This window comes from Oryctolagus cuniculus, chromosome 7 (assembly GCF_964237555.1).
Source record: "Oryctolagus cuniculus chromosome 7, mOryCun1.1, whole genome shotgun sequence".
NCBI lineage: Eukaryota > Metazoa > Chordata > Mammalia > Lagomorpha > Leporidae > Oryctolagus > Oryctolagus cuniculus.
Window position 1 is genome coordinate 86169698 of NC_091438.1, and position 142557 is coordinate 86312254.

General features: G+C 45.6%; 2 protein-coding genes and 1 pseudogene across 5 annotated transcripts; 2 read left to right on the plus strand and 1 right to left on the minus strand.

Annotated features, from left to right (window-relative positions):
* Positions 1-3352: 3352 nt before the first annotated feature.
* Positions 3353-31158, plus strand: MCOLN3 (mucolipin TRP cation channel 3). 3 transcript variants are annotated; one of them, XM_008264960.4, is made up of 13 exons: positions 3353-3485; positions 7140-7369; positions 8736-8903; positions 15051-15204; positions 16913-16997; positions 17076-17172; positions 19659-19758; positions 22762-22874; positions 22963-23112; positions 26168-26269; positions 26375-26497; positions 27358-27564; positions 29676-30168. In XM_008264960.4, the coding sequence occupies exons 2-13, from the start codon at positions 7142-7144 to the stop codon at positions 29808-29810; spliced, it is 1662 nt and encodes a 553-aa protein (XP_008263182.1). In that variant the 5' UTR covers positions 3353-3485; positions 7140-7141; the 3' UTR covers positions 29811-30168. The 3 variants fall into 3 exon arrangements, with proteins under 3 accessions (XP_008263182.1, XP_008263181.1, XP_002715933.2); XM_008264959.4 differs by lacking the exon at positions 3353-3485 and adding an exon at positions 3666-3811 and having other exon boundaries at positions 29676-31158; XM_002715887.5 differs by lacking the exon at positions 3353-3485 and adding an exon at positions 3897-4028 and having other exon boundaries at positions 29676-30469.
* A 6827-nt stretch (positions 31159-37985) lies between these two features.
* Positions 37986-118177, plus strand: MCOLN2 (mucolipin TRP cation channel 2). 2 transcript variants are annotated; one of them, XM_008264961.4, is made up of 14 exons: positions 37986-38226; positions 57332-57491; positions 62956-63129; positions 66822-66975; positions 91485-91569; positions 91673-91769; positions 94338-94437; positions 100427-100539; positions 101982-102131; positions 103476-103577; positions 103682-103804; positions 112976-113182; positions 114504-114625; positions 117401-118177. In XM_008264961.4, exons 1-14 carry the CDS (start codon positions 38150-38152, stop codon positions 117435-117437), a joined length of 1701 nt encoding a protein of 566 aa, XP_008263183.2. In that variant the 5' UTR covers positions 37986-38149; the 3' UTR covers positions 117438-118177. The 2 variants fall into 2 exon arrangements, with proteins under 2 accessions (XP_008263183.2, XP_008263184.2); XM_008264962.4 differs by lacking the exon at positions 37986-38226 and adding an exon at positions 38439-38627.
* A 19169-nt stretch (positions 118178-137346) lies between these two features.
* LOC100356890 (ATP synthase subunit d, mitochondrial pseudogene) lies at positions 137347-137822 on the minus strand (annotated as a pseudogene).
* Positions 137823-142557: the final 4735 nt, after the last annotated feature.

Sequence of the window (142557 nt, forward strand, 5' to 3'; positions counted from 1 at the left end):
GTAGTCCTCTGAAAACTCTTTGAGGGGCCGGTGCTGTGGTGCAGTAGGTTAATTCTCCGCCTTGGCGCAGACATCCCATATGGGTGCTGGTTCTAGTCCCAGCTGCTCTTCTTCTGATCCAGCTCTCTGCATGGCCTGGGAAAGCAGTGGAAAATGGCCCAAGTCCTTGGGCCCCTGCATCCACGTGGGAGACCTGGAAGAAGCACCTGGCTCCTGGCTTCAGATTGGCAGAACTCCGGCCGTTGCGGCCATCTGGGGAGTAAACCAACAGAAAGAAGACCTTTCTCTCTTTGTCTCTCCCTCTCACTGTCTGTATATGTTACTTTCTCAAAATAAATTTTAAAAAATCTTTAAAAAACCCTTTTTGTCTCTTTTAATACTCAGCTGCAAACACAAACACATTTGCTACAGTGCAAACATATTGTTTTTCTTTACATCCCTATTCTATAATCTTTTTTCTATTTTTTAAATTTATATTTTGTTAACTAAGACACAAGCAGATATTAGGCCTACACAGGGTGCGGATCATCAGTGTCACTACCTTCCACCTCCTTATCTTGTCCCACTGGACGGTTTTTGGTTATCCTCTATATCATCCTCTATGATAACAATGACCCCTCTAGAACACCTCCTGTAGGACCTGCTTTGGGCTATTGTACAGCTAACTTTTTAATAGACAAGTGGAAGAAGTACACTTTAAGATAACAATAAAAAGTAGAGCATAGTGAATGTTTCATCCAGTAACAGTTGTTTGTTATTGTCAAGCACCACACACTGTACATAATTGTGTGTGTTGCACTTTTATACTCTGCTAGTATAGTAGGTTTGTTTACACAGCATCACCTCAAATGTATGAGTAATGGGTTCTGCTGCAGTGTTAAGATGGATATGGAATCACTAGGCAATAGGCATTTTCAGCTCTAGTGTAGTGTCATGGGACCATGGTTGGATCTGCAGTCCACTGATGATCGAAATGTCTTTATGTGGTTCATAACTGTATTCCAAGACTGGAAACTGCAGCAAACATGACTCAGTAATGTCAAATAATATAACATTCGGATCTCCTAGCAACAGCAAGAGCAACAGCATCACACAGAATTGTATGTTGAAATTCTAATTTGGGGACTTGTTTTGCTCTCAACACTCCTTTCCTGAAATACCATTCATAGGATTAGCACAATGTATGTCATACTGATAAATGTTCATTCTATTTGCAAAAATGAACCATTAGCATGTCCAAAAAGACACAGTTAATAGCATAGCAAAAGCTGAAAGTAAGACTGACAGATTAGATCTTTTTTAAAATTTTTAAATTTTTTTAATTTTTTGACAGGCAGAGTGGACAGTGAGAGAGAGACAGAGAGAAAGGTCTTCCTTTGCCGTTGGTTCACCCTCCAATGGCCGTCGTGGCCGGCACACTGCGCTGATTGGAAAGCAGGAGCCAGGTGCTTCTCCTGGTCTCCCATGGGGTACAGGGCCCAAGTACTTGGGCCATCCTCCACTGCCTTCCCGAGCGAGAGCTGGCCTGGAAGAGGGGCAACCGGGACAGAATCCAGTGCCCCGACCAGGACTAGAACCCAGTGTGCCGGCGCCGCAGGTGGAGGATTAGCCTATTGAGCCGAGGCGCTGGCCCAGATTAGATCTTAACTACATCTCTTTTATGTGTGGTTGTCTTGCTTTCCATAAATGTTTACCTAAACTTTTGGCTCTGAATATGAGCTTCCTGTCTTTGTTTTGACTTGATATCCATGTATTCTTTTGATCTAGTACCACCACTATATTGATTGTCAAGGTTTACTTTCTTCCTTGACATCTTTGTCACAATCAATTGACTATATACACATTAGCCTCTTTGTGAACTCCGTTCTGCTCCATTGTCCACATTCATATATACTCTATACATTGTTTTTCGGCAATACCAAACTGTTTTGCTTATATAGCTATTTGATAAGTCTTGAAATCACATCAGGTAAATCCTACAATTTTGTCCTTCTTTTAAAAAAATTTGCTTTGGTCACTCTAGGTTCATTGCATTTCTCTGAATTTTAGAAAAAGTTTGGTCTAAAAATATCTTGCTGCAATTTTCATTGACATTGGGTTGAGTATATAAATGAATTCCATGAGGAGTAACATCTAAAAATACTGTCCTGTAATTTAAGAACATAGGTGATCTTTTCATCAATTTAGGTCTTCCTCAAGAGATAAAGACAGGGGCCAGCGTTGTGGCACAGCAGGTTGAGCTGCCGCCTGCAGCACTAGTATTCCATATAGGCTCTGGTTCAGGTCCACTGTTCTACTTCCAAGCCAGCTCCCTGCTTGTGTGCCTGGGAAAGCAGCAGCACATTGCCCAAGTGCCCCTGCAACCATGTTGGAGACCTGGAAGAAGCTCCTGGCTTCTGCCACTTGGGGAGTGAACCAGTGGATGTAAGATATTCTCTCTCTCTCTCTCTCTCTCTCTCTCTCTCTCTCTCTCTCTAATTCCACTTTCAAATAAATAAAAATAAATCCTTAAAAAAAAGAAAGAGAAAGAAAGGGCAGGAAGGAGGAGGAAGGAAGGAAGGGTCTACACAATTCAGCTAAACTAGGATTAAGTGAAGGTTGTCATTTATGCCTGAATCTCTCTAAGCTTGGGATTTTAGCTGAAAAACCAAGCCCATCACAGTAACTCCATTGCTACAGGAAGGAGATGGTGTTAAATTCTGTGGAGGCACATGGGCATTAGAGATTAAACTAATTCCCACATTACACTTGAGAACTGGCTGTGCCAATTATATCCTTTGGGTATCTACCTTGTTCATAGCACTTGGGATTCAGCCCAAGATAAGAGATTTCTCATTATAAATTGTCCATGCAAACTGGTTTAAGATTTGAAAAAAAGATTTTGTAGAAGGTTTGACAATTCTTGATACCCTGTTAGGGGGATTCAGCGATCTTTATAAACTTATCCACGCCAAAAATAATAAATATTTAAAAATTAAAATAAATCCAAAATGACTGTAATTGAAATTAACCAAAGTTCCCGATCCATTCTCGTTAAGGAGTACACTAAGGTCAGATCTTTAAAAAGAAATAATGAAAAAAAAGGTTCTAGGTCAAAGGCTACTCAGGCATTTACTTCTCACATTTTTCCCCCCTAGGAGCCTGGCAGGGCTCCCTCTGCCCTGGCACCCAGTCTACGGAAGAGTCCAGTCTACAGTCCACTCCATTCTCAGAACTCATGTGAAGCCAGAAAGCCCAGGGAGGGTCCAAGGTCCAGGCCTGAAGTGTCTTAGGTTTCGTGTTTCCACCTGGTACGCGAAAATCCAGGTGGACCGCTGCATGCCGGCTTGAGTGCCCACCGGGGGCCGGGTTTGGCTGTCCCAGAAGGAGCTGCAGCCCCAAGACCGCCAGGCAGGGTTGGCCCCCGGGGCGGCTCTGAAGCCTGGAGCCCACGCCCTGGCACAGAGCAGCGGCGGCTCCTGTGCAAAGCGAAGAGCTCGGAGGGGGTCAGTGCGGGCTGCTTAGGGTGAACCGGCGGGTCGCGAAGGGTGCCAGAGCCCCGGGGCCAGCGCCAAGTCCCTTCCGACGGCCTCCCCGGGCCCCGCCGCCCCTCCTGAGGGGCGGTCCAGAAAGGGCGTGGTGCGGAACGCGGGCTACTGGAAGAAGGGTCACGAGGGAAAGCGGCCGCGGAGGGAGGATGCCAGGCTCGGGGCGGACTCTGGGCTCAGCAGGGCCTCCGGGGCCGCGGGAGCTGCGCGCTGGCCGGCTCGTCCCGGCGACTGAGGGGACCCGACGCCTCCCCGCCGGGCGCGCCCTCCGCCCCGGGCCGCAGGTGAGCCGCGCGGGCGCACTGCGGAGGCCCCAGGTGTCGTGGGAGCGGCGGCCACGGCACGCAGGGAGGGGCCGCGATGGCGCGGGCGGGCGGTCACTCCAGGAGCTGGGCGCGAAGCTCGGGCGCCCGGACGCCGGCGCCATGGCGGGCACTGAGGTGCCAGCGGGGTGCGAGATGCAGGCGTTCCGCACTGCGCCGGCTCCGCCGCGGGACAGAGGTCAGCAAGGGGTGCACACGGACCGGCGTCGGGTCAGGGCCGGGTGGTCGGCTCGCGTGCCGCCCGGTTTAGCCTGTGCAGAGGCTGCGGCTTGCGAGCCGAGGGCTTGGGGAGCATGGAGGCCACCCCGGGCCAGAGCCTCTGCCCCGGAGTGTGGGGCGCGAGCGGTTGTCTGCATGCAGCGAGGGGCTCAGAGGCGGTCTTGTTGATGCCTCACTCGGGTCCTCCCTGGAGCAGAGGCGTAGGGACGGATGGAAATGGGGGCTGGAGCAGCCGCCGGCACGAGGCCCGCCGTCTAAGGAGCTCCGAGGCGGGGCCGGGGATAGGAGGCTCACCCGGCCAGCCCGTCCTCACCGAGGCTGGGGAGGGTGGAAGCAAGGAGAAAAAAGAAAAGGGCAGGGGGAGGCAGACGGTGACCACCTGTGAGGCTTTTGCTACAGACACAAGCTGGCCGGCTTTCTCTGTCTGCAACTCAATCCAGTTAAGCGGCTACCTACCATGAATAAGTCAGAGGCGCCTGCCGGCTGAAGCTTGTGGGAGCCAGCCTGAGGCCAGGGGCAGAGGACGGAAGGACAGGGACCAGGGGACAGAAGCCGATGGCCCGCACCTTTGCAGTTCTGAAAGGACTTTTGAGTCGGGGTGAGCCAGCGAGTTTCGCAGCCAGCCCCTGTGGACAACACGTCTTGCTTCTGGAACAGCTTGGTGAGACGTGCTGAGTAAATGAACGGTATCCCTTTGTTCCTGTGGGCTACTGTTACACGATGTAGTTGGTTTGTTTAAAGTTTAATTTTTCCCCGTATCAAAATGGAAAGGCCGCGATGTGACCAACGTGTGTTGTTATTTACGACTTCATTAGGATGTTGGCGTTCAAGGTTTTATCAACGTAAAATCATTTTTGTTTTAAGCCCCATGGATAAAATCTGTTTAGGTTCTGGCTAATGTATACTGCCTTTTGGAAGAAGCAAATAAAATGTTCTGGAGTGAAAATCCTAAGGAATTCATACTTTTTTTTTCTTCCTTTATGCCTTTATGTTTTTATTTATTTTTTAAAAACATCTTTAAATTTGAGAGCGAGAGGGAGGGTGGGAGTCAGTATGCACTCCCATCTCCCTATCTCCCTGTTCATTTCTCAAATGCCTGCAACAGCTGGGGCTGTAGCAGGGTGCCAGGAACTCAGTCCAGATTTCCCACATGGGTGGCAGGAACCAAAGGGTCTGAGCCACCATCTGCTGCCTGCCAGAGTTTGCATTGCCAGGAAGCTGGGATCAGGAGCAGAACCAGGACAGGAGCCCTGACACTGCAATACGAAGTTCCAGTACTCTAATGTCTCAACCACTTGGCAAAACTCCTGCCCCTAGAACTTACACTTTGATAGGCATTTTACCGCATACACATGTGAGCTGCAATTTAACTTCGAGAAGGTACTGCATGTGCTTGCTGGTAAAGATGCTTTTCTCACTCAGCAGTATCTAATTAATCTTTTCATAATCAAGTTTTAAAACGGGTGGGTGTTGTGGTGCAGCTGGTTAAGCTGTCATTTGGGACGCCTGTGTCCCATTTGGAGCGCCAGTTCGAGCCCTGGCTCCTCTGCTTCCAAATCCAGCTTCCTACTAATGCATGCCGTGGGTCCCTGCTAAGGAAGTGGGAAACGTGAATGTCATTTCTGGCCCCTGGTTTCAGCCTGGCGCAGTCCTGGCTGTTGTGGAGACTGGGGAGTGAACCAGCAGATGGAAGAACTGTCAATCTCTCTCTCCCTCTCTCTGTCTGCCTCCCCCACCCATCATTTTGCCTTTCAAATAATAAAAATGAATAAATCTTTTCTTTAAAAAAGTACCTTAGCACCTTTCCCTGTGGCTAGTTTTTAGAGGCAGTATCTCTTATTTTGAAATGTTGAATTTGCTAAGAATGTCTGAATTAGAATCAAAAGTTAACTTTTTTTGAGACTTGGAAAGGGTGGTGCCTAAAAAGTGGCTAGTCAGATACTGTATGACTGCAGGTTAAATTCTCTCGATTGCAAGTATGAGTTATGATAAAAATGTCAAACAATGCTAGCCTTTCTATCCTGTATGGAAAGACTCTATCTACTGTCCTGGTGGTTTGGGGTATTTGGTTTTTGAGCAGGTTTCCAAATTATCAAGATTAGTCTGAGGGGAAATCCAAGATGGGTATCTTGCGGTTTTAGAAAAGGTGGTTATGAAGACAATAAAACCAGCTTCAATCTTTTCAAAGGGACAAAAGAAATAATAAGAATAAAGTACTTTAAAAAGTAAACTGTGCTTCTAATACAAGACCTTCAATAAAAAGCAAATAAGGGTGAATTCGTGGTAAGGAACTAGATTGAATTGAGTGTCTGTGATCCTATTTGTGGAACATTTAAGTTCCCCAAGGCTCGCACTGCCCCTTCAGAAGCTTGTTGGCTGTTTAGAAAGCTGCTCTGGCTACCAGGGGTGTGGGTCAGTAGGTTATATGAGGGTAAGTGCTATTGTTCCCGTTTTTCCAGGAGAGAAGGCAGAGTCTCAGAGGAGCTGTGACCTGCCTCAGATCACACAAGTGTCAAGTTGCTAAAGTCTGACTGAAAACAAAACCATATCTTGGTTCTCTACTTTATGCCCTACTTACCTTTTAAACTCAGTGGCTTTAAACCGTGTGTGTGTGTGTGTGTGTATGTGTGTGTGTTTAAATAATCTGATGAAAGTTTTAGTTTCTCCCAGGGGGAAACTGGCCATATCCTATATAACAAAATTTTGTATAACATTTCAGGGCCCACCTACTCTCTGAAGTCTTGCCCAGTCTATGAGTCTCCAGTGCTGGCCCTAACTATATCTGTTGATGAATGAGGCAGGCAGCATATATATCCTGTGTAGACATACATACATTCTTTGGCTCATTAGGAGCAGCCTTTGAATATGGTTGCTTTCAGCGAGGTGAATATTCACTTTGTAATGAAAACAAATATGAAAACATCTTATATTCTGATTCTGTAAATGTGTAAAGTACAGCCAGAACAGTGGTGCCTGTGTGAAACCAGATGTGTTGCTGGGATGTCTTCCTGTAGCAGTGAGGACGTGTGCCTTTCCTCACTGATGAGAATGTCGCTTTCTCCCTCCCTAGAGATGGCACATCCGGAGGTAGTCACACGTAGCTGCAGCTTCCACGAAGGGGAAAACGGCTGCACTTGTCAGCAGCGTGCGTCTCCGTCTGCGGAGCTTCTATTAGAAGACCAGATGAGGCGAAAACTCAAATTTTTTTTCATGAATCCCTGTGAGAAGTTCTGGGCGCGAGGCAGAAAACCGTGGAAACTTGCCATACAAATCCTAAAAATCGCAATGGTGACTATACAGGTAAGCATCTCAAGTCGTGAGTTTGATGAAAGCCTCTGTTAATAACAGAGAACTATGGGCAGTGGTTTTTTCAAATAACTTTTTTGAGTGCATAATAGAGAACAATAAATAAGGATGTAGATGATCTTAAACTCATCTCTTCAAATATGAAGAGACTATCTCCTTACTTTGTTCCTTTTCATCTTTCATTAAGTTGTGATTTTAGTCACATATTCGAATTAGTTGTCGGGAAAAGACAATTTTAATATTTGACTTCCAGTGAAGTTCAACTGAGAGTTCCTAAATCTGCCTTGAAAATCAGTGGTTTCCCAACCCGAGGGCTTTCTTCTCCCTCCTAACCAGTTCCCTGGGAGTTTCCCTTCAGAAACTCCAAGGCTTTCTGTTACAGGCAAGTTCTTGGATTCTCAGAACCAGGCAGTGGAAGAAGGTGGCATTAACAAAAGAGGAGTGGCATCAGCTAGTGAACTGTGGGACTTCATTCTGTAGTTAATGGAAATTAATCTCATCTCCTTGATTTCTTGAAACCTGTTTTGGGCAACTATTTTGTGATTCTTGAATATACTGATTCTGATGTGTTCTTAGGAAAATATATTTTCTTGCTGGTGAGAATAATTGTCTCTTTTAAAGAAAAGGAGCAAAAATAAAAGCAGAATTTCATGGGGAAAATAGATGTGATAGGTTGATTTTTGTTGTTATTTAGGGCAGTGCTTGGATTTAGTCTGCCAGAAATGGCTACCAGTTTTGAGTACACATTTCCTGGTGATCGAAAGAATAACTAGGTTTTCTGACCCCTTACAGTATTGTTATATTAGGAACTTTTCTGTGGGATTAGTATGAGGAAATTTCCTGGGACAGTGTGTGGCATACACATTGCCTCCTCCCTCTGGGCTCAGAGTCAAGGTGTATTTTCTAAGCCTACAGCCTGTGTCTTGTGGTGGTGGTGGGGGGAGGGAGAGAGAGATTGAAATTGAGAGGGAAGAAAAGATGAAAGAGAGACTTGGAGCCAAGTAAGCTTCTGGGTGTAACCACAGAAGTGCAGTGAAAACTGTGTGTGTGTGAACAGCTGAATTCATGGAAAGCTCTGGGGTCGATCTTGCAGGAATAGTAAGGACTCCTTACTATGACTGTACTTTAGAGAGAAGTTGAAAGCGTATCTTCCATTTTTGGTTTAATTGTCACAATTAAACCTAGTTTGGTCATAGGTCTTGGGCTCTCTTACAATGTATATGTACCTGCTACAGAACTTCTTGAGGTTCTACAGAATTTATTTTAAGCTCTTCCACCTGTCATTCAAGCCCCTGCCTCGTCAACCTCCACTTTTTCTGCTCACATTTTTCACCTCTTACTTTTGCTTTTTTCTTTTAAGCTGGTCTTTTTTGGGCTAAGTAACCAGATGGTGGTAGCTTTCAAGGAGGAGAACACTGTAGCATTCAAACACCTCTTCCTGAAAGGATATACAGACCGAATGGAGGACACATATGCAGTGTACACACAGCGCGATGTATACGATCAGATCGTCTTCGCCGTGAACCAGGTAACTCAATTGAGTGTGTTCTTTAGTTGGGACAAAGAGCAGACTGGAAAAATGGTGGCTATGTATGCAATAGAAATTAATATTCAAATGTAGAAGGGTGAACATTTCTGCTTGGAAATGACTTTGTGTAAGACCAGTTTAAAAAAAATATTTTTCACCAACTTTTATAAACTAGAAATTGCCAAAAGCTTTTGCTTAGCAATAGCAATAGGAACCTTTAAGCACTTAATTAAAAGAGTCAGAGCTAGGGCTTGACAGAGGATCCTCAAAGAATTAAATTACTAACCATGACCCTGGTTAAAAGTGGTCATTAACTCTGCAGAGCCTGTCTTTTCAGAGACCCCTAGTGAATTCTGAGATTATTAACTTTGCGAGGTTTGGGTGGCAACCAAGACCCAAAATTCATCTAAAAATAAGCAAGGCCTTTATATCATACATGAAAGTGATTTTGTTGTGACATTGACTAACTGGTGAATAAAAAGTAAACTCATTTTTCATATGGATGAGTCAAATTTTTATTTTGTTTCTAATCAGCTGCTTTTGCTACAATTAGTATGTTTTTACAATCCTACATTTCTGATTTTGTAATTGCTTTTGAAGTTAGTATTTCCAACACAGGTTAGTTTGCAGATTACATTTCAACATTATTATAACTCTTCTTCAAAAATGATTATAGTTCAGGTGTGGCTCTTCATTTTCTAGAGGCAGCCCATGCACAGTGAGATGGTAATTTGCTACAGTGAAGTACACGCTTACGGCACAAACGCTTTCTGTTAATACCGAGATTGGGAAAACTGGCCAGAAATCGATGGGAATACAAATCAGCTACATACATGGTCAAATGGAATTATGTCCTGCATTTTAAAGGGGAAAATAGCATAATGTTGGGGCCAACATTGTGGCACAGCAGGTTAATCCACCGCCTGTGATGCCAGAATCCTATGTGGGCACCAGTTTGAGCTCCAGCAGGCTTCATTTTCCATCCGGCTCTCTGCTTGTGTCCTTGGGAAGCAATGGAAGATGGCCCAAGTGCTTGGGCACCTGCACTCACATGGCTGGTTCATGGGGTCAGTTATTTACTTATTGAGAACTAAATAGGGAAAGTGTGGATGGACTTTAAAGCAAGAAGAATCTTTGCTTTCTCTAAGGAAATATCTTCATGGTTGAGGTGGCTGTCACTGAGAGCAGCCATCGGAAAGGACAGTGGTATTACACACCTTACAGTATTTCTGTAGCTGACCTTCCTAAAGGGTTTAGTCTCAAGGTGTTATCTAAGGGCCCATTCTGATCCAATAGTATGATTATAAAAGTGTTGCTTTTTGTTTATCATATATACTTCCTTATTTGAATCTCAAAAACCAAATTATTTTGTTTTTATACATGTTATGACTAATGTGCCCTATAAAAGTTGATGTGCTGGGAGCTCATATGGTGATGGTATTTGGAAGGGCTGGGGAAGGTAATTAGGATGAGAGGAGGTCATGAGGTAGGCCCCAATGGTGGCACTAGTGGTTTTTCAGGAAGAGAAAGACCCGAGAGCACACTTGCTCCGTCTTGCCGTGGGATGCCCTCTGACATGCGTGATGCAGGAGGAAGGCCCTCACCAGCTGCCAATCAGATGCTGGTGCCATGCTCTCGACTTCCCAGCTTCCAGAACCACGAGCCACTTGAACTTCCATTCTTCATCTCTCCTGCTCTCAGGTAGTGCGTTGTAGCCACAGTGATGGACTAACTCCATACCGCATCAGGACTTTCCTCTTGTTTCCTCAGTCTTCACTGGCCCCTTTCAGCTGCCTTCTAAAACTGTACAATCCTCAGAAATTTCCTTCGCTGCACAGGCTTGGTGACACCGTAATGACGTGACTCCACAACAGCTGCTCACATTGCGGGGTGCCCGACACCTCACCAGCACCTCACATCCGTCCCTCCCAAAGCAGCTTCAGGGTCCCCTCCCACGTACTCCCCAGACTGGGGTCTCTTTCTGGTTGGTTGCTTAGGTTTATTTTATTTATTTTAGTTGCTTAGGCTTAAAAATCTCAAAGTCTTCTTGTAATCATTTGCTCTGACAGCTCAAACATAGTTTATAAATACCTATTTCTGGTTAGTTGCCCTTCTTCTCCCCCTTCCCCCTGCACCCTGCACCCTACTACCCTACTACCCTACTACCTCCCCTACTACCTCCTTTTTTTTTTTTTTTTTTTTTTGACAGGCAGAGTGGACAGTGAGAGAGAGAGAGAGAGACAGAGAGAAAGGTCTTCCTTTTACTGTTGGTTCACCCTCTAATGGCCGCCGCGGCTGGTGCACTGCGGCCGGCGCATCGTGCTGATCTGTAGGCAGGAGCCAGGTGTTTCTCCTGGTCTCCCATGGGGTGCAGGGCCCAAGCACTTGGGCCATCCTCCACTGCCCTCCTGGGCCACAGCAGAGAGCTGGCCTGGAACAGGGGCAACTGGGACAGAATCCGGTGCCCGACCGGGACTAGAACTTGGTGTGCTGGCGCCGCAAGGCGGAGGATTAACCTATTGAGCCACGGCGCCGGCCACCCTCCTTTGCTTTCTAAACAATTTGCCTACAATCACAGATCTTGTTGCCTAATATTCTTCATGATATATATATGCATATATGTATATTTACATATACCTATATATATAGATGTACTGTATCTCTCTACATCTATCTGTATCTATGTCTACATTCACATTTATATCTGTCTAGTTAAGAATGTGCAGAAAGCAGCCTCTGATGTATTTATTCCATGAAGGCAGAGTACAAAGCAGACACTCGGAGGTGAATGAGGGAATGAACTCTACAGGTCCAGTATCTGTGTTAGGTCAGGTGGTTATAGAGAGCCCACACATAAGCACTCTGCCATGAAGGAGCCAGCAGTTTTAGTCTGCGAGGGACCTTCAAAGTGTTTTTATATTATTACCCAGAGGGGGACCTGGGACCCCGGATCTGAGTGAAAAACTCCTTCTCCAAGGCAGAACTATAAAAGGGACGTGTGCCCAGCACAATGAAAGCCCCACCGAGGCCACAGCCACTTCAGTGCCCTGTGCAGTCTTCCCAGCAGCCCCACAGGTTGCCTACCTTCAAACCACACTCGTACCTCACATTCTTGTCTCGCAATCTCAGACCCAGGCTCCAGAGCTGCCCTTTCGCTGGACACAGCCCTGCCTCTTGCCCTTGACCACGCTGTTCTTGCCAGATGCTCGGATCTCCACAAAGAGCCTTCTTGAGACAACAAGAAAGTCTGGCTATCATATAGTGTGTAGTGTGAATAGCTGCTTGCATCCCTGGGCCTCAGATCTTTTGTGTTTCAAGTTCTCAAAATGCCCAAGACACAGATTGTGTGGTGAGAAGGGTGAGAGCTGTGGGTGCTCCTGGGGGCTGCCCTGCACATACGTCATAGTCACATAGAAGGCTGCAGGCCCCTCACGAGGTATGACTGTGTGCCTCACAACCCCTGCTTCCCTTTGCGTGCTTACTCCTGTCACATAATGGTCCAGGTATACCCATCTGTTTGGTACCTTCGATGGCATAGAGAAATCTTAAAGTGGAATATCCCAGCATTATGGTATTTTCTCCTACCTGTGGAACACAGTCTGTGTAACAGCCGCTGCAGCTTGCTTCTTATACCATAGATTTCTGGCTCATCTTCTCAGTCCACATGCTCACGGAAACTCAGTGCCATTATCCTGCACCCTTTCCTAATAGTTCACCTACTCGTTGTGCAGAGATTAGTAAGGAGGAGCTGTCATTGTACTGTAATGATTTCATGATGATCTTCAAAAAATATCTGCACACCTACTCTGTGCCTAAAGCGTTGGCTTAAGAGTAGTGGACTTGATTAATTCCATGTCCCGAGCCCTCATTCTATTGGGGGAGATGAATTTTAAGGAACTTTGACCAAAATAATTTGATCTGGTGTAGTAATGAGTGCTACAAAGAAAAATAAAGCAGTACAAGGCAGTAATGGTGACATTAGGTGAAGAATATTCCAGGCTGAAGGAGTAGCAAGGGCAAAGGCCCCAAGGCAGGGGAGCATCTCGCCATGTTTGGGGAAATGCAAGAGAGGCAGATAGGATGGAGGTGAGTGAGGGGAGGGAGGCAAGTAAAGTGCCACAGAAGTCAGGACACAGGTCTCTTGGGGCTTTATAGGGTGTGGGTGGGAGCTTTGAATTTTATGCTGAGAGAGACGGGAAATCATGGGACAGTTGCTGTAGGGGAGAGTCTCTAGCACACGTAAGCAGAAGCAGACACGTACTCACTCCAGTATTTACTTAGTGTCTGTTGTGTATCAGGTGGTGCTTGGGTACAGGAATACTATAGAGGACAAATCATTAAAGTCAAGGAGGTCTTATTCTAATAGAAAAAGATGGGCAGTGAAGAAGTACTATAAGGACATCACCTGTTAGCTGGTTATAAATACTGTGAAGAATAAAATGAAGCAGGCGGGGTGGAAAACCAGAGGTGGGCAGAGAAGGCCTCTCTGAGAAGGTGAGCAGTGGACAGAGAGTGGGCACAGCTGGGGGCAGGTAGCCTGTGGCTATCCCAGGGAAGAACTTTCCAGGGAGGAAGAACAGCAAACGAGAGTCTGGCGCAGGGTCACATTTTGGGTAACGTGCTAAGGACCTTCCTTGCACTAAATTGCTCAGTCCTGTGAGTTCCAGTGGGAGACTAGACTGGGGTGAGAAGCAGGATTGGGAACAAGAAGCCAGTTAGGAGGCTTCGGTGAAAGTGAGGAGAGGCAGTCAGACTTGTGGTGAGGGGCTCCAGACCTCCAGGTGACTTGGTGGGGACAGAATTTGAAAGTAGTACGTGACTTTCCAATGCATTGGAGGTGGAATATGAGAGAAGAAGACTGAAGGATGTTTCCTTGGTTTTGGCCTGAATAATTGCTTGACTTTTGGAGCTGTTGACTGAGAAGGGAATCACTGTGGAAAGATCAGGGCTTTCTACTTGCACATTCATGTTGGAGGTTCCCTGTGGGTCCCTCTGGCATCACGTGGGCAGATTGATACCCATGCGTGGCATTCAGTAGCGAGGTCAGGACTGGAGATGTCCGTATGGATGGCATATGAAAGAAAGGATTGCTCAGCGTCACCTGTGGAGAGAAGGTGCATCAGGAAGTCAAGGGTTGAATACAGGGCACCTTGCGACAGGGAGGTTGGCGAGAGGAGGAGTCAGCAAAGGTGACCAAGAAGAAGCAGCGTGTGGCCCAGAAGTCAAGAGAACAGAGTATCTTTTTTTTTTTTCCCATAGAGAAACACTCAACTGCCTCAGGTACATGGAGAAGTCAAATTAGGTGGAGACTGAGGATTAAGCATCAGGGGTGGTAACATCCTACTCATTGACCTTGACAAGTCCAGCTCAGAATTCATCCTGGAGATCCAGATTATAACATTTCTTTGACATACATCTTTAGCAGAATTATTTTTCACTTGTCTATAACCAAAAACTATGAATTCTAAGAGAGAAAGTTCCATCTCCAACTTTGCATGGCCAGTTCTTACATATTGAGCAGGGTAAACTCTGAAAGACTTTGTTTCTGGAAATATCTACATAAATCCATCAAGAATTTAACAGTTATTCCAAAGTGCAAATTACTCATTTGTAAAGGCAATTTTTTAGTTTTATTTACAGCTCTTAGCACAGAGGAGTCTTCTTGTGGAAGTGATTAAATTGTTTAGTTGCAAAGATAAGGATCAAATCAGTACTGTTTAAGGAAGGTCTGGCTGGTAGTCTGGAACAGTTATATCCCATGTCTTATGTTACAGTGGTAAAGTACCACTCTGCTCTTACAGGAAACAATTCCAAGATAAATGCTATTTGCATTTCACTCAATGTGCAAATAAGTCTCTGAGCATAATTCTTTAAAGGAGGAAAGAGTCTCCAAGATTACATGACTGCAGATTTTCACTTCGCACAGAAGGAACCAGAAGTTCAGAAAGTTTGTGAGAGAAATGAGCTCTCCAATCTGAGTGCTCCTTGCCCATGACCTTCCTGATGCTCTGCAGCAAGGCATTTATCTGCATGTCAAGGTCTCGACCTTGAGGGCAGGTGGAAGCCTGCCGGGGTCAAAGGCTGGCCGGGTGTGCATCCCAGCTTCACTTGCGCGTTCCCAGTTACTGTTTCTCTCTTTGGTTGAAGTACTTGCGGCTGCGCAACATCTCAGTTGGGAATCACGCATACGAGAGCCACGGTTTGGAGCCGTCTGCCATGGCGGTCTGTCAGAACTTCTACAGGCGAGCAACCATATGTCCTGGGAATGACACCTTCGACATTGATCCAGAAATCGAGACAGGTGATGTTCATCTCTAGGCTAAAACTTCAGCCTTTAATTCCTTGATGTAGACTTAAAACCAGTAATTTTATCCTTGAAGACATTGATTTGGCCTGTGCTGTTAGGGTAAGAACTGTAGAGGAGCTACTGTGCATCAGCTACTGTTCTAGGGTCTTCACAATAACTCATAAATCCTCAGGAAAAAACAAACCTAGACTAGGTAGGTTTGTTTTAATCCCATTTTACTGAAGACTAAGGAATGGCTCTGAGAGGTGAGTGATTTGTTCAAGGTGGTGCTTATAAGAGGCACTGTTGGAATATTCTGTTTTCTTAGCTGCTGTGTTCCACTGCCTCTCATGCTGGATAAATCAGTTAGTAGAAGATACTAGGCATACAAAACATAGTGCTTACAAATTTTTAATGCATATAAAATACCCTTACCTTCCCCCCAGCACTTCACTATTTAGCTTCTTTTGGTGTAGGTTGGGATGGAAGGAGGAATGAGAACCAGAACATGGAATAGCATACCTTATCCTTATTAGCAAAGTTGTATTTGTGATTGGTACTTGAAATATTAGCTAAAGTCATTGAGTTAAAAATAACCATCCAGCGATGGGTGTTTGGTGCCATGGTTAAGATGCCGTTTAGGGCACTAGCATTCCATATTGGCATGCCTAAATTTAGAATTTTTTTCCTTACTACTGACTAGTGAAAATCTTCCAAAACACTGTCTTTCTTTGAAATCCTTAGTGAGGAAAAATTGTCAATGCCTAATATTAAAAAAAAAAAAAAAAGGACCTTGAATTGCCTAGAAACTCTTGTCTTAGGTACTGCAATTGTTTCAAATTCTACACTCAGGATACAGGAAAAGGGAGGGAGAGATCAATTCAAAGTTCATGTAGGTTTAAACAGACAGCAAGAGAGGGAGGCATTTGGGTGGGCATTTGGCCTAGTAGTCAAGACACCATTTGGGATTTTTTTTTCCAGGCAGAGTTAGACAGTGAGAGAGAGAGACAGAGAGAAAGGTCGTCCTTCCATTAGTTCACTCCCCTAATGGCCACTAGGGCCGGCGCTGTGCGGATCTGAAGCCAGGAGCCGGGTACTTCCTCCCGGTCTCCCATGCGGGTGCAGGGACCCAAGCACTTGGGCCATCCTCCACTGCCCTCCTGGGCCACAGCAGAGAGCTGGACTAGAAGAGGAGCAACCGGGACTAGTACCCAGTGCTCCAACTGGGACTAGAACCTGGGGTGCCGGCGCTGCAGGTGGAGGATTAGCCAAGTGAGCCATTATCTGAGTGCCTGGGTTTGAGTCCCAATTCCAGCTTCCTTCTAATGTGAACTCTGGGAAGTAGCAGGTGATGGATCAAGCAGTTGGGTCCATGTCACACAAGTGGGAAACCTGTGTTGAATTACTGGCTCTGGGTTTCCCTCAGCTGTAATGGGAATTTGGGGAATGAACCAGCAGATGGGAACTTTCTGCCAGTCTCTCTCTCTCTCTCTTTCTAATGCAATGGAGTTCAGCTCTTTCCCTAGCACCCAGGCACTCCAGACATGTTGAAGCTACTTCCTAGCAAATGAGTCACTGTAATCAGGTGGTATTGATATCTAGGTTCTAAATTCCCAATTCAGAAAATATAGGATCTGAATAACTGGCCTTAATGATTTATCCTTTCAAAGCACGGCTTTATATTTGAGGTTCAATATCATGTTTTTGTTCCTTTCTCTGGCAGAGTGTTTCTTTATAGAGCCTGGAGAGCCTTTTCATATTGGAACACCAGAGGACAATAAACTCAACCTAACACTGGACTTCCACAGGTGAGGAAGCAGACGGGAGCGTCAGTTATGTTTACGTGTGTGTCTCTTTCCACTGAACTGATCTCCGTTCTTTTCTAGGCTCCTAACAGTGGAGCTGCAGTTTAAGCTGAAGGCTATTAATCTGCAGACAGTTCGTCATCAGGAGCTCCCTGACTGTTACGACTTCACTCTGACTGTAAGTGTGGGCCAGACTGAATTTGCTGGAGAAAAATTGTCTCGTGTAGTTTCGTATGTAAGGAGCTTTCACTTGAATGTGCTTTGGGGTGGAGAGAACACTGACACATCTGCATCTGTGTTGCTGTAATTCCTGGTTTACTTGTTAGTTACCTGCCTTCTACACCTCACTGTATGATCTATGGGCAGGGAGCTTTGTCTCAGTCACTGCTGTCTCCAGGACAAGAATGGCGCCTGGCACAGAGTAGACGCTCAACAGTAAAGGAATGAATGAAAAATACATACATACATACATAAAGGAATAAAGGCCTGTGGCTGTCTGCTTACAGCCTTCGACAGGGCTTCTTGTGCCATGTCTGTTAGTAAACCGGTGCTATCTTATCTGAGGCGCCATCTTTAGCCTCCAGCACATTTCAGAAGCCCAGCAGACTTACCAGAGATCAGGTGATTGGATAGCCCAATCATACACATTGCCCTCACCCTATCCAGTGGAATTTACTGTTCTCACTCCTTCATTTCTGATAGGCTATATAAGATCCATTCTTCTGCTGTAGGGTGCTGTTTCTCTTGTACATGGAGAGGCAGCCTTGTTGGCTGACAATAAACCTTTCCCTGACTCCGGAGTTTGCCTTTCCTTTCAGTGTCTCTTCCCCATGGTGTTCGCTCCTCTGTGAGCAATACCTCATTGCGCCTAATGCTGTGGCTCATCTCACTCCTTCAGCCTGCTCCATCACTTGTACGCCCTCTGTATTCCAGTGCTGATGGGGTAATTAGACTCCCTTGAGAGCTACAGGATGCCTCTCATGTGTTTGTCACCTCACAAAATCTGAGTTGAGGCTGCTTGGTCATGCAGGACAACGTGGAAGCAACTTGCTGTCAGAGGATCCAGGTGTCTATGACTCCACCTGTGGTTTGTATAAAACGCTGTGCCCCTGCTACTAAACTGATTGGCTGTGGAACATCAAGGTCTCAGAGACTGAAGTTAAAACAATTCCAGAATATAGTAAATGTAATATTCATTACATTTAACAAGAGAAAGTACTAACACTAAAACTGTAACACTATTTGAATTAGGCTATACATTTTGATTTCAGTATTAACTAAGTTATGAATGGTCAATTTTGCTTTTTTAAAATTGAGCTATCACCCAGAGTTTTCTGTCTTCTCCCTTTCCTCCCGTCTTCTCCCATTCCCTCTCCCTCTTTCCCTTTAGAATTTGAGAAATGGCACTTTTCAGAATTTTCATAATCCTGATACCTTTTCATATACCCTTGGTATGTCCTCCATTACAATACATTCTATCTCTGAACTCCTGGTGTTTTGAGAAGTTTCTGTTGTTTATCTTTTGTTCTTGTTTTCTTTTCTGTCCCCACCCCCTTAGCATTATATGTGTGCTTCCCACTCTCTCCTTCGTTTTGGGATTTTCTAGATGTCTTTATCAATTCTGCTAGAGTGAATGCTCCTTGGAGGCAGGGACCCACTATTTGAGGCTCTTTGTGTAGGCAGAGCATTGTTTCTGCTTGACAGGGATTTCTGATTCAGGGGATAACACAGCATCTCCCTGTGTAAGGCTGCAGGCTGGGTCCTCCGGCTGCCACAGAGCCCGACAATACCCACAGTACCTCGTCAAGGAAGGAAGCCTACAGCCATCATGAGGAGATTCCTTAAAGTCCTTTAAAGTCTTACACCTGAAATCTGATGACCTCACATGGAGAAACTGCAGTGAAATTCATTTAAGTGACACATATTTGAAAAGCTGTTTTCTTTAGGACTCAGAGGAGGCAAACAAAAATGGGCTGACTTTCCTGCATGACTTTCCCTTTCCCAGCACAAACAGAGGGGAGGAGGCTGGAAGGGAAAGACATTAGGAGGGCGGGACAGGTGTTCTGGCAGAGCTCTGGCCTGCTTGGTGGCTGGCAACTTCCTGTCACCAAACACTTTGCAACACACACACTACTGAAGTGACTAAGAAATCCAGGTAGACCCAGAAGGAAAACTGGAAAACCTCCACCCGAAATGCCTCAGTAGTGAGCCTCCATGTTTTTACAAATGGCAGGAGCACTAAAAATCTATCCCTAGCTGAGGCCTTGCTGGAAGATGGAGGAGACACATTTGGACAAACTCTTGTTATCAGGAGGGCAACTGGAGGTGCTCAGAATGGGAGGGAGGGGGAAGTACTCCTGCACCTGAGCTAGAATGTGCTAGAATGTATAAGTACTTTCTTGCTTAGGCTAGCATTCTTGTCCAGGACTGGGATGCTGTCCTACAAACACAAGGCTGTAGACACAAAAAGGTCTCTACAGAAGGTCAGCCTTCTCACTTAGAGAAATAAAAGGAACTTCCCCAGGTTGAACAGTTAGCCACAGGTTAGAAATAAGAATCTGGCTCTCCTGTCCCCTTGAAGAAAATGTTTCTTAGGTAAAGCATAAAGGTGTTTGGGCTTCAAAAACAATAGTTATGCATTAGACCCTTTTCTTCTCTTCACAGATAACATTTGACAATAAGGCCCATAGTGGAAGAATTAAAATAAGCTTAGATAATGACATTTCCATCAGGGAATGTAAAGACTGGCATGTATCTGGATCAAGTAAGTAATGAGCTTTACTCATTTGCAGAATGGTTACTTAAGTAATATAAAATGTTTTTTTAAATGATTGCTCCTGGGCCGGCGCCGCGGCTCACTAGGCTAATCCTCCGCCTAGCGGCGCCGGCACACCGGGTTCTAGTCCCGGTCGGGGCGCCGGATTCTGTCCCGGTTGCCCCTCTTCCAGGCCAGCTCTCTGCTATGGCCAGGGAGTGCAGTGGAGGATGGCCCAGGTGCTTGGGCCCTGCACCCCATGGGAGACCAGGAAAAGCACCTGGCTCCTGGCTCCTGCCATCGGATCAGCGCGGTGCGCCGGCCGCAGCGCGCCGGCCGTGGCGGCCATTGGAGGGTGAACCAACGGCAAAGGAAGACCTTTCTCTCTGTCTCTCTCTCTCACTGTCCACTCTGCCTGTCAAAAAATAAATAAATAAATAAATAAATAAAATAAAATAAATGATTGCTCCTAGAACATGTGGAACGCCAAACAGGAGACCGGACCATTCCCAAATTCCTAATTCTCCTCAGGTAAATGGACTTATGGTAGACATCTGATGTTCCAGGTAGTTCCGAAGGTTTAGTAACAGAAAGGGCCTTCCTTCCATTCTCCAAGGGCCCCCGCCTGCCTGCCCCTCACAAAGAACATATAGCTCCACCAAAAATCTGCATGCACTCAAACCATTCATTCTGCATAAATTCTTCTACCTTGGTTTTCCTCGTATATTTTAAAATATCCTCAAGGTAGGCATGTGCACTATTATCTTTTTATAAGATTTTTTTAGTTATTTGAAAGCTGAAGTCATAGAGTGAGAGGGAGAGACAGAAATCTTCCATCTGCTGGTTCACCCCCCAAATGGCCACAATGGCCAGGGCTGGGCCAGGCTGAAGCCAGGAACCTGGAACTCCATTCTGGTCTCCCATGTGGGTCCAGGGTCCCAAACACTTGGGCATCTTCTGCTGCTTTCCCAGGCACATTAGCAGGGAGCTGGATCAGAAGTAGAGTAGCTGGGACATGAACTGGTGCTCATTTGGGATGTTGGCATCACAGGTTGCAGCTTTAGCTGTGCCACAGTGCTAGGCCCCCAGGTGCATTATTTTTACGGATGAAGAAAACTTAAGGATCAGAAGTAATGCTTCATGCCAGTAATCACACAGCCAGGAATTGTCAGACCCTGAAACATCCCATTTCTTAGGGTAAATGAGGAAAGGGTCTATTCTTAGAAATATGGGCAAGACTCTGTGCTATCAAGAAATTTGGACCTGAACTTGAGAAAATTGCCTGGGAAAGATTTATCTATCTCATTTCCTAGACCTACTTAAGTAACACAATGGCATGTTGCACTCTACTTAGTGGCCATTTGGGGAGTGAACCAATGGAAGGAAGACCTTTCTCTCTGTCTCTCTCTCTCTCACTGTCTATAACTCTACCTGTCAAAAAAAATATAATTAGGATTCTTAGATTCTTGGAGCACAAGAATCATCCCAGTTCCCTTAAAAAGCAATTTCCCTAGCTCCACACATAAGACCAGTCTGGAGTGGGCCTTGATAATGAGCAGATAACCCGTACGCCACACTCAGATACCCACCATTCTGATTTCCTGCTGGCTGATTTGAAGAAGTTCTGAAGTAATAATGAGATAGTAAGAGTAAATAAAATTAAATTTCCTCACTGTAGTATTATTTTCAGTAAAGGTAACTTAAGATGTATGAGACTTTTGGATCACAGCCTTTTGTTACAATCACAAACTTGTTTATTTCAAACACAAGCCTGTTTTGTATACATGTAAACATAATGCCCCTTCACAAACATTAGAAGAGGAAAAATGAGAGCATGGGAAAACGCCTGGCACATGGGTTTTCTCTGAAATGTTTGTTTCTTGCTTTTTAAGTTTTTCTAAAATAGATTTAGACATATGTGCAACAATTAGATGGCTCTTGGCATTGACAGGATGCCTCATCACAGAACCATTCTCAAGTCCTTTACCTTTTCATCAGTGGAAAGCAGTCTGGCTGTGAAACTGAGACAAGGCCTACAGGCAGAGCCAATGATGCCTAAGGCCTCCACTCATGCTGCCAGGACTTGCCACCGTCCACTCTCCAGAATCTCCGTATGGGTGGCTGTTTCCCATCACTCAGGTTTCGGCTAAAATCTGCTACCCTCTCAGTGGTATGCATTCTCCCCATTTCTCCATATCAGCCTCCATGGTCTACAGCAGTGGATCCCAAAGTGTAGCATCAGCCAGAGGACTTGCAAACCTATAGAGTTTCTGATTGCATGGATCTGGGGGTAGGACCCGAGAATGTGTACTTCTAGCAAGTTCTCAAAAGATGCCAGGTAGTACCAATATAGGAGAACAGATGCTGGAAGCAGACTGAAAGGTGTCAATCCTGGCTCTCACTGGCCAGATCTTTAGTCTTGGGTAAATCTCATCTGTGCTTCAGTTTTCTCACACCCACCTCACTGGGGTTGCTTGGAGGATGAAATAAATTAATACATACACCTGACTAGAAGTGTGCTCAATACATGTTAGTGATTCAGATTTATTTTCTTTGCATCACTTAATACCTGTCTGAAAGTATTTCTTTCATGTGCTTGTTTACATCTTTGCTTTTCTCACTGCAATAGAATAGAAATTTCACAAGATCAGGGGCTTTGTGTGTCTTGCTTGCTCATGTATCCCAGCATCTAAGATTATTCGTGGCACATAATGGGTAGGCTTAATAAATATCTTTGGCATGGATAAGCATTACGTGTTAATAGCATGTACATGGAGACTAATTATATTAAGAACAAAAGACCACAATTCAATAATTAAAGATCTTGGATTGATGTTTGTGATGATTTTTAAAAGGACTTTAAACCTTCTTTGCTAATTTGAAGAGTATTTATCTGGGTTCCTCTTCTTTGTTGTCTTTCTGAAAATAATGCCTATCTAAATTAATCTAAAAACAAGCAGCTGTCTCCTATTAGTGTCCCACCACTAAGCACTGCCTGATCTTGGCCTCCAGTTCAGAAGAACACTCATTACATGATGATCTTTGATGCCTTTGTCATCCTGACCTGCTTGGCTTCGTTGATCCTCTGCGCCAGATCTGTGATTACAGGACTTCAGCTTCAGCAGGTGGGGGCTGCTGCTCTACAGGACTGCTACATACCTTTTGATTGACAGAGAATTTCATTGTGCCTCTGTTCTGTTCTTTTTTTTAAAGGAATTTGTCAATTTTTTCCTCCTCCATTATAAGAAAGTAGTTTCTGTTTCTGACCAAATGGAATTTGTCAATGGATGGTACATTATGATTATTGTGAGTGACATACTGACAATCACTGGATCAATTCTGAAAATGGAGATCCAAGCTAAGGTAATTTTTTTTTTCCTAATCATACCATTGTTAGCATCAGGTTTGGGTTAATGGCAGTATATTTTTCCAGAAAGTGAGAATTTTCTTAGGAAGTCTCCTAGGCAGGGTTTTTCAAAGCATAATCCATAATAGATTGTTTCAGCTCCCTGGAAGTATCAAAATCTCCCTGGCAGCATCAAAATCATTTGGGTGTCTGGTAATAAGCTCTGTGTTAAATCTACTGGATCTGAACTCTGGGAGGGAGGGAAGGCTGTGAATTCTTATACATACCAAAGTAACGAAGGTAAGAATTTTTAAAAGATTGCACCAACAAGTGACAAAATCTTCAAAAAAGAAAGAGTGGGGCTGCTGACAAGTCGTTCAGCTGCACACAGCCATTCTGGGACTCAAGCTGCTTCCATTGCTGCTTCGCCAGCTCGTGGTGGCTTGTCCTGACTGCACGGCTGATGCTGATTTCTCTTATCGCACCTTGCAGCTTGCAGCCTGAGGGACGCACAAACCCTGCAAGGTGGATGCTCTCCTTGTCTGATGGCCCTGACTAATGATTTCTGTTCCTTTCACACTGGAGAGAACTTAGTTGAATATAACCACAGAGGGTTCTGGGGAATACAGCCCAGGCATGTGCCTAGGAAGGAGGGAATGGGTTTAGGTCGACACTGGGCAGCTGCCACGATATGTGGTTCTAGCGTATATCATTGGAACATGACTTAAGAAGCAAAAATAAGAGGAGTGATGAGAGAGATGCAGCCAATCTTAATTTTAACCAATCTCAACTATGGTTAACCTCAATGCTATCCAGCAATCTTTCTGTGTTTCTCTAGAACATTTGACCCCTCCTGATCATAGTTGACATTTCAGGTTCTCCTCCCAAGTCTCTAATACTTGTGTCCCCTGTCATCACTTTCAGTCAATGATTTCTATTTCATAAAGATGAGGGACAAAAACAGAACTTCCACGGGTTCTCAGCTCACTCACATACCTACCAGCGTCAGTGCCCACACACTCTGCTTGTTCCTGTGAATAGATTGTTTCAGCTGCAGTCCAGGGCCAGTCCCGTCCACTTGCCTACCAGATGCTGTCTCCTGCCCAAGGACACAGCCCCAGTTATTCCATCTCCCTGGCAGTATCAATTTCCCTTTCTCTCTCAGGACAATTCCCCGTTTGCATGCTTTTTTCTTCTTTCAAAAAGATAAAATCTGAACCCAATTTCTCCATCCAGTGACTGCCTCACTTATCTGCCCTCATTCACACAGCAAAAAAAAAAAAAAAAAAAAACAAAAAACTCAAAAAAGTACTTAATCTCACTGTTTTTGATTCTTCTTTCCTATTCTTTCTGATATTTATTCCAATGAGGTTGTCCTGGCACTCCATGGAAAGTGTCCTTTCAAGTGACTTCCCGTGTTTCTAACCTAATAACCAATATGTATCTTCATCTGACCCTTCAGCAGCTTTACCACTGCCAAACACTACCTCTTGGTTCACACATTTCCTGCCTGGACTATTCCTTGTCTGATTTTCATCCTAAACCACTGATTGGTTTTTCTGACTTTCCCTTGCTGGTTGTCTCTCATATCAGCAACCTGTTAGGGTGATAGCGCTTTAAAGCTTAATGGCTGGACATCTCTTTTCTCTTGTTTTGGTAGTCTCAATATGTGCCAGGTAGATACTTTAAATAGTATGTATTTGTCAATGATTCTATAATCTTTCTCTCTAGCATGGAGGCCTTCCCTAAACTCCAGATTCTAATATCCAGAACTGTATTCCACACTCTCTACTTGGATGTCTAATTGTACTCTCAAATAATTTAACACATCTAAAACAGAAACCCTAAAATGCCCACCTCCACTGTCAAAACCTGCATTTCCCGTAAGCTTTCTAATTTTCAGTTAATGCCAGCTCTTCAGTTGCTGAAGACCCAAACCATAAATTCATGAAATTCTCCTCTTTTTAACCAATACACACTGTCTTGGGGCTGACGCCGTGGCTCACTTGGTTAATCCTCCGCATGTGGTGCCAGCATCCCATATAGCACCAGGTTCTAGTCCCGGTTGTTCCTCTTCCAGTCCAGCTCTCTGCTGTGGCCTGGGAAGGCAGTGGAGGATGGCCCAAGTGCTTGGGCCCCTGTACCTGCATGGGAGACCAGGAGGAAGCACCTGACTCCTGGCTTCGGATCAGCGCAGTGCGCCAGCCGTGGCAGCCATTTGGGGGGTGAGCCAATGGAAGAAAGACCTTTTTCTCTGTCTCTCTCTCTCACTGTCTAACTCTGTCTGCCTAATAAAAAAAGAACAAAACAAAACCAATACACACTGTCCCACATCTAATCCAAGAGGAAATCCTCCAAGTCTTCCTTCAAAAACCAATCATTTCATCCCTTCCACTTTACTGAGCTTAGTCTAAACCACCATTAGCTCACATCTATATTCTTCTAGTAGGCTCCTTACTCTTTCCAATCTGCTCCCAGTCATAACAGCCCACATTTGATCATCCCACCCATGTTCAGGGCTCTCAACACTCCCCAACCTGCGCAGAGTAGAAGACAACATTGTTAAGTACCCATGAGTTCCTACACTACCTGCCCCTTTACTTCACTGGCTCCATCTCTTCCTGTTGCTCACTGGAGCCACACATACTAGCTTGCCAGGCACTCTCCTGCCTTGGGGATTTGCACTTGCTGCTCCCTGTGCCTGGAAAGTTCCTCCCCTGGATTTTTGTTGGATTTGCTTCCTCACTCCTCTCAGATCTTTGCTCAAATGACACATTTTCCCTGGCACTGTTTAAAATTACAAACTCATATCTATCCCTATCCTCTCCTTGGCTTTTCTCCTCAGCACTTATCATCAATTAATATATGAAAGGTTCTATTAACGTATTTCTGTTGCCTGTCTCTGCGCCTCCAAACTAGAATGTAAGCTTCAGGAGGGCAGGTAAGTTTGCTTGTTCACTGCTTTATCCTTAGCACCTAGAAGAGAACCCAACTGATCGTTACCTAATAAATATTAGTTGCCCCAAAGAATCTCTGCTATGTAATCGGATTATTTTTTCCACTGTGTCCTAGAGTCTAACAAGTTATGATGTCTGCAGCATATTTCTTGGGACTTCTACCATGCTGGTGTGGCTTGGAGTCATCCGATACCTCGGTTTCTTTGAGAAGTATAATGTAAGGAATTATGTGGATCTCCATGCTGTTGCTACGCCTCTCAAAGTATTGCACTGTTTCGGCAAAAGGACAGAGGGATTCTAATGACTGCTCTTACTTTCTCAGCTCCTTATTCTGACGCTTCAGGCAGCACTGCCCAATGTTATGAGGTTCTGCTGCTGCGCAGCTATGATTTATTTGGGCTATTGCTTCTGTGGATGGATTGTGCTGGGGCCTTACCATGATAAGGTACTGATAAACAACTTTTTTTCCTGCTCCTATTAAGCTCCTAGAGCAGTGCTAATGGCTTGTTATCCTTTTAAAATGAACTCTTTATTTGTAATTCAGCCTTAACCTTTTAAAAGCAGTATAACTATGATTATATTTAAACAATAGTAAGGTGTGACCAATTTGAGAGGAGGAGTAATTCACTCAAATATCTCAAATACATTTTTGGAATATGCCAAATAATTAAGTCTCTTCCATAACCAGCAAAGTCAGGCTTGATAAATTTGATTCATCAGCATATGAGGGGTCTTTATAAAGTTCATAGAAAATATACAGGCTAAAAAAACTATACATGGATTTTGAAAAAAAAAAAAAGTTGAAGCAAAATACGCTTTTCATTTCCTTATTCCACAAGCTTTTTGGAGTACCCTCCTATACTAGAGTAGGCAATTGAGGTAAGCCTTCTCAAACTAGAAAAATTGGAAAATGTTGTTATCAGAGCCATTATATGAAATAGAATGAATGAGAAAATGAGACGCATGCAAATCCATAAAGTTGGAGTCTGGGCATGTCTGCAGAAGCATTTCAAGGATGCCTTCTGTGAGGATAAAGTAGGGAAAGAAGGCCTGACCCAGAAAGGCTCTCAGGGTGCACTCAAGCCCCTTGGATTCCACTCAAGAGGAGCCCAGGAGAGTTCTGCTCAGTCTGGCTGATGCACAGGGTATGCATCACAAAGCAAATGCTTGTGGTCACCTCAGGTTATTTGTTTGAAAGGGCTAACTTGGGTTAGCTGATCCTATTTTTAATGTGATATCATGAACAAAGATCTCCAGTGGGAAAGAATGTGGAATAAAGCTTACTTTTCTCTTTTTTCTTTCTAGTTCCGTTCTCTGAACAGGGTCTCTGAGTGCCTTTTCTCTCTGATCAATGGAGATGATATGTTTGCCACATTTGCAAAGATGCAGCAAAAAAGTTACTTGGTCTGGCTGTTTAGCAGGATTTACCTCTACTCATTCATCAGCCTCTTTATATATATGATTTTAAGTCTTTTCATTGCACTGATCACTGATACATATGAAACAATTAAGGTAGGTTTATCAATAGCTATGAGTGGCAACATTCTTCTAGAACTTGTGTTGTTGCAGTAAAATGTGTTACCTAAAACAGGTGAAAAGTTGATGGAATGTTGAGGGACCTCAATTTTAGAGATCAAGAAAGTGAAAGAAATAGAATTTCTAGAATGCTGAAAGGCCTTAAATAATTGTGCTTTTCTAAGCAAGTTTTCTTTCCTTTTTTTTTTTTTTTTTTTATTTGACAGATAGAGTTATAGACAAAGAGAGATAGAGAGAAAGGTCTTCCTTCTGTTGGTTTACTCCCCAAATGACCGCTATGGCTGGTGCTGTGCTGATCTGAAGCCAGGAGTCAGGTGCTTCTTCCTGGTCTCCCACGCGGGTGCAGGGGCCCAAGCACTTGGGCCATCCTCCACTGCCTTCCTGGGCCACAGCAGAGAGCTGGACTGGAAGAGGAGCAACCGGGACTAGAACCTGACACCCATATGGGATTCTGGTGCCTCAGGCAGAGGATTAACCAAGTGAACCATGGCACCGGCCCCTCTAAGCAAGTTTTCTAACCTTTTATTACAAGTATTAGGGCTAACAGGAATTGGATGAATAAAATAGATGGAATTTCAGAATGCCAGAAATAAAGAAAAACTGACCTCTTCATAAAGAAAAACTGACCTCTTCATTTGGAGTATTTTGTACCCATGATTCACTGCATGACACACCCTGGGGACCCAGCAACAGGATTGATGTGTGTCAAGTACTAGCCGTGTATCCTTTACACAGTCAGAAACCTGACTAAAGAGCTATTGTCAACCATATGGAAATTTTAAGAAATCTATTTGAGCCCTTGGAATGTGGAAAGGAAGAATAAATATTCATATATATATATTTGCATTTCTGGTAACCTTATTAGTTGTACTACTGGCATAGACACTTCCACTTGGGGACTTTTCTTTCTGGGTATCACTGGGATAATGAAACACGGTGTCATGTGATTGGCCTCAGGATACAGAGATAGCCATGGTTTGGAGTTCTTGTTATGAATACCTTGCTCATGAAGCCAGTAGCGGGGACTTGAACCAGCCATTCCACAATGGGATGCATACATTCCAACCAGCTGCTTAACCCACTGCGCCACAGTGCCCACCAGCAACATTTCATTCTTACCGAGGGAGATTTCAGGGATTGTCCTCTTGCTGTCATCAATGCTAATTTGTCTGATATGTGCTTAGGGTCACTAAAGCAACTGGGGAAGAATGTGGGTGTAACCATCCACATCCTTCCCCATCACACTCTAGAACTCACTCTCTTCAACTCTCAGATACATATTCTTCAAGGGAGCACGAGAGATCTCTAAGAATAACATGGGTTTTCAGTCTTCATAGCCCAAGCCCGAGACTCAGTTGTAAAGATACTAACCATTTCTCTGGGTTCAGAGACTTGTCAAATGAGTAAACTAAGTTCTTTCTGATCCTTTCTGGTCAGGCATGTTCTAAGGCACTTAGATCTCCAAATTGTATAAATATGAGGCTCTTAGACAAAATTGTCTTTTGGAAGAGTGACTCCAAAGAGAGATCCAAGTTGGGAAGGTCCCTGACAGCATTCAGATCTTTGTCCAGGCACCGAGACCAACTGGTCAACAGTGTCTAAGATGTGCTGAGTCACCTGAGCCAGACTAGGGACAGCCACTGCTTGGCCCTCGACACCACCTGGGTAGTCTATATCAGTTTGGCTTCCCGGAGCCCGAGCCAGGTTCCATGAGACACGTGCTTCCTTCTGGCCTGGAAGTCACCAGGCTGTAGGACAAAGCAGTGATGGAGGGTCTCTGCTTTGGGATGTGGCTGTCTCAATTCTGTCGGGAGGAGGGCTCAGACCCAGAGTCAATCTGCTCATTAGACCCAGACAAGAAAGCCCAGGAGGGCACCGCAGAACCCCAGGCCCGTTTTACCTCAGCCCAACCTGAAGGCCCCCCTAGAGGCTGCCCCTCCCTGAAAACACTTGCAGGTGATTAAATGTCCCTCTGGAAAAATCCTCTCCCTGCCACATGATCCATTCTGAGTTTGGAATAAAGCTTATTTCAAGGGCTTATTAATGAGACTTTTTTTTTTTTTTTTTTTTTTTACTCTTCTGTGTAGCATTACCAACAAGATGGCTTCCCAGAGACTGAACTTCGGACATTCATATCAGAGTGCAAGGATCTGCCCAATTCTGGAAAATACAGACTAGAAGATGAACCTCCAGTGTCTCTATTCTGCTGCTGTAAAAAGTAGCTCTCAGGTTTCCTGCTCTAGAGGAAAACATAACGTGTAGCTGAGTTGGGAGATTATATGGATATTATTAGATGAAGTATAATATATTTGAAGGCTATTATTTTGAGCTAATTAGTAGCTATAATTCACCAAGAGCTATGTTTATATTTTTAAAAAGCAATATTTCATGTCTTTGCTTCTTTTTACTGTTTGTCTTAAAAAAAGTAACTAATGTGAATGAGGGAAAATATTAGATTATTGTTCCTCCCTGTTTATGACACCTTAGCCTTAGAATGTGTTCCCACTGCCCTCCTTAGTTCATGTTCTCTTGCTTCCAGCTGCTCTGGGTGGATTGTGGCATCAGTGCATCAGTGGAAAAGAATCCCTGCTCTGACAATGACTTTGGACCACTTGGTGACATTGGCCTGAATCACTCCCACGTGCCCATCCAGGAGATGGTGGAGTGGGAGTGGTTAATATGTGTATCCAGTAATCACTGCATTTTAAAATCTTTTCTTAAAGAGCAGGATAGAAAAAATGATCATCACCAGCTAACAGTGCAATCTTTGGTTCTGTAGGACGACTGTTACTTGATTCTGCTTTTACTTCTGGAGAGGATTGGATTTTTAAGTATTCGTTTATGTTTCCTCCCCATCAATGATAAATGAAATACAAAATTGAAAGAGCAGACTCTGCCTGTTTGAAAATGAAAGCACATATCAACACATATCCAATTCAACAATGATTATTGAATTAGCACTTTTGCAGCTTTGTGAAAGCCTAAGTGGGGGAGACTGGGCCTTTCATTGGCACACTTGGCCTCATAGTGAAGCATCTTGGGTCAGGAGCTGTGGTTTCCTGGGGTGAGGATCTGTAACTCACAATAAAGATATTTTGAGGAATCATTATACTCAAAATTATTAAATGAAAAATGTATGTTTTAAAGAGGGAGGAAAGTAGGGAGCAAGCATTCAGCCTAGCAGTTAAGATGCCTGTATCCCACCTCAAAAGTGCCTAGGTTTGATTCCTGGACCTCCTCCTGACTCCAGCTTCCTGCCACAGACCCTGGGAGGCAGTGGTGATGGCTCAAGTAATTGGATTCCTGCCTCCCACAAGGAAGATCTGGGTTGTGTCCCTGCCTCCTGATGCCTGGCCCAGCTCTGGCCATTGTGGACACTAGGGGAGTGAGTCAGCACACAGGAACACTCTCTCAAATAATAATAATTTTTAAAAAGACAAAAATAGTGTGTACTCTTTATAGACTGCTGATTGGTAATCACAGGGATTTTTACAACATGAATATTAGTTTTGTACAATATTTATTTAAATGGAAATAACTCATTGATTGCAATAAAAGTTTTCTCAAAGCAAATTTATTTTTTAGAAGAAACTAGTTTTAAATTTGTTTTGTGTCAAGAGCTTAATGAATGTAGCATTTGGACACTGAAATCTTAGTATTTAATCAATGTTAACCATAATACTCTAGATTTGGAAAAGTGAGCGCTTGCATTAGGTCTATATTATTTTTGTAGTACCTGTGACTTTTAAAGAATGAAAAATCTAAACCTCCAAGTGAGTTTTTGGTGGCAGGGTGGGTATAGGGGAGCACTTGGCTCTAATATTGTTAACACAATTATTTTTGGAATTATTAGGATGCAGTGTGAAATTCTAAATCATATTCATTGTCTGATAAATCCTTTCCTTTAACTCCTTGTGAGATTTTTAGAGAAATAATAAGACTTTCAGGGAAACATGAAACCACTGACCCAGGATTGGGGCTGGAGTGTGGCTTTGCTCTCAAGTTATTCTGGTTCTTCTCTGAAATTACAGCAGGTGACTTGGTGCCCTCATGTCATTCTCTGATTCTCCAAGCTTTCTTAGGGGAGCAGTAGTCCCTGATATTCCAAGGCCCAACTTTTAGTTATTCCAACCACAAGAGAATAGCTCTACTGTTTCCTGACTAACTTTTTATAACTTCCCAAACAAGAACTCTGGCTTGATCTGAGTAGACAGATATATGATATGCCAATCATTTTAGAGTTCTGTTGATATGTATCTACTTGACATAGAGAATGGCAAGGTAGTACTAAGAAGGAACAGAGAACAGAAGTCATTTCTTCTTGTAGGCTTCTGTTCTCCCTGGCCCAGGGGATCAGAACTGGATTTTTGTTGGTGATACCTGTTTTTGGAGGTCAGGATCTCTGTCCCTTTCCCCCCATGGCCCATAATGATTCTCAAGCATGTGGGCATAAGATTCACCAGCGACCTTACTGAAGTCACGGATGCCAACGTAACCCCAGCAGAGATTCTCATTTGTCAAGTCACAAGGAGAGGTCAGCAAGCTGCAGTTTTAGCTTGCACACAATGATTGTTATCCGAGTGGTTGGTGGTAGCCTCATGGCCAGAGATGGACCAGGAATAGATAAACTTTTCTGTGGGAATAAATAATAAACTGTCTGAAAGGCTTGGGAATCAGACTGGTCTTTTTTTTCTTTTCTTTTCTTTTCTTTTCTTTTCTTTTCTTTTCTTTTCTTTTCTTTTCTTTTTTTTTTTTTGACATGCAGAGTGGGCAGAGAGAGAGAGAGACAGAGAAAGGTCTTCCTTTTGCCGTTGGTTCACCCTCCAATGGCCACCACGGCCGGCGAGCTGCGGTCGGCGCACCACACTGATCCGATGGCAGAAGCCAGGTACTTATCCTGGTCTCCCATGGGGTGCAGGGCCTAAGGACTTGGGCCATCCTCCACTGCACTCCCTGGCCACAGCAGAGAGCTGGCCTGGAAGAGGGGCAACCGGGACAGAATCCAGCGCCCCGACCGGGACTAGAACTGGTGTGCCGGCGCCGCTAGGCGGAGGATTAGCCTAGTGAGCCGCGGTGCTGGCCCAGACTGGTCTTACTGGTCATAAGAGAAACCTCAAGTAAATGGCTTTATAGCTACCTTCTTGGATATTTATAGTTATCTTCTTGGACATTCTTAGATTTGTGTTGTTTGTTAAAATCCATTTTTAGACTTTGAGTTTACTGATGTTATGCTTTAAATAATTCAGATACCATTTTCTTTTTTGATAAAACTTTAAAATATCTAATACATACTGAATTTTAACCTTTTTGTCTGTTTATCATTTTCAAATTAAACTAATACATAAAAATAGAGATATGTGAGTTAGAAGAAAATTGGTAGAATCCAGGGGCTGGTGCTGTGGCATAGTGTGTAAAGCTGCTGCCTGCAGTGCTGGCATCCCATATAGGCAGTGGTTTAAGACCCAGCTGCTCCACTTCCAATCACATAGGAGACCCGGAAAAAACTACTGGTTCCTGGCTCCTGGCTCCTGACCTTGGATGGGCCCAGCTCTGGCTGTTGTGGCCATTTGGGGAGTAAACCAGCAGATGGAAAATCTCTCTCTCTCTCTTTCCCTCTCTCTCTCCCTCCTCCCCTCTCTCCCTCTCTCTCTCTCTCCCTCTCCCTCTTTATGTCTGCCTCTGCCTCTCTGTTCCTCTTTCAAATAAATAGTAAATAAATCTTTAAAAAAAGAAAAGCTGTGGAATGATTTTTTAAAAAAGATAAAATAATTCATCATTTGCAGATATAATGAACTACATAAAGTCTGATAAGTCAACAAATTCTCCAAACTTATTAGAGGATTTGGCAAGGATGTTAGCTGTGAATGTCAAAAACTCTCTGTGCTTCTTCTTTACTATTAATAATCATATAGAAAATTTAATAGAAATAAAAATCACAGTAGAAACAAAAATTACAGATTATCTGATAAGCATCTTAACATAGAAAGCACAAGATCTTCCCAGAAAAAATATTTAAAACTCCATTGTAAAATGACAAAGATCTGAATAATTGCAGATATAAAGAGTGTATGAATGGGGACAACTCAACACAGTAAAGATTCAACTCTCTTGAAATTAATCTGTGAATATAATCTAACAGCAATAAAGATTATAGTTTATTTTAAATTAAAAAATAAACTCTAAAATTCATATGAGGCAAAGGTCCATCCATGAGTTGTCAAGTCAAGTTTGAAAAGGACAGGGATGGATATTTGCCTAAGTTGCCCATATCTCATATTGCATGGCTCAAGTAGTGGGTTCCTGTTATGCATATGGGAGATGTGGATTGTGTTCTCAGCTCTTAGCTCCTGCCTGGCCCTAAAAATATGGAAGTGAAAAGATGAGAGATTCAGCCTATTCAATATTAAGCCATATTACAAAGTCATCATTTTTTATAAAAGAGTATCTAAATGCAATTAATATGGTATTAACAGAAGAACAAAGAGACCAATGAAGAGCAAATAGAACTTAGAAGCATGAGCATACTCATATATATTTGGGAACTTGTTATAAGATAAAGCTGTCACCATGAAAAAAGGGAGAAAGGAAAAACTTTTAAAACCAGAGCTGGCAAATAATAGTCTGAGGCCCAAATTTAGTCTGCCACCTGTTTTGATATGACCTGTGAGTTAAATTTTTTTTATATTTTTTAAATGACTGAAAAAACCTAAATAAGAAATATCAAGAGAAATTAAAAATTATTTTGAACTAACAAAATATTGTGGGATGGGGCCAGCCTCGTGGCACAGTGGCTTAAGATGCCCCTTGCAGCACCGACATTTGCAGCTCAGCCCCTCTGCTTCCTATCCAGTTTGCTGCTAATGCACCTAAGAGAGCAGCAGAAGACAGCCCAAGTACGTGGGTCCCTGCCACCCATATGGGAAGTCAGGGTGAGTTTCTGGCTCCTGGCTCCTGCCTGCCCCAGCTGTGGCTGTTGCAGGCATTTGAGGAGTGAACCAGCAGATGGAAGATCTCTCTTTCTCTCTCTCTCTCTCTCTCTCTCTCTTTCTCTCTCTCTCACACACACTCTGTCTTTCAAATAAATCTTAAAAAAAAAAAAAATATATATATATATATATATATAGTAGGATTTAGTAAAAGCAATGCCCAGAGCAAATTTATAACATTGAAGTCATTTTAGAAAGAACTAAAATTAAGCATCCAAGCTTCCACATTAGGAACTGGAAAACGAAAAGTAAATCTTATGTAAACAGAAAAAAATAAAATTACAGTAAAAAGCAAATTGGAAACAGGAGATTAATAGAGAAAATTAATCAATAAAATCAATAAGCTGCTAGGCAGGCTAACAAGGAAAAAAGACAGAAATCACTAATATCAGAAATTAGACAGGAAGCATCAGTTCAGATCCTATGCGTGTTAAAAGGATATCCCAATTGTTAATTTTGGCTTTGACTGCCTGTGCCTCCAGGGTCTTTTCCAAGAAGTCTTTGCCTGTGCCTATATCTTGCAGGGTTTCTCCAATGTTCCCTAATAATCTGATGGTGTCAGGTTGTAGATTTAGATCTTTAATCCATGTTGAGTGGATTTTTGTGTAAGGTGTAAGGTAGGGGTCTTACTTCATGCTTCTGCATGTGGAAATCCAGTTTTCCCAGCACCATTTATTGAATAGATTGTCCTTGCTCCAGGTATTGGTTTCAGATCCTTGATCAAATTTAAGTTGGCTGTAGATGTTTGGATTGATTTCTGGTTTTTCTGTTCTGTTCCATTGGTCTATCCATCTGTTTCTGTACCAGTACCATGCTGTTTTGATTATAATTGCCCTGTAGTATGTCCTGAAATCGGATATTGTGATGACTCTGGCTTTGTTTCTGTTGTACAAGATTGCTTTAGCTATTCAAGGTCTCCTGTGCCTCCATATGAATTTCAGCATCATTTTTTCTAGATCTGAGAAGAATGTCTTTGGTATTTTTGATTGGTATCGCATTGAATCTATAAATTGCTTTTGGGAGAATGGACATTTTGATGATATTGATTCTTCCAGTCTATGAGCATGGGAAATTTTCCCATTTTTTTGGTATCCTCTTCTATTTCTTTAAGATTTTATAATTCTCACCGTAGAGATCTTTGATGTCCTTGGTTAAGTTTATTCCAAGGTATTTGATTGTTTTTGTAGCTATTGTGAATGGGATTGATCATAGAAGTTCTTTCTCAGACGTGGCATTGCCTGTGTGTACAAAGGCTGTTGATTTTTGTGCGTTGATTTTATATCCTGCTACTTTGCCAATCTCTTCTATGAGTTCCAATAGTCTCTTGGTAGAGTTCCTTGTATCCCCTAAATAATGAATTATATCATCTGAAAAGAGGGATAGTTTGACTTTTTCCTTCCCAATTTGTATCTCTCTAATTTCTTTTTCTTGCCTAATGGCTCTGGCTAAAACTTCCAGAACTATATTGAATAGCAATGGTGAGAGTGGGCATCCCTGTCTGGTACCAGATCTCAGTGGAAATGCTTCCAACTTTTCCCCATTCAATAGGATGCCTGCCATGGGTTTTTCATACATTGCTTTGATTGTTGAGGACTGTTCCTTCTATACCCAGTTTGCTTAGAGTTTTCATCATGAGACATTTACACACACACACACACACACAAACCAAAACCAAAACCAAAAAACCCCCTCTGTGTCCTAGTTTGCATTTGCCTTCTAAAGGGGCTGTTGTACTGACTGAAGTCTTGGTATTTTGTAACTAGTAGGTTTTCCCCTTCCTGGTAGGGTTTTGTTGTTGTGTACTTTTTTTTTTTTTTTTTTTTTTTTTTTGACAGGCAGAGTGGATAGTGAGAGAGAGAGAGACAGAGAGAAAGGTCTTCCTTTGCCGTTGGTTCACCCTCCAATGGCCTCCATGGCCGGTGCGCTGTGGCCGGCGCACCGCGCTGATCCGAAGGTAGGAGCCAGGTGCTTCTCCTGGTCTCCCATGGGGTGCAGGGCCCAAGCACTTGGGCCATCCTCCACTGCACTCCCGGGCCACAGCAGAGAGCTGGCCTGGAAGAGGGGCAACCGGGACAGAATCCGGCGCCCCAACCGGGACTAGAACCCGGTGTGCCGGCGCTGCTAGGTGGAGGATTAGCCTGTTGAGCTGTGGCGCTGGCCTGTTGTTGTTTACTTTCTAAAGGCTTTACAGTTCTTTAGCATTAAAGTTAATATCTTATGTATACTTTCTTGGAAAATACTTCTAGCACTCTCCTGTCAAGCTGGTCTGCCTCCTTTGCTGGGGCCCACATCCTTACCAGAAGACCAGCGCCTTAACTCTTCCTCCCCCTTCTGCCATAAAGAGGTCAGACCACGTGGCTATTCCACCCACCTTCAGGGAGCTGTGACTGCACAGAGGCTCTTCCAGCTCTCTGTACCCAGTGGGCACCTCCGATGAAAGGAGCATTAGAATGGAGCCCCCTCTCCCCCCACCAGAGGTCCTTGGCAGTGATTTTCAAAAGCAGGGCAGTTTTGTACGAGTTCATATACACCACTGTGTCCAGCTGCTCCTACCTGGAGTCATGGACCAGTGTTGATTGATTACCTGGAGGAGTATCCTTCGCCTCAACTAAAGCCACAGACTCTACACACTTGCTGGCCCAGGTAGCCTGGACTTGGGACTTTGCTGACCTGCGCCCAAGTGAGCAGTGGGGGAAGGATTCCTCTGAACTAGCTTTCCCTGCGTCACCGCTGTCACCAGCACCTTCAGATGAACTTGGCGCTTGGACCGTGAGCCCGCAATGTCCCAATCTAGGATTCACGAGCAGTGGCCGATGGTCTTGTCCGGTTTCCCACAGGCGTCTGCCTCATGTGCACAGGAGTGGCATATCCCTGTCCATACTGAGGCCGCCCCGCGTGGGGTGGGTTTGTGCCCTGGCTCCGCGCGCGCCCCCGGGCCACGCGGGCCGGCACTCCCTGCGCAAGGTGCCCGCTCCAGCTTGCCAACGTGAGCCAAGCACAATCCAGTTTTCCATTCCTTGGGCGCCGGGCGCGCTTTCTACATCCCGGAATCACGCTAGGTGTCTGAGTGCGTCCATGTACTTCAGCACGCAGACACGCGGGGGATGGACAAACGTGCCAGTTCAGTGTGAAGTCCTCAGGGGAGAGGGCCGCATGCTTGGCATGTGGGAGAACACGGTACCCACCCTCGGCTGGGAAGGCAGCGAGTGTTTCCCGAACGCATTCGTACGGATTTGAAGCAACAAATGGGCAGACAGGCGGCTGCAGAAGGAACGCACCGAATGTGCGGACAAGTACGGAGAAAGCGGCGTAGGCGCGCAGGAGGGCCCCGCCGAGGGCTGGGTGTGCCGGGCGCGGCCGCCGCGGGGCGGGCTTCAGGGTGCACGGGCAGCGCCGTTCCCTTAATAAAACGCTTTTCGCCTGCGCTACCTCCTGGCAGACGCCCCGGATCTGGAGTGGGCGGGCCAAAGGGCAGGGCGCCCGTATGCGAGCGCGGCAGCACCCGATCCTGGGGCGGAGGCAGGTGCTGCCGTCCCGAGCTCGGTGTCCTTCTCCTGCGACTCGTGGGCTAAGCTATGCCTGGAGGTGTGGAGACGATGGACCTACCCGCGTGGAACCGAGCCTTGGGCCTGTCCCAGGGCCCTCGCCACAGGTCAGCCACCCCAGGGGCGCGCCGGGGTTACGCAACCTCTCCATCCCACCAGCCCTTCCACGCCCGCTTTCCTTCCACGCGTGTTCGCGCGCCGGCACCTTGACTCCATCCCCTACCGTCCACTCCTGGCTCAGTCTCGCTGCCCCCCCCCCCCCCCCCCCCGCCTCTGGGAGCGCGGAGAGGCCGGCTCGCTGACACGTGGAAAAGGTCCCTCGGTGCAGCAAGTCGAGAAGCCCCTGGCTCAGCCAGCGGCGGGCGGCGGGCGGCGGGGCGGAGGTGGTGACTTGGGGCGGGACGGGGACGCCTGGCCACGCTCCGCGTCCCTCCGGGTGCGCACCGAGTGCTCTGCCTCTTGCCTTTCTGCGCCGGGATCAGCGCGCACCGGGCGGCTGTCAGGAAAGGTAAGAGAAGGGAGGCCCGGCTTGGAAGGGGACATTGCCCAGAGAGGCTGGAATGGGTGTGAAGAGAATGGGTTTTCCTGTTCCCAATCCCCTGAGCGGTGAAAAGTTTTAGAAGGCGATAGACAGTCTGATCCTTTTTTCCTGGGCAAGGAACCTGGAGACAGGATCAGATGTTTCCAGGTTCACGGTCAGGGGAGCCATCGGAGCTGGCCGCTCTCAGGGTATTGGACTCGGAGAAGTCCTCTTAAAGTCGCTTTGCTGTCCTAGACCAGCGCTTTCTTGCTGCTTCGGGCTCGCTTCTATGAACTGCTTACACGTAGTTACATAAGGCAGGGCTTGGCTTTCCGAAACACACAGGCCTTTTTCTCAGGTGGGAGTGTGGTTAGCTCCAGTTCCTGTGCCTTCATGAAAAGGCGCACAGTTCAGCCCGGAGCGCTGCCAAGGGGCCTGGCCTCCTTGGTCCAAGCTCCATCCACCCAAGCTCAGCGAACCAGGTGGTGTGAACCAACCCGCCTTGGCTTCCCCTTTCCCAGTTCTCAATGCAACTACAGTGGAGGGTGGTTAGACTTTCTTAAAATAGTGTTGAGACTTTCCTGCGTGCTGCTCCCCGTGTTATAAACAGACTTAATTTTAGCAAGGGAAACCAGAATTCAAGAGGAGAATTTGCTTATTTCCCAGCAAGAATGATGTAAATATAGATATAGATATATCAGAGTATTTCAAAAAGCTCATGGGAACTGGAATGAAAAGATAAGCTGACTGCTGCAAAAATTGAAATCCATGCATAATTTTTCCATAATGCTCATTTCCATGATCTTTTTGAAGACTTCTTGTAATTTTTTTGGTAGACTTTTTTGAAAGGCCAGTTTTGAAAACATAACTTTGGTACAACTTTTTGGACATCTGGATAACTGTGGCTGTCACACAGAAATGATTGATGTCCTGTAACTTAACAACTCTGGTCACACTGAGGTGCTGACCTGTAATGGGCCGGGTGGTAAGCAGTTAAATGTTCCTTCCCTCCGCCTTAGCCCTAGATGCAAATATACTCTGAGTTTATTTACCCGGTGCTGGCTGGGCTGGTAAGTGGACTTGCGCTTATGGAGGGTGTGGTGTATAACCTCCATTTTTATTTGACTCTAGTATTTTTCTTAACACATTTCCTTTAGGGCTCAATTTTTTTTTTCTTTAATCCTATCAAGTGTCTTCAGAAGCAGCTCCCATGATTACAATAAGGGACACACACTTCTGTGTGCAAATAAACAGCCTTTGAAGGCTTTCCGTCAGAAATAGATAAATGTGTGGTTGTTCAGCACTGGTGGAGACAGAAGAGTGTGCCCGTGTACATTGAAAATGAAAGAAAGGGTTAGTAAGAGAAGTGGGAGAGCTTGTCTATGGCTATGAAGATGCAGATTCTGATTCTGTGTGCAGAAGGGGCCAACCGCAAGGAGCTGTCCCCAGAAGTGGAATGTGGACTTCACACTTTCAGGAAACTGCTTAGCTCCTCTGCGAAGTGCTCAGCAAACAGCACAAGTTTTGAGAAATTTAGCAGCTTCTTCTTGATGAGTCAGAGGTCTCTTGAGATTTGAGCTCATCTTCCTCTTCCCATCTCAAAGTTGAACTCCTGTTGCTGGGAATCTTCCGGCCTTTAATAAGCCGTCCATCAACAGGTGCTGTGTTTCGAGCTCTTGGAGAACAGGCACATTTCCCAGGCTTCCCCTGATCATTCCCATTCAGAGGCCTTGGTGAGCATGACAGCTCTCTTCAGCCTTCTGGATCAGAAGATTGATAAACCCTGATGAAGTGTTGGCAGTGGCCACAGTCTCTTCTTCCAAAGAGGAAGTGTTGTTTCTAAAAAAGAAAATAGTAGATACAAAATATCTCCCTGAAGCAATTGAAAAGGGTTGGGAAACACATTTTGAACAGAGAATACAGAACCGAAAGTTAGGAATGATCATAGTCACAAGCCGTTCTCTTTGGCTATCTCTTCTCTGTCAGTGAAGTGGAACCCAGAATAGGACAACTGTTAAAATGCAGTGGAAAAACCAGGTGGCTTCTTGTGGTTACCGTTTTCAAATTAAAATTGTGGTCAAAGAAAACTCTTCAGGCTGTGCAAGTTCAAGGCACCCTGCCCTGAAGCCAGGCTGCACTCTTTAGCGGAGGTCTGGAGCTCAAGTTCCACGTGTCGGTTCTGAAGAGTGACATCACTCTGCAGTGAGCTCTTGTGTCACATGTCAAGGGCTTCTTAGAGGAAAGGAAGTCCATTTCCGGATTTCTTTTTTTTCTTAAATTTTAAAGTTTATAAGTTTCATATATACAGATTCAGAAACGTAGTGATACTTCCTCCTCTCCCCTTCCTCCTGTCCATGCCCTACCCTTCTTCCTCCTCCCTCTTCTATTCCCACTCAATTTTTACAAAGATCTCTTTTCAGTTTACTTTAATTTTTTTAAAAGAATTTATTTATTTATTTATTTATTTGAGAGGTAGAGTTACAGACAATGAGAAGGAGAGACAGAGAGAAAGGCCTTCCATCGTCTGGTTCACTCCCCAAATGGCTGCAATGGCCGGAGTTGAGCAGATCCGAAGGCAGAAGCCAGGATCTTCCTCTAGGTCTCCCATGCAGGTGCAGGGGCCCAAGGACTTGGGCCATCTTCTGCTGTTTTCCCAGGCCACAGCAGAGAGCTGGATTGGAAGAGGAGCAGCCAGGACTCGAACTGGTGCCCATATGGGATGCCAGCGCACAAGCAGAGGATTAACCTACTGTGCCACAGCACCAGTCCCCAGTTTACTTTTATACTCATAAGGTTAACCCTACACTAAGTAAAGAGTTTGACAAGTATGAAGAAAAAAACACTGCAGTAGAGACAAGGACTGTAAACAATCATCAAATTTCAAAATATCAATTTCATTCCAATACAATAGAGATTTCTTTAAAAAAAAAAACAGCCTACAATATTTTGTTCAGTACCAAATGTTGAAAGGCGTGTTTTGGGTGGGTTTGTTTGTTTTGGTAGGCATTTGGGTTTTTTCCTCCCTACTTTTCTCAGCTTTCTTCCAGCTGAGCTTTCTACTTTGTGCTGAGCTGTGCCTTAGCCCCCTTTCCCATGGTGGGAAGGGACCACTTCAGGGCCACGCTGTGCACATTCCTCTCCCTCAGCCAGGTGAGCTGCTCCCTCTTTTCCTTTGATGTGTGTGTTTTATTATCTTCCCTTGAATACATCTAAAGACTTTCATCCAAAAACAGCTGACTTGCAATAATGATAACTCATGAGGCCAAAGATTCTGGAAAGTTGCCATATGGGCAGTTCAAGAAGAGCCAGAATTTAGATGGTAGACTTTATTCAGTCATACCACTTATACCAACTACAGGGATTGAGTAATGTGACCCTAAGCTGTGCTTATTTGAAATGAAGGTGAGCCTTGAGGAAAAAAATGATGATTTCTCTATAATGTTGTTAGGGAGTCATCATCTCCTGACTTGCTGAGAGCAGTTCCCCTTTCATGTGTCTCTGCCCCCAGAGAGCTGATTTTTCTTGATGTTTTTGGAAGGAGTATGGCGTGCTCAGGACAAGTGCTTTGAAAAAGGCCAGTCCCAGTTCTGCTTTCTTGGGGGTCTGAGGCAGCAAAGTGGTGATGGGAGATGATTTTATAGGAACTTGGTAGCACGGCTGTCTTTAGGGAAACTCCTGAACATTTAGCTTGCTCATCTTTTGTGGGTGGCTCTAATGGAAAGTGAAAAGCCCCTTTGGCCTTCCTTCAGGGTACTTAGGATTGGACCAGGCCAATTGTAGTCCAAGAACAGTGCTGAGAAGTAACCCAAGTTTCCTCTTTTGCCTTTTAAATTGGGGCTCAACCAACTGCACATTTCTAGCAAATCATGAGGAATTGGAGTGAGCAATGACAGTGGGGTTATTGGGATAGATCCGGAGTCTTCTGCGTGCTGGGCTGCCCGGGACACTCCTGCTGTGGCCAACCTGGCCACTGTTGGAGAGACATGGAGTTTTAGTTCTCTGTACATCTCCTCTCACTTTCTACCTCCCTACCCCACAAACCAAGGGCAGGCAAATATCTAATTGCCATATTCTTTTTTGAAATACTTTATTTTAGCTCATAATGATAAATCAAGATGTATGCATATGATCATCAAAAATGAAGAAAAAATGAAAAAACTTGAAGACAATTCATATCAGAGATTGCCAATATATATATATATATTTTTTCTGGTTTATGTAGTTCTAGACTTTTAAAAGTGTCTATGTTTAGATATAAATGCTGCAAGTTTTTGAAAAATAGGATTTCACTCTGTTTTGTAACTTAAAAAAAAATTTTTTTTTTTACATGGAATGGGCATTTAGCTCAGTGGTTAAGATGCTGGTTAAGACACCTGTATTCCATACAGGAGTGCCTGGAGTTGAGTCCCAGCTGTGCTCCCTCTTCTAGCTTCCTGCTAATGCGGACCCTGGGAGGCATCAGGTGGTGGCCCAAGTAGTTGGGTCCCTGCCACTTATGTATAAAACCTAGATTGAGTTCCTGGCTTCAGGCTTTGGCCTGACTCAGGCCTGGCTTAGAACACATTTGGGGAGTGAAACAGAAGATGGGAGGCCTGTTTCTCTGTCACTTTCTCTCTGCCACTCAAAAAAAGTTAACTATGTCACAGACATTTTCAAGTAACACAGAGTTACAAATAGGGTTGCAATGCACATCTTCATTGCCATCTTTCTGACCGGTTAATACGAAATTATAGTATAAGTCAGCAGAAGTTTGATGTCTTGATCATAGGTACACTTACAGGTCCTGCCACTTGCCCTTTAAAGTTGTCATTTGTTTCACTAGAGTCCCTCTCTCCATTCTTGATAATAAAAAGTAAGATAGATTTCCACTGATCTGATTATTGGTGAATTTTTGTTGTTATTAATTTTTTTGTCTTGTTCAGGTCCTTTGCCTGTTATTTTGTATTTTGTATATTTGTATTTTGCCTTTTTTGGTTAATAGTTTAGAGTTCTCTATGGGTAAGATAGTAAACTTTTGCCTGTTGAAATATATTGCAGATTTTTTTCTCCCAGTTTGTCTTTTAACTTTTTGAAGTCTTAAATTTTTGTATTAAGATCTGTCAATCATTTTCATAACTTCTGAATTTTGTCATACTTAGAAAGGCATGCTAAATTATTTAAAAAATTCTGTATCTTCTTTATCAATTTTATTTTTTAAATGTGTTTAAGCTTTATTTTTATGTTGCATTTGAAGGAGAATTCTTTCTCTCAAATAGAAAGCAAATTATCATAAAAATGATCCATTGAGGGGCCAGCACTGTGGCACAGCGGGTTAAAGCCCTGGCCTGGGGCGCTGGCCTCCGATGTGGGTGCTGGTTCTGGTCCCGGCTGCTCCTCTTCTGATCTGGCTCTCTGCTGTGGCCTGGGATGGTAATGGAGGACGGCCCAGGTCTTTGGGCCCCTGTGCCCGCTTGGGAGACCTGGAGGAAGCTCCTGGATCCTGGCTTTGGATTGGCACAACTCTGGTCATTGCGGCCATCTGGGGAATGAAACAGCGGATGGAAGACCTCTCTCTCTGTCTCTGCCTCTCTGTAACTCTGTCTTTCAAATAAATAAAGTAAATATTTTTTTAAAAAAATCCACTGAATGATTAATTATTGGAAAAGACATCAGAATAGTGAATAAAATAACGTAGGACTTCCGTCAGCAAACCAGGCAGCTCTATTACCTAAATCCCTCTAAGGTACCTTAGCCAAGCAAAGCTTTTAACCAAGCTTTTAATTCAGCTGCTCACATCAGTATTTTAGACTTTCCATTATTGTTGTTATTGTACGATTACTATTATTGTTATTATTTTATCTTAAAGGGTACTGACAGAGGAAAGGTGTCAGGGCTGTTGTCTTATTCACTGACTTGTTTCTTTTCTCCAAGAAGCTGGGGTACACACTGATAAGCAGGCCCGGGCCTTCATGAAGCCCTCCAGTAGGGGAGACCAATAGAGATTGTGTCTCATGATGAAAGAGAGAGTGCTAAGAGAGGCAGGGGGAGGCAGGAGGCACATTTGATGGGGTGGCTAAGGAGTCCTCCAACAAGGCGACATTTGGCTGTAAGCAGTGGCAGGGCAGTTGAAGCTGCAAGGTGAATGGCTGCAGGAGGGGTTGCAGGGCCAGGGCTGCTGGCGTGGTGTAGCGAGGAGGGGGAAGTGGGCTTGTGGGAGGAGTGGGCAGGAGTCCCTGGACAGTGGTCAGACATGGTAGGAGGACTGGATTTCACCCTGAGAGCAGGGGCAGCCCCTACTGTGTTTTGAGCAGGGAAGTGATAGCTGGTTAATGCATTTAAAATGGCCTCTCTGGCTGCTCTGTGGAGACTGGGGAGGCCGTTGCAGGTGGTAGGTGAGAGAGGACAGTGCCTGGGCCAGGGAAGCTGCAGTGGACACAGCCCAGGGCCACCCATAATGTATTTTGAAGGAAGACTTGGTAAGTTGGGTGTGAGAGCTGAAGAAAGGGAGAAACAAATGCATGATTTTATGGCCAGTGGTTCCCACACGTGGCTGCACGTTAGAATCACCCAGGAAGCTTATCAAATGCAGCTGCCCTGTTCACACCTCCCACCAATTTAATCCACGTCTAGAGCTGCAGGCCATGTGACCTATTGTGCAGCTCAGGTGGAGAACGCTGAGTGGGCTAGGGATTGCAGCCCAAGCTTTGGCATTTTTTGTTTACATTTTTGCTTATTGAAGAGACAGAGAGCTCCCATCTGCAGATTCACTACCCAAATACCCTCAATGGCTGTGCCTGGGAAAGCCAGGAGCCTGGAATTCAACATGGATCTCCCATGTGAGTAGCAGGGATCCAAGTTCTTGAGCCATCACCTGCTGCTTCTGAGGGTGCCCGTTAGCAGGAATGGAATTAGAAGCAGAGGTGGGACTTGAACCCAGGCACTCTGACACAACATGCTGGTGTCTCAAGTGGCATCTTAATTGCTATGCCAAATGCATGCCCTGCTACTGATGTTTTTAAAGGTTTGTTTGTTTATTTATGTATTTATTTGAAAGGCAGAGTGACAAAGAGGATGAGAGACACAGAGAGACTTTCCATCCATTGGTTCACTCTACAAATGTTTGCAACAACTGGGACTAGGCCAGGCTGAAGCCAGGATCCCAGAATTCCATCTGGACCTCCCACATGGCTGGCAAGGAGGGGCCTAAGCACTTGGGCCATCTTCTGCTGCTTTCCCAGGTACATTATCAGGGAGCTGGATCAGAAGCAGAGCAGCTGGGACTCACAGCAGTGCTGGGATCTTGGATGTCGGTTTCACAGGCCGAGGCTTAGCCCACTGCACCACAAGGCTGCCCCCCGCCCCACTTTTTAGTTAGAAAAATTATGTTTGAAGTGTAAATATATTTTAACATAACATTTTCCTTATTTCTGATCATTTTACAAGCCATTACTCCTTTAAAAATATTAATCAGGGAGCAAGAAGGAGCACTGGACAAATCTTACAGTAGGGGGCAAATTGCAAATTCAGATTACTCTGTCTCATTTGTGAAATGAAGATACAGGCAAGCTTCATGGTGGAGATTTGCAATTTTGGTTGCACATTAAAATCTCCTGGTGAATTAAAAAATATCCTGATACTTGGCTTGCACCTACACCAATTGGGCCAGATCACCTATGGTGGAACTTGGGCTTCCCAGGAGATGCGGTGTGGATCCAGGTTCGGAAATCATGGCTCCAAGCTCTTGTGTGCCCCTAATCCTAAACAACAGAGTCAGGAAGAAGGAAAGAATAAATACTGGGCAGGTAACTGGCAGTGTCTGTCACAAGAGGTCTCAAAATACACTTTTAAGACTTCTTTTCACAGGAAGCAATTGAAGGATACTTGCTACAAAATTAATCATAAAGAAAGAGGAAGATCCAGGAACTGAGGAATCCAATTTATGGAAGAGGTGAAGGCAGTTCCCAAAGCCATGGCCTTCAATAGGAGTGGGAAAGCCCCAGTGGATGTTGGAGCAGGAGGTGAGGGCTCTGGAACTGAATTCTCGGGAGAAGAGAGGAGCTGCCAGGGTACCGGGTTAGTTTGTACTTAAAGGAGCTCTTGGATTCAGCCAGAATTTAGTGAGAGTCATAATTGGTAAGTAGAAAACTAAGAAAATGAAAGAGAAGGGGATTAACTCCAGAAAAAAATATTTTATATGAAAGAATATAACCTTATAGTGTATCAATGGCTCAACTGGTTCGAGTTCTTATATAATCACTTGGTAAAATCAGGATGTTAATTTGTCTAAATTTTTTATTAAAATATATTGTAAAATCAATGGGGAGGTGAAATATACCCATTTGTGAGAAAGGGGCAGACATGAGAGCTAAACCCAAAATTTCCAAGGGAGAATGGAAATTGATAATATCTAAAAGACAAAAAAAGTAGCATAAGTATTATTTAGAAATAATGAAGTAAATTAAAGAAAAGCAAAAGTGGTTTCCTCAAAGGAGCAGAGATCAAGTGTAAGGTTCATTATAGTTCATTTAAAATTGTGTACGTGATTCAATTTGCTTTGAGGGGGAAGATGATGGGGAGTTAGGTGGGAGCACAGCAAGCAGAGCTAAGCAGATGTGGGTTCCTGGTTTCAGAGCCTGGGAGCAGGGGTACGGTTCACTGTGATGAGGAGACAGGATAAAGAATGGGATCGGGAAGTGGTGTACCCTGCCTCCCGTGCCCCATCTGCTTTGACTGTTGTGAGGAACCAACCCTTGGCGCAGCAGGTTAAACCACCCTCTGCAGTGCTGGCATCCCAAATGGGCATTGGTTTGAGTCCCAGCTGCTCCACTTCTAATCCAGCTCCCTGCTAATGCACCTGAGAAAGCATCGGAAGATGGTCCAAGTGTTTGTGCCCCTGCACCCACGTGGGAGACCTGGATGGCATTTCAGGATCCTAGCTTTGGCCTGGCCCAGCCCTGGCCATTGCAGCCATTTGGGGAGTGAACCAGCAGATGAATGACCTCTCTCTCTCTCTGTGTAACCCTGACTTTCAAATAAATAAATAAATAAATCTTTTTTGTTTTAAAAAAAGAAATAGTTGTGAACTTCAAAAAACCACTCTGTGTGGGTGTCATTTCATTAACACCTGATACCTAAATAGGCCCAGTAGGAAAAGGAATGCCTACCTAGGTTATTTTCTGATTATTTGTTGGAGCCAGGGCAACAGATATCGATTTCTTCAAAGCTGAGGAGGTCACAGTACCAGTTGGGGTAACAAAAAACAACCACATCTGAGGTGTGTTAGGACTCTGAAACATTGCAAAAGTTATCCCAAATATATTTGGTAACTGGTCCTCATCATTAAAAAAAGCACTCACCATCTCTGAATGGATACTTACTAATATGTACAGACAGTGTGTATATTGTCAAATTAGTAAAAATAAACATTCGAAGGACTGTGGTAAAATGAATTGTCAAATGAAGAGACTTCCTCCTTCCCATTAGTTATGACTGCACATATCATTAGCTCATATCTTGGGGTACAAGGATTACTGATAGAGCTGCCATGTTTCTCACTTAGCAGCAGTAGGTTAACCAGTATTTTAAGTAGTTTTCTTGATATATGTGTTATTTTCCACTCAGATATGCTTTTCTTCAAACTCATGGCCAACAAAATTTAGAGTGTTAGAGCTCCCATTTTCATAATGTTAATTTGTGCTTACATTAGCTTTGTAGTGAATCCATTTTTTTCAGGCATTTTAATGTCCTTTGCCCATTTTATGAGGGTTATTTTCACTAAAACTGGATAACACTTGTGGATACTTCCAATGGTTTGTGAGAAATGGATTGAAATATTTATTTGGTTTCACGAAAGTTTGAAACCCAATTGTGGCGGTCTTCAAAAAGTTCACAGAAATTGCATATTATGAAAAAACTATGCATGAATTTTAAATTTTTCATACCAAAATAAATTTATATTTTAATCTCATTTTCTATGAACTTAAAAAAAATTTTGGTTGTTGTTTGGGAGGAGCCCGAGACAGAAAGATAAAGAGAGGGAGCTCCTATTTGCTGGTTCTGTCCCCCAAATGCCCATAAAACTAGGATTGGGGCTAGGGCTGAAACTAGGAGCTGGGAGTGCATTTCAGGTCTCCCATGTAGGTGGCAGGAATACAGTCACTTGAGGGGCCAGTGCTGTGGCACAGCAGGTTAATGCCCTGGCCTGAAGTGCTGGTATCCCATATGGATGCCGGTTCGAGACCCAGCTGCTCCTCTTCTGATCCAGCTCTCTGCTATGGCCTGGGAAAGCAGTAGAAGATGGCTCAAGTGCTTGGGCCCCTGCACTCCCATGAGAGACCCAGAAGAAGCTCCTGGCTCCTGGCTTCAGATTGGCGCAGCTCTGGCTGTTGCGGCCATCTGGGGAGTGAACCAGCGGATGGAAGACCTCTCTCTCTCTCTGCCTCTCCTCTCTGTGTAACTCTGACTTTCAAATAAATAAATAAATCTTTAAAAAAAAAAAAAAGGAATACAGTCACTTGAGCCATCACCACTGCCTCCCACGGTCTACATTAGCAGGAATGCTGGAATTAGGAGGTAGAGCCTGGAATTGAACCTATGTTCTCCAGTATGGGATGTGGGCATCTTAACTGCTGAGCTAAATGCCTGCTCCTCCCATGAACTTTTTGAAGTACCTTCGTGTGCTCTAAAAATCACTTAGATGGTCCCAGAAATGGTGAGAATGTGCTGGAAACCAGCAGGCACATCACCACAACCCCCTACTTTTGAGGGCCTGCACTCTTTCCCAAGGAGGCCATACATACCTATGTGAAACACAGGCAGCTGACTTTCTGACCAGGTGAAGGCACCTTAGGTGTGATAGGTAAACATCCATGTATTAAATCTCGAGCACTCTTAATTTCTTTCTAGGTTAATGCAAGTAGAAGCCCTAAGTCCCCTTTGTCTCACACACGCACATCCCTGTGTGCACACACCTTATCTTAGAGACCCCTGCAGTAGGAAACAGCTCTCAGGCCCCTTGTCAGGTGGAGTGTGGATCATGAAAGTTACAGACAATTGCAGCTTGGATTGACTGGCCTTTTTCTGACATCACAGAAACTGGTGTGTGCATTTTTCTGGGGCAAAGGTCGAGAGCCTTCATCTTGTTCTCATAGGGGTTTATGACTCCAATAAGGTTAATAATCACTAGTACCTTGTTTTTTCAAGACTCCAGGCTTCTGCAGACTCTTTTAGTTATGGCTTTGATAAAGATAAAGTTGCTGTGGGTCATCTGATAGCCTTAAATTTAGCCTACATCACACCATCCTGATTACCTGGGGAAGCAATGGGTTTTCTCAGTGACCAACGATGGCTTTGGTGTGCTTTCCTCTTGTCTTCTCAACACGGTACCAGCCTTGGGCTTCTTGTCTGTGTCTGTTTACTTCTTCATTCCAGCCCCCTTGAGCTTGTATTTAGCCCCCAGTCTGAGTAAGTGTCCATCCTAGGCCAGGTCTTGCTTTGCTGTGTATGCATGCTGTGACTTCTCCTTGGACATTTTGGTACTTGATGGTGTCATTTATGAAGCTTATGAAGATCTGTTCTGTGCGTTTCCTGTAGGTGAGTGGAACATAATCTTCTTAGTCATGATTGCTCTCAGTTCATGCATAACTGCCCTGCGCTGGATGGTTCAGTGGGGTTGAGACCTTCACTGGCATCTGTCTGTAACTGGTTTAATGGTGTGGTCTTTCACTTCCCTGACTTGTGCTGCCTCAGCTTAGTAGCCCTCTGTCTTCTTAGCCTGCTGGTGATTTCCATCATTTGTATGGAAGTTGCAGTATTTCTCCTGTCTGCTGATTTTGTGAGGGGTAATGCTAATTCTCACTTATGATGTGGTGATTGCAACTTCCAAGCCCCCTGTGCCCAGTACCCAACCCAGCGCTGAGCGCCAGAGGGTGCTGGATATGTGTGTGCCAGATCAGGGAAGATTTCAGCCCTGAGATGCTATCCTGTCTCTTTTGGTCTTTGATTATTCTGTCACTTCATTTTGCACCATTATTTTGGCACCATTTCACTTCTTAAAAAATTAATATAGATAGAGTTCTAAGAACACAACAGTGCTTTCCTCCCTCACCGTTTCACTTCTCTGATAGCAGTAAGGTGTGTGTGTCTCTCTGCTTAATACCCTTCCATCTACCAGGCAACTGGGGCACACCTACAAACTGGGAAGAGAGGGGCAAGAAAAAGCCCCTGGAAAAGTATGAAAATCTTATACCCTTACATTTTCCTTCAGAAACCAGACTTTTTGAACCAAAATAATATTTCCTCCTAAATTTAGATGTTACTTTAAAACTAGTTAGACATATTTAAAACACACACACACACACACACACACACACACAGAGCTATCTCATCCTGTGCCTGTATTACTCAAATCAGCTGTTTTTCTCTCTAGCAGTCTTTCATGAGCTGATCACATTCAGCTTGTGCTCTCTTATATTTTGCTGATTGGCTCACGTACTCTTGACAAGTTTTTAATGTGAGTCTTTTCATTTTTCGTCTTGTCCCTAACCTTGCTAGAAATGTTGCAACTGCTCTATGACTACTTAAATGAAACAATTCTGGAAGAACAGAGTAGTGTAAATAAGGTCACCAGGAGTGATCCTGACAGTCATTATTTGCTACTTTTGATTAATTTTTTGGTTATTTTTAAAATACAAGGAGCTACAAGAAGTTTGTGAAAATGTGTATTATGACAAATCTATGCATTGGTTTCAAACTTTGTTGTCCTCAAAATAGACTTATGTTTTAATTCCATTATTTGATGAACTTTTTGAAGTACTCTCATTATTTGCTATTATTGATACCTTTTTCTTTTCTTTCTTTTTTTTTTTTTTTTGCCTGAGCCTTAATATTAGAGTTTCTTTTTAAAAGGATTTATTTTATTTATTTGAAAGGCAGAATTACAGAGAGATATTCCATCTGCTGGTTCATTCCACAAATGACTGCAATGGGCGGCGCTGGGCCAGGCCAAAGCTAGGAGCCTGGAACTCTATCCAGGTCCCCCATGTAGGTGGCGGGGGTCCAAGTACTCAGGCCATTCTTTGCTGTTTTTCAAGGCTCAGCATCAGGGAATTGGATCAGAAGTGGAGGAACCAGGACTTGAACCGGTGTTCATATGGGATGCTGATGTCTCAGGTGGTAGCTTAACCCATTATGCCATGATGTCAGTCCATCCTAATATAGTTTCTTAGAGTAATGTTAACATCAGTTTTTTATAAAAATTAATTTATTTAAAAGGTGAAGTGACAAACAGAGTGAGATATAGAAGTGATAGATCATACATCTGCTGATTGATTCCCCAAATGGCTGCAACAGGCAAGGCTGGGCCAGACTGAAGCTAGGAGCCAGGAACTCCATCAGATCTCCAACATGGGTGATAGGTACCCAAGTCCTTGGGCCATTATCTGCTGTCTCTCAGGTGCAATAGCATGAAAACAAATCAGAGTAGCTGGGACTTAAACCAACAGGATGTGGGTGACCTTAGTGGTGGCTTCACCCACTGTACCACAGTTGTTGTTTCCTAAATACTTAGTGGCCATGCAGTTGAAGTAACCAGCAGCCAGAAAAAAAATTTTGAAGCTTCTTAAAGCAAATGGGCTGCATCAGGCACCCCTTCTCTCTTCCCAGGGCACCCAATACCTGATTCAACTATAGCACAACACATCAGAGTATTCTTTTACCTACTCACCTCTCTCCCTTCCCGTGGACTGAGTCTTGGAAGGCAGGAGGATGTCTCCAGCAGAGCGTGGTGCACAGAAGACCCTGTGTTTTGCACTCCTGTTTTTGAGAAAACAGTCTCGTCTTTCACTTAAGCATTTCTCACAGTGGGAGAGTGGCAGGGAGGAGGCTCCATGGCCTTTTGCTCAGGAGTCAAGAATAAAAGACACAGTTTCCATGTGCTCTTTTCATCTTATTAAACACAAAGTATATTGTGGGTAATGAGGATGAATCCCTCAGCAACACTGATCTGCTACAGTCGTAGGGGCCCACTCTAAATTCTGTGTTGCTCACACGTGTCCACAAGGGTTTCTTACAGGTGTGTTCTCAGGGGTCTGAGAGTTCATGGTTGAAGGTGCTGCTCTTAGGGATGGCTAAGATACCATCTTCTTGGAAATGCCTGGACACCCCGTTAAGTGCCCCTGTAGCACTTACCTCGCTGTGTGCTATGAGTGTGATGGGTTTTCCCATTCGCTCTCTGAACCTCTCCTCTGAGAGTCAGGACTGTGCATCTGTAGTGCTTTTTTATGCACTCATGGTACAGCGTTCACTGGGATATATAATTACCCTGTCACAAGTTTGTCTTTCCTGTTGGACACTGGGCACTGAAATTCAGGGTAACCACTCAGCTTTGTGTCTCAAGCACCCAACATTGTGCTCACTCAGTCGAGGAAGTGCTCATTAAGTTGATAAGGTCCATGAAGAAGTGACCAGAGCAGGCACAGGGCAAACATTTGTTTTTTAATTTTTAAATTTATTTTGTTTAAGGGATACAACTTCATGCATTTAATATATACAAATTTGGGAACATAATGCTTCCTCCTCCCACTTCCCTCCCACCCATACTCCTGCCTTTCTTCCTCCTCCCTCTTCCTTTCCCATTCTTATTTTTCACAGAGATCAACTTTCAGTTCTTTCTTATACTCATAAGATTAACCCTATAAAAAGTAGAGAATTCACCAACTAGTATGAAGAAAAAAAAGAAGTAAAGAACAAAACAGACAAACATAAAAACAAGAAAAACATTATTACCTGACAGTCAAGGCAAGGGCTATTCAAAATCACAGCATCTCAAAGTGTCAGTTTCACTCCTATAGATTACATTTTACCACAGGTCAGAAACCATATGGTATTTGTCTTTTTGCGACTGGCTTATTTCACTAAGTATAATGATTTCCAGTTGCATCCATTTTGTTGCAAATGACGAATTTCACTTTTTTTTTTTTTTTGGCCACTGTATAGTATTCCATAGTGTATATATACACCATAATTTCTTTATCCATTCTTCAGTTGATGGATATCTGGGTTGATTCCAAATCTTAGCTATTGTAAATTGAGCTGAAATGAACATGAGGGTATAGATAATTCTTTCATATGCTGATTTCATTTCCTTTGGATAAATTCCCAGGAGTGGGATGGCTGGGTCATATGGCAGGTCTATATTCATCTTTCTGAGATAGCTCCATACTGTCTTCGACAGTGGCTATACCAGTTTACATTCTCTCTCTCTCTCTCTCTCTCTCTCTCTCTCTCTCTTTAAGGGTTTATTTATTTTACTTGAAAGGGCTACACAGAGAGAGAAGGAGAGGCAGAGAGAGAAAGGTCTATCCACTGGTTCATTCCCCAGATGGCCACAACAGCCAGAGCTGTGCCAATCCAAAGCCAGGAGCCAAGAGCTTCCTCTTGGTGTCCTACGGGGGTGCAGGGCCCAAGGACATGGGCCATCTTCTACTGCTTTCCCAGGCCATAGCAGAGAGCTAGATTGGAAGAGGAGTAGTCGGGACTAGAACCGGTGCCCATATGGGATGCCAGTGCTTCATGCCAGGGCGTTAACCTACTGCGCCACAGTGCTGGCCCCTACGTTCTCGCTAACAGTGGATTAAGGTTGCTTTCTCCCTACATCCTTGCCAGCATTTGTTGTTTGTTGATTTCTGTATGAAAGCCATTCTAAATGGGGTGAGGTGAAACCTCATTGCAGTTTTGATTTGCATTTCCCTGATGGCTAATGATCCTGAGCATTTTTTCATGTGTCTGTTGGCCATTTGAGTTTTTTCTTGAAAAATAACTGTTAAGGTCTTTTGCTCATTTCTTAATTGGATTATTTGCTTTGTTGTTGTTGAGTTTCTGGAGCTCTTTATGGATTCTGGAAGTTAATCCTTTGTCAGGTGCATAGTTTGCAAATATTTTCTCCCATTCTGTCAATTGCCTCTTCACTTTGCTGATTGTTTCTTTTGCAGTGGAGAAGCTTCTCATTTTGATGTAATCCCACTTGTTAATTTTGATTTTGATTGCCTATGCTTCTGGGATCTTTTCTAAGAACTCTTTGCTTATGCCAATATCTTGTAGGATTTTCCCAATGTTCTCTAGTAATTTGATAAGTCATAGATTTAGGTCTCTGATCCATTTTGAGTGGATTTTTGTGTCAGGTATACAGTAGGGTTCTTGTTTCATACTTCTGCCTGTGGAGATCTAGTTTTCCCAGAACCATTTGTTGAAAAGACTGTCTTTGCTCCAGGAGTTCATTTCAGCCCCCTTTTCAAAATAAGTTGTTTGAAGACACTGTGGCAAAAAATGACCTACATGATGGCTCTGGCTAAAACTTCCAGAACTATATTGAATAGCAGTGGTGAGAGTGGGCATCCTTGTTTGGTTCTGAATCTTAATGGGAATGGCTCCAATTTTTCCCCACTCAATAGGATGCTGGCTGTGGGCTTGTTATAAATTGCTTTGATTATGTTGAGGAATGTTCCTTCTATACCCAATTTGCTTTAGGTTTTCATTGTAAACAAGTGTTGAATTTTATCAAACACTTTCTCTGCATCTATTGAAATAATCATATGGTTTTTGTTCTTCAGCTTGTTAATGTGGTTTATAACATTTACCGATTTTTGAATGTTGAACCATCTCTGCTGTGAGCAGCTCTAGGCAACCAAGGAGCTCTGAGAGTGCGCCACAGCACTCTGTGATTGCCCAGATCCCAGCTACATTTGGTCTCTTCTCCTGCAATCACTGTTCTCTCAGTCCCAGCACCCAGGGCTCTCAGGGTCAAGGAGTCCAAGTGGAGCCACTCTGCCCTGCTAGCCTGTCCTGACTGCAGGGGACTGAGGTGCTCCCAGGGCCACTGTCCATGTATGTTCCAGCCTTCTGGACCGAGTCCTGCCCTCCCAACCAGACTTGATGCCAGTGGGATACGTGGGTTTTGCTCTCTGGTAAGATCTCTGGATCACAGGCACGCACCACCCCCACCAGCCGCAGCCCTGCTCACTTCACAGTTGAGCTGGGTGCACAGGAGAGTTCACAGGCGGCACTTCCCTTTCGTGGGGATGGCTCTCCCTCCCCTCCCATTGCCAGGTGGGTTCAGCTGGTGAGGTGGAGACTCCCTCTGTCAGTTGCTCTTGCACTGCCGTGGGTGCCCACACCAACTGGGTGGAGAGCGACCCCAACAATTGCTGGGTGCCTGCACATGGCAAACATATTTTTAAAGTTTTTGTTCTTTGGAGGTTGAGGCTCACTGGGTAATTTCTTTTTTTTAATTTTCAAAATATTTTTATTTCAAAATTTTTCTTATAGATATTTTTGCCCAAGCTGTTTGTCTTTAATATGGTGAGCACAGTTATTCTTGGAGTAGACTCTGTTATTTGGATTGTCCATGTGCTTGGTTCCCATGAACTACTTGCTGCTCACTGTGTTTCCCTCGTGTTTTAGTGAGAGCACTCACACCCTAGGATGAACGCCTGGAGAAGAAGGCGTTCTATGTCTTCATGACTCAATTTTGGTAGATTGTATGTGTCCAGGAATCTATCGTTTCTTCTAGGTTTTCTCACCTGTTGACATACAGCTCTTTGTAGTAATTCCTGATGATTCTTCTTATTTCTGTGGTATCTAAGGTTACATTTCCTTTTTCATCTCTGATTTTACTGATTTAGGTCTTTTCCTACTTTTTTTGGTTAATTGTGCCAGTTGTGTATCAATTTTGTTGATTTTTTCAAAAAACCAACTCTTCATTTCACTGATTGCTTGTGGGTTTTTTCTTCTTTTTTTTTTTTTTGGTTTCAATGTTGTTTATTTCTTTAATTTTCTTTCTTTCCTCTGACTAATTTGGGGTTTGGTTTGTTGTTATTTTTCTAGGTCCTTGAGATGCATTGATAGCTCATTTATTTGGTACCTTTCCAATTTCTTTTTTTTTTTTTTTTTTTTTTTTTTTTTTTTTGACAGGCAGAGTGGACAGTGAGAGAGAGAAACAGAGAGAAAGGTCTTCCTTTGCCGTTGGTTCACCCTTCAATGGCCGCCGCGGCCGGCGCGCTGCGGCCGGCGCACCGCGCTGATCCGATGGCAGGAGCCAGGAGCCAGGTGCTTTTCCTGGTCTCCCGTGGGGTGCAGGGCCCAAGCACCTGGGCCATCCTCCACTGCACTCCCTGGCCATAGCAGAGAGCTGGCCTGGAAGAGGGGCAACCGGGACAGAATCCAGCGCCCCGACCGGGACTAGAACCCGGTGTGCCGGCGCCGCTAGGCGGAGGATTAGCCTAGTGAGCCGCGGCGCCGGCCCCTTTCCAATTTCTTGATTTAGGCACCATTTACTATAAACTCCCCTTGTAACATTGCTTTTGCTGTATCCCATAAGTTTCGATGTGTTGTTTTGTTGTCTTCATCCATTTCCGGGCGCTTCCTCTGGGTCTCCCACATGGGTGTCAGGAGCATTTTTTGCTGCTTTCTTAGGCCATTGGAGGTGGAGCAGCTGGGACTGGATCCGGTGCCCAGATGGGATGCTGGCATTGCAGGTGGCAGCTTTACCCTCTGTGCCACAATGCTGCCCCTAAATTTCAGATTTTTTAAGAGAAGTTGGTTCCTGGTTGAAGAGAGAGCTTGTATGGCCGGGGGAAGGAAGCATGTTACTGGGAAGTGTTATTCAGGCTGTTCTGGGTTTTATTTAAAAGGTCTTTTAAATTCATCTTCTATGGCAGAAATGCAATGGCGCATCTTGATTCTGAGGTGAAAGAAGAATGCCTGAGGGAAGACTTGAAGTTTTATTTCATGAACCCTTGTGAAAAATACCGAGCCAGACACCAGATTCCGTGGAAACTGGGCTTGCAGCTTTTGAAGATAGTCATGGTCACCACACAGGTAATTTGTGTTATCATCTTGTTCAGCTCTCTTCCTTACTCCAAGATAAAATTGTTTTCATGGGTTCTGTACTTACTTTTATTCTGAAAAGCCCACAGAACTGTAAAATTGTTTGGGGGCTGACGTTCAATTTAGTAGATGACATTGTTTTAGTAAGAAATGATGAGCTCTTCTCTGCACAGGTGCTGCATATAGTAGATAAATGCCGATCTCTCTGTCTTTTTTAAAAAAGATTTATTTAGTTGAAAGGCAGAGTTACAGAAAGGTGGAGGTCTTCCATCCGCTGGTTCGCTCCCTAAATGGCTACAACAGCCAGAGCCGGGCTGATCTGAAGCTGAGAGCCAGGAGCTTCTTCCTGGTCTCCCACATGGGTGCAGGGGCCCAAGCAGTTGGGCCACCTTCTGCTGCTTTCCTAGGTGCCTCAGCAGGGAGGTGAATTGGAAGTGGAGCAGCTGGGTCTTGAACTGCAGCTCATATGGGATGCTGGCGCTGCATTACCTGCTATGCCACAGCGCTGACTTCTTGATCTCTAATGACTGAGTTTTCTGCAGGAGCACTTCAAACAGCTCATGGAAAAATGGAATTAAAAGGCTAAATTTATTTTGTTGAAAAAATGATTCAAACATTTTTTCATAATGCATGAAAAATGAGTATTATAAAAACTATTTATGAATTTCAAATTTTTTTACACCAAAATAAACTCATATTTTTAATTCCACTTGTCTTTGAACTTTCTGAAGTACCCTTGTATGTCTGAATGAGGTCCATGGGCCTCCTAAGGATGCCACTCCAAAATGATTTGTGTTCTTTAAACCTCTCACTTTTATTCAAAGATACTTTTGATATCTGCTTTTTTTTTTGTCTGCCAATTTACAGAATGCTATTTTCATTTTATTACTAGCGATGTGCTAGGTGCTAGCAGGAGTGTGCAAAAGCTACGTTTGGATTTTCTGTGTAAGTTCCTGTTGGTGAGCACTTTGTCACAACATGAAAGCAGCTGTCCGAGGTGTCCCCTAGTTTTCAGGGCTGTGGTACTGAACCAGTCTTCAGGAGGTTTCTCTGTAGATAACGCCATTTGAAACATATGCTCTTTCAAAAACAGTATTGGGGTTGGTGTTTGGTGTAGCAGTTCAGCCTCTACTTAGCACATCTGCATCCTATATCAGACTGCCTGGTTCGAGTCTTGGCTCCCTCACTTCCAATCCAGCTTCCTGCTAATGCACAGTCTAGGAGGCGGCACATGGTAGTTCAAAACTTGAGTCTCTGCTACCCATGTGGGAGACCCAGACTGAGTTCTGGGCTTCAGGCTTCGTCCTGGCCCAACCTTGGCTGTTGTGGGCACTTGGAGAGTGAACCAGTGAATAGAAGATTGATATCTCTGTCTCTTTCTCCCTTTAAAATAAGATGAAAATAAGTAAATAATAAACCTTAAAATAAAAACAGTGCTGTTAGGATATTTGGCTGCATTGTCAAAAATTACTCAGTTATCAATGTGAAATTATATAAAGATGTTATTTCTGAAACATAAAATAAGTATAAAAAAACCCACCCTCTGTGCTGGTATGTAGCATAGCAGCTAAGCCACCATCTGCAGTTGCAGCACCCCATGTGGGCACCGGTTCCAGTCCTGGCTGCTCCACTTCCAATCCAGCTCCCTGCTAATGTGCCTGGGAAAGCAGCAGAAGATGGTCCAAGCACTTGGGTCCCTGCAGCCACGTGGGAGACCCAGGAGAAGCTCCTGGCTCCTGGCTTTGGCCTGGCCCAGTGCTGGCCATTGTGGCCATTTGGGGAGTGAACCAGTGGATAGAAGATCTCTCTCTTTCTCTCTCTCTGAGTCTCTAAGTCTCTGTTCCTCTCTCTATAACTCTGTCTTTTAAATCAACAAATAAATCTTAAACAAACAAAAACAAAAATAAAAAAACCTTCGTATAGTTTCATGTTGCCGCATTCCCTTTCCACATGGAGGGTTTGTGGCCACAGCAGACGGAAGTCTTTGGGGCTGGTCACAGGAGAAGTCTCTACAAGGGACGGGATTTCCTCTCCTAGCAGAGAGGCCCAGAAGCCGGTGCTGCAGGGGTCTCTATATTGAGACAAATGGGAGATTTCCCTTCACCTAGTGGGGCAGGAGGTGGATATCGGGGGCCCAGCCAACGGGTGATCCCTCCTCACCTTGTCCGAGGAGGACCTTGTTCATTGGATACCTTGCGTGTTCAGGTCCCTGTTCGGGCGCCAGATACTGCTTAGTCCCGCCAAGCTGCACTGTTGGGGATGAGGAAGGCAGCGCTGCCTTTTCCCTCCACAAACACACTGGGGACAGGTTTCCGTGAACATGTCCGTGTTTATTCACAAGCACGTACATTATAAAGGGCAGGGAAGAGGGGTGTAACCAATTCTGGGGAACGCTGACCATAGGGCAGAACGGACACTGGCGCCCATATGCCTATCCAATCAGCTTGAAGGTCATGTAGACAGGATGGCTCCCCAGGTGGGCCTAATGGGTCTGGGTTGCATCCGGGAGCAGTTTACCTGATTGGCAGAAGGTGGGGGTGGGGAGGAATGTGCCTGGGCCCAGGTAACTGCTGAGACCGCCAGTTTCAGGGACGAAACTTTATTCTGCATTTGGGAAGAGGCCTTTCCGTTGCATCCCAGCTCATGAAGCTGAGGCAAAGCAAATTACTTCACAAGAATCAGGGTCACTGTAAATGTGTATGCTTATTAGCTTTTTCCATCTTGATTCTGAAATTTGAATTTCGTCAACCTGTAAAATGGGTGCATTGTTACTGTTACTTGGGAGAAAAGATGAGAGTAAGACCCATTTTTGCCATTTGTTTAATTTTGTTTCCAAGTTTCTTCTATTGCTAAACCAGCTCCTATTTCAGCTTTTTGATCAATGAATCTAACTATAATTCTAGCTTCCCTGGGCAAAAAAGCCAATTGTTGTCTTTGACTTTACCTCCTTTTACCTGGGAGCTGCTAAACTCAATTGATTTTTCCTTCAAAACTACATCCATTTGTGCTTTTCCACACTCATTACCTTCTGCCTAACACAGATGCTTATCTCATTGCTGAGTTAAGAATCCATCAGAAGTGTCTCCTTTGCTGGGCATTCTGTTGAAATACAGCTATGGACATTTCCAGGGCTGCCAACAGCTGGTCCTTAGCCTAGTGTTTGCCACGCACCAGGCTCAGGAAGTGTTTATGCAAATTAATCCATTTCCTCCTTGCTGTAACCCGGTGAAGTAGATTCCGTCATTATCTCCATTTTATGTATGAAGAAGCTGGGTTAAAAAAGCATGAAGCATTGGTTGGAAGCTGTTTACTTAAGAAGTGACCTTGAGTCCAACCAGCCTGGCTCTGGAGGTCGCACTCTATTTGTAGTTTTTAGTCTACATCTAGGTCCTGTGTGCAGACTTTGCAGTCTAGATGTGTTAACTAGGCTGCTTCTGGTCTTCATGTTACGTCTGCCTTTCTCATCCACATACCTACCAGTCCATTCAGTGCTAATACCAGATGACTTTTTCATATGATAGCTTTACTCCGCTGGTCAGAAACTTCTGCAGAACCCACCTTGGCACACAAGAAAACTTTGTCTCTTTATCCTGGAATGCCTGGATTTCCGAAGTCTCCTTCTACTCATCATTCCAGCAGTTTGTCATCTACTCTTTCCTACCCAAATCCTAGCCACATGGACCAACCCAGTGATTCACCCCCATGCCCTGTTTCACCCCTCAGGTCCCAAGGTACTCTCTCTCTCTCTCTCCCCCCCGCCTCTCTTGGCAGGTGCCATTTGCTATCCCATCTCCCCTACCTGCTTGCCTGAGCACCCAGTGCATGGTTTTCCTTCGTGATCCTGGCTGTGCATATCTCCAGCTTCATTAGTAATAAGAAAGTATTTCTGGGAACCAGTAATTTCTGTTCTGGTGCAGACATACCCTGTCTCCCCTAATAAAATTGGGAGGGCTTAGACTTCTGTTTCCATGCTACTTGGGTAACAGCTAATTAAAGAAGATTTTTTTAATACCTCTCCTCCCATCAGATCTCCTCCCATCCCACTTTTCGCTCCTCTTTTTTCTCTCCTTAGTGCTCTGCTCTCAAGTCTAATGAGAGATGAGTGGCATTTTATCTCAGTTGATGAGAAGGAAACTTTTAAAAATATTCCTTCTCTGCATTCTACAGTAGTTTACCATCTCGAGGAGGTGTCTGCAGTCTTTTGCTTGTTTTAGTCTTTCCCTCCCATGTTCTGTATACATATTAGAGCAGTATCTTCTTTTTACCTGCTACAGAATATTTTCTCCTATGTTGATTTTAGTGAGGTCTTAAATCTACGATGTCACATTGCACTAAATGATGATTTTTTTTTTTTTGTCACATGTGGTTCTCTCGGCAAATCTTAAGACCTAATTAGTCAGACTAGAATGCATTTTGCTGTCAACTCCTTTTAAAAAGTAAAGTTGTTCGGGCAAGATCTCATCCCTTACTCTTGCTCTGTGGGAAGTGTTTGGTTTGTCAGAGCAGGAAAGAGACTTCCCAGTTTTTTCCCCAAGATTCGTCCCCCTTAGAGCTGCTTTTATAAATTATTAATTTTATTTTATTTGTAAGGCAGAGATACAGTGACAGAGACAGAAAGAGATCTTCCATCCACTGATTTCACTACCCAATACCTGTAATAGCTGGACTGGGCAAAGCTGAAGCCAGGAGGCTGGAACTCAATCTTGGTATCCAACATAGGTGACAGTTCTTGAACCATCACCAGCTGCCTCCCAGGGTGGACTTTAGCAAAAAGCTGGACTGGAAGTCCTGCAAGGACTTGAACGCAGGCACTCTAATAGGTGATGCAGGTGCGCAGAACCCCGGTCTCTAAGAGGTGCTTTGAAGATCCCAGCCCTTCCCTGATACTGGGCCATATGTGTAGATGTTGGCTTGTTCTGTGAATGGTAGAATGGAAGAGACTTCTTGTTTCTGATGCCAGAAAACAGTGGCTCCAACCAGAGTTTACAACAGCATGTTCTTTCATTCTTAAAGCTGAGTTGATGAGCCTACAGTTCAAATAAAGTGGTAAGTTCAAAATCAGCGATTCATATTTCACTCTGACATTGTGATGCACGCTATTTCATTTCCCAAGAATAAAGCAGTGGGGAGAAAAGAAAAAAAATCTCTATCCTAGTGGAGCACAGTGTAATAGCTCCCTCCTAGGGTTTTAGGAAATGAAATGAACAATAATTATTATAAATGTTTAGCCCAGTCCTTGGTACTCAACACAGTTTTGTGCTACTTCAAATTGCTGATGTAGTTTTATGAAGCTGTTCTTTGGAACTTGTATTTGACATAGTTGACATTAGTATAAACCAAGAGTTGAGATTGTTCTTCTGATGTTTCGAAGTGAAGGTTGGTGATAGTAGAATGACCTTTTCCTTCCCTGGTAAGTAGTAAGATTCATATGTTCCTATACAATTTTCTTCTACAGCTTGTTCGTTTTGGTTTAGGCAACCAACTGGTGGTCGCTTTCAAAGAAGATAACACCATTGCTTTTAAGCATTTGTTTTTGAAAGGATATTCTGGCGTCGATGAAGATGACTACAGTTACAGCATATATACTCAAGAGGACACCTATGAAAGCATCTTTTTTGCTATTGATCAGGCAAGTATTTTGCTGTAGAGGACCTATACTTTATTTTTTTTTTATTTATTTTTTGACAGGCAGAGTGGACAGTGAAAGAGAGAGACAGAGAGAAAGGTCTTCCTTTTGCCATTGGTTCACCCTCCAATGGCCACCGCAGCCGGCGCACTGTGGCCGGTGCACCGTGCTGATCCGAAGCCAGGAGCCAGGTGCTTTTCCTGGTCTCCCATGGGGTTTAGGACCCAAGCACTTGGGCCATCCTCCACTGCCCACCCTGGCCACAGCAGAGAGCTGGCCTGGAAGAGGGGCAACCGGGACAGAATCCAGCGCCCCGACTGGGACTAGAACCTGGTGTGCCAGCGCTGCAGGTGGAGGATGAGCCTAGTGCCCATTAATGCATTCTTAAAGTATAGGTCATCGGGCTGGCGCCGCGGCTCACTAGGCACATCCTAGGCCAGCTCTCTGCTGTGGCCAGGGAGTGCAGTGGAGGATGGCCCAAGTGCTTGGGCCCTGCACCCCATGGGAGACCAGGATAAGTACCTGGCTCCTGGCATCGGATCAGCGCGGTGCACCGGCCGCGGTGCACCGGCCGCGGCGGCCATTGGAAGGTGAACCAATGGCAAAGGAAGACCTTTCTCTCTGTCTCTCTCTCTCACTGTCCACTCTGCCTGTCAAAAAAAAAATGCATTAATACTTCACCTTCTTGTTTCAACCAACAACAACCATTATGCATAGGATGGGCATTCGGTGCAGCAGTTAAGATAGCACTTGGGACTGGAGTGCCAGGATTTAAGTCCCAGCTCCAGTCCCAATTCCAGTTTCCGGGTAATGCTCACCCTCAGGGGCAGAGATGATGATTCAAGTAGTTGGGTTCCCTGCCATCCACATGGGAGAACCAGACTGAGTTCCTGGCTCCTGGCTTTGTTCCTGGCCTCCCCAACTGTTGCAGGCATTTGGAGAGTGAACCAGTGGCTGGAAGCTCTGCCTGTCTCTCCTTCTGCCCATCAAAAAAAAAAAAAATTAATGAATTCATTATTTAAAATTTTAAATGTTAAAAAAGAAAATTTTGAAAATTATACATATATTAAAATAACTAGGGCTGGTGCTGTGGCACAGCCTGCCCTGCCTAGTCAGCACACAGGTAATTTGTGTTATCATCTTGTTCAGTTGTTTTCCTTACTCCAAAATAAAATTGTTTCAAGGGTTCTGTACTTACTTTTGTTCTGAAAAATCCACAGAACTAAATCTACAGAAGTAAAATTGTTCAAAGGTTGAAGTTCAATTTAGTAGATGACATTGTTTTAGTAAGAAATGATGAGCTCTTCTCTGCACAGGTGCTGTATATAGTAGATAAATGTCCATCTCTCTCTCTCTCTCTCTCTCTCTCTCTCTATTTTTTTTTTTTTAGAAAAGATTCATTTATTTAGTTGAAAGAGTTACAGAGAGAGAGGAGAGACAGAGAGATATCTTCCATCTGCTGGTTCACTCCCCAAATGGCTGCAATGGCTAGGCTGATCCAAAGTCCCCTGCACCCACATGGGAGACACAGAATAAGCTCCTGGCTCCTCACTTTCAATTGACCCAGCCTCAGTATTGTGGCCACTTTGAGAATGAACTAGTGGATGGAATACCTGTCTGTCTCTCTCTCCCTTTCTCTGTAACTTTGCCTTTCAAGTAAATTTAAAAAATAATAAATAAAACAAATATATGTAGGGGAATAAAAATTTCTCCTCTACCCTTTAAAAAAGTAACTGTAATGTAAATTTTGCATAGCCTGGAAAAATGTTTATGGCAATTTTTGGAGCTACATTTATTTCCACACAATACAGTTTACCTATTTTGAATTTTTCTTTGAGATTTATCTTTTTGATATATTCCATCACACCTGCTCTTTTTGGTAAATTGCCCCAAATCAAGCAGACAGGCTATATTTATAATCTCAGAAGGTTTGATGAAGAGTTGAAACTCCATCTGAGATTCCATGCTATTTTGATGTCTTAGCATTAATAAACCTAGCTGAATTTTAAGAATATGGAATCTAACGTAGCTGTACTTTGGTGAGTATGAGAGATTGGTGGCCTTGCAAATTGGTGAATTTGCAGAAAACACTTAGAGTAGAAAAACAGTTCTTTCTTTTTCATTAACTCATCAATAAATATTTGCATGCCTATATGTAGCAGGTCCGTGTCTAGGCATTCAGAATATAGCAGTGAATAGAACTGATAAAACCCTGCCCTTCGTGAGCCTAATTCTAGAAGGGAGAGCTAGACAAGTGAGAGCAAGTGAGATGTGTATTGTTGAAATGTTGGGTCCCTGAAAACAATACCCCCCCAAAATGTGCTGATGAGCGAAGCTGAGTTTTTGCTTACAGCAGTGAGGCAGGTGCTGCCTTGGGTGGTCTCCGTATTTCCTCGGGAGAAGAGGGAGCCCTTCAATATGGGGCAATCTTGGTTAGAACTGGGTAAGGATCAAAATCAATCTTAAAAAAAAATCAGGGGTCAGCGTGTGCTACAGCAGGTTAAGCTGCTACCTGCAACAACTGCATTCCAAATGAGCACTCATCCTAGTTCCACTTCCTTTTTTTTTTTTTTTTTTTTTTTTTTTTTGGACAGGCAGAGTGGATAGTGAGAGGAGAGAGAGACAGAGAGAAAGGTCTTCCTTTTGCTGTTGGTTCACCCTCCAGTGGCCGCCACAGCTGGTGCGCTGCAGCCGGCGCTCCGCGCTGATCCAATGGCAGGAGCCAGGTGCTTCTCCTGGTCTCCCATGGGGTGCAGGGCCCAAGCACTTGGGCCATCCTCCACTGAACTCCTGGGCCAGAGCAGAGAGCTGGCCTGGAAGAGGAGCAACCGGGACAGAATCCGGTGCCCCGACCGGGACTAGAACCCGGTGTGCCGGCACCGCAAGGCGGAGGATTAGCCTGGTGAGCTGCGGCACCGACCCCACCTGTTCCACTTCTAATCCAGCTCTCAACTAATGCACCTTGGGCCCCTGCCACCTACATGGGTGGCCGGGATGGAGTTCCAGGCTCCTGGCTTCCATTGCAGCCATTTGGGAAGTGAATCAGTGGATGGAAGTTCTCTCCAGATCCCTCTCTGTCTCTCTCTCTCTTTCTGGTTTTTCCTCTCTCTATATAACTCTGACTTCCAGATAAATAAAATAAATTAAAAAACAATTTGATAAGGATCATGATATAGTAGTCCAGGGTTGTGGCTGACACAGCAAGTTGAAAGCTGGTGGGGGGAGAAGGGGCAGTTCCAAAGCATCTTGGAGTTGTCATCAGGCAGAATTTTTAAATTGGTATTTATTTAAATGACTTTTTCCAGATCTTCCTGAAATAAACAGCACTGTTATTTGTAACTTTTGTGTTCCTGGACAAAAGTTTCTGCAATAGTAAAGTCATTATGAATGAAGATGGGGGTTAGCAAAGCCTTGTCAGTGCAGGTAGCCAAATAGTAAAGTTGTGCACACGCAAGCCGGGGTGTGGATGCTTTAGGTCCTCAGTGATGTGTCCCAGAAAGATCTCTGGAGATGGGCAGTGCCCAAGCAGTCATGCATGTTTGCAATATTCTTTGTGGTTTTTAAAAATCTATTTCTTAACTTCTATGTTATTTTTCTTTGAATTAACAGTAGTTATTGTATATGTTATGTATTTATGGGATACAGTGTAAGGTTTTGATGCACGTTTGCAATTGTCATTGCTATGTTTTTAATAGTATCATCGTCTAAAGAACATCTCCCTGGCCACCCTTGATTATGGGGAGAATGAAGAGCATAGGATCGGCCTGAAAGTCTGTAAGCAGCATTACAAGAGGGGGACGGTGCTATCGCCCAACGCCACACTGAGCCTTGACAGTGACGTCGAGATAGGTAACGTGGCAACTGTTTCATCGCATGCCTTTACCGTCTTCTGCACTAGGAGCACAAGTTCCCTCACGTGCAGCAGGCCACAGGGAGCTACTCAACCTGTCACCCTACCTTAGCCTGCCAAGATTCAGGGGTCCCATGGGTGGGTCTTTCTGGTGTAGCTTAGTGTTGTTGCTTTAGGGATAAATACACAGGTGTGTTCTTTTTGTTTAAGCTTTGTCCCTCAAGAAAGGGTAATTGGGCATTTTGGAAAAATGGGCCTGCATATATTAAATGAAGCAACATGTGTAGAGATGCAGAACATATAATGTTTGCAAAGGCAAATAGTGATTAAGAACTCATTTTCTTTTAGGAGATCTCTCAGCAAAACATGAATAAGGAAGTAAAATTGTTTTGTGCCAGCTCATTAAGGACTTCAAAGCATAGCATATGTCAATGCAAAGTGTTTGACTTAGAATCTCTGGGTTTTTGTCATCATTTCAACAAATGCTGTGTCTGTGTACAGCTTCTGTGAACAAGGCACTCACTGTCTTACATACCACAGTTGCAATGATTAAGTGGCTATGACTCCTCCAATAGCAACCAGTTTAGCAGCAAAGGTTCTAGTAAGTTAAAACGGTGATGTTGCTCATTACCATGGAAGGTCAGATGTAGGTCACGTTGGGCTATTCTGGGCAGGTGTAGGTTTGGGGGGAAGTCCAGAACAGGCCGTAGGGGGTCTTTTGTGGTTTGGGTGTTGAACGCTGCTTGCTCCCAATTGGTTTGGAGCTGGGTGACTGCACAGTCAAGTGAAAGATGGCTACAGATCAGGGCAGGAGGGGCTGGATTGAAGGGGTCCTGTTTCTACCCTGTCTCAGGAGTGTCACACCGTTCATGTGACATGTGAAAATCTCATCTCCAGGTGCTCTGCTGCCACAACAAAACAACCCTTGTAAGACACAGGTTCTGATCCTGTTTTGCCAGGCTGCCTGTTTGCAATCTCTTCAGATGTAAATGTGCCCCCTGGACTCTGAAAGCAAAGTCCCTGTAGAGCCAGCAGAGGTGCACCTGGAGCTGGCTCCCAGGCTGCCCTCAGCCACCATCTGGAGGTCTGTTGCTTGGCTCTGTAACCAGCAACCCTGAAGTGTCCTTTGTGTCTGCCGGCCTGAGATCTATGTGGTCATCCACCTACAGGAGCTAATCATATTTCACGCTTCATCTCTCCCCTAACCACCCCCTGGGCTGGTCAGCTGTGCTCCTGCCTGTGGGTGATTCCTGTAACTGTGATAGGAGGACTTGACCATGGGCTGCAAGCCTGAAGCCTATCTATCACCCTCTGCTTCACATGGACCATCATCTGCCTCTCTCCCTCTTAAAATTGTGACTCAAATTGAATGCACCATACCCGTTTCCCAGTGATTCATGTGCTGTTTTTCTCACTTGATTTTTCTTGGAAAATTGGTTAAAGAAATGAGGCCAAAGTCAACAGCAGTGGCTAGGTAGGACAGGCAGGGCTGGAAAGCAGGATTCATTCCACAGTTGGTAGACAGGGGCTCCTTTGTTCATTTCCTTCCTATCGGGATATGGAATATTTTGAACTAAATAGAGAGAAGTTAATTATGGATTTGATTTTATTTTGAGAGTTTGGTTAAGCAATTTAATTGTATTCTTTGATTCAACATATCTTGTTAAAGAAAATCTAAAGATGTATCCAAAAGGTATAAACAAGATTTTTAAAATCCAGGGTTACTACAGAAAGTTCATGCAAAAGTGGAATGAAAAGCTATTTATCTTGATGCAAACATTTTTGAAATCCATGCATAAGAGGGTCTTCAAAAAGTTCATGGGAAATGCATTATTATGAAAGAACTGTATCTGTATATTTGATACAGGACTTTAGATTTTCTTGGATGCTTCCAAGGAAGCCTGCAGATGATATGAAAAGGAATTGAGTTTGACTTCCTTGGTGTGGTGAATCACAGAAGCAGTTCTAGATTAATGATTCATGAATTTTGCATTATCTTTACTATTAAGAGAATCATCTTTAGGGTGCTAAATTCAGTGATCTGCCTATATGCCCAGCTTTCCCTCTAGTTTCTGTGTCCTTGTGCAGTTGCCTGTGAAGACAGAGCCATGTGTTTCATTTAGTTCATCCTGAAGGACTCCAGCCTCCTCTTTTCCTCTCTAGAGCTGCAAGATCTCTGGGTCAGCCTCATTGGGAGGAATGCTATGAATCCCACTGAAAACATTTTTTTCTACCACATTTAGTTGATTATCAATGGAATAGAGGGTTCATTTTCTGTAATGCGTTGGTTTTTTTTTCCATTCTCAATTAATTTTACACATATACAATATACTAAGTGAAAAGTTCAACAAATTGTTTGAAAAAAAATCTGTTCCTCAATGTCGCTCCCCCTCTTCGTGGAGGAACGACACAGGACCCTGCGCTGTTGTTTCGTCTGCTCGGCCCTCCCCGGGTTTGCTGCTGGTTCTTCCCGGGTTGGCTACTATCCCTTCCACCTCCGTGGAAGGGCAGTTCCCCCTGGCCACATTCCCCACTTCCGCAGGGGAGCGGCACACCGCCGGCCGGCTTTCTCGGGGGCTGCACGGGTTCCCTCAGATGTTCCCCATAGATGTTCCTGGTGCATGCCGTCTCTCTCCCCCTTTATAGTCCTCCTCCGCCAATCCCAACTCGGCCGCCCACACGCCGAGCACGCTGCTCTCCTCCAATCAGGAGCAAGTCCTACAGTTTATTAGTTGAACTGGAGGCAGCCGTGCGGAAGCTGTTTACTTCTCTCCCAACGCCATATTGTGGGAGAGCAGATGCATAGAACAAGTCCTAATTCGAGTAACTTAGTCTAGTCCGGATTGCTCCCCACAGATCCCCCTTTCTTTTTATTTTTTAGCGTTGATACGCGCCTGTCTTCGGTGTCCCGCGGCGCATAAGCTGCTAGCCGCCCAGGTGCTCATCGCCTCACTAATCGGGCAGACCGAATCCAAGCCTTCTAATTGCCATGTTGAAGGGAGGCCTTTCTATTTCTCTATTTCTCTATCTCCGGGCATTCCTATTTCTCCCATTCCACTTCTATCTTCCAGCATTCCTATTTCTCTCACTTTACTTCTAAAACTTCTGTTTCTCTTATCCCCGCAGCTTCCCGCTGCCCGCCCCGAGGCTACTTCTCGGCGGCTTCCCAGCTGAGCTGCTTCAGCCCGCGCCTCTTTCATCTGCGCAGCTTCCCGGCTTTGCGCGGCTTGGCTTCGCGCGCTCCGCGGTCTCCACGCCCTTCGCGTCTGCACCACGGTCTACGCCAGCCCCGTTTCCTATCTATTCACGCCCCGTGCTCTCTCTGCACGCGGCGGCTTCCGCGAGTAACACAGCGTAGCTTACGTGTCCGCCACTAGCATTCAATCTAAGTTCCCCGGGCTAGCCTGGCGAATTCAACCCAGCGGACGTCTCCGCCCCACGGTTTGGCTTCCCGTCCTTTGCTCCCCGGGCTAATCAGACGGATCCCAACCTGGCTTGCGTCTCAGCTTCTGGTTTCAACTTTTCGCCCCCTATTCCCGGGCTAACTTGAGAATCCCAAAGTGGCTTTCGTATCCGCCTCGGCCTGCCCCCCGCGGCTTCAATTTCCCTAACACTTTTCTCTACCCGGTATGTTTCCCTAAGTTTTCTTCCAACAATACTCCTCCCTCATTTCTCCTGGCTTCTCCCCACAGTCCGCGTCCGAGTCTGTTTGTTCTAGCTTTCACTTTCGCTTTCGACCTTAGAGATTTCTCCCAGCTTCCCCCCGTAGTCCGTATCCGAGTCTATGCCTAGGCTTTCAATAGCTTCTTCCGGCTCCTTTTTCGTCTGGCTTTTCCCTAGGCTGTTTCGAGTCTATGCCTAGGCTTTCAATAGCTTCTTCCGGCTCCTTTTTCGTCCGGCTTTTCCCTAGGCTGTTTGCTAGTCTCTCTCTCCGATATTTTCCTGCTTCTTCCCGTTTCTTCCCTCTTAAGTTTGCTATCCGACCTAGGTTTCCTAATCCGAGTCATTTCTTCCCTCCTAAGTTTCATATTCGTCCTAAGTTTCCTATCCGAGCTAGGTTTCCTATCCGTCCTAGGTTTTCTATCCGAGTCACGGCACCATTATGTCGCTCCCCGTCTTCATGGGGGAACGACACTAAGCCCTGCCTAGGCTTCATATCCGAGTCACGGCACCATTATGTCGCTCCCCCTCTTCGTGGAGGAACGACACAGGACCCTGCGCTGTTGTTTCGTCTGCTCGGCCCTCCCCGGGTTTGCTGCTGGTTCTTCCCGGGTTGGCTACTATCCCTTCCACCTCCGTGGAAGGGCAGTTCCCCCTGGCCACATTCCCCACTTCCGCAGGGGAGCGGCACACCGCCGGCCGGCTTTCTCGGGGGCTGCACGGGTTCCCTCAGATGTTCCCCATAGATGTTCCTGGTGCATGCCGTCTCTCTCCCCCTTTATAGTCCTCCTCCGCCAATCCCAACTCGGCCGCCCACACGCCGAGCACGCTGCTCTCCTCCAATCAGGAGCAAGTCCTACAGTTTATTAGTTGAACTGGAGGCAGCCGTGCGGAAGCTGTTTACTTCTCTCCCAACGCCATATTGTGGGAGAGCAGATGCATAGAACAAGTCCTAATTCGAGTAACTTAGTCTAGTCCGGATTGCTCCCCACAGATCCCCCTTTCTTTTTATTTTTTAGCGTTGATACGCGCCTGTCTTCGGTGTCCCGCGGCGCATAAGCTGCTAGCCGCCCAGGTGCTCATCGCCTCACTAATCGGGCAGACCGAATCCAAGCCTTCTAATTGCCATGTTGAAGGGAGGCCTTTCTATTTCTCTATTTCTCTATCTCCGGGCATTCCTATTTCTCCCATTCCACTTCTATCTTCCAGCATTCCTATTTCTCTCACTTTACTTCTAAAACTTCTGTTTCTCTTATCCCCGCAGCTTCCCGCTGCCCGCCCCGAGGCTACTTCTCGGCGGCTTCCCAGCTGAGCTGCTTCAGCCCGCGCCTCTTTCATCTGCGCAGCTTCCCGGCTTTGCGCGGCTTGGCTTCGCGCGCTCCGCGGTCTCCACGCCCTTCGCGTCTGCACCACGGCCTACGCCAGCCCCGTTTCCTATCTATTCACGCCCCGTGCTCTCTCTGCACGCGGCGGCTTCCGCGAGTAACACAGCGTAGCTTACGTGTCCGCCACTAGCATTCAATCTAAGTTCCCCGGGCTAGCCTGGCGAATTCAACCCAGCGGACGTCTCCGCCCCACGGTTTGGCTTCCCGTCCTTTGCTCCCCGGGCTAATCAGACGGATCCCAACCTGGCTTGCGTCTCAGCTTCTGGTTTCAACTTTTCGCCCCCTATTCCCGGGCTAACTTGAGAATCCCAAAGTGGCTTTCGTATCCGCCTCGGCCTGCCCCCCGCGGCTTCAATTTCCCTAACACTTTTCTCTACCCGGTATGTTTCCCTAAGTTTTCTTCCAACAATACTCCTCCCTCATTTCTCCTGGCTTCTCCCCACAGTCCGCGTCCGAGTCTGTTTGTTCTAGCTTTCACTTTCGCTTTCGACCTTAGAGATTTCTCCCAGCTTCCCCCCGTAGTCCGTATCCGAGTCTATGCCTAGGCTTTCAATAGCTTCTTCCGGCTCCTTTTTCGTCCGGCTTTTCCCTAGGCTGTTTCGAGTCTATGCCTAGGCTTTCAATAGCTTCTTCCGGCTCCTTTTTCGTCCGGCTTTTCCCTAGGCTGTTTGCTAGTCTCTCTCTCCGATATTTTCCTGCTTCTTCCCGTTTCTTCCCTCTTAAGTTTGCTATCCGACCTAGGTTTCCTAATCCGAGTCATTTCTTCCCTCCTAAGTTTCATATTCGTCCTAAGTTTCCTATCCGAGCTAGGTTTCCTATCCGTCCTAGGTTTTCTATCCGAGTCACGGCACCATTATGTCGCTCCCCGTCTTCATGGGGGAACGACACTAAGCCCTGCCTAGGCTTCATATCCGAGTCACGGCACCATTATGTCGCTCCCCCTCTTCGTGGAGGAACGACACAGGACCCTGCGCTGTTGTTTCGTCTGCTCGGCCCTCCCCGGGTTTGCTGCTGGTTCTTCCCGGGTTGGCTACTATCCCTTCCACCTCCGTGGAAGGGCAGTTCCCCCTGGCCACATTCCCCACTTCCGCAGGGGAGCGGCACACCGCCGGCCGGCTTTCTCGGGGGCTGCACGGGTTCCCTCAGATGTTCCCCATAGATGTTCCTGGTGCATGCCGTCTCTCTCCCCCTTTATAGTCCTCCTCCGCCAATCCCAACTCGGCCGCCCACACGCCGAGCACGCTGCTCTCCTCCAATCAGGAGCAAGTCCTACAGTTTATTAGTTGAACTGGAGGCAGCCGTGCGGAAGCTGTTTACTTCTCTCCCAACGCCATATTGTGGGAGAGCAGATGCATAGAACAAGTCCTAATTCGAGTAACTTAGTCTAGTCCGGATTGCTCCCCACAGATCCCCCTTTCTTTTTATTTTTTAGCGTTGATACGCGCCTGTCTTCGGTGTCCCGCGGCGCATAAGCTGCTAGCCGCCCAGGTGCTCATCGCCTCACTAATCGGGCAGACCGAATCCAAGCCTTCTAATTGCCATGTTGAAGGGAGGCCTTTCTATTTCTCTATTTCTCTATCTCCGGGCATTCCTATTTCTCCCATTCCACTTCTATCTTCCAGCATTCCTATTTCTCTCACTTTACTTCTAAAACTTCTGTTTCTCTTATCCCCGCAGCTTCCCGCTGCCCGCCCCGAGGCTACTTCTCGGCGGCTTCCCAGCTGAGCTGCTTCAGCCCGCGCCTCTTTCATCTGCGCAGCTTCCCGGCTTTGCGCGGCTTGGCTTCGCGCGCTCCGCGGTCTCCACGCCCTTCGCGTCTGCACCACGGCCTACGCCAGCCCCGTTTCCTATCTATTCACGCCCCGTGCTCTCTCTGCACGCGGCGGCTTCCGCGAGTAACACAGCGTAGCTTACGTGTCCGCCACTAGCATTCAATCTAAGTTCCCCGGGCTAGCCTGGCGAATTCAACCCAGCGTACGTCTCCGCCCCACGGTTTGGCTTCCCGTCCTTTGCTCCCCGGGCTAATCAGACGGATCCCAACCTGGCTTGCGTCTCAGCTTCTGGTTTCAACTTTTCGCCCCCTATTCCCGGGCTAACTTGAGAATCCCAAAGTGGCTTTCGTATCCGCCTCGGCCTGCCCCCCGCGGCTTCAATTTCCCTAACACTTTTCTCTACCCGGTATGTTTCCCTAAGTTTTCTTCCAACAATACTCCTCCCTCATTTCTCCTGGCTTCTCCCCACAGTCCGCGTCCGAGTCTGTTTGTTCTAGCTTTCACTTTCGCTTTCGACCTTAGAGATTTCTCCCAGCTTCCCCCCGTAGTCCGTATCCGAGTCTATGCCTAGGCTTTCAATAGCTTCTTCCGGCTCCTTTTTCGTCCGGCTTTTCCCTAGGCTGTTTCGAGTCTATGCCTAGGCTTTCAATAGCTTCTTCCGGCTCCTTTTTCGTCCGGCTTTTCCCTAGGCTGTTTGCTAGTCTCTCTCTCCGATATTTTCCTGCTTCTTCCCGTTTCTTCCCTCTTAAGTTTGCTATCCGACCTAGGTTTCCTAATCCGAGTCATTTCTTCCCTCCTAAGTTTCATATTCGTCCTAAGTTTCCTATCCGAGCTAGGTTTCCTATCCGTCCTAGGTTTTCTATCCGAGTCACGGCACCATTATGTCGCTCCCCGTCTTCATGGGGGAACGACACTAAGCCCTGCCTAGGCTTCATATCCGAGTCACGGCACCATTATGTCGCTCCCCCTCTTCGTGGAGGAACGACACAGGACCCTGCGCTGTTGTTTCGTCTGCTCGGCCCTCCCCGGGTTTGCTGCTGGTTCTTCCCGGGTTGGCTACTATCCCTTCCACCTCCGTGGAAGGGCAGTTCCCCCTGGCCACATTCCCCACTTCCGCAGGGGAGCGGCACACCGCCGGCCGGCTTTCTCGGGGGCTGCACGGGTTCCCTCAGATGTTCCCCATAGATGTTCCTGGTGCATGCCGTCTCTCTCCCCCTTTATAGTCCTCCTCCGCCAATCCCAACTCGGCCGCCCACACGCCGAGCACGCTGCTCTCCTCCAATCAGGAGCAAGTCCTACAGTTTATTAGTTGAACTGGAGGCAGCCGTGCGGAAGCTGTTTACTTCTCTCCCAACGCCATATTGTGGGAGAGCAGATGCATAGAACAAGTCCTAATTCGAGTAACTTAGTCTAGTCCGGATTGCTCCCCACAGATCCCCCTTTCTTTTTATTTTTTAGCGTTGATACGCGCCTGTCTTCGGTGTCCCGCGGCGCATAAGCTGCTAGCCGCCCAGGTGCTCATCGCCTCACTAATCGGGCAGACCGAATCCAAGCCTTCTAATTGCCATGTTGAAGGGAGGCCTTTCTATTTCTCTATTTCTCTATCTCCGGGCATTCCTATTTCTCCCATTCCACTTCTATCTTCCAGCATTCCTATTTCTCTCACTTTACTTCTAAAACTTCTGTTTCTCTTATCCCCGCAGCTTCCCGCTGCCCGCCCCGAGGCTACTTCTCGGCGGCTTCCCAGCTGAGCTGCTTCAGCCCGCGCCTCTTTCATCTGCGCAGCTTCCCGGCTTTGCGCGGCTTGGCTTCGCGCGCTCCGCGGTCTCCACGCCCTTCGCGTCTGCACCACGGCCTACGCCAGCCCCGTTTCCTATCTATTCACGCCCCGTGCTCTCTCTGCACGCGGCGGCTTCCGCGAGTAACACAGCGTAGCTTACGTGTCCGCCACTAGCATTCAATCTAAGTTCCCCGGGCTAGCCTGGCGAATTCAACCCAGCGGACGTCTCCGCCCCACGGTTTGGCTTCCCGTCCTTTGCTCCCCGGGCTAATCAGACGGATCCCAACCTGGCTTGCGTCTCAGCTTCTGGTTTCAACTTTTCGCCCCCTATTCCCGGGCTAACTTGAGAATCCCAAAGTGGCTTTCGTATCCGCCTCGGCCTGCCCCCCGCGGCTTCAATTTCCCTAACACTTTTCTCTACCCGGTATGTTTCCCTAAGTTTTCTTCCAACAATACTCCTCCCTCATTTCTCCTGGCTTCTCCCCACAGTCCGCGTCCGAGTCTGTTTGTTCTAGCTTTCACTTTCGCTTTCGACCTTAGAGATTTCTCCCAGCTTCCCCCCGTAGTCCGTATCCGAGTCTATGCCTAGGCTTTCAATAGCTTCTTCCGGCTCCTTTTTCGTCCGGCTTTTCCCTAGGCTGTTTCGAGTCTATGCCTAGGCTTTCAATAGCTTCTTCCGGCTCCTTTTTCGTCCGGCTTTTCCCTAGGCTGTTTGCTAGTCTCTCTCTCCGATATTTTCCTGCTTCTTCCCGTTTCTTCCCTCTTAAGTTTGCTATCCGACCTAGGTTTCCTAATCCGAGTCATTTCTTCCCTCCTAAGTTTCATATTCGTCCTAAGTTTCCTATCCGAGCTAGGTTTCCTATCCGTCCTAGGTTTTCTATCCGAGTCACGGCACCATTATGTCGCTCCCCGTCTTCATGGGGGAACGACACTAAGCCCTGCCTAGGCTTCATATCCGAGTCACGGCACCATTATGTCGCTCCCCCTCTTCGTGGAGGAACGACACAGGACCCTGCGCTGTTGTTTCGTCTGCTCGGCCCTCCCCGGGTTTGCTGCTGGTTCTTCCCGGGTTGGCTACTATCCCTTCCACCTCCGTGGAAGGGCAGTTCCCCCTGGCCACATTCCCCACTTCTGCAGGGGAGCGGCACACCGCCGGCCGGCTTTCTCGGGGGCTGCACGGGTTCCCTCAGATGTTCCCCATAGATGTTCCTGGTGCATGCCGTCTCTCTCCCCCTTTATAGTCCTCCTCCGCCAATCCCAACTCGGCCGCCCACACGCCGAGCACGCTGCTCTCCTCCAATCAGGAGCAAGTCCTACAGTTTATTAGTTGAACTGGAGGCAGCCGTGCGGAAGCTGTTTACTTCTCTCCCAACGCCATATTGTGGGAGAGCAGATGCATAGAACAAGTCCTAATTCGAGTAACTTAGTCTAGTCCGGATTGCTCCCCACAGATCCCCCTTTCTTTTTATTTTTTAGCGTTGATACGCGCCTGTCTTCGGTGTCCCGCGGCGCATAAGCTGCTAGCCGCCCAGGTGCTCATCGCCTCACTAATCGGGCAGACCGAATCCAAGCCTTCTAATTGCCATGTTGAAGGGAGGCCTTTCTATTTCTCTATTTCTCTATCTCCGGGCATTCCTATTTCTCCCATTCCACTTCTATCTTCCAGCATTCCTATTTCTCTCACTTTACTTCTAAAACTTCTGTTTCTCTTATCCCCGCAGCTTCCCGCTGCCCGCCCCGAGGCTACTTCTCGGCGGCTTCCCAGCTGAGCTGCTTCAGCCCGCGCCTCTTTCATCTGCGCAGCTTCCCGGCTTTGCGCGGCTTGGCTTCGCGCGCTCCGCGGTCTCCACGCCCTTCGCGTCTGCACCACGGCCTACGCCAGCCCCGTTTCCTATCTATTCACGCCCCGTGCTCTCTCTGCACGCGGCGGCTTCCGCGAGTAACACAGCGTAGCTTACGTGTCCGCCACTAGCATTCAATCTAAGTTCCCCGGGCTAGCCTGGCGAATTCAACCCAGCGGACGTCTCCGCCCCACGGTTTGGCTTCCCGTCCTTTGCTCCCCGGGCTAATCAGACGGATCCCAACCTGGCTTGCGTCTCAGCTTCTGGTTTCAACTTTTCGCCCCCTATTCCCGGGCTAACTTGAGAATCCCAAAGTGGCTTTCGTATCCGCCTCGGCCTGCCCCCCGCGGCTTCAATTTCCCTAACACTTTTCTCTACCCGGTATGTTTCCCTAAGTTTTCTTCCAACAATACTCCTCCCTCATTTCTCCTGGCTTCTCCCCACAGTCCGCGTCCGAGTCTGTTTGTTCTAGCTTTCACTTTCGCTTTCGACCTTAGAGATTTCTCCCAGCTTCCCCCCGTAGTCCGTATCCGAGTCTATGCCTAGGCTTTCAATAGCTTCTTCCGGCTCCTTTTTCGTCCGGCTTTTCCCTAGGCTGTTTCGAGTCTATGCCTAGGCTTTCAATAGCTTCTTCCGGCTCCTTTTTCGTCCGGCTTTTCCCTAGGCTGTTTGCTAGTCTCTCTCTCCGATATTTTCCTGCTTCTTCCCGTTTCTTCCCTCTTAAGTTTGCTATCCGACCTAGGTTTCCTAATCCGAGTCATTTCTTCCCTCCTAAGTTTCATATTCGTCCTAAGTTTCCTATCCGAGCTAGGTTTCCTATCCGTCCTAGGTTTTCTATCCGAGTCACGGCACCATTATGTCGCTCCCCGTCTTCATGGGGGAACGACACTAAGCCCTGCCTAGGCTTCATATCCGAGTCACGGCACCATTATGTCGCTCCCCCTCTTCGTGGAGGAACGACACAGGACCCTGCGCTGTTGTTTCGTCTGCTCGGCCCTCCCCGGGTTTGCTGCTGGTTCTTCCCGGGTTGGCTACTATCCCTTCCACCTCCGTGGAAGGGCAGTTCCCCCTGGCCACATTCCCCACTTCCGCAGGGGAGCGGCACACCGCCGGCCGGCTTTCTCGGGGGCTGCACGGGTTCCCTCAGATGTTCCCCATAGATGTTCCTGGTGCATGCCGTCTCTCTCCCCCTTTATAGTCCTCCTCCGCCAATCCCAACTCGGCCGCCCACACGCCGAGCACGCTGCTCTCCTCCAATCAGGAGCAAGTCCTACAGTTTATTAGTTGAACTGGAGGCAGCCGTGCGGAAGCTGTTTACTTCTCTCCCAACGCCATATTGTGGGAGAGCAGATGCATAGAACAAGTCCTAATTCGAGTAACTTAGTCTAGTCCGGATTGCTCCCCACAGATCCCCCTTTCTTTTTATTTTTTAGCGTTGATACGCGCCTGTCTTCGGTGTCCCGCGGCGCATAAGCTGCTAGCCGCCCAGGTGCTCATCGCCTCACTAATCGGGCAGACCGAATCCAAGCCTTCTAATTGCCATGTTGAAGGGAGGCCTTTCTATTTCTCTATTTCTCTATCTCCGGGCATTCCTATTTCTCCCATTCCACTTCTATCTTCCAGCATTCCTATTTCTCTCACTTTACTTCTAAAACTTCTGTTTCTCTTATCCCCGCAGCTTCCCGCTGCCCGCCCCGAGGCTACTTCTCGGCGGCTTCCCAGCTGAGCTGCTTCAGCCCGCGCCTCTTTCATCTGCGCAGCTTCCCGGCTTTGCGCGGCTTGGCTTCGCGCGCTCCGCGGTCTCCACGCCCTTCGCGTCTGCACCACGGCCTACGCCAGCCCCGTTTCCTATCTATTCACGCCCCGTGCTCTCTCTGCACGCGGCGGCTTCCGCGAGTAACACAGCGTAGCTTACGTGTCCGCCACTAGCATTCAATCTAAGTTCCCCGGGCTAGCCTGGCGAATTCAACCCAGCGGACGTCTCCGCCCCACGGTTTGGCTTCCCGTCCTTTGCTCCCCGGGCTAATCAGACGGATCCCAACCTGGCTTGCGTCTCAGCTTCTGGTTTCAACTTTTCGCCCCCTATTCCCGGGCTAACTTGAGAATCCCAAAGTGGCTTTCGTATCCGCCTCGGCCTGCCCCCCGCGGCTTCAATTTCCCTAACACTTTTCTCTACCCGGTATGTTTCCCTAAGTTTTCTTCCAACAATACTCCTCCCTCATTTCTCCTGGCTTCTCCCCACAGTCCGCGTCCGAGTCTGTTTGTTCTAGCTTTCACTTTCGCTTTCGACCTTAGAGATTTCTCCCAGCTTCCCCCCGTAGTCCGTATCCGAGTCTATGCCTAGGCTTTCAATAGCTTCTTCCGGCTCCTTTTTCGTCCGGCTTTTCCCTAGGCTGTTTCGAGTCTATGCCTAGGCTTTCAATAGCTTCTTCCGGCTCCTTTTTCGTCCGGCTTTTCCCTAGGCTGTTTGCTAGTCTCTCTCTCCGATATTTTCCTGCTTCTTCCCGTTTCTTCCCTCTTAAGTTTGCTATCCGACCTAGGTTTCCTAATCCGAGTCATTTCTTCCCTCCTAAGTTTCATATTCGTCCTAAGTTTCCTATCCGAGCTAGGTTTCCTATCCGTCCTAGGTTTTCTATCCGAGTCACGGCACCATTATGTCGCTCCCCGTCTTCATGGGGGAACGACACTAAGCCCTGCCTAGGCTTCATATCCGAGTCACGGCACCATTATGTCGCTCCCCCTCTTCGTGGAGGAACGACACAGGACCCTGCGCTGTTGTTTCGTCTGCTCGGCCCTCCCCGGGTTTGCTGCTGGTTCTTCCCGGGTTGGCTACTATCCCTTCCACCTCCGTGGAAGGGCAGTTCCCCCTGGCCACATTCCCCACTTCCGCAGGGGAGCGGCACACCGCCGGCCGGCTTTCTCGGGGGCTGCACGGGTTCCCTCAGATGTTCCCCATAGATGTTCCTGGTGCATGCCGTCTCTCTCCCCCTTTATAGTCCTCCTCCGCCAATCCCAACTCGGCCGCCCACACGCCGAGCACGCTGCTCTCCTCCAATCAGGAGCAAGTCCTACAGTTTATTAGTTGAACTGGAGGCAGCCGTGCGGAAGCTGTTTACTTCTCTCCCAACGCCATATTGTGGGAGAGCAGATGCATAGAACAAGTCCTAATTCGAGTAACTTAGTCTAGTCCGGATTGCTCCCCACACTCAACAGTTGAGACAAGAGCTGTTCAAAGTCATAGCATCTCAAAGTGTTAATTTTACTTCTATAGACTACTTTTTATGTGCTTTATTAGTTATCACAGATCAGGGAGAACATGTGGTATTTGTCCTTTTGGGACTGCCTTATTTCACTAACTATGATTTTTCCAGTTTCATCCATTTTGTTGCAAATGACCAGATTTGATGTAGACAGGGTTGATGTAGGCACCAGTTGCTATAAACTTTCCTGTTAACACTGATTTTTCCATATCCCATGAGTTTTGATATGTTGTATTATTGTCTTCATTCGTTTCCAGAAATTTTTTTATATCTCTTGATTTCCTCAATGACCCACTGTTCATTCAGGAGCATGTTGTTCAGTCTCCAAGTGTTTACATATGTTCTAGAGTTTCTCTTTTTTTAAGATTTATTTATTTATTTGAGAGGTAGAGTTACAGACAGAGAGAGGGAGAGACAGAGAGAAAGGACTTCTATCCACTGGTTCACTCCCCAAATGGCCGCAACATTCGGAGCTGAGCCAATCTGGGCCTCCTAAGTGGGTGCAGGACCCCAAGGACTTGGACCATCTTTCACTGCTTCCCTAGACCATAACAGAGAGCTGGACCAGAAGTGGAGCAGCAGGGACTTGTACCAGTGCCCATATGGGATACCAGCACTGCAGGCAGCAGCTTTACCTGCTATACCACAGCGCCAGCCCTTCTAGAGATTCTTGAGTTGTTGATTTCCAGCTTCATTCCATTGTGGTCTGAGAAGATGCATGGTATTATTTTGATTTTTTTTGAATTTATGAGACTTGCTTTGTGGCCTAGCATGTGGTCTGTCCTAGAGAATGTTCCATGCACTGGTGAGAAGAATGTGTATTCTGCACCTGTAGGATGATAAGTTCTGTAGATATCTGTTGGGTCCATTTGGTCTGTAGTGTTGATTAACTCTGTTGTTTCCTTGCTGATTTTCTGTTTGGTTGATCTGTCCATTGCTGAAAGTAAAGTATTGAAGTCCCCAATTACCACTGTATTTGGAGTCTATATCTCCCTTTAGATCCATAGCATTTCTTTTAAATAGTCAGGTACCCTGTAATTGGTGCATATACGTTTACAACAGTCACATCTTCTTGTTGAATTTATCCCTTAATCATTACATAATTCTTTGTCTCTTTTAACAGTTTTTGTGTTAAGGTCTTTTTTGTTTGATTTTAGGATGGCTACTCCAGCTCTTTTTTGGTTTCTGTTAGCATGGAATATCATTTTTTATCCTTTTACTTTCAGTCTGTATGTGTCTTTGCTGGTGAGATGTGTTTCTGGTAGGCAGCAAACAGATGGGTTTTGTTTTTTAATCCATTCAGCCAGTCTGTGCTTTTTAACTTAAGAGTTGAGGCCATTTACATTCAAAGTGACTATTGATAAGCAATGACTTGGCCCTGCCATTTTTCCATAAATAGTCCTATTGTTTACTTTGGATTTCCTTTGTACTTTCACTGGGAGATTTTCTGCCTTCACCTTCTTTCATAGTGATGACATCCTTAAGCATCTTGTAACACTGGATGAATGATGACAAATTCTTTCAATTTCTGTTTGTTATGGAAGGTCTTTATTTCACCTTCATTCATAAATGAGAGCTTGGCAGGGTACAGTATTCTGGGTTGACAATTTTTTTCACTTAAGACTTGGAATATATCTCACCATTCTCTCCTAGCCTGTAGGGTTTCTGATGAGAAGTCAGCTGTGAGTCTAATTGGAGATCATCTGAAAGTAATCTGGCATTTTTCTTGTGCCTATTTTAGAATCTTTTCTTTATGTTTTACTGTGGAGGGTTTGACCAAAATATATCATGGTGAAGATCTTTTCTGGTCATGTCTATTAGGAGTTCTATGTGCTTCCTGTACTTGGATGTCCCTTTCTTTCTCCAAATTTGGGACGTTTTCTGTAAATTTTTTCACTGAAAAGGCCTTCTAATCCATTCTATCTTTTCATGCCTTCAGGAACTCCAAAGACCTATATGTTGGGTCATTTGATAGTATCCCATAAATATTTGACATTATTTTTAGTTTTCTTATTTCTTCTTCTTCTTCTTTTTTTTTTTTTTTTTTTGGTCTGAATGTAAAATTTCCAGACATTTGTCTTCTAACTCGGATACTCTTTTTTCTGCCTCTCTGAGTCTGCTCTTAATGCTTTCCACCATATTTTTAATTTATTCTGTTGAATTCTTCATTTCCAATATTTCATTTTGATTTCTCTCAATTTTATGCAAAAATTTTCATTCATGTCATGTACGTATTTTTTTTAAAGATTCATTTATTTATTTGAAAGGCAGAATTACAGAGAGGCAGAAGCAGAGGGAGAGAGAGAGAGAGAGGTCAGTCTTCCATCCTCTGGTTGACTCCCCAAATGACTGCAATGACTGGAGCTGGGCTGAGCCAGGAGCCAGGAGCTTCTTTAGGGTCTCCCATGTGGGTACAGGGGCCAAGGGCTTGGGCCATCTTCTACTGTTTTCCTATGCCATAGCAGAGAGCTGGATCAGAAGTGGTGTAGCTGGGACTTGAACCAGTGCCCATATAGGATGCCAGCACTGCAGGCAGCAGCTTTGCTTGCGATACCACAGTACCAGTCCCAGTACGGATTTCTTTTAGTTCATGAATTTGCATCTGATTATTTCTAAGGAATAATTTGATCAATTTTTTGAATTGAGTTTCTGGCATTTTATCAATCTCTTCATCTTCACATTCTAGTATTGAAGTGTTGTGTTCTTTTGTGGGTGTCAAGTTGTCTTCCTTGTTCTTGTTTCTTGAATTGCTGCATTTATTATTAGGAATTTGTAGTGGTACTTGTTGTTTTTTCCCCCACATGCTGGGTTTTATCTTTGAATTACGCCTCGGTGGTTAGTAGAGAGTCCACTCTTTCAGTGAATACCCAGAGATGTGTGGTGGGTGTGGCCAGGGAGCTCTGATCAGTGCTCCAGGGTGAGGGGAGTATCCAATGTGACACCCAAGTTAGATGTGGTAAATCTCCCCCCCCCTTTTTTTTTTATCAGATGGGAGGTTTGTTCTGCTCTTTTGGTATATTCTCACACTCACCTCCTCTCATCAATGGAGGCCAATGCCTGGGTGCTAGCCCCAGTGGATACAATATTCATCTGCACTGCTACAAGAACCACACCATCCTGGATCTGAACACTGACCCCTCAGCAATGACCCTCACCAGGGAATCAGGGAGCCCTGAACATGTTGAGCTGCCCACAGTGTCTGCCCAAAGTCTCAGCCACATGCCATGTCCTCCCACACAGCCACAGTGTTTTCACAGTCCTGTCAATTCTCCCACCCAGACTCACACTGGTCTCCTCTCAGCTGGTTGCTGGGCATGCAGACATGAGCTAGCACAGCTGTTGTGTGTATCTAAAATGGCTCCTGCCCTCTCTCGGCTAGTTACAGGATGCTGTTGCCAGGTGGCCAGGGAAAGAGAAACATGCCCTGCCCTTTTCCCCTCTAGGTTGGCAGGTACACTGTCTCCCACAGTGGTCCAAGCTGGACTCCTGCCAGGATCTTCCTGCAGATCTATTGCCAGGGGCTTGGGCTATTGCAGTCTGGTCTCACCTTACCCTCCAAAGCTGGTGCTGAGGCTCTTGGCTGCTGGGGTCCTGAGTTGTGTGTGTCCACACCCCCCACATAAGTCCACAGTGCCCTTCTAATTTGTGTGGAGTTTCCTCTGCCATTTTCTCCCTAACGCTTCCCTGAAATTGGGCTCTCTCCACTTTTTTAAAAAACTATCTTCCCCTAGACTAGAGCAGTAAGCTTCTTCCCTATTCCACCATCTTTGTAATGCAGTTTTACAGCTTACTACCTTCTCTCCTTGACATGTTCTTAGCATGAGACATTATGACCATTTTGTCATTTTCCATGCTGGTTTAAGAACCTATCTGTCTCCTCTCCCACTAGGGTTGTTATTTCATTGGTTGGCATCTTTCAGTTGATAAGTTAGATTCCTCTAAGTGACAAGGTTGTTATTAGGGGTGAGGAACATCCAGCCTAGAATCATTTGGTAGGGCCCTGCAAGACAACTACAGGTGGGACTTGAAATTCAGTAAATCTCTAGAAGACTAATTTTTTTAAACTTTTATTTAGTAAATGTAAATTTCCAAAGTACAGCTTTTGAATTATAGCGGCTCCCCCCCCATAACCTCCTGCCCACCTGCAACCATCCCATCTCCCACTCCCTCTCCCATCCTATTCACATCAAGATTCATTTTCAATTATCTTTAATTTATTATATACTAAGTAAAGATTTCAACAGTTTGCATCCACACAGAAACACAAAGTGTGAAATACTGTTTGAGTACTAGTTATACCGTTAATTCACATAGTACAACACATTAAGGACAGAGATCCTACTTGGGGAGTAAGTGCACAGTGACTCCTCTTGTTGATTTAACAATTGACACTCTTATTTATGGCGTCAGTAATCACGCAAGACTCTTGTCATGAACTGCCAAGGCTATGGAAGCCTCTTGAGTTTGCAAACTCTGATCTTACTTAGACAAGGCTACAGTCAAAGTGGAAGTTCTCTCCTCCCTTCAGAGAAAGGTACCTTCTTCTTTGATGGCCCATACTTTCTGCTGGGATCTCACTCACAAAGATCTTTCATTTAGGGTTGTTGTTTTGTTTTGTTTTGTTTTGTTTTGTTTTTTGCCAGAGTGTCTTGGCTTTCCATGCCTGAAATACTCTCATGGGCTCTTCAGCCAGATCTGCATGCCTTAAGGGCTGATTCTGAGGCCAGAGTGCTGTTTAGGACATCTGCCATTTTATGGGTCTGCTGTGTAATCTGCTTCCCATGTTGGATCGTTCGTTCTCTCCTTTTTAATTCGATCAGTTAGTATTAGCACACACTAGTCTTATTTATGTGATCCCTTTGACTCTTAATCCTATCAATATGATCAATTATGAACTGAAACTGATCACTTGGACTAGTGAGATGGCATTGGTACATGCCACCTTAATGGGATTGAATTGGAATCCCCTAGCAGACTAATTTTTAAGTCGGTAATTTTGTATGGTCCATGAATGGTATTATAAATATCCGAATGGCCCTTGGCAGAAAAAATGTTCTCCACCTCTGCGAGATTTCTGTTTGTTCTGCTTTAGATTTAATATATTGCTTGGGGCTTTTGTATCATTTAAAAAAAATCTCATCTTTGCTGCTACCAGGTGCTTGGCAGACTCAGTAGAAATGACTGTAGAGTAAGTTCAGCCAGGCTTCCGAGAGTCCAGAATGTGTACTTAGATAAAGTGTTAACTTTGTAATTACAAACAAGGTAACACAAATTTTAAGCAACCCACCGAACTTTCATAAGGTTTACAAATAGTGTAAAATTAATAAAAATCTGTCAGATTCCTCTGGATCTGAGATGCCATCATATTTTCTGAAGATTCATCTGCTTTAGAGATGTTTAAAAGTGAAACACACACACACACACCCTTCTTAGAGTAAATGAAATACAGATCAAGGAGCCCTTACCCAAAATGCTAGTGGCCAAAAGTGTTTCAGATTTGAGGATTTTCCAAATTTAGAAATATTTGCATAGACAGCATTTGAAAATCTGAAATTTAAAATGTTCCTAAATTCTACATCAAACCAGCATGCTCACAAAACTTCAGATTTTGAAGCAAGTTTTTTTTTTTTTTTTTTAACAGGCTGAGTTAGACAGTGAGAGAAAGAGAGAGAGAGAGATAAAGGTCTTCCTTTTTCCATTGGTTCACGCCCTAAATGACCGCTACGGCTGGTGTGTTTCGGCCAGTACACTGCACCAATCTGAAGCCAGGAGCCAGGTGCTTCCTCCTGGTCTCCCATGCGGGTGCAGGGCTCAAGGACCTGGGCCATCCTCCACTGCACTCCCCGGCCACAGCAGAGAGCTGGCCTGGAAGAGGGGCAACTGGGACAGAATCCGGTGCCCCGACTGGAACTAGAACTGGGGGTGCCGGCGCTGCAGGCAGAGGATTAGCCTAGTGAGCCGCGGCGCTGGCCTTGTAGACAGTCTTACTTTGAATGTCTGGATGTGAATGTACAGGAGAAAAAGGCCTGGGGCAGTGTTGGGTTCCTATATCTTGACCGTGTTACTCTTTGTGAGCATAGTCGTTTACTCAGATCAGATTAATTAAAAAATTCATTCACATCCCCTTAGAATACGAATGCTGAGGTAGAAGGACCTTTGATGTCATCAGCTTTCCCTTCCTCGTACAGTTGAGAAAACCCGTGCTCAGTCAAGCTCAGAAACTGAGCCAAGGTCATGTAATGATTTGAGACAGTTGATCTTTGCTGCTCAAAGACCAGCAACACAACTACCACCTGAAAGCTTGTGAGAAATGCAGAATCTCAGGTCCCATCTGGGCTACTGGATCCAAATATGCATCTTTTAAAAAAATTATTTAAAAGGCAGAAAGAGAGTGATGGAAGAAGGAGGGGGGGAGGGAGGGAAGAAGGGAGGGAGGGAGGGAGAGAGAATCTTCTATCCATTGATTTACACCCAGGGGCTCATGATGGTTGAGACTGGGCTAGGGCAAAGCCAGGAGGTGAGAACTCAAACTGGACTCAGAAGCAGAGCCAGCACTTGACCCTGGGTAATCTGAAGGCATCCCAAGCAGTGTCAACTGCTATGCCAAATGCCCACCCCCAAAACAGAACATTTTTCTTAAAGATTTTATTTATTTATTTAAGAGGTAGAGTTATAGAGAGAGGGAGAAACAGAGAAAGGTATTTCATCCACTGGTTCACTCCCCAGATGACCACAATGGCAGGAGCTTGAGCCAACCCAAAGCCAGAAGCCAGAAGCTTCTTCAGATCTCCCACTCTGGTGCAAGGGCCAAGCACTTGGCCATCTTCCACTGTTTTCCCAGGCCATAGCAGAGAGCTGGATCCAAAGAGGAGCAGCTGGGACTTGAACCAGTGCCCATATGGGATGTTGGTGCCACAGGCAGAAGCTTAGCCTTCTTATGCCACAGCACCGGCCCCCAAACATAAGATTTTAAAACTCCACCCATCCCTCCCTGAACCACGCTGCTCCTTTCTAGGCATCCCCATCTTAGATGAGGACACCAGCATTTTCGCATTATACGATAAATATTCCCAGTTGCTCCAGCTCCACACGTGCCCTTGTTGAAGTTCTCCCTTTCCACTGCCATCATTGTGGTCTAAGCCACAACTTGCCTAAACTGACCTTCCTGCTTCTGATGGCACCTGGACCACCCCCTGCCCAGAGCACAGCAACCAGAGTGGTATTTTTAAAAATATAAATTGGGTCAGGGCTGGCACTGTGGTGTAGCAGGTGAAACTGCCACCTGCAGTGCCGGCATCTCCCATAGGCACCAGTTCAAGTCCCAGCTGCTCCACTTCCGATCCAGCTCTCTGCTATGGCCTGGGAAACCAGTAGAAGATGGCCCAAGTCCTTGGGCCCCTGCACCCACCGCTTCCTGGCTTAAAATCAGTAGTGACTTCTTGTAGAACAAAATTCCCTTTAGAACAAAATCCACATATCCCTAGAGGGGCTGGTAGCCTGTCTGCCCTCCAGCTCCCTTTCTAGCTGGGGAAGAAGCCAGGCTCTTCATTGCCTGGAGGCCTCAGTGCTTGCTTTTTTTTTTTTCCATACCTGGAGACTCCCCTGGATCTGTGCAGAGCTGATCTTTTTTGGTTTCAGCTAAATACCTCCACCACCTTGAGGGTCATGCCCTGACCACCTTCCCTAAGCTAGGGCTTTCCCACCTACTCTATCTCGCTCACCCTTGCCTATCTTGTACTTACCACACTGTACGATTATATAGTATATATTGTCTACTTATTATCTCTGCCACTGGAATGGCAGCCCCATGGAGGTAGTGACCATGTCTGTCTGAGCCTAGCATGGTGCCTGGCTTTCAGTCCATGCTTCCTTTATGAATAAGTGAATGAGAGTTGAGGAGGGTGCCTGAGCCTTTGATGTTCTAAAATTTGTGCTCGGAGGTCAGTTTCCTCCATGCGCTTCTGGAGCTCAGGCTCTGCAGTGAAGCATGGGCAGATTTATTACTTGGATGACCACCGGCTAGATGTGTGACCTTCAGGAACTTTCTTGGTTTGTGCATCTGTAAAATGGCAGCAGTGGTGCCTATCTCACACGGTGGTTTTGAGTATTAAACAAGATGGTACATTAGATAAAAGAACTGGAGATACAATGGCCATACCCAGTGTGTGGGTATGATGGCTGCAGAGTCATCTGTGCCATTCTGGGTCCTGTGTTTGGCCCAGGAGGCCTAGTTTTCATTAAATGTAAGTGTGCCCCATGTATCAGGACGTCTTTTGAGTACTAGCAATGGATATTTAACAAAGTGCTTTATAGCCATGCCCTTTCGCTCAAACACCTTAACTACAGTTGAAGGGATAGGTAAGCAAATAAAGAGTTGCAATTATGGGATAACATTCCAAAGGATTTGGTCATTGAGTCTGCCAGATTTCCAAGCATCTTCTGGGTTCTAGGCATTACATTAGGCCCCAGCTTTTCCATTTCAGACAGCCCAGAATGGGCAGCATAGTCTGGAGGAGTGGGTCAGGCTTGCTTCATACCAGTTCTGCCACTAGGTTTCTCTGACCTTGAAAGTGTTCATCCCAGAGGCCGGCACTGTGGTGCAGTGGGTTAACACCCTGGCCTGAAGCGCTGGCATCCTATATGGGTGCCATATAGAATGAGACAGGGCTGCTGCACTTCTGATCCAGCTCACTGCTATGGCCTGGGAAAGCAGTAGAAGATGGCCCAAGTGCTTGGACTACTGCACCCACATGGGAGACCTGGAAGAAGCTCCTGGCTCCTGGCTCCTGGCTTCGGGTCAGTGCAGCTCTGAATGTTGTGGCCAATTGGGGAGTGAACCATCAGATGGAAAACCTCTCTCTCTTTCTCTCTGCCTCTCCTCTCTCTGTGTAACTCTGACTTTCAAATAAATAAATAAATCTTTGGAAAAAAAAGAAAAGAAAATGCTCATCTCAGCCTGTAAAGCAAGGATGTTGGACTACACAGTAGCAGTAGCAACCCTTAACTGCAATGCTTGGGACTGGAAGTAGTTCAGATCTTGCATATTTCGGGAGTTTTGAATATTTGCATATAGATAATGAGGTATTTTTGGGAAGGGACCCAATATTCGTCTATGTTTCAACTATACCTTGAGCACATAGGCTGAAGGTAATTGTATATAGTATTTTTTGTGTAGCTGCATCTTAACCAAGATCTATCACATACAGTTAGGTGTGGAATTTTCCGCTTGTGGTGTCAGGTTGGCTTTTTTTTTTTTTTTTTTTTTTTTTTTTTGACAGGCAGAGTGGACAGTGAGAGAGAGAGACAGAGAGAAAGGTCTTCCTTTTGCCGTTGGTTCACCCTCCAATGGCCACTGTGGCTGGCGCACTGTGGCCGGCGCACGGCGCTGATCCGAAGCCAGGAGCCAGGAGCTTCTCCTGGTCTCCCATGCGGGTGCAGGGCCCATCCTCCACTGAACTCCCGGGCCACAGCAGAGAGCTGAACTGGTAGAGTTTCACGTTTTAGAGCATTTCAGGTTTTGGATTTTTCAATTAGGGATGCTCAACCTGTAATGGGACTAATTTTTATGTGAGACTCTTGGAATCATTCTTCTGTAGTTTACAGTTCATGCTTTGTTTTTGTTTGAACATAACCTGAGTTCTATTTCACTTTTTTAAAAAATTTGAAGCAGTGTCAAAATTGACAAAAATTAACAGAATAACACAAAAATTTCCTGTCTACCCTTCTTCCAGATTTCCCAAATACTAATGTTTTATCACACTTCCTTGATTGTTCTTCCTGTGTATAAATTTTTCTCCTGAAGGTATGGATGTGCTAGTTCTTTATCTCTAAATGTTTCTGTGTACATTTCCCCAAAACAAGGACCTGTTCCTCCATAAGCACAGTACAGTGTTCAAAATGATGGTGTGACACCAATACGATTTCATCCAATGTCCTGATGTTCTTCATAGCACAAGAAACCATATCCCAGCTCCAGAGCTTTTCCAGAGTCTTGTCTTACACTGAGTTGCCCTGTCATTTTAGTCTTTTTGAATCGGGAGCAAGATAAAGTTGCTTGCCTTTTTTTTTTTTTTTTTTAATGACTGACTTTTTTTTTTTTAAAGATGAGTATCTTGGATCTTTTTAAAGTAAAATTTTGTTTATTTCTTTCATTTTATTTGAAACTCAAGAAAGAGAGATCTCCCATCTGTTGGTTCTCTTGCCAAATGCCCCCAACAGCTGAGGCTGGGACAGGCCAAAACAAGGAGTCTAGAATTCCATCCAGGTGGCCCACGTGGCTTAACAGAGACCCAAATACTTGAGCCATCACCTGCTGCCTCCCAGGATGCACAGTAGCGGGTTTCTGGATCTGACCCAGAGCCAAGTTTCAAACTAGCCAATCTGATATGGGCTGCAAGTGTCCTACTTAGAAGTGTCTTAACTGCTACTCCAAATACCTGCTCTGACCTTGGCATTCTTAAAGGGTAGAATGTCCTCCCTTAGGGTTTCTCTGTTTCTTCACAACCAGGTTGAAGTTAGGCATCTTTGGCAGAAATGCCGCACAGGTGACGTGTCCTGCTCAGTACATGGCTTCAGGAGGCACCTGACGATGACCGTTATTACGGTGACGTCAACTTGGCTCACTTTGTGTGGTGTCTTCTAGACTCTCCACTGAAAGGCTACTGTCCTTCCTGTTCCAGTTTGTAACCATTTTCTGGGGAGGCATTTTGAGACTCTGTAAGCATCCCACTTTCCATCACACTGGCCCCCACTAGAACCAGCATCTGACTCCTGCCTACAACAATCCATGTTCCTTCTTTGACTGCCCCAGATTGTGTCCAGTTAGACCTCCAAGTGCTCTCCCAGAACCCGCAGGACTGGAAGCAGTCATCATTCTTCACCCTGGAGTTTGATCGGTGAGCCCATTTTGAAGTCTCAGTTCTCCGGGGACGGAGGTGGGGGCAGGGGAGCAGTGCGGTTAGGCTATGACAACTTGCACCTTTCACGTCTCTTACGCAGGCTCCTGCAAGTGGACATCTCCTTTCGTCTCCAGGGCATTGACCTACAGACCATTCGTTCCCGAGAGCTGCCGGACTGCTACGTTTTTCAGAACACGGCAAGTGTCTTTGTCGTCCTCAGCGACGTTCAGTTGCAGTGTCCTGTTCCTTTTGTAGATGTGGGGCGTGAACCACGCCAGCACACGTGTTAGCTGCGGCCGGGTTTCAGTTTCTGTGATGCTATGGTTGACCTGGAGATCATTACATCTGCACAGGACACACGCCCCTTCTAGCCTTTTCCAGCTAGATTCCGGGGTTGAAAAGAGTAGTTTGCAAAATGGTTTTGACCTCCAGCTCTCCTAGTCCATGAAAGAAAAACACGTTGATGACATGTGTTTTACATATCTGTAGGGTTCTGCCTAGCTTCAAAGGAAGGACATCGCAGATGTTTTCAAACCTCAAGGCAGAAGCTGCCTCCCGGATCTGAAGGCTGAGTGGCCAAAGAGCGGCTTCCCCTTTCATTTTGAGACAGCTCAGGGCACTGCTCGCTCTTGTGGGGGTGGGAGAGCAGGCTGACTTCTCACAGTCATGGAATCCCATTCCCCCCCCCCTTTTCTTTCATTTCTTTCTTGTTTGTTAAGGGGCTGCCAGAGGAGGGGAACCTTTTTTTTCTACTGGGGCCAACATCATTCATGGGCCATACAAAATTATCAACTTAAAAATTAGAGTTACTGGGGCCAGCACTGTGGCTCACTTGGTTAATCTTCCGCCTGCAGTGCTGGCATCCCATATGGGTGCTGGATTCTGTCCTGGTTGCTCCTCTTCCAGTCCAGCTCTCTGCTGTGGCCCCGGAGGGCAGTGGAGGATGACTCAAGTGCTTGGGCCCTGCACCTGCAGGGGAGACTGGGAGGAAGCACCTGGCTCCTGGCTTCAGATCAGCGTAGCTCTGGCCATAGCAGCCATTTGGGGAGTGAACCAACGGAAGGAAGACCTGTCTTTCTCTCTCTCTCTCTCTCTCTCTCTCACTGTCTATAACTCTACCTGTCAAATAAATACAATTTATAAAAAAAAAAATTGGAGTTACTGAATGTAGAGTCCAGCCTATAGTTGCCTTAGTAGGGCCAGACCAAATGATTGCGCTGGCCACATTTGGCCTGCAGGTCCACCCTTGCCCAGCCCTGGGGGAAACTGAGTGGCTTAGCTGCAAGTTGTATCCACAGATGACTGCTTCATCCCACACAACTGAGAAACACTTCCTGAATCCCACTGTGTGCCAGGCATTGTTCTACATCTTCGAGGTACAGTGGCTCCTTGGAAACCTACAACCAAGTGGAAGAAACAGACAGAAAAATGAGTAAACAAAGAAGTTAAAGGGAGTGGGAGGGCTTGGATCTAATGGCCAAGCCCCTGGTCAGGATGCCTGCATTCCACACAAGGTGATGGGGTTTGAAATGTGACTCTGGCAGGTGCTGGGAGGCAAAAATGATGGCTCAAGTAATTGGGTTCCTGCCACCCAGCTGGGAGATCTGGATTGAGTTCCTGGCTCCTGGCTTTGGCCTTGGCTTGGCCCCAGCCACCGCTGGCTTTTGGGGGGAGTGAACCAGCAGGTGTACATGATATGGAAGAATGCCTCTTTGCTGAGAGGGGCATGGCTAAGCTCCTGGGGTGAGTGCCCTGGAGGAGTCTGGGAACACCTGAGGGTTAAGGAGCTGGGGGGTGTGGGGACCACACAGATAAGGTCATGAATGACACGTGTTCTGGTCAGCAGAGAAGATGAAACCAAGTTGACTTTCCTATTTTGTTTCCTTCTTTGGATTCTATCTGCTCAGTGTTCTAAATGCTTGTGAGAAGTATTTTAGGGGTTCTCCCCAGGAGAAATGGAGATGGTGAGTGCCAATGTTCAGGGAGGCGGCTCTAGGTTCTGGTGCAGAAATGCGGCCAGTCGGGCTGACTTCTCCACCCTGTGGTTCAGTCGTGGTAATGCACCCGGATTACACAGAATTTGGCTTGTTCTTAGAAATGCTGATGTCTTAGGTTTGATCACCATTCATTCAGTGCACCAAGCTCTTGTGAGTCTTTTGGATTACCCAATGTGTTCACTCTAAAAGATAACTTGGCATAATTTACATATAAACTTTGAGTGATTTGAATGATTGTCTGAAATTCCACAGCATGGGAGGTTGAGGGCCTTTGGATGTCTGTTCAGCCTGAAATCTTGGAGCAACTTTTGTCCTTTCTGATAGCATTGTGTGTAGTTCTTGAAGCAAAATGAATCAGAATTTTCAGCCTTGTAGAAAATTAGCATTTCATGCATAAGGGACGAACTTGAAGCAAATGCTTTTTACACGCAGTTTGATAATGATGGTCACCGAGTTCACGTGTCAAAGACTGAATTCTGCTCTGCTGCTCTGCGCACTGGGTGGCTGTTTTACTCTAGGATTTCCTTGAAGCAGAGAACTGAAATTGTAGACCCTGGTAGATCTCCATATGTTTACCTTTGGACCGTACTTGTACTTTTTCGTCAGCCATAGAGAGCTGTGCAGAAATCACAGGATGAAGACGTTGTCCAACTCGTTCTCTTCAGATCAGCACTGGTTGGATGCCAGGGGTGATTGCTAAGCAGAGACTTCCCAGCAGGTCCCATTCCCCATTGACTGTAACCCCTCTCTCTCTGTTTGTGTCTACAGATCACCTTTGACAACAAAGCTCACAGTGGCAAAATCAAAGTCTATTTTGACAATGCCGCCACCATCAAAGAATGCAGAGACTTGAACATATCTGGATCCAGTACGTACGCTCTCTGCCGACCTGTTGTGGGTTATGGCGTGATCAAGGGTGTTTAAATGCTTGGAAGGAAGAGTTCCAGAGGACAACAATCCAGCATTAGATTCTGTCAAGTGTGTCCCTAGCCTTTGTATTTTTGGCTTAAGTCGGCAAATGCTCATTCCACACCTCACCAGGGAGTTGCTTGCCTAGAGGGGTAGGAGCTCAGGCTCCGCGGCCAGATGGCCTACGCTTGGAGCTGGCTCTGCTTATGGTGCCTGTGCCCTTGGGCAGAGTTGCCCCTCCGTGTCTCAGCATCTCCCTCTGCCACATGAAGGTACTAACCCTGCTCACCCCCAGGATGTGGAGCAGTGAATGCGTTCGTGGTGGAGCAGAGCGCCCACTGCGAGAGCTGAGCCTAGTTAACTCCTAGGCACTGTGGAACGGGGAGAAAAGGCTGGAGGGAGGGCAAGTGATGTGTTGGTGGAGCCTCTGACACGGTGTGGATGGGAATGAGTGGTGGATCTGCCAAAGGTGGGAGGAGAAAGAGAACCAAACTTACACGTGACTGGGGCAGAGGAGGAAGGGAAACCACGACTAACCCTAACCCTAAGCCTAACCCTGCGAAGGTGTACTTTGGTCTGAGCCTTGGACAATGGGGAAAGAACCCTTGGGGCTTGGATGCAGCCTCTGCAAACCCTGGGTCATTTATTGAGTCCTTACTGGGCAACACCTCTGAATCCACATGTTCACAATGAACCTGAACCGCACAGACCCTGTTCTGCTGGCTCGGTGAGGAGTCAAGATGACATTTGTATCTTATTTTTGTATGTGTTTTTTTTTTAAAGATTTATTTATTTGAAAGTCAGAGTTACACACACAGATAAAGAGAGAGAGAGAGAGAGAGAGAGAGAGGTCTTCCATCTGCTAGTTCACTCCCCAATTGGCTGCAATGGCTGGAGCTGTGCCATTTCAAAGCCAGGAGCTTCTTCCAGGTCTCCCATGTGGGTGCAGGGGCCCAAGGACTTAGGCCATCTTCTACTGCTTTCCCAGGCCACAGCAGAGAGCTGGATGGGAAGTGGAGCAGCCAGAACTCGAACCAGCATCCATATGGGATGCCGGCACTGCAGGTGGTGGCTTTACCCACTATACCACAGCACCAGCCCCATGTTTTGTTTTGTTTTAACATGCAGGTTGAGTTTAAGTGACTTTCCCTGTAAGCAGATTTTCAGAATGGAATAAAATGTGCAATGCCCGTGGGAGGTATTTTAGATTCATTGTGAACTAGAGGTGACCTGGGGCCCGCGGCTTTGCAGATGCGGTGTGTCCAGATGGTTCTGAAGGGTTGGATCCACAGTCCTGTTAGCGGCCAGGCCGCTCTGTTAGAAAGTGAATCCCAGCCCCAGCACTGAGCACTGGTGCAGCTGTTTTCTGTGGGAAACCTTTGACCTTTGTCGCATATCAGATGTGATTTGGAATGATCTTTGTGAAGATCAAAATGGGAGAAAGAGCGAGGCTTTCAGATATGTTGCCAAAGAAGTACTTAACTGCCTACCCACAGGGATCCTGAAACCTTAGGGTTTCTCCATGCCTGTTCTGGGAAGAGAGGAGCTCTGGCTCCCTCCCGTGGCCAGTGTGGAGAAAAACAAGCTTCGCAGACAACCGTTGTGGAAACCGTGAAACTTCCCATCTGCTTCTCCCAGGAAACCAGATTCCATCACTAGCAGAATGCGAGTTTGAAATCAGTGATGTGGTGTAAAAGGTTTCAAAAGTTAGTTTGGAAACAAGCCTAGGAAATGTTTTGTTTTTCTTTCCCCTGCATAAAGCTGTCTGATGGGTTGTGGCTGTCCTGGTTTTGAGGGCAGTGGCTCAGGGCAGGGCCATGTCTGGTGGGGCCCTTGTGCCATTTCCAAGAGGTTCTGAAGTTTCTTGCTTCGACACACTCATCCAAAGCTTCTGCCTCCCTTGTCAGCTCTTACCACCTCAAGGCAAAAAAAGAGGGAATGTCGCTTCCTCCAAGTGTGTTGCCTTTTATGGCTGCTGGTTTCTGTTTTCAAGTACCCACCAGCCCTCACTTAACTTAGCACTCTGGGGATGAGGGCCTCCGGAAGATTTAATGAGCAGGATTCCCCATTGCTGGGTGACATAATGGTATTGCAGGAGGGAGGGCAGTACGTTTGGAGAACTCTGCCTAAGGGTCCCACAGGCAGGCCAGGGACGCGGTGCAGGGACCTTCCCTAAGCAGGTGCATGTTCCTGGACATTTTCCTGTGTTTTACAAACATAAGATTGGAAAATGTTTGTGTGGGGTGTGGTAACGTTGTTCAATAGAGTAAGAAAGTGATTACAATGTCAAAGAATACTGTTCTTAACACACCAAACTAGTCTTCTCAGTAATGCAAAAAAGGGGCTGGGGCTAGGGTGCAGTAGGTTAAGCCTCCATTGCCTGCCATGCCAGGATCCCGTATGGGCACTGGTTCGAGTCCTGGCTGGTTTGAGTCCTGGCTTCTCGACTTCTAGTCCAGGTCCCTGCTAATGTGCCTGGGAAAGCAGCAGAAGATGGCCCAGGTCCTTGGGATCCTGTACCCACGTGGGAGACCTGGATGGAGTTTTAGGCACCTGGCTTCAGCCTGGCCCAGCACTGCCGCAGCCATTTGTGGAGTGAACCGATGGATGGAAGATTCTCTCTCTCTCTCTCTCTCTCTCTTCCTCCCCTCTCCAACCCCCTTTCTTGCCACTCTGCCTAATACAAACAGAATGCTACACTCGTGGGAGGGGTGTTCCTCTTTCAGGTGTGAGTGTGCTCCCATCTGTAAGGCGCAGCACAAGCAATCCAAGAGACTTTTTATTTTTTGACAGGCAGAGTGGACAGTGAGAGAGAGAGACAGAGAGAAAGGTCTTCCTTTTGCCGTTGGTTCACCCTCCAATGGCCGCCGCGGCCAGCGTGCTGCGGCCGGCGCACCACGCTGATCCGAAGGCAAGAGCCAGGTGCTTCTGGTCTCCCATGGGGTGCAGGGCCCAAGCACTTGGGCCATCCTCCACTGCACTCCCTGGCTACAGCAGAGAGCTGGACTGGAAGAGGGGCAACCGGGACAGAATCCAGCGCCCCGACCGGGACTAGAACCCTGTGTGCTGGTGCCACAAGGCGGAGGATTAGCCTAGTGAGCCGCGGCGCCGGCCTCCAAGAGACTCTTGTTAGTTCATGTTGGAAAGGAAAGTAGCAGATGCATTTCACCAGCCTCTCAGTTCCATCTTCCCAAGAACTGCCCTGTGTCGTCCTTTCTTGTTGTTTTTGAAGATTTATTTATTTACTTGAAAGGCAGAATTAGAGAGAGAAAAGAAGAGACAGAGTGAGCAGGATCTCCCATCTGCTGGTTCACTTCACAATTGGGCCAGGGTGAAGCCAGGAGTGAGGAACGCCATCTGGTCCCCCACGTGGGTGGTAGAGGCCCAAACACTTGGGCCATCGTCTGGCGCCTTCCCAAGCAGGGAAGCAGCATCAAAAGCAGAGCATCGGTTCTCAAACTGGCACTCCCATTTGAGATGCCGGCATTGCAAGCGGTGGCTTAACCTGCAGAGCCACAACGCTGGCCCTCATCTCCTCTTCTAATTCTCATGCATTGTGCCACTCACACCCCCTCCCTCCCAGGCTTCTTGCCTCTCTCTGGTCTCTTGGAGAGGCTCCTAGAACAGTGGCTACTATTCTATTATTCAGTGTCCAGCTCTCCCTCTCAAGGCAGGGCCGGGGGTAGTGCTGACCCAAACATAGCAGCTGTGCGCAGCATCAGGCTTCAGCACGCTTGGAAGTAAATGAAGAGTAGGAAGCAGAACAGGAGAGCACCGAATGATCTCAGTGGATCGTAGGAAGGTCTGAGCTAAGCCAGAGACCGCGGGGAAGGAGAAGGCACAGCACCGTGAGAGTTGAAGGAGAGACAGCCACAACCTGGTCTCCAGTCCAACTCGGGGAATTGGGGCAACCGGGTTTCCTGGTTTCCTTTCTGGGGAAGCAGTTCAGTCTGGACAACCATGGCAAGCAAGGATGACGCAGCAGGAGCTTGTATTACTCAGCCCTCCGTGACTTTATATTTTAATTTTTATTTATTTGAAAGGCAGAGGCAGCACCGCAGCTCACTAGTCTAATCCTCTGCCTGCAGCGCCGGCACACCGGGTTCTAGTCCCGGTCGGAGCGCCGGATTCTGTCCTGGTTGCCCCTCTTCCAGGCCAGCTCTCTGCTGTGGCCAGGGAGTGCAGTGGAGGATGGCCCAAGTGCTTGGGCCCTGCACCCCATGGGAGACCAGGAGAAGCACCTGGCTCCTGGCTGCGGATCAGTGCGACGCGCCGGCCACGGCAGCCATTGGAGGGTGAACCAACAGCAAAGGAAGACCTTTCTCTCTGTCTCTCTCTCTCTCCCTGTCCACTCTGCCTGTAAAAAAAAAAAAAAAAAAAAAAAAAAAAAAAAAAAAAAAAAAAAAAAGGCAGAGTTACAGAGAGGCAGAGGCACAGAGACAGAGAGAGAGAGGTCTTCCATCCACTGATTCACTCCCCAGATGGCCACAACAGCCGGAGCTGAGCTGATCCGAAGCCAGGAGCCAAGAGCTTCTTCTGGGTCTCCCATGCAGGTGCAGGGGCCCAAGGACTTGGGCCATCTTCTACTGCTTTTCCAGGTCATAGCAGAGAGCTGGATTGGAAGTGGAACAACTGGGACTCAAACTGGTGCCCATAAGGAATGCCAGCACTGCAGGCGATGGCTTTACCTGCCACACCACACCGCCATCCCCCCCCCCCCCCATGACTTTAACTACAGCATCTGTGAGGAGCTTCTGGGGCAGTGAAAGGTTTTGACTCAGAGCCCGGAGGCTCGCATTTTAAGATGGGGCGTCAGGTGGAGCCTGGCAGAGGTGGAGAGGGGGCATGGGCATGATCACCTGGCGAGCCAGAGAGCAGAGCCACAGGGAGCACACTGTTTCTCTGCCCTCCGTGTGGTCTTTCTGATGCCAGTTCTCTTCTGTCGTGGAACACAGACACCCTAGCAGCCTGCGCCAGTCCTATTACCTCCCGAAGCCTCCACTTAGACACCATCATGGGATCAAGCCTCCACCTGCATCTCTCCCCCAGTAGCACTAATCTATTAACTGTTCACAAGAGACTTCAGGACTCGGATGTCTTCATGAGTCTGGGGAGCCAAACGCTGTTCAGTTCCCAACAGGAGAAGCCAAGGCATACGTCCTGGTGGCATGTGCTATGCATGGATGCATTAGAGGACTGGAGGGATGGGAGCGTTGGGAATTCTGTGCCGAGATGGGGGTTTCTCATCTGAAACCTGAGCCTGAAAACAAGAGATCTGAGCATATGTGCCTGAGGACAGGCGCTGTTCCAGGCAGAGGGACCAGAATGTGCAAAGTCCCGGAGGTGAGAGCAGGGAAGGAGGAAGAGCAGTGTGGCCCCGCAGAGTGGAGAAGGAGGGGGCCAGGCAGGAGAGAGTGCATGGAGGAGGGTGGGGACCCTGCTGTGCGGGCTGAGAACAGCTGAGGGTAGAGTTGCATTTCCCTCCGGTGCATTCTCTCTGTTCCTGTGAATTCCAGAACAAAACCCTGCTCTCTGCTCTCCTTATTGTTCTTCCAAGAAGTTATTTTCTCTTCAGGCAGAGAAAGCTCTTGCGGTTGGCCCTGTTTGCTGGGGAGGTGCACAGGGAGGCCAGATGCAGGCACAGGGGGTTCCTAGTGGAGGGTTCCCATTTGTTTATCCTCGCCTGGCTGCAAACTTGACATCTACACTTTCTTGTGAAAGAGCTCAGGGTACACCAGTCATTTTACCTTTGTTGAATTCCTTTCTACAGTCAATATTTATAAATACACTCCAGCATCCTGGGTAACAGCTCACTTTAAACGCCTGACTCTTCACATCGGGGCGTGTGTTGCCTTGTTCATAGATTTCTGCACGAGCATGGTGTACATTCGTCCCTGATACTCCCATGCAGGTGCGTTTCACCTTTGTGTTCTGTTCTTGTTCCTCAGTTCAGAAGAATACCCAGTACGTCCTGGTGTTTGATGCGTCTGTCATTGTGATTTGCTTGGCATCTCTCACGCTGTGCACCAGATCCATTGTCCTCGCCCTGAGGTTGCGAAAGGTAAGTGTGTGGTTGCACCTTCTCCTCCCTGTCTCAGCCTGTGCCCCCTGTCTCTGCAAACAGTGCAGGGCTCACATTGTGCCTTTGGACCTGCCCTGTCTGGGACCCCTTCTCCAAATAAGATCTTTCTAGTAATGGTCCCTCTCTGCGACATTAATCAGCCCGAGGTGTAGAAAGGAAAGACTATGGGTGTGTTAGGTGGGATCACATCATTATCCTGCTTAAAACTGAGCCAGGGATTACAGGTGCACGGTGCAGAGCTCTCACGCTTGGCAATGTTTCCAGAACAAATGAGACCCTTTTAAATGCAGCAGTGAGCCTCAGAGCAGAGTAACAGCATGCGTGGGATTCATCCTGTGTCTTGAAATCAGTGTTCATTTTGACAGGGAGCCTTGGTAAATGGCTTATAATGAAGCATCAAATACTTTATTTTTCCAATAGTTTGAAAGTGCCCCTCCTGAGTTTCATTTTACCTTTTCACATGCAGGGCTCTTAGGAATGTATGCTCCAGCTCCCCCACAAACTTCTGGTTTGTGGCATGTAAGTTCTTTTTTTGTTTTTAAAATATTTATGTATTTATTTGAGAGACAGAATTACTGAGAGAGAGAGAGAGAGAGAGGGAGAGACAGAGAGAGGTCTTTCATCCTCTGGTTCATTCCCCAAATGGCCACATAGCCAGAGCTGAGCTAATCTGAAGCCAGGAGCTAGGAGCTTCCTCCAGGTCTCCCATGTGGATTTAGGGGCCCAAAAATTTGGGCCATCTTTTGCTGCCTTCTCAGGCCATCAGTAGGGAGCTGGATTGCAAGTGGAACAGCTAGAACTCAAAGCAGCACCTGTGTGGGTTACCGGCACCGAAGTGGAGGCTTAATCTACCACATCACAGCACTGGCCCCTTGTGCGTAAATTCTTACCTGACTCAGGCAAATAGAAGTCAATGGGATGCTGTTTGCAGAGCAAGGAGTAATCATTTTACCTTCCTCAATTGTGACCTCTGTCAACTCACTTTGTAAATACCCACCTCTTTTACCTGTCGTCCAACCCCCTTGATGTTCTGAGTCCAAGGTCAAGGTCCTGTCTATGCGCGCACATGTTCTGCGGCTGGCCTGCTTGGCTTGGGTCCTGGCTCCGTCTCGCTGATGATGGGGTTCTCAGGGCTGCCATGGATCTGATGAGTTGATGATATGCAGAGTGTTTGGAATGAACTGAGTGTCAGCTAGTAAGTCTAGAGTCTGTGGGAGGTAGTGCATGTGTGTTTAGCCGTTGAGTTCATTGGCGGGCACTTGAATGCTCCCTTATTGCTGGGGTGCATCACAGGGAAATGTGGGCACTATAATCTCTCAAGGGGGAAAGGTCACCTCCCAGCTGGGCGCCCTGCTTCCCGTTGGCTTCTTCCAGAGGGCAGTGTGGTTTGTAAGGCGTGCGTTCCCACCTGTCTGCTGCAGAGATTTCTACAGTTCTTCCTGGAGAAGTACAAGCGGCGTGTGTGTGACGCTGACCGGTGGGTGTTCATCAACGGGTGGTATGTCCTGGTCATTGTCAGTGACCTTATGACTGTCATCGGATCCATACTGAAAATGGAAATCAAAACCAAGGTGAGTGAGGTGCAGCCCATTTGGGACCGACCTTGCATTCCTCGTATCCTTCTGTGTGACCACAGGCAGTTGAAAGCAGAAAATCCCGCAGGGGCTATGTTGAGTCTTGTTTCTCTCACTTGATTGCTTATGAAGGGGGAAAGGGAGAAGCTGCTCTACTATGGAAAGCCATAATCCTAGGAATATGCCCCCAGGAAATCTGTCAGCATCTTCAGAAGAGTGACTGAAGTCTGCTGGGGCAGCAGCGGACCCATAAACCATCACATCCCCCTGAACTTGTGTCAAGAGCCGCGGGGGCTCTGACAGAGGAAGGCAGGGCTGGAACACTTGAGTGTCCCCCCACACACACACACTGGTGCTTGACACGTCGTATAAATCGGTTGATTGCATCTCCAAAGTCTCAACTGCTTGTCATGCATCCAGTCTGCCCCGGCTGCTCTGGTGTTGGTCAGCGAGTGGCACCCACCTGGCCTAACCCCTCCGGCACCTCCCTCGCTCCATCTGACCATTTCCGCTTCCTTCAGGTTGTCTTGCCCTCTGGTCTCCACGGCCATAGCAGGTTTCTCACTGGCATTCCCCTCTTCAGCCTATCTCCCTCAGATCCATCCACATGGCTCTCAGAGAGGTCTTTCTGGAAGTATCTCTTGCTGTCTTGTTGCCTTCTACAACCCAAGTCCGCCTTTGAGCCGATGAGGCCTTCCCTCAGCCTTGCTCCCAGGGGCTTCGTTTGCCAGCTCCATCTCTGCCTCCCTGCTCCAGCTCTGGCCCTGATACTGCCCTTCCAGGACATCTTGTGCATTCTCCACACTGCAGCTTGTTCAACCTTTGACCATTTGGCTCGGGAGCTTTCTCCAACCTGTCCTGTACTTACAGCTCTATTCCTGGGTCGTGCCTGTGGGAAGCCTGCTGGGAGAAGCGAGGTATTGTGTCTCCGTTGCACTTAGCATGTTATGTTAGAATTGTGTTTGTTTCCCAGAATTCCTCGAGAGCACAAATTGGGTTGGCAAATTCTGCTGGAACTGGCTTTTAAAAATAGCTGAATTGTACTGCCTGGTACTTGACAAACTCTATCAGTTTATAGTCTTTAATGCCTAGGTCAGTGGTAAATGCAGTTTCTATTTGGGGAAGAAAATCCGTTCAACCAATTGAAGAACTAAAAAGAAATGAGAAGGCGTTTGAAGCTCTGGTCTCTATTTCTCTTCTTTTTTCTTTTAAAACATCTCTTAGACTCACCTGCAGGCAGAGAGATAGTCCATTCTTTTCCATTCAATTTACAGTGAGGTTAATAGGATGAGTAGAACAGAATATTTTACTTATCCATCTTTTTTTTTTTTCATTCCTTAGAATCTTGCAAATTATGACCTGTGCAGCATTTTACTTGGGACATCTACGCTCTTCGCATGGGTTGGAGTCATCCGATACCTAGGTTATTTCCAAGCGTATAATGTAAGGAGCTGACCTTGCACACTGACTCGGCTATGGACCCTCATGTCTTCTTTGGGTCCTGGTGGTTATTTTTTCATTTGCCCTGATCTGTCCTTGTTTTTCAGGTGCTCATTTTAACAATGCAAGCCTCGCTGCCCAAAGTTCTTCGGTTTTGTGCTTGTGCGGGTATGATTTACCTGGGTTACACCTTCTGCGGCTGGATCGTCTTAGGACCCTATCACGACAAGGTGTGTAGCACTAATTCTGCCTTCTGCAACAGGCTCTTGGAACCCCAGAGCGAGAGCTTCTGTCCTATGCCTTCTTCCCAGCCCTCTCCTGGACATACGCTTGCTGTCAGTAGGTGCCTATCTTTGCATCGGTTTTCTTTTCCTTTTCCTTTTCAGGACTTTGGAGTTACTGTAGGATACTGAAACATGAGCTGTCTGGGCCTGACTTCAGGGGGTCACGTAGTCATATAGATGACCCTTAGATGTGAAATGTTTGGATGTGAGATCACTATAGTAAAAATGAAATTGAAAGAGGACAATTAGTAGGAAGTCTTTCTAAGTTAAAGTGTTAAGGTTTCAATCCAAGTTAGTGGAGGAGAATGAAAGTGAGTGAAGAGTCTGTCCAGAATGACCCTTGCAGGTTTGTGATGGGAACGGTAACACGTCTTGTCTTTGCAGGTGGTTCTGATTACAGCCTCGTTTTTGTGCTTTTTAAAAAATATTTATTTATTTATTTATTTTAAAGGCAGAGTTACAGAGAGAGAGAGAGAAAGAGAGGAAGAGTCAGAGAGAGAGATCTTCCATCCTCTGGTTCACTCCCCAAATGGCCACAATGGCCAGAGCTGGGCTGATCTGAAGGCAGGAACCAGGAACTTCTTCCAGGTCCCCCATGTAGGTGCAGAGGCCCAAGCATTTGGGCCATCTTCTGCTGCTTTCCCAGGTGCATTAGCAGGAAACTGGATCAGAAGTGAAGCAGCCAGGACTCGAACCTGCGCCTATATGGGATGCAGGCATTGCAGGCAGTGGCTTAAACTGCTGTGCCACAGTGCCAGCCCCCATGTTTGTACTTATTAAAGATTGGTATCTGAATTTGAAACTATTACTGCACCTCATAGTCTCAGGGACATCAAAGTTACGCTAAAATGTTCTTGTTTTAAAAGGATGGATTGGATTGGTAGGCAGATGAGGAAATGAAACCAGGGAGGCCTTGTTTGCAAGCCTGTTTTGCCCGGGAAAAGAAACAACACAGAGTAGCCGCTAACACCTGCTGCTGGATCTTAGTGCGTGCTGAGCATTTCTGCATTCTCATTCATTTACTCTCCCCAACTGCTCAGACTACCCTCACCCCCACGGAGGTGCTCAGCAAACAGGGAGGTAAAAGCACAAAGGCTTTTGTAACCGATCAGCCCTAAGTTTTGGCCTTGTTAGTTGCCTTAACCAAAACCCGTGCTCAAATCTGGTTTGCAGGTTGTGCACTAGGAGCAAGCTTTCCACAAAGCCCAGTCCTTCCTTCAGTATTGTCCTACCAAATCAAGCCACGTAGCCTGGCACGCGTGGGCTGTCTCCTCTGCCAGTGTCACATTTGCTATGTCCAAAGGAAGTTATTTTTTTTCCTATTTGAGACACAGTAGGGTTAATAAAAATGACAACCTCTGGGTTACTAGTAAATCTTGATCATCTTATTGTTCTATTAATTCCATGCCATTGTTTTCAAAGCTGACTCCTGGTGTAAAAAATTGTGCTTCAATATTATCCCTGTGACCTGGAGAACTTAACCATCTCAGTGCCCAGGAAATTTTCCTTCCTCCTTTGCCTTGTGCTCCGAGAGCTTCTCCACCTCTTTGTCACCAGAGAGCAGTGTTGCACTGTGTGGAATAAATAGTGAACCTAAGGATTTAGCTTTAATTCACGGGTTCCAAGATCTCAACAACCCATGCTACCCCTTTGCACCCCTACCTCATCTTCTCACTCCCATTACGATTCTAGAAGGTGCTCAAGTATTGGTGCTTGAACTTTACTAAATGACTTCCATTCTGAAGTACTGTTTGGCAAGCTTGTTAGCCAAGTTCCTTGCTGCCCTTGTTGTATTAAGCCTCCCCTCTTTTCCTTGTAGGGAAATGTGAGTGCAATTCAAAAAGTTCCTAGAACTGCAATTATAAGGTTGGTGTATTTTTGTGCAAAACATTTTTGAAATCCATGCATAGATTTTTCGTAGTAGGCATTTCCCTTGTACTTTTTGAAGAACCCTCATTTGCATAGATTTCAAAATTGTTTGCATCAAAATCAACAGATTCTTTTTTTAAGGATTTCTTTTATTTATTTGAAAAGCAGAGCTACAGAGAGAGAGGGAGAGGGAGAGGGAGAGGGAGAGGGAGAGGGGGAGAGAGAGAGAGAGAGAGAGAGAGAGAGAGAGAGAGAGATCTTCCATCCTCTGGTTCGCTCCCCAGTTGGAGTAATGGCTGGGGCTATGGCTGGGCCAGGCTGAAGTCAGGAGCCCAGAGTTAATTCCAGGTCTCCCACGTGGGTGCAGAGGCCCAACCACTTGGGCCATCTTCTGCTGCTTTCCCAGGTGCATTAGCAGAGAGCTAGATTGGAAGTGGAGCAGCTGGGAATCGAACTGGTGCTCATATGTGATGCCAGCGCCACAGGTGGCATCTAAACCTGCTATGCCACAGCACCGACCCCTAAACATACCTTTTAATTTCATTTCCTATGAACTTTTTGACGTTCCCTTGTATTAGTATTATTATTTTACAGAAAATAGGGCCTTACTGTATTAAACAATTTCCCCAAGGTTATCCAGCTAGTAAATTGCAGCAATGAAACACAAACCCAGGTCTGTCCGGTCCTAGTCGCTTGCTGTTATCAGTGTGCTTAGGACTTGTCTTAATCATGTCTCAAACAGACCATTGCAAAAGAGCATTTAGTTTGACCCAGGAAGCAGGGAGATACTTCTAGATCAACTGTGAGGGAGGAGTCGTGTCACCCGTCTGAATCTCTTGCAGCATGTCAAGGTTACCACCCGGGAAGTGAAACGGCTGCTTTGTGAGCCTGACTGTATTTCCATGTTTCAACTCATATTCTGTCCTTTCAAAAGATGCAGTGAGATTAGGATGCTCTCGGCCAGCGCTGTCCAAGGAAAGGGTAACGTGAGCTACAAGTGAGAGCTATGTGTATACTCTAAAATATCCTACTAGACACATTAAAAATGTTTAATTCCATTTTATTAAACAAAATGTATCCAAAAAAATTTTCAACATGTAATTTAAATAAAATGTTGAGATAGTTCATGTTCATTTTTTTTTTCATACTAAGTCTAGAAGTTTGGCATATACTTTTGTCCTCACAGCACTTCTGGCTACATATTGGGTGCTCAGTAGTGATTCCTGGCTAGTGGCTACCATCCTGGATATTGCACCTCTGGACTCACTTAATGTCAGCCTTCCCTTTATCTCCCTAAGGAGTGGAGGGATGAGAGGGATGAGGGATGTCACTAAGGCTGCCTCCCAGGCGTAGCCGCTCTCTCTAGCCAAGTGAATCTGTTGGAGAAATGCATACTTGGATCATTCTGTGAAGTACGAGTCTGTGGAGGGAGAGAACTTTAGTCTGTCCTGGAATTTTGTGTTTTTCTTCTCCATGTTGCTTCTTTGACTCTGAAGTTAGGACATTTTACTGTCCCCTGCCATACCCTTCCCCCTGTAGGAATCCAAGGGGACAGAATTTCCCGTATCCACCAATATCTGTTGAATCAGAGGACTTCCAATGTTACCCAAAGCATTAACTAGCTGAGCATTAAGCAAAAGTCTCTAAAATTTTTAGAATCTTAGCAACACTGAATTGAAAGTTAATCCTTTCTTGAAAACAAAACAAACAAAACAATTCTAAGAAAGGAGGTACCAGGAAAGTTATGATTTCCCACTGCTGTTTGATCTGTAACTGGAGTCCCACAACACTGTCCCTTCCTGCCTTCCCATTCCACATCTATTGCCAGTGGTTCAACCAAAAGGGAGTAAAGGTACAAAAAGTGTTCATTTCTAGCACTAATGGACTTGGCACCATGCTCTCTGAAAAGCTCTGGGCACGGAGGGCTACAGACAGTTGATATTCTTCCAAAACTTCTCTTGAATTATTAAAGACTACTCTCATTTGGCTTTTACAATTCCAGAGGGTTTTTTTGTTTTTTTTTTTTTTTTGGCTGCGAGAAATAAATCACCAACTTGTGTTTAGATCAAGGCATTGAAAATTGCTGGGCTTTGTTGATGCCATGGGTTAAAACTGGGCAGGCCTTGTCCCTTCTCTTCATGCTTCCATGGCCTCTGGTTTTAGCCAAGTGCCTCTTGCTTCAAAGAATAGTTACCCAGTTAAAACATTTTACCTAAATCTTGCCTGAGATGCTTAGCTCCAGCTCTTGAAGCAAACTTTTATATCACTCTCGGATGTAAGCCGTGGTAGGTTATGTTTTCCTTCAAAATGGATGTTCTTTTTGGCTCAATTTGCAAAATTGTCATTTGTGGAATGAATACTTGGGTTTTCACTGTGGTTCCATAGACTCTATGAGGACTTTTAATAGAAGTAATCATTTAATATTTATAAAATGTCTGCTGTGTGCCAGACATTATTGGGCTCTTCTAGACCAAGTTCTTAGAAGGAAGGGACTATGTATTATTCCTATTAATATGTGCATTGTCCAGCATGGTGCATGGAGTGTGGTGGGTGCTCAGAAATGTTTAGTGAATGAACAAGAACAAATGAGAGATTGTAGTACCTGCTTTCCAGGGACTTACGAGCCTTCGAGACTTGAAGCCATGTCCTACCAATGTCTTCTTCTAGACTGAAATCATGTATAATTTTATCTGAGAGCCAGAGAGATAGAGAGAGCTCTCCTTTTCTGGTTCACTCCCCAGATACCCATAATGTCTGAGACTGGGCTGGGCTGAAGTCAGGAGCCTGGAACTTAATCCAGGGCTTCCACGTGGATGACAGGTGGCGTATACTTTTGTCCCAACCACTTGAGCCATGAGTGCTGCCTCTCAGGATCTGCATAAACAGGAAGCTGGAGTCAGGAGCTAGAGCTGGAGTCAAACCCAAGTATTCCAATGTGGGACATGGGTGTCCTAACTGACGGCTTAACCACTAGGTGCACCTTACTTGGAATATTTTAGAAGTTCACTTTTTTTTTTGACAGGCAGAGTGGACAGTGAGAGAGAGAGACAGAGAGAAAGGTCTTCCTTTGCCGTTGGTTCACCCTCCAATGGCCGCCGCGGCCTGCGCGCTGCGGCCGGTGCACCACGCTGATCCGATGGCAGGAGCCAGGTACTTCCTCCTGGTCTCCCATGGGGTGCAGGGCCCAAGGACTTGGGCCATCCTCCACTGCACTCCCTGGCCACAGCAGAGAGATGGCCTGGAAGAGGGGCAACCGGGACAGAATCCAGTGCCCCAACCGGGACTAGAACCCGGTGTGCCGGCGCCGCTAGGCGGAGGATTAGCCTAGTGAGCCGCGGCGCCGGCCCAGAAGTTCACTTTTATTATGGAATTTTGGCCACTGAATTTGATTCTGGGTCACAATCAATTCTGTAGTAGAAAAATGACAAGGTGTGTGCCAATCATTTGTGATTCTCTTTAATATTTTGGTGGGTTAAAAAAAATTCTCATGTGCACAAGGGAGGGTGAGGTATAAGGGTCATGCGATTCCTTAATGTTGAGACGGATATTGGATCCCAACTGACAGTAATGACCACACAGGAAACTAGGGAATGAATTTGGTGTGTGCTCTTCACTATTTGCAGTTCTGAAACCTATAGCAGACATTAGGGGTTCTTAAAACTAAGGAAAGGAATGGACTAGATTTCAAATGAAACTATGAGAGATATGAATTCTTAAGGGTACTTCCAGAGTTGTAAGTGACATTCATATAAATCAGCTTTCACTCTACTGTCTTAAGGCGAGTAGAGGAGGAGAATATGTATTTGAGAACTGCCTGGTTGTTGAAGAATCTGCATATTGTTAAGGGATAGGCTCACCTGATGCTCCTTCCAGGGCTCTCTGGAGAGTGACTGGTTTAGTCCGGCTCATCAGTTGTTACAGAACAGGCATGGGTGTGATCCACCATGAACTGTACTCTGCCCAGTCCAGCTGAGAGGCAGGAAGTATAAAACATGTTTACTATCTCCTGGGGTCTAGAGAAGTGTGTGTAAAAACAATTAGGGCTGGCATTGTGGCGTAGCAGGTTAAGCCTCTGCCTGTGACACCGGTATCCCAAATGGGTGCCAGTTTAAGACCCGGTTGCTTCACTTCCAATCCTATTGTGCCTGGGAAAGCAACAAAAGATGGCCCAAGTGCTTGGGCCCCTGCACCCACGTGGGAGACCCAGAAGAAGCTCCAGGCTCCTGACTTTAGCCTGCCCCAGTCCTGGCTGTTGTGGCCATTTGAGGAGTGAACTAGTGGATGGAAATCTGTCTGTCTGTTTCTCTCTCTCTCCCCTTTTCTTTCTGTAACTCTGCCTTTCAAATGAATAAAAAAAATTAGAAAGCCATCCCATACTTTGCCCTGTAGTTCTTACTGACAGAGAATAGAGAAGAGATCAGAGCTGCCAGAGATGTCTGCCTTGATCTAGACTTTGAATTGTCTTGAGTGTTGATGAGACAGAAAAGAAGACAGAGCAGACAGCAAGTGAAGAACATAAGTCCCATGGGGAAAAGACATAGAAATGGGGCTGATGTCTTGGGAGGAGACAAGCACAAGATGCTAACACTGACAGGAGATGTAATGAGGCCACATGAAGAAAGAACTTATCCCAGTCTTCTTGGTTTGGATTTCTACTTTGCAACCAGACTGCGTATAATCTTTTGCAAGCAATGGCCTGAAAACCATCTTCTACGAAGTTTAAGATTTACTGTAGCTTGGCATAAAGGGTAAGGAAGTTGCAGTGAAAAGTACTTCCTTGGAATTTTCTGTACAAATCCTGTTACAAGTTGGTGTCAGAGTGGAGTAGAAAGGATGGAGCAGGGAAACATGTCACATGTCACGTGGTTGAAGGGGGCAAGATTGAACCATTCAATATTTAGCTTTAAGTATTCATTTCTATTTTGGAATACAGATTTCTTTGGTAGGATATTGGAATCACTGGCACAAATGGGGAAATTTGGAAGAAAAGCTCGTTTTCCTGGTTTGGATGGCGGGAAGTTTTATTTTGTTGCATATGAAGTAATAGCATAATTTACAAGTGAAGATGTCTCTTAGACATTCATAAGGCCCTTAGAGCAACCCCCAAGCCAAGCCACACTGACTTAAAGGACACTCAGGTCCCCACACCTGAAGCAGAATTTTGTTTAAAACTCTACAATAATTTGTTTCATCTGTGTTTCTCAAAACTGTATTCTTTTTCCTACCAGGTCATCACTAACTTTTCCCATTCATCTAGTGTTTAACCCTTTAACCCTAGAGATGTAGGCTTATTAAGCACATGCTGGATTTTTTTAATTCATTATTTTTAAAGTATTTTTGATAGGCAGTTAGAAAGAGAGTCCCATCTGGTGGTTCACTCCCCAGACGCCCACAACAGCTGAGGCTGGGCTGGGGATGAAACCAGGAGCTGGGAATGCAATGCAGTTCTCCCACATGGGTGGCAGGGACCCAAATACTTGAGCCATCACCATTGCTTTCCAGGATCCTCGTTAGCAGGAAGCTGGAGCCAGGAGCTGGAACCAGGCACTGCAATATGGAACACAGATGTCTTAACTAGTGTCTCAACAGCTAGGCTAAATGTCTACTCCTGCTCTTGGTTTTAATCAGTGTGGCAGTAGTCTGTCAGCCACTCAAGGCCAACATGGCTGCCTGTGGGATTCCAGTGATAGTCCATATTAGCTTCCCTCAAATCCTAAACTCCAGGTGAATACCTTCAACAAACTTCCTAATGCCAACATTGTTAGCTGGCACCTCAAACTCACCTTGTCTAAGATTGAGCCCATTAATAGCCCCTTTCTTTCCCTATGCCAGACTTGTGTTCTCCTTGGTCTTCTCCCATTCTGGTCAGAGCTCTCCTGCCTCACCTGGATTTCTGCAATTACTTCTCCCTGCCCCAAGGATTTTCCTGTTCTCCACCTTCTACATGCAATTGATTACCTTTTAGAAACTTAAATCGTGTTACCCTCTGGTTGCAATTCTTTTTACTAGTTTCTAGTTGTAGGCTGGGTTAAGCCCCCGCTTATGTACCAGGCCCAAAAGACCACGTGCAACATGGCACAAACATGCCTCGTCAACTGCTCCTCATTGGCTCAGCCCCATGTCATTCACAGCCATTGAGCAAATCCTTCCCAGCCTTCCTTGCTGGTGAGCACCTCAGCCTCCAGGCCATGTTTTTTTCTCAGGCATCCCAACCCAACTCCACCCCTAGGCTTTATGGTGGGGCTGAATTGTGCCCTGACCACTTGTTAGGGTGGGACCCATTAGCCATGATTACTCCTCCCTCAAACTTTCCCATGCCTGGAAATCTTTACTTTTTAATGTGCGAAAACTGGAAAGGCTACAGTGTAATCATTCATTTAGCCATATGTTGCTGTTGTAGTATATATCTGCTACAGTTCTGCCAGAAATCGGGTTAGCAGATTGTAGCCTGAAAAAGGTTAAGCTTAGACCCATTAAGAGGAAAAGGCATTACGCACAGAAGTGTTCATTCCACTGTTCTTTATAATAGCAAACATTATTGCGGTGTCCAGTGACTGGGAATTTGACATTTCCAAGGAGTGATACATTGTACAACAAACACTCTACATATGTAAATAACCTAAGAAGCTGCTTATGCTAAGTGGAAAAAACTCAGGATCCACAATTGTTAGATGACATATTATGAAAATATAAAAAGTGTATGGAGGTGGTGGGGCATTTGGCCTAGGGATTAGATGCTTGTTAAGGAACATATGTCCCACATTAGAGTACCTGGGTTCGATTCCTGGCTCTGGCTCCCAATTCCAGCTTCAAGCTAATGCTTGCTGTGGGAGGCAGCGAGTGAGGACTCAACTAGCTGGGTTCCTGACAGCCACGTGGAAGACCTGGATGGAGTTCCTTGCTCCCAGCTTTGGCCCAGTCCAGTCCTAGTTGTTACAGGCATCTGAGAAATGAACAAGCAGGGGGGAGATCCGTCTCTGTCTGCCTCTCAAACAAAATGAATTAATTAATCAGTTAATTAATTAATTTTTAAGTGCATAGGAAGAATCTGAAGGGACTAGCAAGAGATTATCACTGAGAGTGTGGAGGGAGGTTTTGAATAAAATTTCCCTCTTTCTTGTGGTGACCCAGTTTAAATGAGTAAGTTACTGGGAATGATGATACAGCTCTAACAACAGGAGCTAACCAGATACCTGTGCTTTTTAGGATACCCTGTCTCAAAATCTGTTGTTTTGTTTCCACCCACAGTTTGAAAATCTGAACATAGTCGCCGAATGCCTGTTTTCTCTGGTCAACGGGGATGACATGTTTGCGACCTTCGCACAGGTCGAGCAGAAGAGCGTCTTAGTGTGGCTCTTCAGTCGTCTCTATTTATATTCCTTCATTAGCCTTTTCATATATATGATTCTCAGCCTTTTTATTGCACTTATCACAGATTCTTATGACACCATTAAGGTAAGCATTTATCGGTAATTGCTTCCCCAGGAAAACCACTGCAAATTGTGTATAGATTACAACTTCATCGTATACGTTTTTCCCTTAAAATATTGCAGTTCTGCTTAGATTTTGACGGTTTGTAGAAAGAAAGCTGTTAAATGCTATTGATCAGTTTTAAGTATGCAACTAGGACATTGTCATTGTTACCAGACCCAGGTGGATTTGCTTGCAGATCAGGTGGGCAGGAGGAAAGGTGTGGGTAAGGATGGGCCAAGTATGGGGAGTCAAGTTGTTGGCCGCTGCCCGTGTGGCACCCTGGAACCCGGGTTGGGACAGTTAAGTGCCAGCGATAAGGCGCCACTGCCACCCTGACCACCCTCCAGACACTGACACAGACAGGATGACGTGGTCACTTCTGTGGAGCAAGTTTCCTTTAAATCGTGAAAGCAAAGATTTTTGTGACTGTGGCTTCCAGCTTTCCTAGGCCACCGGATGGGCTCTGTGTCCTCCGAGCCTGGGCCCACGTCACTGGTTGATAGCTTGGGGAAGTGCTCTTTCTCAGGTGCTGCTTACCTCTACAGCAGGTGGTTGTGCTTGGAAAGCCCTGCTCTAGGATCAGTGTTGGCAACTTTGGGTGCTGTCCTTGCTTCACCACTCTTAGACTGACCCAGAAGAAAGGCAGACCAGTGGAGAAACTCCTGGGCTTGTTTTGAGCATGTGTGGAGACTGTGGTTTAGGTGGGAATGAGGACTGGCTTGAGCAGTGGGACTTGGGTGGAAGGAGAACTATACCTTCCTGCCCTGCAGGTGCATGGCTTTCCTGTGGCAGTGTCCCTGGGGTGGGCCACTGCTCAGTGTTGGGGAGGATGACCTCCCTAGTCATGGGGGGGGGGTGTCTCAGGATCTTTGTGTTTTGGAAAACCCTACTGTCTTCTGTCCCACTAAACGACCCCTTTCATAAAAGTAGAGAAAAGAGAAATTGCTTTCCAAGCAATTGTACGTGGGCCGTATATGCAGGGGAATCTTATCTGATCTTGCAAAGGCACTCACACTTTAGACTTTTCATTATTTCTTTCGTTTTCCTTTTCAACACACCCCTCCCCTGCTCTACCTTGGCCTGCTTTCTGGAGTTTTCCTTTGGATTGTTCTCTGTCCCCGTGGTGGCCCTGGCTTGGCGTTCTGTACAGATTGATTCATCATTGTTAATATTGCTTTTTGGCCCTGAGCTGGCAATGTGGGAGAGTTTTGTTTTAGCAAAGGTGGATTTTTGTTCATTGACAATGGGAGCACTTTCTTGAGCTCTGTAAATAAAATAATGGCCTTGTACACTTTATTTAAAGAGATACCAACAGAACGGATTTCCTGAAACAGACCTGCAGGAGTTTCTGAAGGGGAGTGGCCGTGAAGGGGAGCATCAGAGAGAGCCCTCAGCCTTCCTGTCCTGCACCTGCTGTCGAAGGAGGTCAGTGTTGTGCTTGATCGGCACGTTCCTGAGACAAGCTGCTCTGTTGCGCTGAGAAGGAGTCATCCCAAGGTTAACGCTGAACCTGGGAGCCAGCTCACTGTGGGAAATCAGCCATCTTTCCTGTCTTCCCTCCCACTAGAAAAGACTTTAGGAATGAATCGTTCCTTTTCAACAGGGCTGTTAGGAAGCAACAGGACATACTGAAATCTCTTAGGAAGAGTAAGAGACTCTTGTGAGAAGCCATGAATTATGCCCCTCGAGTCAAGAAACTGATTAAGTGGCCAGAGCAAGAGGTTTGAGCTCTCATTGTTGGAGGCGGAGCCCTGGGCTCGCCAACGCGTTTTCCCTCTTCACAGTGGAAACAGAGCAGGAAACCTGCTGAACAGCACGCTGACGTGTCCTCGGCTGGAGCGCACACCGGTAGCTCCTTGTCATCAGCTGTGCTTGTCAGGACCCACAGAAAAGTGGTCTGGACCTCGTGGACAAAGCACACCACAGAGTGGGTTGGGACCACGTGGGGGTTAGATGAGCACCGTTTTCCTAAGTGTGCCCATGTTTATTTTCATCCTAAGTCAGGAGTGGGGATTTGTAACAAGAAGGAGACCCTCTCCGTGTCTCTTCAGGAGGATTCCCTAAACCAGCTTCTCCAAGTAGATAGAAGAACATAATTACTCCCCAGAACCACAGGGTGTATTTTTCTGTTAATCAATGCATCCGCAGCTTGGGATTTGGAAGGCTACAACTGAGCATGTCCGAGAATGTCTGGTAAATATGAAATGAGATCTTCCGAGCAGAGGTAGGCTTTTAAAATCACATTTCATCCTCTCAGAGCATTAAGTTGCTGCAGTGGAAGCCGGGATGAAGGGAAATTAATTTTCTTAATAGGCAGCAGCCTCCTAGGAGTCGCGCGGGCTAAGGAAAGTCTCTCAGCGTTGATTTTCTATTGTGTAGTTAACGGCAAGGGACAAACATTCACTGGCGAATGTAGCTGTGAATTCTGAAAAGCAATTGCTAGGTCTTTGGTGTGTTTGATTTTTAGGCTTGGTTGGCCCCTCAGCACACCCTAGAGGGTTGCTCCGTCTGTCTTCTTGTGCAGCATGTGGACTGAGTGAAGAGATCTGAGGAGTGGACTGAGGGACTGACTGCTGAGATTGGGCCTGAGTGCTAAGAAGGGCAACGTGGACAGGCAATCTGCTCTCGAGGGTGCCGAGTGCGGTTGAGAAGATGCATGGCACGAAAGAGGAGTTCGTGTTCATCAGGAGGAAAGAAGGAGTTAAAGGGTAGAAGAGAATCCACAGAGGAAATCAGCGATGGAACTGGGAACTGGAATGATGAAAGATTTGAAAAAAAAAAAAAAAAAAGGGAATATCGAAACATAGAAGTAGCTGTTGCCAAGTTTAACCAAAAGATGGTTGTGAGTGAGGTTGGCTGGAGCAGCTACAGTGGAGTTCTTAGAACAAAGCCCCCCATCCCTGGGAAGAGGGGGTTGTAGGGGAGCTGCAAAGAGGGAATAAAGGCTGTGGGACCAGCTGGAAGGAAATGGACTATACTGGGGCTTGAGAACATGTGATGGCTTTGATGCCACCAAAAATTTACTGTAGCTCAATGACTGTCAGGAATAGAACTGGAGAATGGGATAAACTGAGGAAGGCCACGAGCAGAGGATGAATACTGGAGAAGGAACTCACCAAGGCCACAGATTAGACTCTGTGCTCCCTGTCTGCTGGTCATGATGGCGGCACCTGTCCATCACAGCTCTGCCTCCTGCAGAGCATGCGTGTAGCCGTTCATTTCCAACAGTCTAGCAACCAAGCCACAAGGGCGCCTTCCAGTTGTTGGCAGGGCCTCTCACCTGATGTGTTGTCAGCCTTTTGTGACTTCAAGTGAAAGACCCAAGGGGAGCTTCTTGGGAAGGAAACGTTTTCTTGAGTTTGCAGTCTGGAGGGTGCAGTTGAGGACTGGGCGACCCCATAGTGCAGTGTCTGGTGGAAACTGGCCATAGTAGGTGTGGAGGTATGACCACCTAGAGATCCTGGAAACAGAACAACTAGACGGAACTTGAACTCAAATCAGCAGCCCTCTCCAGAGAACTGTCTTAGGGCACACCCCCAGTGACCTAAAGACCTCCCCCCAGACCCACCTCTCAGATGCCAAAATTAGATCACGTATCAATCATTAAGACATTAAACATCCGCATGAGTTTTGGAGATACAAGTTCCAGTTAACCCACAACATGTGAACACTAGAACACCTGCATTTTTGTTTTGGACCCTGCCTTGACCAAGTGTGTCTCAGGCCCTCTCCTAACCCTCTTTCCATCAGCATGAGTTAGATGATCTCTGGAACCCCTTCCAGTTCTAAAGCGATGTGGCTCTTTGGAGAGAGATGCTTGATAGAACAGATGCAGAGTTGACTTTTCCTCCTCTCTACCATGACGAAGGAGGGGAAAAACTGGCTCTCCCAGCCACTGGTAAGGCTTTGTTGAGGAGGGGAAGGAAGGGTCCTGGATGGATGGTGCTTCACAGTTTGTTTCCAAAAGCTCTACTCAAACTTCAGACCATCCAAATTCCCTGATCCATTTTTCCTGTTATTCATTTCATGCGACACTGAAAAATGGAATTAAAAGGTAGGTTTATTTTGGTGTGGAAAAGTTTTGAAATCCATGCATAGTTTTGTCATAATACACATTTTTTTTAACATCTTCAGACCCTTTATGTGTCTCCTAGAAGATTTTTAAATCATTGCTCTCTTCTCCACCCCTTTCTGTTACAGGGAAGGAAGCGATGACCACTTGATACTTATTAACTAAAGTCCTCTTGCCAAGGACAATTAAGTTTCAGTGACAATGCAGAGGAACCCCATACGGCTTGGACCAGCAGTTCCAAAAAGATTTATTTAATTGTGGGTTGGAAAAGAGGAGTGGCTGTCAGCTGTCTGGCCACAACTGAAGTTCCACAGTTGCTTTTTATAAACTTGGATGATGAAGAATAGACCACAGGCTACTACCCGGCACTGGTGCAATTGAACCGTGATAATGAAATGCTCTACTCGTTTGTTAATGATGGCATGATTGGACAAAACAGCACATTTCAGAGGATGCCAGTCAGTAGTATCTAAGGCATCAGTTTAAATCGTCAAATAAGGTTTCATTGTCAAAGTGATCATTGGGTTTGAAGACATTTGTCTGTTCGGCCTGCACAGAAGCCAAATTGGTTGCAATAGCAAATTAAAGTTTCTTAGCTGGACAGCCTTTCAGTGACCCAGAGAAAACAGTCACAACAGAAGAAGACTCCTCAAAGTGAGCATTTCTTGCCTACTTTATTCTTCAGCAGAATAGGAAGCAGTATTTGGCCTGGACGGTAGGATGTGTAGGAAAGCGTCATTTGGCTGTCTTGTCACGTGTGCTAATTGTTGATTGTCCACTCACGAACTAAACTGTTAGCAGTGATGAGTCATTTTAGTAATGAAACTCCTCTGTGGTGGGAATTTGCTTTTCTCTAGCAAGGAAATATGGTATACTTTCCCCCAATAAATTTATTTTTTATCATACTATATGGCACTACTACTTTTTAAAAATGCAGTATCTTTTAACGTCTACCCAGTAAAGGTTTTTGATCACAACTTCATTAATCACTGGTCTCCAAGAAGGATTTTTCACTTTCTTGAAAGCAGTAAAGGAGATACAGGAGCTCATATTGAAGTTATTCAATCGATGCTTATGATAATGATTTGTGAGGTTAAGATCATTTCATGCATAGAATTATTCCATACTTGAGCTATCTCGGGAGTCAGCTACCTTAGATTTATTGATGAAGAGCAGAATTTGAATGAATTTGGACCCTCATCCCAGGGCTGTCCTTGTCTTTCCCTGGCTTTAGCCGTGGCCCTCTCCCTGAAGCCCCCCCACCCAGACTTCTTCCTCTTCTCCCCTTCCTGTCCTTGCTCCCATTCTTTCTACATGTGTCTAAACCAAATCTGTGCCAAGCAGATAATCCTATTAATAACATTACAGCTTGTAAGAGAGTTAGGGAGTCATGTTTACACACAGAATACTTTGCTAAATTTACCATTTGGGGGGCAGCATTTGCTGTAATGACTAAGATGCTGCTTGGGATGCCCTCCTCCCACATTGGAGCACCTAGGTTCAAGTCCTGGCTCTGCACCTCGTTCCAGATACCTACTAATGCACACTCCGGGAGGCAGAGATGGATGACTCAGTAATTGGGTCCTTGCCACCCATGTGGGAGACCCTGATTGAGCTCCTGGCTCTTGGTCCCAGCCTAGCCCAACCCTGGATGCTTTAGGCATTTGAAGAGTGAACCAGTAGAACAGAGATCTCTGTGTGTCTGTCTCTCTGCCTTTCAAATAGGTAAAATAAATATACTTTAAAAATAAAATTATTATTTTAGTTAACCTCCTTTTTTCACACACACACAAAGTCAAGAGTTATGTTAGATTTTTAAACTAAAAGCCATTACGCTGGTGGTTCTGGGGTTATTTGCATGGCACCAGAATCAAGTATGTAATTAGAGTGCTTAGTAACTTCTGGGTATGTCCCTGTGTGCTTAAGTCTCTTACTTGTTGTGCAGCTGTGACTGCCATTTAAATAGAAGATTCATGATGGATTTCCACACTCATGTCATTCTTTTATTGGCTTTCATGTTTCCTTTTCTTTCTCTTCACTACAGCTTGACAAAACAAATTCAGGAAGAAAAATCTTTTTCAAGGTCACCTTGCATCAGTGGAAACATTGTTTTCTCCCTTTTAAAATAATTTCAAGCAGTTTACATGTAACCAACTGAATTATCTATTTGGATTTTATTGAAAAATGTTGTATCGTAACTCTGCTAATAGACATGTCTGGGATAAACAATCTTCTCTCCTACCATAGGCCTCCACTTGAAGTATTCAACTGAAATACATGTTCTTTCTGCCTATTGATTTCATTCTGAGAACTCTAATCCTTGTAGGAGCTACCTCTTTGGCTTGCAGTGTCACAAAGCCAGATGCACATCTTAACCCTGTAGGCTTCTGGCTGGGAGAAAAGGCCCTTTGTGGGAGCCATGTAGACAGATGTGAGCTGAAATGCTAGCTTACCCTGTGCTTAGAGGCCCTGAGCATTTTGCTTCTTAGTGAAGATAATAAACTTCAACCAAGTGAGATTGAAATATAAATCACATAACTCACACAAACCCTGGCACTGAATGAAACCTGTCCTCTTGAGTCTCTGCCATGAATGTAAGTAGGTTCCAGGAGAACATGGAATAGTGCAGACATTAAGAGCATTGCTTTGGGGCCATCACTGTGGTGTAGCGGGTTAAAGCCCTGGCCTACAGTGCCAGCATCCCATATGGACACTGGTTTGAGTCTTGGCTGCTCCACATGTGATCCATGTGTCTGCTATGGCCTGGGAAAGTAGTAGGAGATGGCCCAAGTGCTTGGGCCTGTGCACCTGTGTGGGAGACCTAGAAGAAGCTTCTGGCTTCTAGCTCTAGCCATTGCAGCCATCTGGGGAGTGAACCAGTGGATGGAAGACCTCCCCCCCCACCAACCCCGCCTCTGCCTATCTGTAACTCTGTCTTTCAAATAAATAAATAAATCTTAAAAAAAAAAAAGAGCATTGCTTTTGCAACCTGTCTGCCCCCTGCCATCCAGACTCCTTAGGCAGGTTATACCTTGCCTCAATTCCTCATCTATTAAACAGGAATTGTGAGAATTGGATGAGTCAAACATAAAGTGCATAGAACAGAGCATAACTTTTAAGTGCTCAATGAACATTAGCTCTTCAAAAAGTTGTTTTTCTCGCATGGTCTCCAGACGTCCGAATCTATTCACCTGGGGCAGTCAGAGTAATCTTTGTTTTGTAATGAGCTCACCATGCACTTTTGGTTTATTTGGTTGTGGTTTGGCCTTTAAGTGTTTAAAAGTCCTCCATCCATCCTTGTCCTGGGGGTAATTGTCAGTTCAATCCCAAGGAGTTCCCACTTAGCTGTGCAGGAGTGGCGTGGAGAGGCAGCCTACTTCTCTGCCACTAGGGGCACAGCTGTCCTGATGGAGGGGTGAAGGCTCCAGAGGCGCCTAAGCTGTGACACAGCGCCAGCTTTCACCCTGGGCAAGACCCTCAGTCCTCTGCTGTGAACCTGCTACTTAGCCAGATTTCTCAGAATGTGAGAAAATACTGGGCAACTTCTCAGCCCACTGCTGCTCCAAGGTGCTGAATGCAAAAAGGGGAAGAGAAGATATTTGGGACAAACTCTTCATGAGATTCCAGACATTGCTCCCCAACTCCTGCTGAGGGCTGCGCTGTACCAGTGGTGAGAGGGGGTGTTCTGACCCACTGGAAGTCCAGGTCAGGAAGTCCGGGCTCCTGAGAAGTGTAGTAACTCAGACTTGTGATTTGAGGCAAGTAGCTAGTCACCCTCTCATGCGTCAGGACCTTCATGTTCAAAATAGCCCAGCATTGTCTATTATATCCAGGCCTCTAAAGTCATTAGGAAAGAACATTCGCTGAGCCACTACCCTGGGTTTCACCAGAGTTCTTTGCTGGAAATACAAAGAGCTGTGATTTCCAGATCTGTCAATGTTTCACTTATGATGGCCCAGGTACGACAGTTAACAGTGCATGAGCAGACCTCACTTTGTTGCTAATTTAGTCCATCTTTGTTTTCATGTAACTTGGGCAGGAACAAGTGCTGAACACCTCTGCTATTCCTTTTTTTCCACTTGCCCTGTCCCAGGGTTTGATGCTGATGGTAGCGTGGGGCCGGCCTCGTGGCTCTATGAGCCATGTGCTCTCTGAGAACCCTGCCCTTAGTTTGATGGCCTGCTCCACAGTCCTGAAATCTTCCAGATGTGGTGAGGCAGTCACCTGCATTTTCATTTTCCAGTGGGCCCACAAGTTATGTAGCTAATCCTGAGGCTATGAAACAGGAACTTGGTGATCAAAGCACAACTTTTTTTTTTTTTTTTTGACAGGCAGAGTGGACAGTGAGAGAGAGAGAGAGAAAGGTCTTCCTTTTGCCGTTGGTTCACCCTCCAATGGCCGCCGCGGCCAGCACGCTGCAGCCGGCGCACCACGCCTATCCGATGGCAGGAGCCAGGTACTTATCCTGGTCTCCCACGGGGTGCAGGGCCCAAGGACTTGGGCCATCCTCCACTGCACTCCTGGGCTACAGCAGAGAGCTGGCCTGGAAGAGGGGCAACCGGGACAGAATCCGGTGCCCCGACCGGGACTAGAACCTGGTGTGCCGGCGCCCCAAGGCGGAGGATTAGCCTAGTGAGCCGTGGCGCCAGCCAAAGCACAACTTTTTTTTTTTTTTTTTTTTTTTTTTTTTAATCTTTTATTTAATGAATATAAATTCCCAAAGTACGACTCATGTGTTACAATGGCAAAGCACAACTTTTAAGAAGAGGCTAGAGACCCAGTATTGTACATTTTAATTTAATACATTTAAAAGAAAGAACCTGAGTTGGAATTGCTTTCTTTAAAAAAAAATAGAATTTTTTAGAGCAGTTTTGGGTTTGCTGCAACATTGAGAAGGTACAGAATTCTTGTATCCCATCTGCCCCACACACAGCAGAACCTCTCCCTTTACCATCACCCCAGCTCCAGAGTGCTACACCAGGGCTTGTTACAGTGCAGTCCCTGAACCTACACTAACTCCTTGTTATCACCCAAAATCAGTTGTTTCTCTTTGGATCCACTTTTATTGCTGTACAGTCCGTGAGTTTGGACAAAGGTAATTATATTAATGTATTGACCATTATAGTAATAAAAAGAAGTTTCACTCCCCCCAAAAATCCTCTACCTGGTCATTCCTTCTTATCCCCCGCCCAACTCTGGCACCAACTGATCTTTCTGCTGTCTGCACAGTTTCTTCCTTGTCCAAATGTCGTGTGGTTGGAACTCTGCAATCCAACCTTGTGGACTTTCATGCAATTGCTTTCTGGCAGGCATCTGGATGCACCATTTACTTTGTCATCATAAACATTTCTGTGGGACTGCTGCTTATCTCACAAAGGTGTTGACTCTGACACTGATGTCTATGCCACTGCCAAAGACATTCAAGCTGGGGCTGGCACTGTGATGTAGTTGGTAAAACCACCATCTGTGGTGCTAGCATTCCACAAGAGCACCAGTTCAAGTCCCAGCTATTCCACTTCCAATCCAGCTCTGTGCTATGGCCTGGGAAAGCAGCAGAAGATGGCCCAAGTCCCTGGGCCCTTGCAGCCATGTGGGAGAACCAGAAGAAGCTTCTGACTCCTGGTTTCAGATCGGTCCAACTCTGGTCATTGTGGCCATTTGGGGAGTGAATCAATGGGCAGAAGACCTCCCTCTTTCTGTCTCTCCCTCTCTCTTTAACTCTGACTTTAAAATAAATAAATGAATCTTTAAAAAAAAGATATTTAAACTGGATTTGAATTGGATTACCACAGCCATCCTCACTCTGTCCTACTAGATGCTTCAAGCCCAGAATGTAAAATACTTCTTAACTGGCTTCCTTCTGGAGTCAGAAGCTGAGTTTACAGTGAGCTCCCACCAGTAATCATTTTTTTCTTTCAGCTTCCACAGAAAGATTAAGTGCCTCCTCACTCTCACCATCCAGCAAATATTTTCCACGGCCAAGGTTAAGTTCTGATCAGCTTATTCCTTTTTTTTTTTTTTTTTTTTTTTTTTTTGACAGGCAGAGTGGACAGTGAGAGAGAGAGAGACAGAGAGAGATAAAGGTCTTCCTTTGCCGTTGGTTCACCCTCCAATGGCCGCTGCGGCCGGCGCGCTGCGGCCGGCGCACCGCGCTTGATCAGCTTATTCCTTAATTAACAAGATGTGATCGGATTTTTAAAAAGGGCTTGCATTGCACAACGAACGAGTTGGGGAGACTAACAGAGACGCTGGCCTTGACCAAATTCGAGTCAAGTTCCTCTAAGCCCTTTTGTCAACTAGGCCTCAACTTTGACCTATAAACATGGCAGACAGCATGAATGGACAAATACTAGCATATTTTCCTATAGCTCAAACTTCCTTCCCTGGGGTAACCCCTCCTCCCCCATAAAGTGTCTGCCTGGGAGAGCTCAGTGCTGCTAGCAAAACCTACTGTGTGCTCCAGCCAGAACCTAGCAGTAGGAAAAGAGCTCCCTGAATGCCCTCATAGAGCAGTGGCTTTATTTACAAGGCCTGCAAGTATACATGCTTCCTTTCCTATTCCCTTTGAGATTTTAGATTTTTTTAAAATCTCAAAGTGAGGAGATAGGGTGTTCCTATCTGCTGGTTCATTTCCAAAATACACACAGTGGTGGGGAAGGCAAAGCCAGGAGCTGGGAACCCAGTGCAGGTCTGCCATGTGGTTGGCTCAAGCCCAGCTCCTTGAGTCATCACCACTGCCTCTTGGAGTTTGCCTTAGCAGGAAGCAGGAATCAAGAGCCTGAGCAGGGAATTGAGTGGAAGTACTCCAACAGGAAAAGCAGGTGTCCTAACCCAAATCTTAACCAGCAGGCCAAATACGCGCCCCGCACTGTGCAGCCCACTTTGAGATTTAAATCTTCTACTTCCCAGAATTGGGTTTGCTATAAACGGGTGATTTCTCCTCCCTCTCCGTCTCCGTCTCCGTCTCCCTCTCCCTCTCCCTCTCCCTCTCCTTCTCTCTCTCCCTCCCCCTCCTCCTTCCCCCTCCCCTTCCCTTCTCCCTTTCCCCTCACCTTCACTTTCCCTGACCTGTTTGCCTTCTGTCATGCGATGACATGACAAGAAGGTCCTCACCACATTCCATTCCCTGAGCTTGAACTTCTCAGTTTCCTAATCTCTGAGCCAATAAATTTCTGTTTATTATTAAAAAAAAATCATGCTGTGTCATTGGGAAAATAGCATATTAGTGCTGGGAAGACAAAATTAAACCAAATCTCAGAATAGACACTCAAGTTGTTAGGAAAGACAATACGACTCATGGCTGTTGTACTATGGACTCATTTATAGCAAGTGTTGCTGCAAAGCAGTGCATGCAAACCATGGCAAATGTTTCTCCTGCCATCTGTCTCTGCCAGAGAACCAGGGAGGGAGCAAGAAGCTACATGAGTTACATACAAACATTTCTACACCACCTTACAGCACGAGGACAGCAAGACTGATTTCTTAAAGACCCCTGGGAAGTATTGGCTGAGGTGAATGAGGGAGACAATTTATTAGCGTGATGTGTGTGTCTTAGTTTCATAAATTATCCCATGCGCCAGGATACATATGGTTTAAAGAGAATTTTAAATGAAAGCAATTTTTTTTCCTCTAGCAACACTAATTGCCCAGCAGCAGTAAATTGCTCCTCCCTCACTGTCAGGGGGCTGTGGTCATTAGTGTCTCCTCAAGGTGCAGGAGAAGTCCCCCAGGAGCAATAAATAAAGCATTCCAATAAAGCGAATTTACATGTTCACCTGAGAGCCTGCCACGAGCATACACAGAAGGAGAGGATGTTAACAATGCCTTTTGGACTGGTACCATGTGTCTGTGCCATTGTGTGCGTCATCCGCAGTGACAGGACAGTGAGCTGGGCCTTAGCTCTTGGATTGCCTTTAGAGGACAGTGAGCTGCCATCAATAGTGAATCTTCTGGGGAGGGTGCTGTGGCACAGCAGGTTAAAGCCCTGGCCTGAAGTGCCAGTATCCCATATGGGTGCCGGTTCTAGTCCTGGCTTACTCCTCTTCCAATCCAGCTCTCTGCTATGGCCTGGGATAGCAGTGGAGAATGGCCCAAGTGCTTGGGCCCCTGCATCCCCTTGGGAGACCCAGAAGAAGCTCCTGGCTCCTGGCTTTGGATCAGTGCAGCTCCGGCCGTTGTGGCCATCTGGGGAGTGAACCAGTGGATGGAAGACCTCTCTCTCTGTCTCTAATTCTCTATGTAACTCTGTCTTTCAAATAAATAAAATAAATCTAAAAAAAAATAGTGAATCTTCCACAGCTGGGGCAGAACTTGAGGGTAGACTTGGCTAATAAGCATGGCAGCTTCCTAAGCAAGGAAAGTGATGAGTCATTAATTTTGGGAGACACTAAGTACACATGATGTGTCAAAGGAAAAGGCTGATGCTATGAAAAGCCAATAATTCAGCACATATTTGTTGATGTCTAGAACTGTGCTAAGTGCTAAGGATGCAAGGAGCACAGAACTAGATCTTTGCCTTTAACAAGTTTGACATCAGTGGTAACCAGGTAAAGGGCAAGGATAATACAAGGTCAGCCCAAGGTCCTACGTGAGAGCAGGATGGGGTTGCTCCTCTCTCCCTGCAAAGCTAAGGCCTCTTCAGGGGACTGGACAATGCTAGAACTGAGACTCGGAGATTTTATTGTGCGGATCAGGTGGCCATGGTATGGCGCGATATGGGGGTGGGGAGGGGGCTTTCTAATAAAAGGAGCAGAATGGCAAGGGCTTGGACAGCTGAGAGGGAGCCTGGTCCATTAGGAGAAGCTGTGATTGCAGATGGTCAGAATATGGGGCTATGTATCAGGGAAGATGGTGGAAGACAAACTGGAGAAGGGACAAAGTCCCAAGGACTGTGTGTGTCCTGGAGCTGTGTGACCAGAAGATGCAAAGCTGCAGAGGAAGGACTGGGGTGGGAAGAAATAAGCAGAGACGTCATCAGTTAAAGCACTGCTGCACGCATCTAGATAGAGAGAGACCATCGCCCTGCTATTAAACACAGCAAAGCAGCGAGAAGTTGCCTGAAATTTTCTCTAAGGAATATACCAGAGTTCATATACATGTTATTCTATTTCTCTCTCTCTCTGAGATATATACATATATAAATTTATATATATATATAATATGTATGTGTGTGTGTGTGTGTGTGTGTGTGTGTGTAGGGAAGGAAGTGCATCATCACCACGTGCATGCAGGCAATTGGCTCACACTGCCGTTTCTGCAGTTGTGAGGAAAGAGGCGTGCCCTGTCCCCCCCATCTCGGGCTACTTGGCCCTGAGCGTTCCTCTAACATGACTGTATTCACTACCACCTTCTAAATCAAGGAGTCACAGAGATGAGTGCAAGGCAATCCTTCCTCAGAGTCCTGCAATCAGTTCCCTTCTTCTTCCCCGACCCCGCACCCTTCCCCGCACCCCAACACCCAATTCCTAGCGGAAGAGGCTAAAGGCAAAGCACCTGCGAGCATTGGTTCAAAACATTCTCCTTTCCCAGAAAGCCACACCCACTTCAATTCCTCTGTAATCCCACTCCCAAGCCTTGATGGTGGTCACAGGTGGAGGACCCAGGGGCAGCATGGAGGCGTCACCATCTGGAAGCTTCAGGCTACCGATATCAGGCTGGCTCTGTGAGTATCTCTACCAGCAAATCTTGCTACCTCGATAGAACTGCTGCTGGCCAAGGTCAGAGCACTTCAGCATATGTGGGTGTCAGGGTGGGGAGGGGTGATGCAGAAGCAGAAAGTCTTGGATAAGTTTCTTGTCCTAGAATGGTGGGGAAAGAGAAATATCCCATGTGGGTGCAGGGGCCAAGCACTTGGGCCATCTTGTTTTTTTGTGTGTGTGTTTTTTTTTTTAATTAATTAATTTACTTGAAAGGCAGAGTTTCAAAGAGGCAGAGAGAGAGAGAGAGAGAGAGAGAGAGAAAGTCTTCCATCCACTGGTTCACTCCCCAGATGGCCGCAGAGAGAGAGAGAGAGAGAGAGAGAGAGAAAGTCTTCCATCCACTGGTTCACTCCCCAGATGGCCGCAATGGCCAGAGCTGTACTGATCCAAAGCCAGGATCCAGGAGCTTCTTCTGGATCTCCCATGGGGATGCAGGGGCCCAAGGACTTGGGCTGTCTTCTACTCCTTTCCCAGGCCACAGCAGAGAGCTGGATTGGAAGTGGAGCAGCCAGGACTCAAACTGGCGCCCAGATGGGATGCTGGCACTGCAAAGCAGCAGCTTTACTCACAAAGCCACAGTGCCAACCCCGGGTCATCTTCTACTACTTTCCCAGGCCATAGGCAGAGATCTAGATTGAAAAATAAGTGCCCATATGGAATGCTGGCACCATAGGTGGAGGTTTAGCCTACTGTGCCACAGCACTGGCCCCTCCCTTTATCCTCACCCCTCCCCCAGAAACCTTTTATTTAAAGTATAGAAACTTCATACATTTCATAAATACAGCTTTAAGAACATAGTAATTCTTCCCATCATATCCACCCTCCCACCCGCACTCCCACTCTTCTTCCTCCTCTCTCTTCTATTCCCATTTTTTTTTTGACAGGCATAGTGGACAGTGAGAGAGAGAGAGAGAGAGAAAGGTCTTCCTTTACCGTTGGTTCACCCTCCAATGGCCACTGTGGCTGGCGCACTGCGGCCGGCACACCGAGCCGATCCGAAGCCAGGAGCCAGGTGCTTCTCCTGGTCTCCCATGCGGGTGCAGGGTCCAAGGACTTGGGCCATCCTCCACTGCACTCCTGGGCCACAGCAGAGGGCTGGACTGGGACAGAATCCGGCGCCCCGACCGGGACTAGAACCCGGTGTGCCGGTGCTGCAGGTGGAGGATTAGCCTATTGAGCTGCGGCGCCGGCCTCCCATTCTTATTTTTAATAAGATCTATTTTCAATTAAGTTTATACACATAAAATTAACCCTATACTAAGTAAAGTGTTCACCAAATAATATGAAAAAAAAAAAACACAAAACTGTTCCTCAACAGTTGAGACAAGGGTGACAAGCCAGCTGAAGCAAAGATAGCTCTTAAATTAGTCAGTTTATTGCAATGCACACAAAAACAGAATAAGCAAAAGGATTATGTGAAAAGATAGGCAAAAACAGGTAAAAGAAAATTCCCAAGCACAGAGTACTAGTAATGAACCAAACACTATCTTTGGAAGAAATTTCACAAAAGGCCCAGGGAAACAGGCCCTTCAAGATGATTCTCAACAGATATAGATGCCACCGAGCTGTTGGCTGTGAAATAAAGGGCTTCATTGACAGCTGATGCCTTTCAGAGTGAATTCTTGTAGGGACTGGAGTCACAGCCACATGTGTTTCAAAGAGCAGTTTGAAGGCACCAGCCTTTGTTGCCCCAGAAGGAGAATTATCTTAGCTTCAACCTTGGAAGGAAAACTTCTGGATCCACATCCTCTCATTTCCATACAAGCATAGATGTTAGTGTGGGTACCTGTCAGCCAACATGAAGTAACGAGCCTGCTTCCTAGCAGCCAGTCACTTGGCTCAGTTACAGCTGGTGTCAAGAAAAAGCTCAAACTGTAGTCCTATTAATCCTAATTAAAATACCTATTTACATGGCAGGCTTTGTGGTGCAGTGGGTTAAGCTGTCCCTTGGGATGCCTGCATCCCATATCAGAGTACCTGATTTGAGTCCTGGCTACTTTGCTTTGGATCTAGCTTCCTACTAATGCAACCTGAGAGGCAGCGAAGATGGATGGCTCAAGTGGTTGTGTCCCTGCCACCCACATGAGAGACCCAGAAGGAGTTCTGGGCTCCTGGATTTGGTCTGGACCAGCCTTGGCTGGTGCAGATATTTAGGGATTGAACCAGCAAGAAATCCTCTCTCTCCCTCTGCTGCTGCTGCTGTGCCTTTTGAATAACTCATAAACATTTAAAAAAATATTTACTAAGATTCACAAAAAGCATAACACAGCTAAATACATACCACAACACCAACCCGTTATGCCTTCTTCCAACTCTAAGCTTCCTGTGAATCCATCCCAGGCAGATTAGAAGTGGTAAACCAACACTCCCTCAATGTATGGAAAATGTGGAGGGCAGAGGAGAGAAAAAACCATCAGGAAGCCGGGGAGCCAGGCTGGTGTCAGTGGTGAGAGAACTCCCATAGCCTTGCAGGCTGATCCGCGGCAGGGAACACAGCAGGCACCTGGCACAGATCCTGGAGTTCCAGTTCTCTGTATCGTGCTCAGACAGCCAAGCCATGACCTTCAGACGATCCACACCAGCACAGTGACCCCGGAAGACCAGCAAGCTACTTTGAGGGGAAACCGTCCTTGCCCACAATTATTCCTGGACTATCACTACCAAGTCCTGGCCTGATCTTTGGGGAACTGCATTTCATCTTTAACTCAGACTAACAGGGACGCTGCTTCCCATATCTTTTCTCTTGAGGAGCAAGTCCCTGGAACAACCTTGAAGGAACCATGGCAATGGACAGAAGAAATGAGTGGATCAGTGATGATTCTTCTCTTTGATTATTATCTCCCTTGCACAAATGATTCCACAGTCCTTCTGGAAAAGATGAGCGTAAAGAGATGATAGCAGACATGGGACTGTTACTGGTGGAGGTGGTTAATACTGTGATAGCATGAATTTGCCTCCCCCACATTTCTCTTTAGGTTTAGCAAGGCCCTGACATTTAGCCCTTATGCAAAATACTCTGTCAAAGTTTCTACATTTGAGTGATTGAAACAACAGGCTTGGCATTTACTGTTGCACATAAGAAATAAAGCCATTAGCAGTAGGCATTTTGTGCAGTATTTAAATCTCTGCTTGGGACATTCACATCCTGTTTTGGGTCTCCACCCCTCTGCTTCTGATCCAGCTTCCTGCTAATGTGCACCCTGGCAGGCAGCATGCATGGATTCCTGCCATCTACATAGGAGAGGTGGATTGGGTTTCAGGTTCCAGCCCTGGCATTTGGAGAGTGAATCAGTGAGTAGAAGATCTCTTTCCCTCCCTCCCTCCTTCCCTTCCTCCCTCCCTCCCTCCCTCTCCCTCCCTCTCCCTCCCTCTCCCTCCCTCTCTCTCTCTCTCCATCTGACTTTCAAATAAAATAAGTAAATACATGAAGTCTTTTTTACAGCAGTATTTGGTTGAATACCTACTGCTTATATGTTTAGTTGCTACTAATCTCAAAATTCTCTTAAGCTACATATCAGGATCTCCATTTTACCAAAGGAAAACAGCACAGAGGAGATTACCAAGACTGGCTTCAAATCCACAGCTTTTTAACTCCAAAGCCTTCTTTTTCTGCTGCCTGCCTTGAAAATGATTATACACTGAGTGGAATTGAAATGGCAGAGAAATGGTTAGCCTACTTAAGGAGAACTGTGACTTCTATTTTCAAACAACACCTTGTTGAGCAACATTCCTTGCACTCAAACAATGCTGGTGCTAATGGCAAATCGTTTTCCCCTCTGTGGGAGGGTTGACAGCCCCACAGTCTCCCAGCTCACATACTGACTGAATTTCTAAGTGATTTGGAAGGGTTGTTGCGCACCCCTGAGTCTCAGAATCCTTGTCTGTATTACAAGAATAATAAAATGGAGAGTGCGGAGAGGTTAAGTAACTTGTCCAAGGTCACCCTGGGTGGGGAGTCAGAAACAGGCAACCCATCTGTTGCTGTGGATTCGTTCTGAGAGGAGGAGCGCAGTGGGGGCAAAAGGCGTGGAGTCACCACACAGACCCCGGAGTAGGGTGAAAGCAGGCCAGAGGCGAGCAGCCTGCACACTCGTTTATTTCAGTTGCTACAGCAGCTTAAACAGCCGAGGCAGCCAATCCAGTCAAGGAGCGGTTTATGCCATAACCAATCACAGCCTGTTGCCAGGCAGGCTCCTTTGCCAGGTGGGTTTTGAAGTTATTCCTGAGTAACTGATGCTCACGTGCCAGCGGCCATCTTGGCATGGCCTTCTCATTCCACCACACCCGTCTTTAGGAATAGATAGCTCACAAAGTTGACGTAAAATCTAGGAGGTGATGGACCTAAAAAGCTGGCAATGGGATAGACTGGACACATGGCATGAATGAGGATAACAAAGTAATAAGCCTGAGTTTTTAGTACAAGAAAACATAAGAATCAGAGTTTGACAGGGACATCTCAAATGCCAATCCTTGTTGACCTAGCACGTGTTTTAAATATCCAGTGGTATAAAATATATGTTGGTAGACTGATCATCCCTCCTTCCTATCTCCTGTACAGTAAACCAGCCTGGCAGTCCTGATTAATGAATCAAAGTCACTATGCTCACAATTAGGCTCTCATCCAGCTTGCTCCTTAAAAAAAAAAAAAAAAAGATAATTATATCCACTGAGGTGGAGTTTCTGGCAAGTGCAAATAATGAATCACCAAATAGTTCAGATTGAGAATGATAGTTACCCCATAAAACCCAGTCTCAGCACCTCTTTCATCTCACTGGCTGGAAGCCAGGAGAGTTGGTATTAAAATTGTTCGTGTTCTTTTCATGCCTTGGTGTAGTCTGATCATGGCTGGAGTCAGTGGCTGTGAATTAGAACATGTCCTTCATATTCTCTCTCTCTCTAGTTGATAATCTATTTTTAACTTTTATTTAATAAATATACATTTCCAAAGTGCAGTTTATGGATTACAATGGTTTTTTTCCCCCATAACTTCCCTCCCACCTGCAACCTTCCCGTCTCCCGCTCCCTCTCCCATTCCATTCACATCAAGATTCATTTTCAATTATCTTTATATACAGAAGATCAATTTAGTATAAATTAAGTAAAGACTTCAACAGTTTGCACCCACACAGAAACACAAAGTGTAAAATACTGTTTGAGTACCAGTTATAGCATTAATTCACATTGTACAACACAATAAGGACAGAGATCCTACATGAGGAGTAAATGCACAGTGACTCCTGTTGTTGATTTAACAAATTGACACTCTTGTTTATGACATTAGTAATCACCCTAGGCTCTTGTCTTGAGTTGCCAAGGCTATGGAAGCATTTTGAGTTCACTGACTCTGATCTTATTTAGACAAGGTCATAGTCAAAGTGGAAGTTCTCTCCTCCCTTCAGAGAAAGTTACCTCTTTCTTTGATGGCCCATTCTTTCCACTGGGATCTCACTCACAGAGATCTTTCATTTAGGGGTGTGTGTGTGTGTGTGTGGTTTTTTTTTTTTTGTTTGTTTGTTTGTTTTTTTCCAGAGTGTCTTGGCTTTCCATGCCTGAAATACTCTCATGGGCTCTTCAGCCAGATCTGAATGCCTTAAGGGCTGATTCTGAGGCCAGAGTGCTGTTTAGGACATCCACCATTCTATGAGTCTGCTGTGTATCCTGCTTCCCATGTTGGATCATTCTCTCCCTTTTTTATTCTATCAGTTAGTATTAGCAGACACTAGTCTTGTTTATGTGAACCCTTTGACTCTTAGACCTATCATTATGATCAATTGTGAACTGAAATTGATCACTTGGACTAGTGAGATGGCATTGGTACATGCCACCTTGATGGGATTGAGTTGGAATCCCCTGGCACGTTTCTAACTCTACTGTTTGGGGCAAGTCCGATTGAGCATGTCCCAAACTGTACATCTCCTCCCTCTCTTATTCCCACTCTTATATATAACAGAGATCACTTTTCAGTTAAATTTAAACACCTAAGAATGATTGTGTGTTAATTATAGAGTTCAACCAATAGTATTAAGTAGAACAAAAAACAAATACTAAAAGGGATAAAGTATTAAGTTGTTCATCAACAGTCAGGACAAGGGCTGATCAAGTCACTGATAATCTTATTTTTCTGAACCATTTGAGAGAAGGTTGCATATAACAGGGGCATAATATAGGTATTATGAGGCATAAGGGGGATGCCTCAGAAGTGCAGTGTGTAGTTCCTAAGCTCAAGAATAATCCCTTTTATATACTTTAAAATTTTTAAGATAGCATATTTTCATTTTGCATTATGGGAAAAGCTTCATCCTCCACTAAATAAAGAGTTAAACAAAAAGCAAAAAGGCCATAAGTCAGCAGGCACACAAGCAAGGGCCATAAACAACAAACAAATAAAAAGCTGTCAACTGCACCAACACACAACAAATGTCAAGATCATCAAAAAGGAATAATCTTTCACATAGTCACAGCACAATGACCAAACACAGAAACTTAAGCACTGAGACATGTGTCTATCAAATATGCAGTCTACAATCCAGTTTCACCAGTTGTCCCAATAATCCTCTTTCTAGCATTCTTTGCCCCTCCAGCACAAGATCCAATCCAGGATTACCAAGGAACTTGGTTGTCTTGTCACCTTGGTTGCCTTTAATTTGGGCTATCTCCTAAGCTTTGCTTTGTCTTTCATGGCACTGAGATTTTGGAAGAATAACTGGCTGTTATTGTACACAAAACCCTTTACTCTGTATCTGTTAATGTTTCCTCACAGCTGGATGCAGGCTTTGTGTTTTTGGCAGGAAAGCCACAAGAGGACCCTGGTGTCCTTCCCAAGGTATAGCATCCAGAGACACAGGATGCTGGTCTGCCCTTGATTCGTGATGGTGATTTTTTTTCTCACCCACTCAAGTGTTGTTCAGTTTTGCCACTGTTGCCATGGGCATAAAAACACCACTTGGATATCTGCTGTGAGAGATATAATGGACGGATCACCCGCCCCACTGCCATGCTCATTGGGACCATGCTTCCCACTAACTTCTGGACAGTGAATATGTTAGTATCACAATTAGAATATGTGTATGTGCATATATATGTATATACATATATAGAAATTGTTTGAAGAGATTCATTTATTTATTTGAAAGAGTTACAGAGAGAGAAAGTGAGATAGAGAGAGATCTTCCATCCCCAAGTTCATGCCCCAGATGACCACAAAGAGCAGAACTGAGCCAAGATGAAGCCAGGAGCCAGGAGCTTCATCTGGGTCTCCCATACATTGAGCCATCTTCTGCTGCTTTTCCCAGGCCATTAGCAGGGAGCTGGATCAGAAGTGGAGCAGCCGGGACACAAACCGGCGACCATTTAGTATGCCAGCGTCACAGGTGGTGGCTTTAGCCTCTACAACACAACACCAGCCCCACAATTAGTACATTTTCTTTTTCTTTTTTTGTTTATTCATTTTGGCTCAGGTTATGCAACACAAAAATCAGGGATACCGAAATAAAAGCAATAGGGCAAACTGTAGTGAGGCATGGCAAGACATGTTTACAAGAGCTACAAAACCCACTACTAAGAAAGAACATCTCTTTACACTAAACACTGAAACTAGTTTTCTTCTCTCAAGCTATCCACATAGCTCTAAGTTGTGTCCATATCTAGTGACAGAAAGGTGAAAGGTGAGCACTGTTTTATTGGGCCCTGATTTGCTTATGTTTGTATAAATACATAATGAGAGTTTTAAAGGAGCGGCTAAGCACACAATAAACAATAATTAAGATTTTTACGGGCATGTTCCAGAAATGCTGGGTAAAGCTTTCTAATATCCAGCTGAACATCGTGGACTCAGAACAGGAATAATACCCGTGTTTATGTTGATACTAAAAAGTTTACCAAGAGCTTTCACATATAGTTCTGGGCTTTAACCTCACAATAACCCTGTGCTGTGCAGTACAAGTATTATTATCTTTATTTTATTTATGTGAAACAGAAAAATAAAGGAAGAAAGTTCAGTAAAATGCTCATGGATTGTAGGAAATGTACTGGAAACTTGGTGTAAGAGGCACACAGTTTATGAAACTACCTACTGGTCTGCCTGGAAATGTTTATTTCTTTATATTTAATATTTAATGCACTTGCTAATACACTAGAGAGAGTGCTCTCAGTTTATGGAGAACCCTCACTGAAGTCTGTAATTCCTTTTGCTGCTTTTTGCAATCAGGGTTTAATAAAAAAATAACACACATTCTGGGAGTGAATTTTTTTCCTTTGCCATCGTTGAAAATTTTAAGCAGCCTAAAACCTTTTGAGTTGTCATGTAGCTAAATAGAAATATAAAGAAAAAAGGCTAAGAAATCTTAGTATTTTTTAGACCTAATAATGTGTGGAGGTAGGACTGGGAAATATTTTTTCTTTGCAGTAGGAATACGTCTCTAAAACATGTGTTAGAATTGTGAAAAAATGGCTTTATAGACAAAACCTTGCTTTTTAGAAAAGCAACTTCATGGATAATTATTTCTTGTATATACATGGTTAATCACTTTATCTAAAATAACGCTTTTGGTCTTATATGGTCACTTTTGTTTGATATCAATAGAATTACACAGGCTTCATTTTTGTTAGTACTTGCTTGGTATATATTCCTTATTATGATTTAAATAGATCTCATTCAAATAGCAAGTTCACTGGATCTTTTGGTTGAATTGCGAGGTCTTATAACCTTACATTGTGTTTTCCATAAGTTGTTTTGTTCCTTCCCCTTCTCCTTTCCTTTTATTGGATTAATGGAGTTTTTCTTTATTTCTTTTCTTCTAGTATTTACTCTTTTTTTTTTTTTTTTTTTTTTTTGGATAGTGAGAGAGAAAGGTCTTCCTTCTGTTTGTTCACCCCCGAAATGGCCACTACGGCCGGCGCTGCGCCAATCCAAAGCCAGGAGCCGGGTACTTCCTCCCGGTCTCCCATGCGGGTGCAGGGACCCAAGCACTTGGGCCATCCTCCACTACCCTCCCGGGCCACTGCAGAGAGCTGGACTGGAAGAGGAGAAACTGGGACTAGAACCTGGCACCCATATGGGATGCCGGCACCGCAGGCGGAGGATTAGCCAAGTGAGCCACGGCGCCAGCCCTCTCTAGTATTTACTCTTAACCTTTTAGGTTTTTATCTGAATTATAAAAATCTTTGCTTAATCAAAATCTGTGCTATTCTTCCTTAATGAGAGAACCTTGGACTTGTGGCCTCAGAATACCCCCATTACCACTTGGTCTCTCTTACACATTTCTCTTGTCTACTATTTTAGTTTCCCTTTCCATCTCCTTTCTCATTGATGGCTATTTTTACTTACTGTCTGATACAGACCATCTGCATTCAAATTTATTCATGTTTTTTCCTCTTAATGCAGGAAGATTGCTTTTTTGCACACTGCTTCTTCCTGGGCTCAACTTGCTACTTTCTTTAAGAGCTCTTTTACTGAGTCTCAGTCTCCATCTGAAACATTATTTAGTTCTTAGTTTCCAGTAACTCTTTATCTGGAAATTAAATCAGAGGTTGTCCCATATTTCTCTTGGATGTGTTGGCAACACCATTTTCCACTGGCCTCCCGTGATCCTGCCTGTTATCAGAACAAGCACTCTGGGGGCCGGCAGTGTGGCACAGTGATTTTAAGTCCTGGCCTGCAGCACCCACATCCCAAATGTATGCCAGTTTGAGTCCTGGCTGCTCCTCTTCCGATCCAGCACCCTGCTAATGCGCCTGGGAAAGCAGCAGAGGATGGCCCAAGTCCTTGGGCCTCTGCACCTACATGAGAGACCCAGAAGAAGCTCCTGGCTTTGGATAGGCTCAGCTCTGGCCATTGCGACCATTCGGGGAGTGAACTAGTAGATGGAAGACTCTCTCTCTCTCTCTCTCTCATTCTCTCTCTCTACCTCTACCTCTACCTCTATCTCTCTCTGTAACTCTTTCAAATTAATAAAATAAATCTTTAAAAAAAATAAGAACTAGCACTCTGTTTTCTCTTGCTGGTTGTTTTTAAGGTTTATTCATCTTAATGTTTCAGTATGTGTGAGTGTGTTTGTGTTACATTTAATTGTTTGAGGTAGTTGTGCTTAACATCTGAAAATTTGTGTCTTTCTTCAGTTCTGAAAGGTGCTGAGTTATTGGTTTTTGAAAAATATTATTTCCTTCTGTTATTCTTCCTCATCTCACTTTATGAAACTGATGAGAAAGATGTTAGACTCTCTCATTCTCCTTTCCATATCTCTTAAATCTCTATTTCATATATCCCATCCTCTTTTCTCTATTTTCTACAGCCTACCAAATTTCTTTTTTTTAATTGTGCATATTTAAATTTGAATGTCCAGGGTTTTGAATATAAGAGCCAGAGCTTCCTCCCATCCTTAGTTACATAAATTCTCGACTGGCCGATGAGGCCAATAGGGATAGTTCTTGTCTAATTTGGTTTCTGGGAAGACTTCATGCCAGTCCTCAATGGTCATTTGGCCAAAGGGAATTATGTTCTTCATCTTTACCAGCTGTTACTCATAGTCCTCAGTCTTGGCCTTGGCGGGAGACACGAGCTCAGCACAGCTTTTCACATCTTCTTCTTCCTCAGCATCCACTGGGGCAGTGTATTCGCTCTTGGGCACAGGGATCTTCAGGGCATTCAGCTTCTTCCCAAGCTGGCCTTGGCCATGCTGGCCTTGTAGTAGGTCCAGTCGATAGCTGGTGGATCCCTGGGGAGAGCTACAAACCTGGAGCTGAGGGTCTCATTCCAGGATTTCAGGGAGGTAGCAATGGCCTTCTGGTTTTGGCATTTGATCTCCCCAAATGCTAACCAGTCGACAGCTTTTCGAGAAAGTTTGCACCCAACCATCTTGGACCCTTCACCGACCCCAGTGACTCCCAGTCCACAGCAGCCATACTTTCTCTAGATACAACTTTCAGATCTTGAACCCTCTCTTTAGCCATTTATAAGCTTATAAGTGACCATTGGGTACTTTCTGTTTTAATGATTCAGTTTTTTTATTTCTAGAAATTCTTTTTGGTTCTTAATTTACATTGACTTCTTTTCCTTTTAATGCGTCTTTCTATATTTTCAATTTCCTGAATAAGATATGAATAGAAGGTAAATTTAATCTTTGCCAAATTGCTTATTTAAACCTGATATATAATCTGGCCCTTTTTCTTATCTTTTTGGGTGTTATTTTAAACAGGTCTCATAAATGTACTAGTTATCACTAGATAATTAGGCATCTTGCAATTGTTTGTAAATGCAAGTTCAATCTTGTTTCAGTAGCTGTCATAATATTTTACCTGGCATAATAAGGAAGTTTCTGAATTTCATTCAAAGTTAAAACTCCCCTTCTTCCATGACTCGAGATTTTTCTAGCTAGAAAGTGGGAGAAGGGAGTCTGGCTGTCTTTGGTTTCTTTTTCCTTGTTTGTGCCCTCTAGTCAGTTGCTGTAGCTTCTGACCTCTCCAGTGTCTAGCTCAGGAAGTTAGGGGGATGGAAGAAAGAGAGCATTCTTAAACGGTATCGATCTGGGACCCTTTGGTTAGCAAGTATTCAGATGCCATCTCTTTCTCTCACAGGATGCACTTCCAGGATTCTTAGATGTAACTCCTATCACACATGCACACACACACATACACACTCACAGATCTGCATGCACACCATTAGCAAATGACAGCTGTAATCCCTGCGAACGGGCAATGCCTCACTGGTCGTCTATTGCTTCCTTCTGCTATTTCATCCCTGGCCTCTCGCAGTGTCCCCTCATAGATCACTTAGCTGTGGAGAGGCCTGTGCCACAAAGTCCACCTTCCAACCAGCCTCCGACTGATGGATCTCGTTTGGTTCATACAAACCTTTCACAACCTCTTTGCTGCTACAGGGGAAAGAACAGTGCAATGTGGGTGCAACTTTCTTTCACTCTTGCTCTGCCACCTCTGGGAAGCTTGGGCCCAGCTCCTCATTCCAGTTCTTCCTTCCCTCTGACTCTAGGACAGTGCCTCTGAGACTTTGATGTTTGCATCAATCACCTGGGGAACATCCTTACAGCGCAGATTCTGATACAGTGAGTCTGGGTTGGAGACTGAGATTTTGAATTTCTAACAAACTACCAGGCAATGACTATGCTGCTGGCCCAGGGACCACACTTTGAGCAGCAGCAAGGAACCAGGACAAGTCTGTCAGGTTTATTGAATTGCACTCTTCTTTGCTTAAGATATAGGGGGAGCCCCTGCTCTTTTACCTGGGGGCAGGGGAGATAAAACGTCTCAGTATTTCAATAACATTTCCCAGAGAAATCCCTTGGCTTGACCTCTTGCACTTTCACTTTAATAGGCTGGAGGGTGCCAATTGTCAGTGCTGGAAGAAACAGTTTTACAATCACTTACACTTGCACAGGAGGGCTGGGGCAGGGAGGCTAGCAGCTTATCTTCTAGCAGGAGGCTCTGATGTCTGTTTAGTTTTGTCCTTTGGGATGTCAACCAAAACAGAAAAGGAATGAAAGCCATGAAAACAGTGTGGTACCATCCTTTTCTTTTCTCCTTTTCTTTTCTTTTCTTTTCTTTTCTTTTCTTTTCTTTTCTTTTCTTTTCTTTTCTTTTCTTTTCTTTTCTTTTCTTTTCTTTTCTTTTCTTTTCTTTCTTTTCCTTTCCTTTCCTTTCCTTTCCTTTCCTTTCCTTTCCTTTCCTTTCCTTTCCTTTCCTTTCCTTTCCTTTCCTTTCCTTTCCTTTCCTTTCCTTTCCTTTCCTTTCCTTTCCTTTCCTTTCCTTTCCTTTCCTTTCCTTTCCTTTCCTTTCCTTTCTTTTCTTTTCTTTTCTTTCATTACAGTGTGTGAGAAGTGGTATATCACGGCAATTTTAATTTGTGTTTCTCTGAGGACTTTTGATCACCTTTTCATGTGTGTATCAGTCATTCACTTACATTCTTATGTATTTTGCTCATTTTAAAATTTATTACTGACTTACAAGTGATCATTGTGTATTACAGATACAAGTTCTTGTCAAACACATGTAGAACAATTTCCCCCACTTTGTGGATTTCAATTTCATTTTCTTGACAGCATCTTTCAAAGAGCAGAATTTTATTATCTTGAAGGTCAACTTATATATTTTTTCTGTTAGTAGTTTCTTGTCTGCCAGTTCACTCCCCAAAATGCCTGCAGTGACCAGAGTTCTGGAGCCAGGAACTTTGAACTCAATCCAGGTCTCCTACTTGGGTGCCAGGTACCCAGCCACTTGAGCCATCATCTGCTGCCTCCCAGGGTCTGCATTAGCAGGAAGCTAGAATCAGGAGCTGAAGCTGGACCTCAAACTCAGGTACTTGGACGTGGGATACAGACTTCTTAACCACCAGCCAAACACCTGCCAGTGTCTAATAAATGTTTTACTATATTGTTGTATTCTCCTATAGTTTCTTCTAGAAGTGTTAAAATTTAGCATTTATTCCAAGGAGTGGGATGGCTGGGTTGAATGGTAGGGTTATATTCAGGTTTCTGAGGAATCTCCAGACTGACTTCCATAGTGGCTTGACCAGTTTACATTCCCACCAACAGTGGGTTAGTGTCCCTTTTTCCCCACATCCTCGCCAGCATCTGTTGTTGGTAGATTTCTGTATGTGAGCCATTCTAACCAGGGTGAGGTGAAACCTCATTGTGGTTTTGATTTCCATTTCCCTGATTGCTAGTGATCCTGAACATTTTTCATGTGTCTGTTGGCCATTTGGATTTCCTTTTTTGAAAAAAGTCTGTTGAGGTCCTTGGCCCATCTCTTAAGTGGGTTGCTTGTTTTGTTGTTGTGGAGTTTCTTGATCTCTTTGTAGATTCTGGTTATTAAACCTTTATCTGTTGCATAATTTGCGAATATTTTTCCCATTCTGTCGGTTGCCTCTTCACTTTCCTGACTGTTTCTTTTGCAGTACAGAAACTTCTCAATTTGATGCAATCCCAAATGTTAATTTTGGCTTTGACTGCCTGTGCTTCTTGGGTCTTTTCCAAGAAGTCTTTGCCTGTGCCTATATCTTGCTGGTTTCTCAAATGTTCTTTAATAATCTGATGGTGTCAGGTTTTAGATTTAGATCTTTAATCCATGTTGAGTGGATTTTTATGTAAGGTGTAAGATAGGGTCTTGCTTCATGCTTCTGCATGTGGAAATCCAGTTTTCCCAGCACCATTTGTTGAATAGACTGTCCTTGCTCCAGGAATTTGTTTTAGATCCTTGATCAAATATAAGTTGGCTATAGATGTTTGGAATACTATACAGCAGTAAAAAACAATGAAATCTGGTCATTCACAACAAAATGGAGGAATCTAGAAAACATCATGCTGAGTGAAATAAACCAGTCCCAAAGGGACAAATATCATATATTCTCCCTGATCGGTAACAACTGACCGAGCACCAAAAAGGAAACCTGTTGAAGTGAAATGGACCCTATGAGAAACAATGATTTGATCAGCCCTTGTCCTGACTGTTGATGAACAACTTAATACTTTATCCCTTTAAATATTTTTTTTGTTCTACTTAATACTATTGGTTGAACTCTTTAATTAACACACAATTATTCTTAGGTGTTTAAATTTAACTATAAAGTGATCTCTGTTATATATAAGAGTGGGAATAAGAGAGGGAGGAGATATACAATTTGGGACATGCTCAAGCCGACTTGTCCCAAACAGTAGAGTTAGAAACGTGCCAGGGGATTCCAATTCAATCCCATCAAGGTGGCATGTACCAATGCCATCTCACTAGTCCAAGTGATCAATTTCAGTTCACAATTGATCATAATGATAGGATTAAGAGTCAAAGGGTTCACATAAACAAGACTAGTGTCTGCTAATACTAACTGATAGAATAAAAAAGGGAGAGAATGATCCAACATGGGAAGCAGGATACACAGCAGACTCATAGAATGGTGGATGTCCTAAACAGCACTCTGGCCTCAGAATCAGCCCTTAAGGCATTCAGATCTGGCTGAAGAGCCCATCAGAGTATTTCAGGCATGGAAAGCCAAGACACTCTGGCAAGAAAAAAAAAAAAAAAAACCACACACACCTAAATGAAAGGTCTCTGTGAGTGAGATCCCAGCAGAAAGTATGGGCCATGAAAGAAGGAGGTACCTTTCTCTGAAGGGAGGAGAGAACTTCCACTTTGACTATGACCTTGTCTAAATAAGATCAGAGTCAGTGAACTCAAAATGCTTCCACAGCCTTGGCAACTCATGACAAGAGCCTAGGGTGATTACTGGTGCCATAAACAAGAGTGTCAATTTGTTAAGTCAGCAACAGGAGTCACTGTGCACTTACTCCTCATGTAGGATCTCTGTCCTTAATGTGTTGGACAATGTGAAGTAATGCTATAACTAGTACTCAAACAGTATTTTGCACTTTGTGTTTCTGTGTGGGTGCAAACTGTTGAAGTCTTTACTTAATTTATACTAAATTGATCTTCTGTATATAAAGATAATTGAAAATGAATCTTGATGTGAACGGAATGGGAGAAGGAACGGGAAATGGGAGGGTTGCTGGTGGGAGGGAAGTTTTGGGGAGGAAAAAGCCATTGTAATCCATAAACTGTACTTTGGAAATTTATATTTATTAAATAAA

What these genes read in the sequence shown, in the direction of transcription:
- MCOLN3 (XM_002715887.5), top strand. Translation starts at nt 3,953, where the DNA reads ATGGCGGGCACTGAGGTGCCAGCGGGGTGCGAGATGCAGGCGTTCCGC. An exon ending in TGATCCAGAAATCGAGACAG is followed by an intron (nt 15,205 to 16,912) that starts GTGATGTTCATC and finishes TTTCTCTGGCAG; the next exon opens with AGTGTTTCTTTATAGAGCCT. An exon ending in GTTACGACTTCACTCTGACT is followed by an intron (nt 17,173 to 19,658) that starts GTAAGTGTGGGC and finishes TTCTCTTCACAG; the next exon opens with ATAACATTTGACAATAAGGC.
- MCOLN2 (XM_008264961.4), top strand. Translation starts at nt 38,150, where the DNA reads ATGCCTGGAGGTGTGGAGACGATGGACCTACCCGCGTGGAACCGAGCC. An exon ending in TAGTCATGGTCACCACACAG is followed by an intron (nt 57,492 to 62,955) that starts GTAATTTGTGTT and finishes TTTCTTCTACAG; the next exon opens with CTTGTTCGTTTTGGTTTAGG. An exon ending in GTTATTTCCAAGCGTATAAT is followed by an intron (nt 103,578 to 103,681) that starts GTAAGGAGCTGA and finishes CTTGTTTTTCAG; the next exon opens with GTGCTCATTTTAACAATGCA.